This window comes from Lygodium microphyllum, chromosome 20, assembly GCF_053477565.2.
Source record: "Lygodium microphyllum isolate KBCC chromosome 20, Lygodium_microphyllum_v1.1.10, whole genome shotgun sequence".
Lineage (NCBI taxonomy): Eukaryota > Viridiplantae > Streptophyta > Polypodiopsida > Schizaeales > Lygodiaceae > Lygodium > Lygodium microphyllum.
This window is the reverse complement of record NC_141154.1, coordinates 16,941,393-17,085,571: the sequence shown is the minus strand read 5'-3', so window position 1 is coordinate 17,085,571 and position 144,179 is coordinate 16,941,393. Positions and strand designations below refer to the sequence as shown.

Genomic DNA, 144,179 nt, shown 5'->3' with positions numbered 1-144,179 from the left:
CTATAAAGACATTTGGATGCATTATTCTTATATGCATGGGACAATGGACTTTTAGAGGACCTTGGTAAAATCTATACTATCTTACTATTTTGCTTGTGGCTTCAGTATTTTACTGAACCACCAAAATGAGTACAAATCTAAGTGAGCTTATCGAACCTAATTTTAAAATACTAAACCTAATTTGAAATCTTGTGGCTTTAGTATTTCATTGAACCACCAAAATGAGTCCAAACCTAAGTGAGCTTATCGAACCTAATTTTAAAATACCAAACCTAATCTAAAATCTTGCCTCAAAATCTCTTCTATTCATTTTCCTCAAAGGCTCTCTCTCTCTCTCTCTCTCTCTCTCTCTCTCTCTCTCTCTCTCTCTCTCTCTCTCTCTCTCTCTCTCTCTCTCTCTCTCTCTCTCTCTCTCTCTCTCTCTCTCTCTCTCTCTCTCTCTCTCTCTCTCTCTCTCTCTCTCTCTCTCTCTCCCTCTCTCCCTCTCTCCCTCTCTCCCTCTCTCCCTCTCTCCCTCTCTCTCTCTCTCTCTCTCTCTCTCTCTCTCTCTCTCTCTCTCTCTCTCTCTCTCTCTCTCTCTCTCATTTGTAAGGTGGAGATAACATTAAATCAAGTGGCCTATGAAACAATGGTGAGAATAATTGTACAATGGGAGTGTGCTAGAGTAGAACCATGTCTAGTGTCATAAGGGAAGATTTGGACTTGTAATATTTTCCATATCATCATCCTATTACAACAGGGGGCCCATGGATAACTATATCCATTGTACCTCAAAACTATATAACATATCATTGGACAGGTCTTGATGAGAGGATTCCAACACACCAACCTTCGATAAATTTGGATTTTATATGCTTAAGTTATGCCCTCTCGACTAAAATGTAACCTCAAAAGTTTTGTAATAGTAGCTCACCCTCATTTTTTATTATGGAAAAAGAAAAACAAAACTCACAAAACAATGTATAGAAAATGTAGTGGAGACTATATGTTGTAGTTGATCTCAAGGTTTGCACATAATCTCAGCTATGATACAATCCCTAACTACATTGATATGTGTGGTGGTGAATCTTTGGTGTCTCAAGATAATGCCTCTAATGTAAGTATGGTGTGGCCTCCTCAAGCATGGTCGTGGTAGACACGATCATTGTGTGCTCGAAAAAGTGAAATGGCTTTATCCAATAAGACTCCACGACATGGAATGGGAGGGGTTTGGCAAGGTGGCTTTCTCTCTACTAGGCTAGTAGTGACAATAAGATCAAATTTGTGAAAAAATTCTATCGTTGCTCTCTATGTGGATCCCTTTAGGTGAGTTTGCCTCTTGTCTCGCAATAGTGCTATGTGGCACCTCTACAGCTCTAGGAGGAAGAGACCTAACCATCTATGTTCCTTGTACTCCATGACATGACGAAGAGGCCCAAAACCATTGTGGAAGAGGTAGTGGTATCGTCCTCTTATGTCATAGTATATTGTACATCTACATTTGTAGTGCTCCTTTGTCCCAGACCCTTGAGCACAAAGCTAGCAAGTACTATCCTCTACTAGAGCATCTATCCATCTTTACGTCTTCATCTCTAGCCTATGACAGGTGCAAATCTATTTGATAGCCCCTATGCTATGGAAGAGATGAGAGTCCATGTATGTTGGCCAAATAGTCACAAGAAGTGACTCCAGTAGAATTCCATCCTCAATCCTAGAGGGAGTGGTGGGTTGATTCGTAATCTCACAATATTTTATATGCATATCCTGTATTTTTACCTTCTAGTCTACTATTACTTCATCCTCGGTGTAATATTTCCACACAATAAAAGTTAGTTGGTTAGTTCAAAAGTTAGTTAGTTAATTAATAAGTTAGTAAGATTACTAACTAAAGACTAACTAAGGTAAAAACTAACTAACATTAATTATTAATAATTTTTATTTAATTTAAAATATTTTATTTAGAAAAATCAAGAGTCGTAAATTCGATATTTTTTTCGAATTGGCAAGGACCGTGGCCATCCTTCACGTAAATTACAACGTGAACGAAACTTATGAGTTATATTAATCACTAGGATAATGTGTATAGTTTGGATGGTCTAAAAATATTAGACCTTTGGACAAGACTAGAATATTTTAGATATTTTAGAGATTATCTTAATTTTATAATTTTAAAAAAAAGAGATATGGAGATTTCTAGAACTAGATGTCATTTAAAAGAAAAAAACAAGTGATGTGTTAGTTAGTTTGAAGATTTTATAAAAAGAAAAATAAAGAAAAGTGACAAGCGAAATCGTGCGCGCCGCGATCGCAGTTTACAAGCAGTAGACAGCACTTCGAACAGAGAAAAGAAGAAAGAGTGAACTGAGAGCTTTCTAACCAAGTGTCTTGGAGTTTTACCCCCCTTTCGGAGCCAATGGAACCATCAAATTTATGATCTGAGCATCAGATCACTGATCTTTCCAAGATCCCCCTCCACAAAGAGCTCCACTTCTCAACCACAAGCCCTCTTCCCCAATTCACTATAAATACGAGGCATGGGAGAGGCATAAGGGACATAAGGAGACCCCGAGAGGCTGCAAGAAAGAAGAAGAGAGAAGGAAGAATACTTCTTCAAGAGGCTGCGAGAAGCTAGAGAGAGAGAGAGAGAGAGAGAGAGAGAGAGAGAGAAAGAGAAAGAGAAAGAGGAAGAGAGCTAGCTCAAATCCCTTGTCTCGATCTTTAACTAAGCCATATTCTCTATCCTCTCTCATCTAAAATCTATCCCACCTTCCCTATCTCTCAAACTCCTCGTGGACGATGGCTCCAAAGCGACAAAGTGGAAAAACCATGGAAATCAACGCAACCGGTCAAGCAACGGGTATTGCCAATGATACGGGAGTGCCCGAGGTTGCGGGAATTGCCACCACAATTGGAACATCGGGTGTGGCTAATGCGAGCGCGAGTAAAGATGAAGTTCCTAATGTCGTCATGCCGCCAAACCAGGTTATTCATTACTAGATTATCAATTTTACAATTTAAGATAAATTGCATAGGATATTAGCTTTCATATTCTTCGCTTACACATAACTCATCTAGAAAGACATATTAATTCAAGCATAAAACGATTAATCACTATGATTTCTAGCTAGAATAGTTGGGATACTAAGGCAGTGAATCATGATAGAATTAATTGCCAAAGGTTATTATACATATGTCTTTATGTGAATTCAATATAGTTATGATCAAATGCGACAAGGTTAAGAATTGATTAGTGAAGGTTATAAAAACTGGTTATCTATTTAGGAATCGTAAAGACCATCTCGTTGAGTTTATTGACACAATATATTTTCTTAAGGGATTTTGCTTATGTTAGATAAGTGAATCCAAATGGAAAACTCATGCCCTGCTTAACATGTTTTAAGAAGTGTACTCAACACTTCTTTATGGGAAGAAGAATCCTCATTAGAATGGAAGGTTACCTTAGTATAAGGTCTACCTTGGCTATGTGAAACTGTGATTTACATGTTGGGATGATTGTCATTGCACTATTTGATACATATTTGAAAGGACTGTTTGTGTTTGCTAGAATCTAGATTTTGATTGAAATTATTGCCAACAGAATAAAAGGAAGGATCGCGCTAGGCTACCCCCAAGCTAGCGGCGAGACCCTACTCCAAGGGGGTCATGATTATCGCTACGAGAGGCTTGGACCGGCTCCGTAGGCGAAAGGTCTGTCAATAGGGATAGTCTCGGGCAGTAGGAATTGTAGGTGCCAGAGGGGGCTCTGGCTGTAAATCCTGCATTGTTCCAAGAATCTGACGAGCCCCTTCGTGACCTAGGATGGGATCCTGGAACCCTAAATACTAGTTATGAGGGTGGAATCTTGGTGGACAGAATGTCCTTATGGAATTCTGTGTATCTTCCACTAGGACGGAATGATGGAAATTGTAATAGACTTCCAATATAATAAAGAAGTTTGCTTTACTATTCGAATGGTATGCATGTTAGTAAGATAAATTATGTGAAGGAACGTGTGACTAAATGGACTAATTAAGGAAGCTGGTTGTATATGTTCCAATAAATGTGTTGTAGGTAATTAAAAAACTAAAGATAACCCATCATCAGAGGAAAGCGGGTGGGCGTAACCCCCGACGGGTCCGTCCAATGGTAGGGTGGTTCCGGTTAGCTGGGAGCTTTTCTATATCGAATATAGAAATAGGAAGACGATAAATTGACCAAGTAGTCATTAGGTAGAACCGACTTGCATTGTTTTAGGGGACCGGAATGGGATTTTGCCTTATGGGCAGGAGGGTTGACGTACCACACTCCCCTCCGTCTCCCATTCTCTTTGAACCAAGTGCAATGGCAAGTCCGCTTCAGATTGAGTAATCCTCTAAAAAGTGGAACTCGAAATTACTGACGCTAACTGGCTGCTAGGAGACCCATCCGATTTTAGGAACCCAAGTCTTCAGGTCGATCCTAGTGGGTTCGGCCAGAACTCTCCCATTGCGAAGTAGACTCGGTAGGGCCTAAGTGACAATCCCGTGATGTTCCAAGGGAGCAGCGGGCGGCATCATTTATGGAAAAACCTACTGATGGACTACTAAAAGGTGTATCGTGGATTGGGACTAGCGGACACCTCACAGTTGGTATCAGAGCTCACGTTAGTATAGATTACGACGTAAGCTTAAGGAAAATATTATTTTTTTTCTAAGCATAGCCTAGGACATGTTTTCTTCCCTTTATTAACGTATGTTTTTTGAATTATGGCAGAGTAATGAATCTTGGAAGCGATTCTTGATCTTTCAAGTAATGTTTATGTCAGCTATGCATTCATCTAGTTTTTCCTGGAGAATTCAGATGATGCGAGTACTAGATCAGTTGTACAACCCGTCGCCTCTATATCGTGAAAGACGGTGGATGATTAATGGAGGATATTGCTATATTGATGCAAGCCGTCTAGCTTATCTTCAAAATAATCTGAAAAGGGTAAAATGGATGGAAGATCTTAAAATTGTTAAGATCTATCTATTTCATGAGGCCACTGTAAACTCAACCCTGTATACTAGAGGCAAGAAGATCAAACTAAACCAATATATCTATGGGGAAGTTACGAAGATCCTTCCGGCTGACAGAATAAAAGTCATAGGTCGCTCTAGCCGCCACAACTACAAAAAAGAGGGATTTCCTGAACTCCCTCAAAAATATAGATTCCTAGATATTCACTCTCTGAATCCAAGTTACTTCATAAAGGATGTATCAGAGTGTCATACGTAGATTGTGGTAGCGAATCCTTTCCTGATAGAAAATAAGATGAGCCTGTGAGCCATCTGAATAATGTATTTCCTTCCATCTGATTACCTTGTATATCCGTTGTAATAAAAGATTGATTGATACTTCATCAATCAAAGAAATAATGCAATCCTATTTTATTATTTTTGTCTTGAAACCTCTGAAATTGCAATTTAATTTTATGGGAAGAAAGTTGATTTGAGAGTTGTTTCAGTAAACTAAGCGAGAGATATTTTGAGTACTGAACTCTATTATTGACGCTACATAGAGTTGTAAAATTTAACTTACGAATTGCTAAAAATTTCCCAGAATCTCGCACCCACAATAATTCCCAACGAAGCTCAAGAGAAAAGGAATTTATTGAAGCAAGTCAAACCTCCAGAGTTTAATGGGAAAGGCGAAAATGTGGAAGCTGATGCAGAAATTTGGATCGAATCGATGGAAGATTATTTTACTGCTGCTGGAACTATCCCAGCCAACCAAGCCATGATAGCTAAGCTAAAATTAATTGGCGAAGCTCGACTTTGGTGGAATCAGTGGTACCGAGATCAAGGTGTCCCTGAAAATACCATTACTTGGGACTTGCTGAAAGAAGCTGTAAGAGGAAGGTATTTACCTCCAACTTATCGCACCCAAAAGATGAACGAGTTCTTCAATTTGAAGCAAATGGGACTGACCTTGGAAGCATACTACTCCAAGTTTGTTTCTCTTCTTAAATATGCACCCCCCATGGATACTGTTCAACAAGTGTCCAAGTTTTGCAATGCGCTAAATTATCCTCTGAACACTCGTTTAGAATCAATGCGTCCCATAGACCTCCAGGATGCTTTGATTCGAGCTGCTCCTATTGTGCACGAAGTACAATCAAAGCCTAATAACAATAAGTTCTGGAGCTACAATAACCAGAACAAAGGAGGATTCAAAGGTCAAGCAAAAAGAACCCAAGGACAATTTTTCCAAGGACAAAAGAAGAAGGCAAAATCCAATGCAGTTGGAAATTTTATTCCTACCCAAGGAAACAGGGATGGTCTTAGGTGCTTCCACTGTAATGAGACAAGACATTTCAGGAGAGATTGTCCAAAGCTTGGTAGAAACCATCACCAAGGCCAATTTCGAGGTCAAGGCAGAGCTGCCCAAGGTCGTGGTCATGTAGCTATGGCAAGAGGAAGAACGTCAAATATTACCCTAAAAGAGACTAATAAGGAGGAAGACCCTACTATGGAAGAAGATATTGAAAGAGCAACTGTTCATGCTGCATTCCACAGGAAAGGACCAAATCGTCAATATTCGGTAATACAGACACCGGCTAGTCACCAAGGTAAATCATTTAAAGTTTTGATTGACTGTGGAAGTACACACTCATTTATTTCACCCAAGTGTGCTAAGAAGATAGGTATAGATACTGTAAATGCATCAAAGCTGCTTGTGGAATTAGCAAATGGAAAGGAAGTACTTTCTACACAGCAAACTGCCAAGGTAGAGTTTAACCTAGGGGAAAACCTTTCAAGTATGAGGTTCAGGGTAATGAACCTAGGAGCCTATGAATGTTTACTAGGAATGGATTGGCTGATTCCCAATGATGCTCATATCCATTGTGGAAAAGGTCAAGTCACATTTCAAGATTTGAACGGTGAAATAGCAACTACACAAGGTGAAACAGGGAAACCTAAAGTTCAATTGGCAAAAGCTTCTCGAATTGTAAAAGGCTTGAATAAAGGATTACCTGTTTACTTGATCAAGCTTAACAAGGTAAATCAAGATGATCATGCAGAAGAAGAACCATCCTGGTTAGAAGAGTATGCTGACATATTTCCTGAAGAACTAACTGAGTTACCTCCGGAAAGAGAAGTTGATCATGAGATCAAACTTGTTCCAGGAGCCGCTCCAGTGGCAAAAAGACCTTACAAAATGTCTATTCCTGAAGCCATCGAACTAAAAGAGCAACTCAAGCAACTGCTAGAACAAGGGTATATCCGGCCAAGTAGTTCACCATGGGGAGCCCCAGTATTATTCCAAAAGAAGAAAGATGGAACTCTCCGTCTTTGTATCGACTACCGAGGGCTAAACCAGGTAACAGTAAAGAATAAGTACCCAATCCCAAGGATTGATGAGCTTCTTGATCGTCTACAAGGAGCAAAGATCTTTTCTAAGATTGATCTTTGGTCAGGATATTACCAGATTAGAGTCAGGAATGAAGATATTCCAAAGACCGCCTTCAACACAAGATACGGCCATTTCGAATTCATTGTGATGTCATTTGGATTGACAAATGCTCCAGCTACCTTCAACTGGTTAATCCAGGACATTTTTAGACCCCACCTTGATGACTTTGTTCTTGTATTCTTCGATGACGTCCTAACTTATTCTAAGGAGGAAGAGGATCATGAACCACATCTTCGCATTGTCCTAGAGACAATGAGAACACACAAGTTGTATGCCAAGAAGAAGAAGTGTGCATTCTTCAAAAGAAATATTGAATACTTGGGATTCATAGTGTCTATTGAGGGTATATCCGTAGATCCTGCCAAGGTCAAGGATGTTCAAGATTGGCCATCCCCAACCACTATCAAGGAAGTGAGAAGTTTCCTTGGCCTAACAGGATGGTATAGGGTATTCATCAGAAACTATGCTCAAATTGCAGCACCTCTTACAAATTTACTTACGAAGCAAGTTGCCATTAATTGGACACCAATCGAACAATCTAGCTTTGAGCAACTAAAGCATAGTCTGGTAACTGCTCCTATCTTAAGGCTACCTGACTTAAGCAAGGAATTTGAAGTTGTCACAGATGCCAGCTCTCTTGCATTGGGATGTGTACTAATGCAGGAAGGACATCCTATAGCTTACTCTTCAAGAAAGTTGAAAATCCATGAGCAGAAATATGCTACTCATGACCTGGAGTTATTAGCTGTGATTCATGCTCTCAAATTATGGAGACATTACTTGCTTGGAAATAAGTTTTCTTTAGTCACAGATCATAAAAGTCTTAAGTGGATTTTTACTCAGCCTGATCTTAATATGAGGCAACGACGTTGGATCGAGGTTCTACAAGAATATGACTTTGAAATTAAGTTCAGACCCGGTAAAGAAAATGTAGTAGCAGATGCCCTTAGCCGTAAAGCCTTCCTTAATGCTCTTATCACTGAAGAACCATCTAGGTCAGAAACTCTATCTACAATGGTATCGATGCCGACTAATCCTATCATCGAGTTGACCAAGGATGAAGCAAATAAGGACCCAGACTATCAACAATTGTTTTGGGAAGTTCAGAATAAGGAGCAAGATCCCAAACTCAAGACTAAGTATCAGGAATTCTCTATAGATGAAGTTGAAGGACTTGTTTATTTCAGAATGAGACTATGCATTCCTTCAAGTCAGACTCTCAAGAGAAGGATACTTTGGGAAGCACACGATTCTCCTTTTTCAGGACACCCAGGATATGCAAAAACTCTTAATGCTGTCAGGAAAAGTTACTACTGGCAAAAACTCAAGGGTGATGTACTTAAGTATGTCACTGAATGTCTAAATTGCCAAAGGGTAAAATCTGAACGTGTCAAGTTACCAGGAAAACTCCAGCCACTTGACATTCCCCAGATGAAATGGGAATTTATTAGCATGGACTTTGTAGTTGGGTTACCTTCTGTACAAGGAGAATATAACTCAATAATGGTAATAGTGGACATGCTAACAAAGGTCGCTCATCTTCTACCAACAAAAACCAATTACAAGGCTTCAGATATTGCTAGAATTTTTGTAAAAGAGATTTTTAGGATACATGGGTTACCTAAAAGGATCATCAGTGATCATGACTCTCTTTTCACATCACACTTCTGGAAGAGTTTATTTGAAGCCATTGGAACCCAACTTTGTTTCAGTACTGCTTATCATCCACAAACTGATGGGCAGACAGAACGAGTTAATCAAGTAATTGAGGATATTCTACGTGCATATTGCAGCAAGGAACCTAAAAGGTGGATTCAGTATGTTTCCTTAGTGGAATTTGCCTATAATGCCTCCTATCATCGAAGTATTCAGATGACTCCATTTCAGGCACTGTATGGTCAAGATTGTCGTATGCCACTTAATTTTTCCGATCCTACTCTAAGGGTAGAAGCCTCGAGAAAAATGTTAGAAGAAATGGATGATCAAATCAAGATCATCAGACAGGATATTCAAGCTGCCAAGGATCGACAAAAGGCGTATGCTGATCTAAAAAGGCAAGAACGAATCTTCAAAGAGGGAGACATGGTCTTCATCCGTGTCCATCCAAAGAAGAGTTCTTTGTCTTTAGGTGAGTTTAAGAAGCTAAGTCCAAGATATTGTGGACCCTATAAGATTCTCAAGTGCCTAGGACCAAGCGCTTACAAGATACAACTCCCTGAGAATATAAAAATCCACAATGTATTTCATGTTAGCTTATTGAAAGCATACGTAGCTAACCCTAACCATATCCTTGATGATGAACAAGTTGTAATACCTAGCCAAGGAGTCCTTGAGCTACAACCTAACAGAGTAATTGATGTAAGGGAGAGAAAATTGAGGAGTAGAACCCTTAGAGAATACCTTGTCCAATGGAAGGATTACCCTGAAGAAGATGCTTCATGGATAGATGAGGATGCTCTTCATCAACAATACCCACAGTTTCTCTCGAGATGAGGACATCTCGATTTCTCTAAGGGGAGAAGGATGTAATATTTCCACACAATAAAAGTTAGTTGGTTAGTTCAAAAGTTAGTTAGTTAATTAATAAGTTAGTAAGATTACTAACTAAAGACTAACTAAGGTAAAAACTAACTAACATTAATTATTAATAATTTTTATTTAATTTAAAATATTTTATTTAGAAAAATCAAGAGTCGTAAATTCGATATTTTTTTCGAATTGGCAAGGACCGTGGCCATCCTTCACATAAATTACAACATGAACGAAACTTATGAGTTATATTAATCACTAGGATAATGTGTATAGTTTGGATGGTCTAAAAATATTAGACCTTTGGACAAGACTAGAATATTTTAGATATTTTAGAGATTATCTTAATTTTATAATTTTTTTTAAAAAAAAGAGATATTGAGATTTCTAGAACTAGATGTCATTTAAAAGAAAAAAACAAGTGATGTGTTAGTTAGTTTGAAGATTTTATAAAAAGAAAAATAAAGAAAAGTGACTGGCGAAATCGCGCGCGCCGCGATCGCAGTTTACAGGCAGTAGACAGCACTTCGAACAGAGAAAATAAGAAAGAGTGAACTGAGAGCTTTCTAATCAAGTGTCTTGGGGTTTTACCCCCCTTTCGGAGCCAATGGAACCATCAGATTTATGATCTGAGCATCAGATCACTGATCTTTCCAAGATCCCCCTCCACAAAGAGCTCCACTTCTCAACCACAAGCCCTCTTCCCCAATTCACTATAAATACGAGGCATGGGAGAGGCATAAGGGACATAAGGAGACCCCGAGAGGCTGCAAGAAAGAAGAAGAGAGAAGGAAGAATACTTCTTCAAGAGGTTGCGAGACGCTAGAGAGAGAGAGAGAGAGAGAGAGAGAGAAAGAGAAAGAGGAAGAGAGCTAGCTCAAATCCCTTGTCTCGATCTTTAACTAAGCCATATTCTCTATCCTCTCTCATCTAAAATCTATCCCACCTTCCCTATATCTCAAACTCCTCGTGGACGATGGCTCCAAAGCGACAAAGTGGAAAAACCATGGAAATCAACGCAACCGGTCAAGCAACGGGTATTGCCAATGATACGGGAGTGCCCGAGGTTGCGGGAATTGCCACCACAATTGGAACATCGGGTGTGGCTAATGCGAGCGCGAGTAAAGATGAAGTTCCTAATGTCGTCATGCCGCCAAACCAGGTTATTCATTACTAGATTATCAATTTTACAATATAAGATAAATTGCATAGGATATTAGCTTTCATATTCTTCGCTTACACATAACTCATCTAGAAAGACATATTAATTCAAGCATAAAACGATTAATCACTATGATTTCTAGCTAGAATAGTTGGGATACTAAGGCATTGAATCATGATAGGATTAATTGCCAAAGGTTATTATACATATGTATTTATGCGAATTCAATATAGTTATGATCAAATGCGACAAGGTTAAGAATTGATTAGTGAAGGTTATAAAAACTGGTTATCTATTTAGGAATCCTAAAGACCATCTCGTTGAGTTTATTGACACAATATATTTTCTTAAGGGATTTTGCTTATGTTAGATAAGTGAATCCAAACGGAAAACTCATGCCCTACTTAACATGTTTTAAGAGGTGTACTCAACACTTCTTTATGGGAAGAAGAATCCTCATTAGAATGGAAGGTTACCTTAGGATAAGGTCTACCTTGGCTATGTGAAACTGTGATTTACATGTTGGGATGATTGTCATTGCACTATTTGATACATATTTGAAAGGACTGTTTGTGTTTGCTAGAATCTAGATTTTGATTGAAATTATTGCCAACAGAATAAAAGGAAGGATCGCGCTAGGATACCCCCAAGCTAGCGGCGAGACCCTACTCCAAGGGGGTCATGATTATCGCTACGAGAGGCTTGGACCGGCTCCGTAGTCGAAAGGTCTGTCAGTAGGGATAGTCTCGGGTAGTAGGAATTGTAGGTGCCAAAGGGGGCTCTGGCTGTAAATCCTGCATTGTTCCAAGAATCTGACAAGCCCCTTCGTGACCCAGGATGGGATCCTGGAACCCTAAATACTAGTTATGAGGGTGGAATCTTGGTGGACAGAATGTCCTTATGGAATTCTGTGTATCTTCTGCTAGGACGGAATGATGGAAATTGTAATAGACTTCCAATATAATAAAGAAGTTTGCTTTACTATTTGAATGGTATGCATGTTAGTGAGATAAATTATGTGAAGGAACGTGTGACTAAATGGACTAATTAAGGAAGCTGGTTGTATATGTTCCAATAAATGTGTTGTAGGTAATTAAAAAACTAAAGATGACCCATCATCAGAGGAAAGCGGGTGGGCGTAACCCCTGACGGGTCCGTCCAATGGTAGGGTGGTCCCGGTTAGCTGGGAGCTTTTCTACATCGAATATAGAAATAGGAAGACGATAAATTGACCAAGTAGTCATTAGGTAGAACCGACTTGCATTGTTTTAGGGGACCGGAATGGGATTTTGCCTTATGGGCAGGAGGGTTGACGTACCACACTCCCCTCCGTCTCCCATTCTCTTTGAACCAAGTGCAATGGCAAGTCCGCTTCAGATTGAGTAATCCTCTAAAAAGTGGAACTCGAAATTACTGACGCTAGGTGGCTGCTAGGAGACCCATCCGATTTTAGGAACCCAAGTCTTCAGGTCGATCCTAGTGGGTTCGGCCAGAACTCTCCCGTTGCGAAGTAGACTCGGTAGGGCCTAAGTGACAATCTCGTGATGTTCCAAGGGAGCAGCGGGCGGCATCATTTATGGAAAAACCTACTGATGGACTACTAAAAGGTGTATCGTGGATTGGGACTAGCGGACACCTCACACTCGGTTTGCTCTGGCATTTCTTCATGCATTCTTTTCATCTCTTCATGCAATTCAACTTGGACGTTTTCACAAATTTCTTTTTCCATATCCTATCTCATGATTCACAACTTCACACAAATCATCATCCATGTTTCTATGTATATGGATTTGTTAATGGTCTTTGGGTTTTTCCCAAGCCTATTTGGTCTAGGGGATATTATCCATTCTCAAGCTCTGCATCCACAGGTTTTATACCATGTGTTTTTGGGTGGGTTATAAGAATACAACTTCCATTGCTGGTTGTGTCATCTCATCCTGAAATGCATCCCCCATATATGCATTGGCCATAATGAGAGTGGTTACATTCTCTAGTTTAATTGGCATATTTGGTGCAATTTTCAGTTTTGTAATACTCTATAGGTATTTAATGTACACTGTTGTGTTTCAATCACACTTGTGAGACCAGTACAAACATGTCAAACCAACACATTCAATCCATAGCGTGTTCAATTCAATGTAGGACACACATTCAATCTTGCATTCATTGTGTCACTATTAGAGAGCAAAGCAACGCATATTCACAATCTTGCATCACTTCAATCACTACAACATCTTCAATCTCGAGTATGAGAGAGAAGGAAAGAGCAAAAAATAAATAAATAATTTAGAGAGAGAGAGAGAGAAAGAATAAAGTTGAGAGAAATAGAGAGAAAGATGAGAAAAAATAGAAAATGCATATGTAGAAGAGTTAAGGAAAGAAAAGTTATCATGTGGTAGCACAACTTCACTTTCCTAAGGAAGCTGCTCTTCGACGCCCAAGGAGTGCTAGTCAAAGTTAGGGTGCTTAATACTACACCATATTAGTTCAGGAGATCAACACCTAAGTTCACATATACATAGGAGAAGTTGGAGTATGTGGATTCTTGTGTATACTTGGGAGCCTTATTTCATAGGCCCCACTCTCTATTTGAGAGACATTTGACACTAAGTTGACATGAGAAACACAACACTAGTGGTTTGGAGAGGATGTGCTCATAGCTAGATTTTCAAGAACCCTACACTAAGTTGTGGCTCTTTGATACATTGGTCACATCCACATTATTTTTATGGAGTATATATATATATGAGGGCCTAGTCTTGACTATCATAGCCGATTAAGTAGCACTTATAATGGATGGAGGTTGATGGAGAAACCCCTTGTATCCATGATCTTTAGGATAATCAGATGTAAGGTGTTGATTTCACATGAGAACATCAAAACTAAATTGGTGGCTACACTAACTATAGTAGGGCCCTTACTTAGTCAATCATATATGTACATAGCTGAAGGGATCTACCCAAACATAGGTAAGTATGAATGGTTCTTGAGTCCTGTGACAGCTTACTAGAGAGGGTGATACTTCATGTTGGTATGCAAAGATGTCAGTCTAGTTTAAGCTATATGGCTTCTACATGCCTTCTAGTACTCACTGTTGAGATATCGAGCTCCACTCGTGATACGCCAGGGTGACCGTTGTGTATTTATGTCACCGACTTGTCAGTTGCAGATGCGGTTGGTACACCGCCCATGAGTAATAGCTACATGACAGCTATCCTTATCTACTCTAGTTCGTGGCTCAGTTAGTAGGCCACCTTAGTTAGTTGAGTTTGGTTTGAGACCCATATATAGGGTTCTTTTATTTCTTTGTAAGTGAGTTCTTTTGGCTTACACAACTAAGAAGAGGAAAACTGTTTTCAGCCTCCACCCTTGTGTGTATTCCCCCATTGTGCAAGCAAGAAAGCTTCAAGTGAGACTCCTTCCTTCTCTCCCACAATCTTGACATGGTATCAGAGCCTTGTTCGTGGTAAGGAGCTCAAGAAAGCAAGCCAAGCTCGCCGTGTTCTGGTAAGAGGAGCAGTGTTGCTTTCATTTTCTGTTTTGGGAGCAGATCTCTGCAGTAGCACAGCCGGAAAGTGCAGGAGTGTATTGTCTCAGGTTGAGACGCCCTTCGCGGTGAAGCAAGAGGGTAGTATATGCTGCGGGCGAGAGCTTTAGTCCTTGGCGACCTTGTTTTTTTGATTTGAGGCCATTTCGGGGCCTGTTTTGGAGGTGGAAGTTTTTTGCACGCACTCAGGAAAAGGCCCAGTTTTATGCTGTGCCACCACTGTTCTACAGGTCGGTGAAAAGTTACCACAGAAATTGCATCGTATGCTTATGTGCAGAGACATTGGGAGTTACAGAATCATCCTTTGTTCTTGTTTATGCAAAATCGTCACTAGGAAGTGACTGTGTGGTCGAGTACCACTTTCGCCAGTTTTGCAGATTTACCCTTGTAAGGGTGAAGCTGTGTTTTCTGCAGTGACAGAATTTTTTGCAGTGTTCTGTAATGGCATCTGATTCTCTTTCACAGATTGTCACTGAAAAGCTTGACAAGAATAACTTCCAAGCATGGAAGTTTAGAATGACGAATTTCCTTATGGGAAAAGGATATTGGGAATTTGTTGTAGGAAATGAAGAAGAACCAGTTCTTCCTGATGTTCCCAATCAACAGCAAATGCAGGCATTTAAAGCATGGCATGAGAGAGCCAGGAAAGTTATGTATTGGCTGTCTATCAACATTTCAGATTCTATGATTGTGCATATTCAGGATGCAAGTAGGCCAAAGGAGGCATGGATACTTTGTCAAAAATGTATAGCACAAATACGCAAGCCAGGAAAATGTAGCTCAAGCAAGAGTTGCATAATGTGCAAAGAGAAAATATAAGCATCAATTACTACCACATGAAGGTGAAGAAGATTGCAGATGCACTTGCTTCCATTGGGTCGCCAGTGGAAGATGATGATTTAGTTTCCGTGACCTTGAATGGTCTAGGAAAGGATTATGCACAGTTTCGGACATCCATTTCAGTTCGTAAAAGATTTCCTAATTTTGAGGAGTTGATTGCTCTTCTAATTTCTGAGGAGCAGAGAAATGGTAGTGCATCTTCTTCAGGAGGAACTTCAAAAGAAGTTGTCTTCTACTCAAATGCTAGAAGAGGTAGAGGCAGAGGTAGAGGAGGCCGATTTGGAGGCCGTGGTAGAAATCAGAATATGCAGCAAACTCAAGAAAACCAATCCTATGGAGGAGGACGTGGTAACTCTAGAGGCAAGGGGAGTCAAAGAGGTCGTGGTGGATGGCAAAGAGGCCAAAATGCAAACAGCAATGTTGAATGCTACTACTGTGGTAAAATGGGTCATATGGCTAAGGACTGCTATAAAAAGCAGAATGACATCATGAATGGAAAATTGCAACAAGGGAATTATCCATCTTCTAGTAGACAGGGTGATGACAGAAATGAGCACTTGTTTATGGTGCAGCACATGAACAATTCTGTGACAAGTGCAGAAGAAAGCAATGATGTATGGTATGTTGACTCAGGTGCATCAAACCACATGACAGGTCATGCAGAATGGATGGAGGATGCAAGGAAAATGAAAAAACCAGGATTTGTGGAGACTGGTGATGATACTGCACATCCTATTGTGCAGATTGGAAAAATTCCCTTGTCTATGCAGGATGGGAAAAAGAAATACCTATCCGATGTATTTCATGTCCCGAATATCACCAAGAATCTGGTTTCTGTTGGTCAAATGGTTGAACAGGGCTTGCAGGTCAGATTTAATCCTCATGGATGCTTTGTTGAGGATATGAAAAATAAAGGTCGCTTGATAGCAAAAGGAAAGAAGAAGGGCAGAATGTTTACATTGGATGCAGACATGTCTGAATTGAGTGCAGCAATGTTTGCTCATGGGACTGGTGTAGTTGCAGATATTGATATATGGCATAAACGCATTGGTCATGTTAATGTACAGCGACTTAAATCAATGCAGGCCCAAAATATTGTTGCAGGATTGCCAAAATTCAAGGTTGCAGAAATGCATAAGGTATGTGAAGCCTGTCAGTTTGGAAAACAGGCAAGGAAACCATTTCCTAAACATGTTCAAGAGAGTCAGAAGCCATTGGAATTAATCCACTCTGATATGTGGACTACTAAAGCTGCATCTCTTGGAGGCTGTCATTATTTTGTCAGTTTTATTGATGACTACAGCAGAAAAGTTTGGGTGTATTTTATGAAAAAGAAAAGTGAAGTTTTTGGGTATTTCAAAACTCTTAAAGCTATGGTTGAAAAAGAAACAGGCCTGCAAATAAAATGCCTAAGGTCAGATGGAGGGGGAGAGTACCTCTCAAATGAGTTTGCAAGGTTCTTGCAGGAGCATGGCATAAAGCAGCAATATTCATGTAGTCATACCCCACAACAAAATGGAATTGTAGAAAGAAAAAACAGGCATATTGGAGAGGTATCTCGTGCCATGCTCAATGAAAAAGACTTGCCAGATTTTTATTGGGCTGAAGCAGTTGCTACAGCAGTCTACATAATGAACAGAACTCCCACTACAGCAATACATGGGATGACTCCAGAGGAGAGGTATACTGGTAGGAAACCAGATATTTCTCATTTGAAAATTTTTGGTTGCATTGCCTTTGTACATGTGCCAGATGAGTTGAGATCCAAGTTGGATCCAAAAGCTGAGAAGTGCATCTTTATTGGTTACTCTCTGCAGCAAAAAGGGTATAGATGCTATAACCCTTCTGTAAGTTTACAGTGTGCAGAGATGTTGTTTTTGATGAGATGAGTAGCTGGTATAAACCAGTAAATGTGATTGATGATGTAGATGCACAAAATGGTAATGCTGCACAGAATTCACAGCAGTAGTCACAAAATATGAGTGGACCTGGAGCGTCCTCTAGCAGTGGTTCACATTCTTCGCCATGGACAGGTAGATTGAGATTAGGATAATCTTCTCAAAGTAATGCAGATACTGGTATACAGGTATCACGAAAAGGAAAAGAGAAGGTTGAACAGCCCATGTTTGATGTGAATGCAGGTCACTCTTATGTGGATGGTGAATCGAGTGGCTCAGAACAGAGCATTGATGATGAGTTGGGTATTCCTTCTATTGTTACACCTGGAGCAAGGAAGACCAGGGATGTTTTGAGAGCACCTGGGAGTGAACCTACTTTGCGCAGGTCTACGAGAGCTAGGTATCCTGTGGATAGGCTGAAATATGATGGATTTACAACCATTCACTATGCATATATGGTTAAAGTGATACAGGAACCAGAATCCACTTCTTTTGAGGAAGCCATGGGAAAAGAAAAATGGGAGAAAGCCATGGATGAAGAAATGGATGCCTTGGAAGCAAATGCTACATGGGAATTGGTATCTTTGCCTAAATGTAAAAATGCAATTGGTTGTAAGTGGGTTTATAAGGTGAAGCACAATGTAGATGGTTCTGTGAACCGATACAAGGCAACATTAGTAGTCAAGGGGTATGCACAAACATATGGCATTGACTATGAAGAAACATTCAGTCCGGTTGCAAGAATGGCAACCGTAAGAGCAGTCATTGCTATGGCTGCATCAAAGGGATGGTCTTTACATCAGATGGATGTAAAGAATGCCTTCTTGCATGGTGATTTGCAAGAAGAGGTCTATATCGAGCAGCCACCAGGTTATGTGCATGCTGTTCATCCTGAGTTTGTTTGCAGGTTGAAGAAAGCCTTGTATGGCTTGAAGCAAGCACCTAGAGCATGGTCTGACAAGATAGGACAGTATCTTGTCACTATTGGCTTTCAGATTTCCAAGGTAGATTTCTCACTTTATGTGAGAAAAACAGATAAAGGTATTATGCTACTTGTCATTTATGTTGATGATTTGATTATGACAGGTGACAGTGATGAAGATATCCTTCATGTGAAAATGCTATTGAAGCAGAAGTTTGAGATGAAGGATTTGGGAGAGCTGCATTATTTCTTGGGCATTGAGGTGATTAGATCACCAAGTGGGATACAGCTCTTGCAGAGGCAGTATGGATTGGACATGTTGTCCAAATATGGGATGATAGGCTGTAAGCCTATTTCAGTTCCTTTGGAGCAGAATGTGAAGCTGAGCACAGATGCAGGTGAGCTTCTAGAAGACCCTACTATGTACAGACGCATAGTAGGAAGTTTGATTTATATGACTATTACCAGGCCAGATTTGAGCTATGCTGTTGGATTGGTAAGTCAGTTTATGCAGGCTCCAAGGAAACCACATTTGGATGCGGCTAGACGCATACTCAGGTATGTGAAGTCCACATTGCAGTATGGACTATTTTATGAGACTAGGGTTCAGATAAGGTTGCATGGATACACTGATGCTGATTGGGCTAGTAGTATTTCTAATAGACGATCTACCAGTGGGTATGTGTTCTCTTTTGGGAGTGCTGCACTCACTTGGAGCAGCAAGAAACAACCTATAGTTGCCTTGTCGAGCATAGAGGCTGAGTACAGGGGTGCAGCAATGGCTGCATGTGAGGTAGCTTGGTTGCACAAGCTACTTTATGATATGCATCAGTCTACAAATGGGCCCGTTGTCATTTATTGTGACAACATGAGTAGTATACACTTGGCAAATAACCCAGTCTATCATGCTAGAACAAAGCACATTGAGGTGCATTATCACTATGTGCGGGAGAGGGTTTTACTAGGTCTTATTGATCTAGTTTATGTCAGCACAGAGGATCAGGTAGCTGACATATTCACGAAGGCATTGGGCGCAAAGAAGCTGCGCAAGTTCAAAGACCTGCTTGGTGTGCACGAATTGGGATTGAGCTCGAGGGGGAGTGTTGAGATATCGAGCTCCACTCGTGATACGCCAGGGTGACCGTTGTGTATTTATGTCACCGACTTGTCAGTTGCAGATGCGGTTGGTACATCGCCCATGAGTAATAGCTACATGACAGCTATCCTTATCTACTCTAGTTCGTGGCTCAGTTAGTATGCCACCTTAGTTAGTTGAGTTTGGTTTGAGACCCATATATAGGGTTCTTCTATTTCTTTGTAAGTGAGTTCTTTTGGCTTAGACAACTAAGAAGAGGAAAACTGTTTTCAGCCTCCACCCTTGTGTGTATTCCCCCATTGTGCAAGCAAGAAAGCTTCAAGTGAGACTCCTTCCTTCTCTCCCACAATCTTGACACTCACTTGATGCACCATCTCTTACTTTGAGCCACTCAAAGATCGCCAAGGTTATTGAGATAGAGGTGTCAAAATGGGTGAGATCCTAGGAGGACATGGTTGGCACTAGTGAAGGAACTAGGGACAAAGATGGATTTCTACAGAGAGCACATTTTGCATTCTATAGATGATGAATTTATTACCCACTTGATATAACTGGACTCTCATCTTTCACGTGGGATTAGATGTGTCTTGGTTAGTTGCACACCTCTTCACATTAGTTAGAGATTGAGACTTGAGACTTGCAAATATAGATCCATACCATGAGGGGAGCACATATATTAGATATCTTAGCTAGATTCAAAGATAGAGGAGCACTACATTTGCCACTATTGCCTAGCAATCTATGAGATACAAGACCACTTTCATTATCTCTATAGAGACGAGTTTGGACCAGTATCTAGAGTCATGCATTTTACTAATCCATGATGTGTTAGCCTCTTCCTTGGTGAGATACAATGGCTTCGTAAGACACTCCTCACAAGTAGAGCTCTAGGACATGAAGACCCTATCTAGAGGTAGCTTATAGATTTCTTCATGAGAAAGACTCATGAGGCTTTAGAGTAGTTATATTCTTAGTTCACACACAAGACATCATGAAGGGGACTCTAACATTAACACAATCTACAAATACATGATAGGTATTAATTGATCGAGCCATCTAACTTGGCTAATCCAAACTTTCCTAACATCGATTAGATCTCAACAATACATCCATATGTGGATATAGGAGGTTATTACTTAAGCTAGAGCTAGCCCTTGTATACCCCATGAGATTGTATCTACTAGAACTCTCTTTTTTATGGTTAGCTTATAGCTTTCTTGTATTATTCATGCACATTTACATTTATTGTCCTTTTTAGGCAATTGTATCATCATATAGATTATTGTAACTCATGGTCTCATAGGTCATTTTGGCCTTTTGGATGCATTAATATATCATCTCATTTGAATTCATTCCCCCCCCCCCCCCCCTCCCCATGCCTTCCCCCAAGCATAGTGCTTGACTGAAATAATGATGTTCAAAGCTTCTAAATCTCATGGAGGAATTGGTCCAAGTGTTCCTAATTTGGGGATTCAATGACAGTCTAATGAAGATATCCCCTCATGGAGAAATTGGCCCAAGTGTTGTCAATTTGGGAACTCCATGACTAGTCTAATGAAGACATCCCTTTGAATAGTGTGGGGTATCTTGAGCAAATTATGTTGTAGCCTCTAAATTTGCATATGTAATACTCTTGTATCTCCACCTTCTATTTGCACATTATGTGAAGTGTCTTGTCTCTAGGGGTGCAGGCTACTCTCCTTGTCTTAATCTCCAACTAGTGAGAAGAGCATATGATCTAACCAATGGTAATTTTCATCTCATGTAGCACATATAACTCATGTCTCATTAGCTATGGTTCTCAAAAACTAGTCCTTATAGTATGACATCTTTAGGGGGAAGGGGTTGTTGATGGGACCTAAAATGGGCCGGCACTGGCTATAACACTAGCCGGACCTCATGCTCATGACACACAAACACCCTCACGGCCTCGCGGACCAGGAGCGTCAATCTAATGCTGAAGGATAAACTGCCCTAAAGCTTAATCTATGCGTTTATAGTTTATAGTCCAATATTTCCCTAAAACTCCTTAAAGGGAGAACCCAAAGTACATAGGCATAACGCCTCGTCACACACATATAGGAGGCACTCCACCGACTAATAGTCGAAGCCCCACTGCAGCTCTCCTACATCGCAGGAATTGGCCCTTTGATGCGCTGCTAAACATATAACACATACGAGCACAAAATCCTCTCAAGGTACCAATACTTTACATTCCAGGATGTACCATTCCTCACTACAATTTCCCCTTAGGACCCAACAACTAACCTACAGCTTAGGACATCCTCTCACGCTCATCGTTGGTCACAACCTTTTAATTATTATGCTTAATGCAAATCGTGTATGGCTATGTGCTCAGACAAAAGAAATATCAGTATCGTGCATGGTGCATAAAGCATTCTTTCCATGAATTTTACTAGTGCTTACTGCGTGTTGAAAGGAGGCACCGAGCCATATGCCCATGCTACCATCCTCTTTATTCAAACCGTTTTCTATATGCCAAGTGCAATGCATAAATCAAATCTTTTCTTTATCTTTCATCGTTTCAGCCCCTCTTCATCCAACTCTTAGCATTTTGCATCATTAATCGGTTAGATAGGGTTTCTAGGCATTTTCCCTTTTAAAAACCCAATAAATACACACAAAACATAGAGACGGGGACAAACCGAGACCAACCTCGTGCTTTGCCATCGTTATACATTGCACAAATATAGATATAATTTTTCCTAATTTTCCTCAGTCCGTTTTTCATTTTTTCCTAATTTTAAACCCATTTTTTTCATTTTTGGGTATTTTTCCTATTTTTCTTTAATAAATAATGACTGAAAATGAAAATTGATTGTGGGCTATGTCCCTTAGGTTCATTGACAGAAAAAACTTGGATTTAATTGGTGTGGCATATCATATTTCTCCTTTATATAGCAAAACCCCCAATTTTACCCTTAAAACACGTGTTTTCCATGTTTTCCGTGTAGCCTTATATTTTCTGATTTTCAGGTTGCAAACAATTGCAACTCATGGAAAACAATGTCATAATGAACTTTCATCCCATATGAACAAGGTTTCATAGAGCAAATAGCATCAAAAGATCATTTTTCTTTATAAAAATAGCATTACCGCTTATTTTCAGGTTTCGGTTTCTTGGTCTTGATTACGGGACTGATTTACAGCCTGCATTTAATGCTCAGCATCTTCAAGAACAACACTTTTCATGTCTTCATCCATCCGGAAGCAATCCGGTCTCATCCAGACAAGCTTTCCTCAATCATTCTTCATTTTCTTCTTCCACACAAGAACAACCCCTTAAGGGAGAGAGAGGGAGGAGAGAGAAAGACTAAAATCAGAGATCTTCATCCAGGCCATCATTGCGCGAGCGAGAGGCAGCGATATGATCAGTATATAGGAGGGAATCAAGGCCCAATGTCCATCAGGTAGGTTGCTCACATGCAGGGGATTGAGGATCAACATTTGGGGCAAAAAAATCGGCGCATCCCTGGCGCCTTCTCTCTCCACGCTTGCATCTTCTTTTTGCATGAAAATTTTCATGCTACATTAAGTTTTGGGGCTCCCAAAGGTCATGCCCACTTGGCCCCTCTAATGTCCACCCCTTCGCATCTTGCCGATTTGATTGGCCATTTCCCCGCCATCCGGTGTCCAAATCGAGTGCTGTAAATTTATGCGCGTCTGGCTTGATATCCCGCATTGGCTGGAAACTCCTGACAACCCGCACGGCAGTCTGAAAATTTATCAAAAATTAACAAGTGTAGCTCGGACGTCTTTTAAGAGTCGTATTTCACTTGGTGCTTAAAATTGTCCTAGCTGGAGCCACCATCTTCGACGTTGAATACTTTTCCCTTGATATTCGTAATTTTTGGCTATTTTTTAGCACTTCTCGGCATCAAAACTCCGCTCTCAATTGTTGGGATATAGTCCATGTGTGATGCATATGTATTTGATAGATATCATGTCCCATCACTAAGTTCTTCTCAATGTAAGAGATATATCAAGGGGGAATTGAGGTCATACCAAAATGGGGGTTCCATGTTAATCCCACATCTTATGAGTCATTATTGCATCTGCATATACCGTGAGCTACCATGTCCTCTCTGTGCTAGTTGCCTAGAAGCCTCCAAAGCTCTCTTAGGCAATGTGTTTGCATGCACACCTAGTGCTTGTGTATGAAGGTAATGGCTTGAAAAAGGGACTCCATCATCATAAGGGATGATGCAAACTCTGCTTTGATGATCTCGTATATTACTAATGGCTTTCTATAAATCATGTGTGAGAGCATGATAATATGTATCCTCCATTTGTGTCCATAAGGGTGTATCCAAACTAGGGATCCAAATAGATGCTTCATAATTCATAGTTGATGTAATCAATGTGTCAAGCAACCACCCACATATATGGGGCCCATGGAAATGTGCATGATGGAACTCTCTCTCCAACATGATTAAGGTCACATATTCTCCCATGAGTCAACCTTTGGCTACTTGTGACATGGTGAGTCTTCTCGTGGATGTTATACATGTAACCTCAAAATAGAAATATATCTCCACCACCTTTGATTATTCTCCTAGAGGGAAAACAGATCTCCGTAATGGGGTTGCTATGAGAAAGATCATGATGTTGGTTTTCCAAAGATTCATAGTCAATCCCCTCTGTGTACAAACATGATGTAGAGCATGGAGGTGACAACTAAACAATCCTATGCCTTAGAGACCAAGATGATGTCATCAACACATAGTACAATAGAGACCATGTATCAACCCCTTTATTGCCAACTTATGTGATGTTGTTGTTTACCTCATCAATGTAGTCTAGATAGAGTATAACCTTACTTCATGCCGATAGTGCTAGATGGCACAAATCATATGGTGGGTGGACTTGCTTGAGCTACCATGCTAAAGATACACAATACATGCAAGAAGACACTCACTCAAGAACACAATAAGAGAGATGGAGGTCAAAACGTTTTCTTGCGCATTTTACTTTCTTCCTCACACAATTCAATTTATACAAAGTATAGATAAGATGCGACATAAATAAAAGTAGCATAGTAAAACAATATATAACTAACTATCCTAATTGGTTGGCGCTATAACTATGCTAGCTGACAAGTAAGCGAAACTAACCAAATACAATAAGTGATAAGGTAGTGGATATGTGAGAATCATAATAACTACATGCATGCTAACTGTAGACATGTGCACCCATCTAACCAAGTGATCCATCGTCAATGTCCGCACATTTTGAGCTTGCCATCTCAATACAACCCCTTGAGAACTTCAACTAAGCTTTGAAATCCTTAAAGCTTCTCTATATTCAAAGAGTTTATAAAAATATCAACTACGTGATTCTATGTGCTAACATACACCAAGTTCATCTCACCTACAAATACCTTCTCTCTAAAATAGTAATGCACCTCAATATGTATTCTCCTAGCATGAAATATAGGGTTTCTAGCAAATTATATACTACTCATGTTGTCACAATGAAGGACAATTGGACCATCTCCTTGCACATCCAAATCACTCAATAACTTTTGTCACCATAGCACCTCACATACCGCTATAGAAACACCTCTATACTCTACCTTTGCACTCGAAAAAGTAAATGTTAATTGCTTTATCTTACTCTGAGTAACCACTGTATTACTAAGAAAAAACATGCGTCCACGTATACATCTTCTATCTCACAAATCCAACAACATATCTCAAGGCCTTGTGATAGGCATATAAATCAAACTCTCTACTATCCTCTTGAGAATAGTAGGGTCTTCTATCTCATTCCCAACATCAATGTTTAACTTTACATTTTACTTTAATGACACTAGAAGAGGCTTACATGTTGTCACACCATACTAGGATAACATATCCCAACCACACTACCTTTGGGACAACCATATATCATCAGTACATCTAATCACCTCAATACCAAGAAAATATATTAACTCATCCAAATCTTTCATCTCAAGCTTTCTTTTCAAAAAACCCTTCATATTAGCAATCTCACTGTCACACTCACATGCAGTAATCAAGTTATCCACATAGATGACTATAGCAATAAAACTTGCATTGCCCCTTTCTCATAAAGTAAGTGATATGTATCAAAACCATTGAAACCAATGTTAAAAATATACTCTCTAATCTTGTTAAACTATACTAGAGATGCTTGCTTCAACCCATAGAGTGTCTTCTTTAACATGCATGCATACGTGGGATACTCAAAACCCTCATGACATATTGCTTTTGCTATATGCATCTCTTCTTGCAAGTCACCATACAAGGAGGTATTCTTCATATCCATTTATTGTAAAATCCAACCTTTAGCTCTACTGCAAAAGCAATCACACATGACAATTACCATCCTAGCAATTAGATTGAATGTCTCTTTATAGTATCTGCCATATATCCATGCATAGTCTTTTGCAACTAGCATGGCCTACATACTAATAGAATCAACTCCATTGTGCTTTAATTTATAAACCCATGTATACCCAATAGACTTATTACTTTTGGACAATGATACTAGATCCCAAGTCGAGTTGGCCTCTAATGTTACCATGTTCTCATCCATTACTGCATCCCAATGAGCATGACCAATAGCATCCTTAAAACAAGTGGACTCAATACCCTCAACTACTCTTATCATATAAGCTTAATTATAAGTTGCATAACCCTCGAAACAAAATCTTCTAACAAGGTGTCTCACCTTGCTAGACTTGCATACTTCTAAATTATTCAATGGAGCCTTCACATTACTATGTCCTATTTCTATACTTCATGTCATGGCTAAAGAAATACCAAGATCATCATCCAAACTTTCTAACCCATTAGAGTCTCAATAAAAAATTGAACTACTAGTAGATGCAATATTACTATCTTGCACTTTCTTCTTTTTATTATTACCTACAATACTAGTATACTTGAAGTTGTGGAGCTACTCGGCCTCCGAGGGGATTGGGTAATGAATAGTAGACTAAGGATTATGAAGCCTAGGCTAGGGACAATGAAAGAGGTAGGACTATGATAGAGCGTTGGGAGCAAAGGCAAGAGACATTGAACAATGATCCTTTCATTCAACACACATTCAATCCATTACCCTTTTTTTTTAAAAGATTTGTTGATGGCATTTGTGGCCGACTCTATATTAACTTGTTTCAGGTTGTACCAAGAAAGTACATGTTTGTGGGTGGAAACCTCATGGAAAATTGAGTCTAAGGCTTTTTAGATTAGACTAGTAAGCTAGATGCGAACATGGTAATAAGTTTGTTAAGAAAACAAGAAAATGGCACAGACTAAATAAAAGTGGATGGAGCAATGGCAAGACAATTGGAGCAATTTTAAAAGTGACTAGGAGTTGAGATAGTGGCAAGAGGCTCAAGATAGTAGCGAGGGGATTGGGTAGTAATGGAAGGGTAGGAACTAAGCCAAGGAGGTTGAGGACAATGAAGGAGAAGGTTGAACAATGGCAGAGGATGGGGGAATAGTGGCGAGAGATACTAAACAATGTTGTGGGGAGGAGAGGGCTGGGCAATGGCGAGAGAGAGAGAGAGAGAGAGAGAGAGATTGTCATCACTCACTAACTTCTTCCAAACAATGATTATACACAATCCCTACATAGAGGGTTGACACTCCAAAGAGCAAATATCAAATTTGTAGGTCCACAAAGGGTGTAGGGATAATTACATTACAGAGAGATTATGGAGACCTACCTTCGACACAAGTAGTATTGTACATCCCTTTTACACTATCACATATTATGGTTTGCACGATTAAACTTAATATCCGATGATTACCACCCATTGTACATGGTTCTATCTCATGGGCCATTCTTGGCCTCAGAAGTCGTTAATCTCTCGCCACCACCATAGCCCATCGTTTCAACCAAAGTTTGTCATATTTCTGATCGACCATCTCAATCCAGCTATGGAAGCCAATCTGCATATAGTTCAGGGGTCACCAACTCCCTGTCTTTTTGTGTTTCCTTGATATGCCCCCGCCCTCCAAGGAAATCAAAACAAGGAAGCAAATAAGCAAGGTATGATCTTTTCAGTGGTTAAAGAAGCTGCATTGTAACAGAGGATTGCATTTCCTGCTTGCTTAGAAGGCCTCCTTGATAGATGGCATGAAGAAACACAAGAGGAAGGGCCACATATCTACAAAGACCACCATTCGTGGTGGATGTAAACATTAGAGTTGTGAAGTCAAATGGCTTGGAAAATATGAATCATTAAACAAGCTAGGCCAGCAGCATGTTGGCCAGTCTAATGGTATATACAGAGGCTGTACAAACAGCCCTAGCTTAGATGCATTGGGCAAAGCTCCTTGGCCCATTATAACATGGTTTTTGTTAAGAGGTAATTTGATCCCAGTTTGAGAGGTTGGATAAGATCGCTATACTCATTTGGAGAAGGGGGAATGCCATTTTGGCATCCTCCTGTAATATCTTACAGACAAAAATTTGCCAATGGTGGTAAGGCTGGTTGAGAAGAATATCAGCAGCGCTTTGCATGCTTCCATGAATTGAGCAGTGGTAAGGATGACTGATAAAATACAAGTAAATAATGTGCTCCATATGCACGAACCAGCAGGAGCTCACAGAACTAAAGTTACTCAGTGATTTTACTGATTCAATCCATGTCCGGTCACAGCTAATGCCTCATCTCTGTGCATCTGTTGCAATGCCTCTGCCTTCATTTTATTGGATTTAGCAGCATCAAGAAGAGGATCTGAGAGCAATGCCTGGTCAAACATTTTTATTGCTTCCTCATAGTTGCATTCTGAAACTAACAGAAGGCCAAGGTTATTACATGCAGGGGCATAATGAGGACAAAAACTGAGAGCCTCATTAAATGCCTTCCGCGCATCTGAAAATCGCTTTTGTTGTCTGTAAAGATTCCCCAGATTTGACCAGATACTGTGTGCTTGTTCATCTGCTACTAATGAAAGCGCCTTCAAATACACTGCTTCCGCAAGAGAGAAATCCTCTGATAGTTGAAGCGCTATTCCTACAGGTGGTTTTCGAATTTGTTTTAGTCATTGAAGCACTGGTAGAAGCGAATGCATTTCAGTGACTCCAAATCTTAAGAAAACCACATACCTAAATTTGACCATGCTGTCGCACAAGTGTTCCGATGGAATATAGCATTCTTCAGATAACTCTGTGCCAAAGTAAATTGTAAAGTACGCAATGTATGTAGCCCCAACTGATGCCATTGAACAGCATCATCTGGATATTCTTCTACAGCCTGTAGGAATACAACTCAAAGTTAAAAAAACTATATTGGCTTTAAAAACTGGGGCCTATTTTATCATAGAAAGACTAACTTGATATCCCCAACCCAAAGAAAAAGACTGCATCTATTGGGCCCCTTTTAAGAAGTTACATGGTTGTTGCTTTTTGGACCTGCTGGAGTGTATGAAAAGCTCTCTGTTTTACTTCTGTCACATCTCCATCAAAAGCAGCTGCTGTTTCATGTTGAGCTCTGTTTACCATGGCAAGCCCAGCCCACGATATGTGTGGTAGAGTGATTCCTGGGTGGCCTTTTAAAATTGATGATATTTCATTGGCAGCCCATGAGAGCTGTTCTGAAACATCATGGGAGAGCTGGGACTCACATACTCTTTGCATGGCAACAGCATACCGAATTGCTAGTCGATTTGGCTCTAGTTTGGAAGCCTGTCAAGACAGCTGGTTGTTAATCTGTGAAACATGGTGCAATAGTCATTAAATACATATCAGAAGAGTAAATAGTCTCATACCAGATTTCATTTTGTAATTACTGATCTAGATGTGTAATTTCTGAAATGTGAATTTCAAAAGGTTTTCCTATCCAGTCTTGACAAGCTGCCACCACTGCATCCTCTATGACTGGGTATGATGCAAGTGACTACCACATTTCAACATGGAAATCGCCAGTGTATTTAATTTTGAGAGAGAGAGAGAGAGAGAGAGAGAGAGAGAGAGAGAGAGGATAGTGCATGTGGTACATAAAGATGGTTACTATCAGAAAGATGCTATGTTTATGTATTAACACTAACAGAGAACACCCAGCTGACAAGTTCATATTTGATAAATCACATAACAGAAATGTTACAAAGAAACCTAGGAGATTGGGATTGTTACTTACAACTCTGATTACAGATCTGGCAGATGCTCTCTTTCTCTGCCATCAATTCGCAGTTGCTTTGCATACTCTTGTAGCATCCATCAAAGTTTCCAGAGACTCCATGGCTCTGAGCCTAGCACGACTCTGGGCTTCTCGCAGACAGACTGCTGAATGCAAATCTCGATCTCAATGTCTTGGCTATGCCAAACTACTTTGCTGCTGCTATTGTCTGCCCAGGCCCCAAGGAATGTGAAAACCAACCACTTCAAAAAAAAAGAATATCTTTTGGGACCAAAAACTAAATCATCTCATCTCCAAATACTCATGAGGAATGGCTGTACAAAGTCCTGTCTACACTAGTGAAGTGCTGTAGGAGATGGTGACCAACAGCAGCAATCTCCTGGGACTCCAAGGATTATGATGATGCAGGCAGGGCAGGCATTGACAGGAGCTGATGTCAAACTTCAGCAGATATTATGATGATGAGGCAAGGACGAAGGATATAGGTGAGAAAAATGAAGGAACCAGGAATGATTCAGGATGAAAAGAGTGGCAAGCCCACAGACCCCTTTTAGAGAACTTTTTAATCCCATTGTCATTCCCAAACTCTGGAATCTGATCTTTTTAATAAATTATCTTGAATTTTGGTTGTATGAGAGCTGAATAATATTGGGTATTGCAGCCTTGAAAGAGAAACAGCAGCTATGGTGGTTGGAACTCCATGAGAGAGAGAGAGAGAGAGAGAGAAAGAAGAAAGAAAGAAAGAAAGAAAGTTATATTAACGTCTACAAGAGGCCAAGTTGGCCTACGAGACCAAAATGTTGCATACAAAATGTCTGGGAGATTTCAAAAGTCCCAGTGAAGCTAACGTTTATGCTATGTTGAACTAAATTGAGTAGGCACAAAATGATATCTAGACTAGATACAATCTAGAGGTACTCCCAGTGCGGTGTGGAACTGCTCCTGGAGTGTTCATCCTAGGATGTCCCGCATGGGTCGGTCTAACATGGAGAGACTAAAGCGACCGGGGCAGGGCCCTCCGATGGCGGCGTAGTATCCCTTGTATCTTCGACATGTGTCTTCTACGGGGACGGGGGACGGGGGCCGGCGGGGCGTGGGCGCCGGGCTTTGCCTCTCGCTGTGGCTATTTCTAAGGTGGTCCCCCGGGGTCGGGAGGCCGGTTGGGCTGGTGGGGGCTCGGTGGTGGGGAGGGTAGCTGGTATTTGGTAGAATTCGTTGAGTGTGCGTTGGTTGGTGGCTCCTTGTCTTTGATCCGTGGTTCCTAGGAGGTGGTCTCTGTGGCGTCGTATTTCCAGTAGAAAGAGCCCCAGGCATCTCTGGTCTTTGAATTCCATTACCTTGGAGAGTGGTCCGAATCCTTCGCTGAATAGGCAGTGGAAGCGTCCCCAGATTTCGTAGTACACTGGGCATCTACAGATATAGTGTTCTTCTGTCTCTGGCTCGAGATGGCAGAGCTGACAGATTCAGTCTTCTGGGGGGAGGGGGTTGGCCCCGTATCTGCCCGTTTCGACCCGTAGTTAGTGTGAGGACATGCGGATCTGTCCGATGGCACTTCTGACCCCGTGAGACAGGTGTGTGTCCATGTAGCTTGGGCGGGTGATGACGCCATCCGGGGAGACGTGCAGGAAGTGCTCTCGGTAGAAAGCCTTCTTGGTTCCTAGTTCCGACGTGGGGGTCACCCATGTCCTGGCTGTGTCTGTCTGGATGATATCCATTCTGATGATGCGATTCACCTCCTCTCGGCTGAGCTCCAGGTGTGGGCAGTCTAGGCTGTATTGTAGTGGGAGGAGGTGGTCCATGTGCAGGCCATGGAGCCATAGCCAAGTCTCTGTTCGGGCATACCAGCACTCAGTGTCCCCTTGTGTTGCTAGCTGTTTGGATGACTCCAGGACGAGTCTGGGGTACCGGTGCCGGAGCAGGTCCCATATTCGGTGCAAGAAGGTCACGGTCTGGAAGAGGGCCTCAGCCATGAGGGGCGGTGCCCCCAGCTCCTCGCAGATGATCTCGTGTGGTAGGGAGGGCTTGCTTCGGATCATCCGTGAGATCATAAGTATTAAGGGTCTCTCCATCTGCTCCCATCCCTCATAGGTGGCCTCCTTAGGCAGTGGCTGGTCATGTGGGGCCCTCCGCGTGTCGTAGAGACTGGACTCCCATATTGGAGCCCCGAATAGGAGGGCTGGTGTGACCAAGGTGTCAAAAAGCCAGAGCTTTGTCCGGGGTTTCTAGAACTGTATGCGGGCACATTGGTTCTCCATTGACCCGAGGGCTGCATAGCCTCGGGTTAGTCTATCTTCTGCTGCTTTTCTCAGGGTAAATCTCGGTCCAAAGAATGTAGTCCCCAGATAGACGTATCTTTGGACCACGTCCACTGTCTCTCCGCCTATGTGAAGGGGGGTATCGACCGTCGGAGCCATTGGGTTGACGTATTGAACACCATGACCTTGGTTTTCCCCAGGTTCACAGTTAGGTCTTTGTCTTGGCAGAAGGCCTGTAGTACGTCCAGTTGGTGCTATAGCCCTTCGGGTGTGCTGGAGATGAGGACTATGTCGTCCGTATATAGTAAGATGGGTATCAGTGTCCCTCCCAGGCTCGATCCCTCCTCGCCCAATCTATCTATGTACTCTGAGATCTCATCAATGTAGAGGCCAAGTAGGGTGGGTGAGAGTGGGCATCCCTGCTTGACTCCAATGGTGTCGGTTATCTCCTTTGACAGCCCTCCTGGTGCCCGAACTCGGCCCGTTACCGATTCGTATAGTGCCAGTATCCCCCATCGCATTTCGGTTGGGACCTCCAGTTCCTGTAGTCTCTGCGTGAGCCTCGCTCGTGGGACTGTGTCAAAGGCCTTGCGGAAGTCCACGAAGCAGCAGTACACCCGTCTTCCATGTGCTCTGCCCTCCTCTATGATGGCTCTCAGTGTGAGGATATGGTCAAGGGTGCAGAAACCCCTCCTAAACCCTGCTTGTCCTGCCGCCCGATGTTGGTGTTGCTCTGCCCACTTGCTCAGCTCGTGGTCCAGTATGGATCCATAGAGCTTGGCTAGTACATGGCCAACCATGATTGTTCGGTAGTTCGTGGGAACCATGGGGTCTCCAGTCTTCAGGATAGGTATTATGGTGTTGGTTGACCAGCTGGCAGGGAAGCCTTCGCATAGGGCTCTGTTGAACATGTGTGCTAGGAGAGGTGCCAGTATGTCTCTGGCATGGGTCAAATGCTCTGCTACCAAGCCTTCGTGGTCTTGGGCACGGCCATTTTGGAGCTATCAATGGCGTCCCAAACCCGCCCCGTGCTGAAGAATGTGGATGATCCGGGTCTGCTCCCTGGGGGCCGGGGTAGCTGGGGCTGCTTGGGTACTTGGTATAGTGAGGTTGCATATGCGTGCCAAGTGTCCGGGAAGGTGATGGGCGTCTGGGCTCGAGGTTCCTGAAACGCCTTCCATGCCTCTTTGCTGTCCTGTCCTAAGAATAGCTGGTAGAATTCGTGTTCCACTTTGGAGAGGTAGGCTCGTTTCTTCCGTCGCACTAGACAACGGAAGATCAAGCGTGCCTGTTTATGCGTGTGTACTCCCCGTGCTTCGTCCTATTGAAGACGGAGAGCCGGGTTTCCCTGCACTCTACGTCGTACCAGCTATTCTGTGGGACATTCTTGTTTGGAGGGGTGGAGTGGGGGGATGTGTGGGGGAAGTATTCGGCAGCCAAGGTGTGTAGTGTGCCCGCCAACTGTGCTGTGACCTCCTCCAGGGGTGTGTGGGGGTCCATTTCCTGCAGGCTCCAATAGAAATGGTCAGATTATGCGCTCGCAGTTAGCCTGGTAAAGTGGTACCTGGGGAATCTTGGGGGGTTGCTTGGTGGGGGGGTTAGGTCATACCTACAAGTTATGTCAAATTGCATGTAGGCATGGTTGGCAGCCACTGCGAGTGGGCGAGGTGATATTCTAAAGGACTGGATATCGGGGATAAATGGTAGAGGGCCGAGGATATAGTCCACTGTGCTTGCTCCCATTTTCTGTGTGGGTGCTCCATGTACCCCCCGTCCGATGCAATTGGCCGCGTGCTTGTGTGGGAGGCATCCGACCCGGGCCATCTGTCGAGACCATTGAGGATGGCTAGTCCGTGGGCCCCCCCTAACACCAGTAGGTGTTCACCATATTTGGTGCATTCAGCCGTGTCCTGTGATGCCTGGTTGAGTCCTATCTCCTCCGATGCGATCTCTTTGTACATGTGGTCTTCGCTCTCGAAGAAGGGGGTCTGCCTCTGTGTTGTGCGTGCATTGAAGTCTCCGGCCAACATGACATCCCCCAAGCTGGAGTAGTGCATGATATCCTCGTACAATGGTAGGTATGGTGACTCGCCCTTCGGTGATGCGTATGGGGAGTGTGCTGGTGGGAAATAGCACACTGCCATGTATATGTCTTGGGGGCGATCTGTGTGTATTCAGATCAACATGAACCGGGCTTTCTCATCTTTCCGCATGACTTGCACCATGGGCTATAACTCCTCCCTGTACAACACAGCCACCCCTCCATACCCTCGGGTCCCTCCTTTTGTTCGGGCTCTAGGGCGGCATGCCGTCTCCCATCTATATCCCCTCACTTCTGGTAAGTAGGTGTCTGGGCTTTGGTGGGTTTCTGTGTAGAGGACGATGTCCTTGCCGGTGAAGGTCTCCTGGAATAATCCTGCATCTGTTTTCATAGCTCCGTTGCAGTTCCACACTGCAAACCTCGCGTGGGTCTCATAGGCCGCGCCCCGTCATTGGCGTTTATCTGTGATGATGACACGACCGTCTCTGTATACTGCCCATTTTCCTACTTTGCGAGCCTCCAGGATCTGTGGCATGCATTCTTTACGGTGTGCCATCTGTGCGGGTGTGAGGCCATCCTCCAGGTAGACTTTTTCCTCTTTTAGAGCTGTCCTTTTAGAGAGGAAGGCTCGTCTGGATTCTAAGTTGGCAAATTTGAGGATAAGAGGCCTTCCCTTGGTGAGGTCTCTCCCTACGCGCCATGCATTCTCCACTATTTGAGGGTCCTCTACTCCCAGCTTTTCACATATCTACTTGGCGTCTTCCAGGGGGCTATCCCCTTCCTTCCATCCGACCACCCGGATGTGGAGCACTCTAGGCTTTCTCCTTTTCTCCTCCTCCGGTGCTGCATTCACAAACTCCTCCTTCTTTGTTGGTGACTTCTTGGCTACCTCAATCCATTTGGAGTTCTCGGCCACTTCGGCTTGTGCTTTTTTCACTATATTCGCCCATGTGTTGAGCTCCTTTGTTACTTGTGTCTTCATCTCGTTGATCTCGGTTTGCACCTTGGTGGGCGTTGTTTCGGTGATTTCTCCTTCCTAAGAGAGAGCTCTTGCAAGTACACAAAGCAAATACCAAATAGATAGATTGAGTGATTGATATGAAACTTACACCTTTACATTCTTGGTGACACAACTTGCACAGTGAAGAGAGAGAGAGAGAGATACAGCTTGCACACATGACATGACACAAGCCATAGAGCATAAATAAAACAGATGATAGATGCCAAGCTCATCCCCCAACCATAGAGCCTAAATGGCCTCATCCCCAGGCCAAGAATAGGCAACTTGTCAAGCCAAGCTCATTGCAAGGACCAATGTCCCATACCATCAACCCACCCCATCCCAAGTACGTGAGGGAACTTGAGTCAAAGTATGATCCCATGAAAGATGCCACACAAACACGCCCTGAGTTAATAGAATTCCTTAACCTCCCTAGCCCTAGTTCGTGTTCACACTACAAGACCCTTCAGCCATCCTGTCTTTTAGAACACGTTTGCACCTAGTGACTAGATGGTCAAGCAATTATATAGACCAAAACAGCTACAACTAAGCTCACGCCCGTCACGTCGCAAGCTGCCCCCGCTCCCTTTGATCGCGCCCACCCCAGATCGATCGCACCGTTTCGTCAGCTCACCCCCCCACACTGAATCCCCCCCCCCCCCGCCATATCGCCCCCGCCCCGCCTGCCCGTCTTTCGCCCCCACCCCCGACAATCCGCCCCAACAATCCACCCTATCTGCTACCGCCATATCCACATCCCCCCCGCGCCGCTCGCCCTACTATCCCCGCCATATCCACCCCTTGCTTTGCTGTCTCCCCCCCCCCCCCCCCCCGCGGGCCAAGCCACCCTTTGCTCCAGACCCCCCCCCCCCCCCACTGCCAAAAATAGCAGCTCCCCCCCCCCCCCACCCTCTAGTTGTTCCCTCTATCTGCAGCAACTTTCCCCTCTCAAGTATCACCACGACGTGATCGGTAGTTTTCTCATAAGGAACACACAATGGAAACCTCTGGTCACACGCCAGCGCACTCAACAAGTGCCCCCCAGTCAAACACCTTGCGCGTAGTTCTCTCTAAGGAGCAGCTCTTAACCGTCTGAGCTAAGGAGCTAGAGCTAATGGAAACAACGATTCATGGTCAGGTAGTAGGACATTCCCAAGCCAAGGCCCAGCTTCGCGACTGGCTTCACTCCACGCTGCGTATCGGCACAGCGCAGATCGTGGAGGCGGTACTATTGGGCCAAGGGATCTTCATGGTCCGGCTCAGTTCGGCAGAAGCAGCTCCCGAGTTACTCGCCAATTCACCATATGCGTCCACGAAGGGGGTCATATACATGGTCCCTTGGTACAGTGGCTTTACTGTGGAGGCGTTTGCACTCCACAACAGGTTTCTTCGGCACCCGGTCACCCTTCTTTTCCCCGGCCTGGTGATTGAGTATCACTAGTTGGTGGAAGACTTTGGACGGCTCTTCAGCACTGTCCTTCCCACGTCTTTCACGAATGCAGTGACAACAGCAAGAGTCCCAAAGGTACGGGTGGCAGTGAAAGAGGTTAAGAATATCCCACAGTTCCTAGAGATTGAGGCAAACAGGCACTCCTTTAGGCAACAGGTCATTGTGACTGGGCAACCAGGGCAATGCCTACACTGCCACGACTTTGGGCATCATGCAACAGTTTGTACGCGTTTCGGAGCCAAGGTGGCTCCGCCCACAGGTCCGCAGGTGGACGCTAACGGCTTCACACGGGTCCAGAGATGACACAGAGGGAGACGGCAAGGGGGGGCACAGCCAGCTCCTCAGACCCAGCCTCGTCAGCAAGGTGCAAGCGGACAAGCGATCCCCCCTCGACAAAGCACTCCACAGCCCCCCCCCCCCCCCCCCCGGTCCGTCCCACCTGACAGGACCGCAGCCCCCCACATTCTCCACCCGCGCCACAGGCTCCCTTGCTTGAGTTCCCACAGTCCCCTCACCCCCCCCCCCCCACCACTGACCTTGGCCAAACCCAACCTTGCCAAGTGAGTCCCCCCCAAACCCACCCCCCCTCCTCCCACAGGAGGTGACGAGCCACACACACACCTACCTCGTACGTGCACCAGCAGTCTTCCCCCTCCCACACAACCACCAGCTCATCCACCCCAACCTTGCCAAGTGAGTCCCCCCCAAACCCACCCCCCCCTCCTCCCACAGGAGGTGACGAGCCACACACACACCTACCTCGTACGTGCACCAGCAATCTTCCCCCTCCCACACAACCACCAGCTCATCCACCCCTGCTACCCGCCACACCTTCCCAAGACAGGCACAGTTGCTGCCACACGAGTTCTTCCATAGTGGCCCATGGTCCTACCAGCGAGTTGCGGAGTGCGGAGAGTTTCCACTACCTCTAGAGGTGGGGATCTTCATGGTTCGTAAGTCAAGGAGGGGCAAGGTCCATCTACTAGCACCATCAGATGGACCAAACTACGCCGTTTTTCTTCAATCCTCTTACTCAGGGGAGTGAACGACTACACAGATTGAGGAGTTGAAGAGTTAGGTGGCGGATCACATCTCCCAGTGGATGGGAGATTAAGGATTAGCACTGTTTACACAACAGTGACTAGCTTGCATGATGGACATTAACTGGTAGGTTGGTGCCGAGGTCCCACACTTGAGCATCATCTTTCGAGCCCCTCCACAGTGGAGAGCTCCGAGGGACGTGATCGAGTGGCCCTCGGCACAAGCGGCCCGTTTCTACCAGTGTACAGAGCCGCGATTCTCAACATGGCTAATAGATGCATTGATAGTACCACTTGGAGCATCTATCACCCCTATGGTCCCGCCAAGGGCCACCATGGGGGACTGGAGCTCATCATCCAGACCAGTAGCAAAGTGCACTTGCATGCTTCACAGTTTCTCCTCATCATCAGCAACATCCACACCGAACAGATGCCTATTTGGTCAGTCACAGGTTTCCCCATGAGCTTACACCTTGCATCTTGAAATGTGAATAGCCTCCACTACAGTGAGGCACGTGGTTCCAGGAAGTTGATTGTTCAGCAAGAGTTGCAGCCTGCCCTTGCCGGACGGATCGACATCTTGCTTCTGCAGGAGCACAAGCTCATCCCCACCCAAGCCCAACAGGTGGGGAAGATACTTCCCAGCAGCTCGTACACTTACTGGGAGCATGCCATAGGTGCCCACGGCAAGAATGGAGGCGTATGCACCTCTATTGGCCCAAGTCTCACCGCCTATGTACGAGACCACGGGACGATAGTGGCAAGAAGGATTCTATGGATTAGATTGGATATTGGGGACTCGTGTATTAGAGTTCTTAATGTCTATGCCCCTACGGAGGTTAGGGCACGTAGCAAGTTCTGGGTGGAGATCGCAGATGGACTCCCAGAGGTGGACTCCTGGATTGTTAAAGGATATTTCAACAACCTGGAGGCCTTGGAGGACCAGCAAGGCAGAGGCAGAAACTATCATGGCATGGCTGAGGAGGAGCAGGAGCCACGGGAGGTCTTTTTGCTTGTAGTCGGAGCACGTGCTGCCCAGAAAGACCCTGCCTTCCACAGGAGGGAGAGGTCATTGGACTTCTCTTGGGGATACAGGCGGCTGGGTGGAGTCCTGCTGGAGTGGTTGGACAAGTTTTATGTGGGAGAGTGGGGAGGCTCTCATAGAGGCCAAATTGAGCAGTTGGCAGACACCACGTTGTCCGATCATTGCACGGTTCTCTTAACACTTTACCCCCCAGCATCCGCCCTAGACACACAATCCTGTCGGATCCCTGACTCGATCTATATGAGGGAGGAGGTGACAAGACAGATACAGCAGATTTGGACCAGAGAGTGGGACAAGAGGGACCGGATAGCAGAGGAGGTTGCAAAGGTCCTAGCCGAGTCAAGTAGAATCTGCCAAGAGGCAGCCATATAGGCCAGGCAACAATGTTGGGAGGAGAGAGCACTCCGGCAGGACCTTGCAACCACGCAGAGATTATTGCAGGAGGCACCACGAGATCCCACCCTCCACACACAGGAGATGCGCACGAGCAGCCATTGCTGGCCTAGAGGACAAGTGCTCGGAGTTCTCTTTCCGAACCTCAGTAGCCTTCTGGGCACGGAAGGGAGACACGATGTGCATGGAGTTCTTCCAAGTGCACCAACCATGCACCGCAAGAGAGCAAATACGCAACCTTTGGGATCAGTATGGGAGGACCCGTTCTAGCCCAGATGAGGTGATGGAGATTGCCACTGACTATTACACGCGCCTTTTCCAGCAAGAGACAGCTTCAGCTAGAGGGTAGACATGTAGACAGCAAGTATGGGATCACATCCCGTCCCTCATCACAAAGGAGATTGGGCGCTCCCTCTTAGCCCCCTTCACAGAGAAGAAACTAGAGGAGGCTTTCCATACACAGGATGGGCAGAAATGCCCGGGGGAGGATGGCCTCTCTAAGGCCTTCTTCACTACCTATTGGGAAGTGGTGAAGGACCCCCTACTGATGGCCTTCCAGGAGATTTTCACTTCAGGACAGATGCCAAGGAGTCTCTCGGTAGGCCTTATCAGTCTTCTCCCCAAAGGGGGAGACCAGTTGGAGCTCTCCCAGTGGAGACCAATCACCTTATTGTCAATGGCCTATAAGGCACTGGCAAAGATGATTGGTAGGCGACATCGCCTCGTGCTTCCAAATATCATCCATGACACACAGACAGGCTTTGTCCAGGATAGGAGCATCCTAGACAATGTATTTACCTTCTTTGAGGCGATAGAGTGGGCTCAACACAGTGGGCAGAGACTGGCAGTACTACTCTTGGATTTCAAGAAAGGTTATGACACGGTGGAGTGGGATTTCCTAGAGGGCACCATGGTGAGGTTGGGATTCCCCCATGCTTGGATTCGTGGGGTCTCCGGTCAATATAGATCGGCCACCAGCAAGATTCTCATAGGCGGAAGACGAGGGAACGAGTTTCGGCTGGAGAGATCGGTTCGACAGGGCTGTCCCTTGGCCCCATTCCTGTTTCTACTTTTCGCAGAGGTGATGTCTCACTTCCTCAAGTCACGTGTGAGCAGATTACATGGCCTCCGACTTCTAGTGAGAGAGGAGACTGAGTTGTTAGACTCAGAGTACGCAGATGATACAGCCCTCTACATAGAGGACGATGAGTCGAGAGAGAGAGAGAGAGAGAGAGAGAAGGGGGGGGGGGGGGGCTTGCTTGGGGGAGAAATAAGAAAGAAAGAAGAAAATAAAAAGAAATGAAAAAGAAAAAAAGAAAGTTGTAGACTTAAAGTAGAGTGGCCAAAAAGTGCCCGTTTTTTCATACTAAATCGTACGGCTACGGATCGTACCGTATGGATCAATCTGTACTACGTACAGAGACAACCCTGATGCTATAGGCTCTATAACTACAAATGTAGTGCTCCTCACTCTTCACTTCATGAAGAGATCCCTAAAGTATGGCATTTTCAAGGGAACAAGCTATTGTCGCATGACCAAGTTCCTCGCAATGTGAGAGAGGTGTATGAAGGGGGAGTTAGGGTCATATTGAAAGTGGCGGAGGTGGTCCATATCAATCCCATATCCTCTAAGCCACTACTCAACATGTGCATATCTGGCTTAGCTGCCTAGAGGCCTCGATTTTTTTGCTAGGTAGTTTATCTAGATGTATGTCACATACTCTATGTATGAAGCTAATGGTTTGAAAAAGGCCTCCATCATCATGGGAGTGCAACAAACTTGGCTCTAATGGTCTCATGCGGTATTGATGGTTTGTAGCAGATCACCCACGATAGCATGATGACCTATGGTCTCTCAATCTCTATTCATGGGCATGTGGCCAAGCCAAGAATCGAAACAAGAGAAACAAAGATGACACAACCAATCTAGTGGGCTATGATGCTAGTCCATCTAACCACCTGGCCTCACGGGCCAGGAGCGTATGAGTCTCACTCTACACTAATCGATTCTGCATTTGTATTGAGTCATAGTCCAATGTTCACCATCTCTTCTCCTCAAAGAGGGAGATCCCATAACATATAGGCATAGTGCCTTGTAGCACATACATAAGGAAGCACCTCTCAGCTGATTACCGCAGCTCCACTGCGACTCTCCTACACCTCGCGGATTGGCCCCAAGATGCATCACTCCAACATAAAGTACACAGGATACATGCTCCACTCTTTGATTTTGAACGTATTCCAAGAGATACCATGTTTCCTTATCAAATAATTCCCAAAAAACCTGATTGACTAGCCTACGGATCAAGTTGTCTTCCCACACTCAAGCGTAGGTCATTATAACGGAAAATAGGTACTATGCATCCAGTTCTTCATATCCCGATACCATGGCTGATATGCACATGAAAAAGTGGATGATCTTAATGTGCTCAAACATAATTTACAATCAGAAGAAACGTGGCATGCACAACCAAGCTTTCCAATGCTCATTCACTAACTCGTTGAGGCGATGTAAGGATAGCACCGAGACAACACTCATGCCCTCACAGACCTTGACTCCAACACGGAGTGGGGCTGGGTGAGTAGAGGGCAGACCGTGCGGTACCTAGGGTTCCAGGTGTTGAGAAACCCTTCACCCGCAGTTTGCGTTTCTTGTGTTTCTGTGTTTTGCGTTTAGGGTTTGCAGCCCCAAAAAGGGGCGCCATCCTAGACTGGCTGTGCCTATTTATAGGCCACTCTCTCATTCATTTCTCACGGCTGATTCATTCAATCTGTCACCTCCTCTCCAGCCTCTCCACTACCCTCACACCCCTTCAGGAGAACATTGCGGTTTGTGGTTCGTGGCTGTCTTCATCATCTTTCTTTTGCTACGGCACCCTTGTTCTCTTATATCACATTCACTCCATGATTCGGAACTTCATCATTCCATTCATCAGAGTTTCTTCTCTCTTCTCCATGTTTGCCGAGTTCACTCCGTGTTCCTCCCTGCCAACCCTACTCTCTCGCTGGTACGTCATCTTTTGACATGGTATCAAAGCTGGATCTGCTCAAACAGCGGCAAAGATCCTCCACTCCAGTGAAGGCAAAGACTAGTGGCGGGTTCAGCATCCACTTATCTTCTTCTTCCATTGCATCAAAATCTCGTTTTTTCAGGTTTTAGGTGTTTTCAGCTTGCTGCCCACACCCCTTTCGGGGAGAACGTCACAATCTTAGCTGTACCTTGCTGTCATCTACAGTCTAGCACCTATTTCCAGCCTTCCACCCGCAGTTTGTAGCTGTTTACAGCAAAGTGACTGTTGTTGATCACTCTCCATTCAAAAAACAATCTCGTTTTTTAATATTTCAGTATTTCAACTTGCTGCCCACACCCCGGACACGGAGGACATTGCAATCCAAGCTGGCCATTGCTGTCTACAACAGTCTGGCTCCTGTTTCCAGCCTACCACACACTGTTCCGAGCTGATTTCAGCATACTGATTGCTGCTGCTGTTTTTTTCTGCGTTTGTAGTCTTTCTCTCTCCTGCAGGCTGTCCTACCTGCGTTTTTAGTCTTTCTTTCACCTACTGGCTATGTTTTTTGTCTTTCTCTCTCCTGCAGTCTGTTTTTCCTGTGTTTTCAAACTCTCTCTCCTCCAGGCTGTCCTGCCTACGTTTTTAGTCTTTCTCTCCTCACCTGCGTTTTTCTACTGGTTGCAACCTCTTACTGCTAGTCACATCCTCCTTCCACTGGCAGCTCACTTCCAGCCCTTCCACTGCCCTCCCACCCCTTGAGGCGGACATTGCAGTTCGTGCTTCACACTGCTCTCACACCCCTTGAGGCGGACATTGTGGTTCATGGTTCATGTTGGCTGACCTCTTCCTTCTTTAGCAAGGCACACTGGTACCCATGGCTTCTTTACCAACAAATTACCAGACTATTGGGTGCTCCTACTGTGGCATCACCAGACACACCACCGATGCTTGCCGACTTCAACCCTTGCTCCCCATCCCCCCGGAGTATATGCGTCTTCCACCAGGCACTCCTTGTGCCACCTCTCCTTTCTGGGCCACAAAGATCTTTCTACATCGACTATTAGAGTACTATGCTCAAGGCACTAAGACGCATCCGATGCGCACCAAGTCCTTTCGAGCACATGGAGGATCGATTGGCGCTATGACCTCCAAGAGATTGTCGCGATGTCAGCGGCAATCTTCTCCCACTTATTTTCAAGTACAGTGGCTTCCACAACCTATGGATCTGCAGTCCGCTCCATCAAGAGACAATGATTGTTTGATACCATCTCCTCGTCAGTCTGCTCCTTTGAGAGATAGTGGCTGCTCAACTCCTTCCTCTTCTTTGGCTACCCAGTCCGCTCCACTGAGAGATAGCAACCATTGCCCACCTCCTGCTCATTCTGAGCCCCACCCTTCCCCACCCTCGACTACTTAGGTTCGAGAGGCTACCTCTGGGAGCTCTTCGGCACCCCAGATACCTTGTTCAGTACGACCGGCGGCACTTCTTTGTCATCAGACATTTCAAAGTCCATGATCCATGAGTTTTTGGATTCCCTATGTACTTCAGAGGGGAATTCAAAGGGAGATGTTATTTCTTTGCCCTCAGAGGGGGCATCTACTTCTTCTTCAACTTCAACGGGGGCCCCTCCACCTCCCACCTCAGAGGGGGAACCTACTCCACATGAAATTCTTCACCCATCCTCTACTTTCTTGGGATGGCTATCTTCAACTAGTCATCTCTTCTACTGATACCCAGGATCTTCACGTACCACCTAGATCGGACCTCGGAGATTCAGCCGCTACTTGGTGACGAGGCCTTCGTATTCCTTCCAGCATGGATGCACGGAGCTAGTGACTTCTCTCCCGAGGTTGAGTTTCGGGCTCTCCAGTTCACTCTGTCTACTGCTCTTTACTACAGGTTACCTTTCAGGTGGAAATCTTGGATCTTAGGAATCCTCTACATCTTCCTCCTCCTCTGCATTGCATGTTTTCATCATCTTTGTACTAGGGCGCTTGGGCAAGTGAACAATTTCCCCACAAGGAACACTGTCCAAGTGGCACCTGCTACATGAGCATTCTTCAACATGTAGCATTGCATCTCCACCTCACTCTTCTCTTGTTCCCCTTTTTGGGCTTGAGAGGGGGTGTTGAGAAACCCTTCGCTCGCATTTTGCGTTTTTTGCATTTCTGCATTTTGCATTTAGGGTTTGCAGTCCCAAAAAGGAGCACCATCCTAGACTGACATTGCCTATTTATAGGCCACTCTCTCATTCATTTCTCACGGCTAATTCATTCAGTCTGTCACCTCTTCTCTCCAGCCTCTCCACTACCCTCACACCTCTTCGGGAGAACATTGCCATTCGTGGTTCGTGGCTGTCTTCATCATCTTCCTTATGCTACGGCACCCTTGTTTCCTTGTATCACATTCATTCCATGATTCGGAACTTCATCATTCCATTAATCAGAGTTTCTTCTCTCTTCTCTTCTCTTCTCTTCTCCATGTTTGCCAAGTTCACTCTGTGTTTCTCCCTGCCAACCCTATTGTCTCGCTGGTACGTCATCTTTTGACACCAGGTGGGATTCGACATCACTCCTGCCCTAGCAGTTTCTTCCTGTCCTTGATTCTATTCGGAGGAAACTGACCTACTATAGCATGGTTCGCCTCTCACTAGCCAGACGAGCCCTGGTGGTTAACCAAGCCCTCCTAGCGACGGCCTGGTACATCGCCTCGTGTTGATGCTTCTCCTCATCGTGCATAGTGCAGCTTTGCCGCCAAATGCGGAATTTCCTTTGGTTAGGGTCTGATGGTTCCAAGGATTCAAGACTCATATCCAATGGGCTGGGTGGGAGGCCACTGGCCCGGCTCGTACCATCAAGACATGGCGGGAGGTGTACAGGATGGCGGACGAGGAGGTGTTGTAGCAAGTGTCAGGCTGCCAGAGAGGAGTGGAGTTGAGGAGAAGAGAGATAGACGCAGCAATACCTCCGAAGTGGCTTGCTCCCCCAATACAAGAGCCGATAGAGCCCGGGGAGGTATGGGCAGCTAGGTTTTCACCAGCAGGCATCCCCCTTTAGGTGGTAGGTAGAGTGGGTGGCGCCCCACAGGGGACTTTCTTCACCATTCATGAGGGGGGATGTTTGGCCCTTAACAGAGGGCAGCAAGATGAGGGGATTGCCACCCTCTCGTGGAGGAGGATTTGGGTGGTGGGCCTTCAGGAAAAGACATGGCGACTGCACCCCTATGTTTTCAAGATTGCATTTTTGAATGGGGATCTACATGAGGATGTTTACGTGTCACAATCTCCAGGGTTTGTGATTAAGAGAAAGGAGCACATGGTTTGCAAGTTATATAATGCTCTTTATGGTCTCAAACAAACTCTTCGTACATGATACTCTAAAATTGATACTTATTTGGTCAGCAAAGGATTCAAAAATAGTCCAACTACTCCTACTTTATACATTAAGAAGAGGGGGACTTGGTGATTATCATTCTTTATGTGAATGACATACTACTCACTACACCTAAAGAGGATAAAATTGCAGATTTCAAGGCTGAATTGAAACATGTATTTGCTATGCCAAATATGGGCTGCCTACACAATCATTTGGGGATTCAGTTCACCCAAAATCAACATGGCACCTTTGTGTCACAATCACAGCATGTGGACAAGTTTTTACATAGATGCCAAGTTGACTAAATATCAGCAATGGTGTTGAAAAATGACACCCAGCTATGGAGGAGAGAAAAAGGAGACAATGAGAGTGTACGGAAGCAGAAGAGTAGAGTGTACTTGCTGAACTGAAAGAATAAGAATGAAAGCTACAAGATAGATCTAAGATCGACCCAGCTCTAACTCAACTAGAGTAAACTCACTCTAGCTCACTCTAAGAATGGTGATACAACTTATAACTTTAGTTGTGTTCACACTAGAAACTGAAAAAGAACTAAAGACTAGAATATTGGACACTATCCACAGAATTCGCAAATTCTAATACCCCCTACAGTGCCAACGTGGTAAAGTACAAGAATGATCAATCACCAAAGGGTAGCAAGTTTAAAGAGTTGCGAAAAGCCTCAACCTTCTCACGAGGTAGTGCCTTGGTGAGAATGTCTGCAACATTTTCTTGAGTAGAAACATACATCAAGCTGATCTCTCATGCATAGCATCTCTCTCTGACATAATGGTAATGCACCTCAATATGTTTCGTGCAAGCATGAAACACAAGATTTCGCATCATTGCAATAGCACTCTGACTATCAAAAAGAATGGGCGTAGGGCCCTCCAATTGTAAATGTAGATCAGCCAACAATCTCTGCAACCATTCACATTCCACTGTTGCCATGAAGGCTGCCCTGTACTCAACCTCATAGGACAAGGTAGCCACTATAGACTCTTTCTTGCTTAGCCATGAAATGCATGAACGGTCTAGAAGAAAACAGTGTCCGCTAGTAGACTACCTAGTGTCTCCATCACCAACCCAATCTAAATCAATGTAAGCCTGTAATTGCAAGTCTCCCCCTGGGAAATAATGATACATGTGACTAAGTACCTTGCAAGTATCTCAAGATCCAATTAATAGCTTGCTTATGTATAGTTCGTGGGCTATGCATATACTTGCTCACCTGAGATACTACATACTGAATGTCAGGGCATGTGTTGCAACGATAAATAAGACAACCAACATACTCTAAATTGCAACATCAGACATCTCTTCACAATCATGTATAGACAATTTTAAGCCTGGCTCCATAAGAGTGCACATAGGTTTGCAATCTTACATATTAAACCTATGTAACAACTTATCCACGCAGTGACTATGACATGATGATACCATGCTGATTTTGGGTAAATTGACCCCTAAATAATAGTGTAGACAGCCCATATCTAACATAGCAAATCCATTTTTTTATTCAGACTTGAAATCTACAATTTTTGCTTTTGAAGGTCTAGTGAGCAGCATGTCATCTACATAAAGAATAACAATCAACAAGTCCCCCCTTCATTCTTAATATATAGTTGGATTGTTTTTAAACCCTTCATTGGCCAAATATGCATCAATTTTAGAGTATCATACACGAGGAGCCTGTTCGAGACCATAAAGAGCTTTGTTTAGCTTGCATACCATGTGCTCTTTCCCCTTAACCACAAACCCTAGAGATTGTGAAACATAAACATCCTCATGTAAATCCCCATTCAAGAATGTTGTCTTGATGTCCAATTGATGTACCTTCCAACCATAATTTGCACCCATAGTAACTATACATCTCACCGTACTCATATGAGATATAGGAGCAAAAGTTTCTTCATAATCTATGCCCTTCTTTTGTGCATAGCGTTTGCTACCAACCGTACTTTGTACCTATCAATGGTACCATCAGCCTTGCGTTTGAGTTTTAAAACCCATTTTGTGCCAATGGCCTTCTTGCCAAGTAGTAAATCCACAAGATCACATGTAGAGTTAGTGGCAATAGAGTCTAACTCATCCTGCATGGCGTGCATCCAACGTACATCTTGCTGAGCTTCGTCCAAGGAAGTAAGCTGCTCATCATCCAACAATGAGCTCATAAATACATGCTCATCACAATCATCTACTTCCGTAAAATCAGCCAAATAGGCTCCCCTGCATCATGTGTTGCATATCTAGCAACCCTTCTAGTGCATTGAGCTAAAGGAGCATTCATTTTACTCTCCTAGAGAATTCGTAACAGCCATCTCGGGATTGCTTTAGCTACATTTACAACAGCCCTTTCATGTTGTTTTACATCTTCCACTACATGTGGCAAACCATCATCAATACCATGTTGTTTAGGCGCATATGGTGCATCAACAGCTTGCTGTATTATGTCTATCTGGCCATTTATAGCAGGCATGGACTCCAAAGAAAGTGGCAAGAGACCCTCAAAGACATCACCAATGTCATGGATGGCTGGCATTTGAAAATGATCGTGTGAAAATGCGGTATTTTCAGCAAATATGACATCACTATTGATAAAAAATTTCTTTGTGTGTGGGTCATACAAGGGATAGCCCTTGCTTTCCGAACTGTAGAAAGTAAATATGCATTTTACAGCCTTGTCATCAAGCTTCCACAAAGCTCTTTAGAAACACGTGTATAGGCTATGCAACCAAACACCCGAAAGTAGTCAACCTTGGGTTTCTTGCCCTGCCAAGCTTCAAACGGGGTGATCGTCTTTAGTGCCTTAGTGAGTGCATGATTCAACACATGATTTGCACACTGAAGGCCTTCAAACCAAAATTTATGAGGCAACCCCTTGCTTTTCAGCATACAACAAGTCATCTCCATAAGAGTGTGATTCTTTCTTTCAACAACACCATTTTGCTAAGGAGTCATTCTGACAATGGCTTGATACATAATGCCATGATCAAGCAAATATGTCTCAAAAGCACGAGACATATACTCCCCCCCTCTATCCGTGCGAAGTGTCTACACTTTCGAGCCAATTTCAGCCTTAAGCTTTGCAGCAAGATATTTAAAATGCATAAACACATCAGTTTTTTCTTATAGCCCATACACCCATGTATACCGAGAGTAGTCATCAATAAATGTAACAAAGTAAAAATGACCTCCAAGTGCATGTGTCCTCATGGGATCACAAACATCAAAGTGAATAAGCTACAATTTCCAAACAGCACGCAATGCACCATACCTTTTGAAGGCAATTCTGTGCACCTTGCCCAAAATACAACCCTCGCATACATGAGGAGGTGGAATCTCCACTGGAGGCAATGCATCTACCAAATGACACCTCTAAAAGGTCATCAAACTTCCAAAACTCATATGTCCATGGTGAGCATGCCATAGCTCCACATTCTTCATAGCGAGCGATAGAGTAGTTATTGCCAAAGCATCATGAGACTGTACATCATAGTTATCCAACGAAAACAAACCCTTATACAGGATCCCAAATAGACTAAGTGCATAATCCATCTCCTTGTCTCTAACTATGCAATTGTTATCCTCAAAGATGAAAGCCATGCTTGTTAAAAGCAGAGATAGACAAGTTCTTTGCAATGCCAGGCACAAACAGGACATCTGGAAGCATGAAGTCAAAACCATCTACGATAGTAAATATTGATTGTCCCAATGCCACAAACATCATAACTACTGCTATTCGCACATATAACATGCTTCCCAAGAAGGGCTAAATGCAAAGAGAAAAACAAACACTTCCTAGAAGTAATGTGCTCTAAAGCTCCATTGTCAAAATACCATGTTTGCTGCATTTCAACAACATTAAATGCTAAATCAGCCATTGAAGAATCAACTCCAAGTCAAAAATGCATAGTCCTCCATAAAGTTGACTGACGCATCACTATTAGTAGATTTGTTGGCTGATGTCTCTTGGATAGCCAAACAGAAGTCCTTTTTCTTCTCTTTAGCTAATCTCTTATGGCATTCATCAATATAGTGACCTAGCTTCTGGCAATATCTTGGACAGCCTTATTTGATGGCTGTCCAGCGTCACCCTTTTGCTAATTTTTTATATTTTTCTTAACTTTTCCTTTGCCTTTAAACTTGGAAAGCATAGCCACGTCTCCTGAACACAATGCAACATTCTTTTAAGTCTGTTTCTCTTGCAACAAGAGGCCTTCTAACTCCACAAATGTAAGGGGTTGCTAGTCCCCTCCCCTCCCCAAGGACAACATCAAAGAGGTGTGGAAACCAAAATACAACTCTGGAAGAGAGTTCAGTATGATGTTTACCACTTCAACATCCTGAATGATTTCATCCACATCGAGCAGCTGCTCCTGCAAATCCTGTATGTGAGTAAGGTGATCTATCATGCTATCACCCTCATCCATATTCGCATTAGCCAACTCTTTACAAGATAGGATATTTTGGCCTCATTACGTACTACAAACATACGTTCAAGTATATCCCATGTAAATTTTAAGGTTTCACAATGGCAGATATGTGGAATGACGGATCTTTTCACTTACAAGGCAATCAAAGAAAGTGCTTGTGCATATTTTGAGTCCCATCTCCTTTGATCCTCAATAGGAGGGCGGCAGCAGCACCAACCACCTGTCCTCTAGTGTTATGCTGAGGTGTTTGAGCTACAAGACCCCCTAGTCTCTGCACATCACCTGTAACATAGTCCCACAAGTCCTTCGCTGCAAGAAGGTTGCAGACCATAAAACTCCACAACAGATCATTTGATCCATCAAATTTGTCCTCCTAAGTAAGGACACCAAGGATGTTGCTCTGAACACTAGTCCCTGGACATGCCATGTTGTTAGTAATAGACAAAAATCTACAGCCAAATACTTCTCTACGAAGTATAGATTGTACTCCTTAAAGTATCAAAATTCCCCTTAAGATTATGCAACAAGTACCAAATTGCCACACAAATACCAAAGTGTGACCAATTTCATCCAAATCAACACCACTCAGCCAAGAAATAACAGCAATGCACTACCCTAACACACCCACCTCATAATGTGCACCCTCAAAAGTACAAATTATAGGAACTTAGTGCCAATTCTTACCAAAATTTATTAAATTTTTCCAAAAAAAATTTCTCAATCTCACTGTAACAGCAATTACATGCTGTTGTATCACCTATTTGCTGCCTTGGAATGCGTGTCAAGCAAAATCCCTGAATTTCTTCTTAAAATTTCAAAGAAATTGAAGAAATTTGTACCTTATAGCTTGAATTTTTACAATAATGTCACCGCAAGGTGCATGCCAACAACAAAAAGTAACTAGAATCTGCTTCGCGATGCATGCCAAAGCCTCTAGGATACAAAGCCCTAAATTTCTTGCATAAATGTCAATGAAATTGTGCAATCTTAACATTTCCAATGAAGATTTACCCTTGGCACTACAAATCGGGAAAAAGCCCCAAAATTTTTGGCGGAAATGCTAAAGAAATTGTAAAATTTCTTTGAATTGTTATCAATTTGAACTCCGAGAGCGAAAATTGACAAAAGCCGCAAAATTTCAGGCAGCACAAGCTGAGATTCGGAAAGAGATGGCCAAAATAGATGGGAAATTGAAAAATTTTCAAAAAAACCCTAGATCTGAAAATTAGGGTTTTTACACTTTTTAGGGTTTGCAAAAAATCGCAGGTAGGGCCAAGCACAGAGGTGAGAAAATAAGAGGTAGAGCTGAAAACAGCAGCAGCTCCTCGGCGCAGGCTGAAAACAGCAGCAGCTCGTCCTTCTCTTCCTCGGGCAAAGAGCTGGCTGACAACAACAAGACCTCAAGGCTTAGGCGGGGCAGCAATGTTGGATAGTGGCTGAACTGAAACCACGCATAGAACCTTGCTCTAATACCAAATGTTGGAAAATGATAGCTAGCTATGGCAGAGAGGAAAGAGAGACAATGAAACTGTGCTAAAGCAAAAGAGTAGAGTGTACTTGTTGAACTGAAAGAATGAGAATGAAAGGTACAAGACAGGTCTAAGATAGACCTAACTCTAACTTTACTGGAGTTAACTGACTCTAACTCTAAGAGTTGTTGAGAATAAAGACCTTCGTGCCTTTTAAATGTGCTCGGGAGTGAACGCACCCTTAGCACTTGTACTTTCATATATATATATATATATATATATATATATATATATATATATATATATATATATATATATATATATATATATATATATATATATATATATATATATATCTAAAAACCTAAAGTGGTACACTCGTTATTGTACCCCAAAAGATCGTGCTCACTCTCACTCTTTGTCTCTCTCTCTGCTGCTAACAGCCACTGACTATCTCGATCCTCGCGCTCCCAATCACTACAAACCGGTACCAAAGCACAGAGTGCACGCTTCCCGAGGTAAAAGGCAACCCCGTGTACAACTGCTGGATGTGTATCCGTCGGTAGACAGCAAAGTGGAAACGGTCACAGACAATAGTGACAATCAGGCAAGATCACAGCAAGTCCAATGTGGACCAAGCGACTGATCCAGCGTGGACTAGCGGGCAGCAGTGAGCAGCAGTAGGTGTAACAGGCAACAGCCGCGACCAAGTGCCAGAAGGTGCACACGACTAGGAGACGACCAGCATGGCAGTGTGGCAACTGACAAGCGCGCGACAGATTGGACCCGTCATCCATGTTTTTTCCTTCAAAACTTTTTTGAAATTCCTCTTCCCCTACCGAGGCTTCACACATGGAGGCACAGCTTCCAGTTTTCGTGCAATCTAAGCCCAAAAATTTGGGGCGTCTCTGGACTAAGTATTGTTAATGCAAAATTGAGGCATCCGTGTCAGAAATTGCAAACATTGTGCGCATTTCAATTGGGGATTTCGCCAAAATTATTGAAATTTTGCTCATTTGAGTGAAATTTCTCAACATTGAAATTTTGTGAAATTTTACCAATTTTGCCCGTTTTATGCTTTCAAGAACATGTATTAATGCAATTGGGATAGATTGGTCAGTGAAATCTGGGGGTTTTGCTGAAATTGCTCTATTTTGGCAAAATTGGCATATTCTATGCATGTTAGAGACAGTTTAGATATATGGTTAATGCTTTGAGCACAAAAATTTTGGGGCTTTTGATCGTGCATGTCAAATTTTATACCCGTGGGTACATGTACAACAGAAATTGCAGCTAACATTTGGGACTTCTCATGTCATGTGATGCATTTGCCCTTGGAAGAGCTACAATCAGTTGTGGAATGTTGTAGCACATGGTTTGGTGCTTTTGAAAATTTACTTACAGATTTGAAATTTTTGCTTCTACGTGATCATTTATTGCTGGTTGGTACTTGTTTGTACCTTGATCACTTGTGTGACAGTTTGGGCCTGCATTTGCTGAATTTTTTTGTCACATTTGGGCTGAAAATCATGGCTGGCAACAGTGACAGTACTAATCTCGTGCACATAAAGAAGCTTGAAGGAGCACATAACTTTGCAGTTTGGCAAAGACAATGCTACAATATCCTGTTGCAAAAGAAGCAGGCAAAGCCAATTAAGACACAGGGGAAAAACCCGCACATATGGAACAGGATGATTGGGATGAGTTAAATGAGCTTGCACGCGTAACCATTGCGCTATTGATTTATGATGCCTTGCTATTTAACATTGAAGGTTTGGATTCTGCATATGCTATTTGGACTCGACTAGAGGAACTGTATGCACAAAAGAGTGCTGCAAGCAAAGTGTATTGGCTGAAAAAGCTTATGGATTTGTGTATGAAAGAGGGTATAGCAATGTCTACTCACTTGAGTGAGTTTAACTACATTTTCAGCCAGCTGTTTGCCTTGAAGTTCTTGATTGATGAAGAATTGAAGGCTACATTCTTGCTTTGCACTCTTCCATAGAATTGGGATACATTCAGGACTGCTACGAGCAATTATTATGGGATTCTTTTGTATGCCAATGTAGAGAGTGCTCTACTCATGGAAAAAATGAATCGGCAGAACAATGCATCTAGTAAGTCTTCTAGTGCTTTGCATACTAGGGTCAGATCACAACACAAAGGCAAATCTGATAGCATGGGACGCAATGAATCACATGGCAAAGATGTTAAATGTCATCATTGTAGCAAGAAAGGTCACTTTAAACGTGACTACTACAAATGGAAAAAAGAGAAAGGAAAGGATAAGAACACAAATAATAGCAAGGAAGAGAAGAAAGAGGAATAACCTAAGAAGAGCAGTGTCAAAATTGAAGAGGTGAATGTAGTCACTCATGACAATGACAGTGGAAATGACGTACTCTTTGTCTCTTCACACTTTGGTGCACATGCTTTAATTGCAGATACAGATGATGACATGCATACCTGGATTCTCGATTCAGTTGCTTCCTTTCATGTCACCCCTCATTGTGAGTGATGCTCTGCCTATACAAGGTGACATTGCAAGTCTTGGCAGTGTGCAATTGCAGTTTTAGCATGGCTCTATGTCTTCACACTTCAGCATGTACCTCAGCTCAAGAAGAGCTTGATTAGCACACGGCAGCTAGATGATGATGGATTTCATACCACCTTTGGTGATGGAAAATGAAAGATCTGTAAAACGGATCTAGAGTGATTGCCAGAGGTTGTAAAAGTGATACCTTGTATCCTCTCCATGTATCTAGTGTGCGTGACCATGTTGTTGCCGTTACCGAGCAGCCAAGTGTTTCTTTGTGGCATGGCCCGTTGAAACATATGAGTCAAACTAGAATGAAAGTGCTTTCTCGTTTGGGTTACTTGCCCTATCTTCGTTATGCTGATTTTGAGCATTGTGATCATTGTGTTTATGATAAACATACACCGACGTCTCATAAAAAGTCTATTTCGCTCAAATCTTCTCCTCTAGAGTTAGTACATTCCGATGTATCTCAGATGCCACGATTATCTTTAGGGAAAAAGAAATATTTTGTCACCTTTGTCGATGATGCTACACGAAAGGTATGGGTTTACCTATTCATTGCAAGGATGAAGTGCTTGACAAATTTAAAAAATTCTTGTCATTGGTTGAAAATCAGACTGATAAGACACTCAAGTATCTTCGCTCTGAGAATGTTGGGGAATATGTGTCCAAAGCCTTTCAGGCATTTTGTGACAGCAAAGGGATCAAGAGGGAGTTCACTGCCCCTCATAATCCGCCCCAAAATGGAGTTGCACAGCGTATGAATCGAACCATACAGAATAAGGTCCGTATAATGCTGTCTCACGCTGCATTACCCCATGGTTTTTGGGCAGAGGCTATTATGACAGCCGTACACTTGATTAATCGATCACCAAACAGGTCTTTGGAAGGGGGGGAGGGGGAGTTCCCCAAGAAGTGTGGTCGAGCAAGCCACCATATACTCACCTGAAAGTGTTTGGCTATGAGGCTTTTGTGCACATTCGTAAATAAAAACGCATCAAACTTGAGCCAAAGTCCTGTAAATGCATTTTCCTAGGATATGGTGACGAGGGTGAAATAAGGTATTTATGGGATCCCCAGAAAAGGAAAGTAGTACTCAACAATGATGTTATCTTCTGGGAAGATCACATGCATAAACAGTCCGAAAAGACTGAGGAGATCCGTAGAGTTGTATTCCGAGAAGAAATACCTTTTGGACAGCAAAATGTGCCCATTGTACAGCAGCAAATACCTGCTGTAAAGGAACCTGTAAATGTAGAAAATAATGCTAAAAATGATCAGCCAACTATTGCCCATGATAATGAGCCACTACATGTGTAGGAACAGCCAGGACAACAAGCTGTTAATGCTGATTTACAGGCTGAAATGCCAGGACAGCAAGCTGAAAATGCTTAACATCCAGCAAACAATGATTATTAGGTTAGGAGATCTTCTAGGGTTACTAGACGGCCTGATAGATTCATTCCTAGTACAAACAATGTGGCTGATTATGTCATGACAGACTATGGTGAACCATCTTGCTTCAAGGAAGCAATGGACAGACAGGACAGCAAGAAATGTTAAAAAACGGGGTTGTCAGAGATGGAATCTCTTGAGAAAAATGGCACTTGGGTCTTGGTGCAGTTGCCTAAGGGGCAAAAAACACTTCCATGCAAATGGGTTTACAAGATAAAGGTTACTTCTAGTTCCTTACCAAAGTACAAAGCAAGATTGGTTGCAAAGGGGTACAAGCAGGAACATGGAATTAACTTCGATGAGATCTTCTCTCCTGTAGTCAAGATGACTACCTTGAGAACCATTTTGGGCTTGGTTACAGCTGAAGATATGGAGCTCATACAGATGGATGTAAAGATTGCATTCTTACATGGTGATCTGCATGAAAACATATATATGTAACAGCCTAAATGGTTTGTTGAAAAAGGGAAAGAAAAGATGGTATGTAAACTCAAAAGGAGTTTGTATGGGCTGAAACAAGCACCAAGAGAATGGTATCAGAAGTTTGATACATTCATGCAGTCTCAAGGTTTCCATAGAAGTCAAGTGGATCATTGCTTGTACACCAAGAAGGCAGCAGATGGCAGCTTGATTATCTTGGTTCTGTATGTTGATGACATGCTGATTCTGGCAGGGATACTCATGCCTTGGACTCACTGAAGCAAAGTCTTCATGGCAGCTTTGACATGAAGGATCTTGGTGATGCAAATCACATTCTTGGCATGCGAATACTCAGAGATGGGTCGAAAGGATTACTCTATCTATCTCGGCAGGAGTATATCTCCAAGGTTTTGCAGTGTTTCAATATGGAGGGGAGAAAAACAATTGGGATTCCATTGCCCCCATATGTGAAACTCAATGTAGAGAACAACCCTATATCTAATGATGAGACGGCTGAAATGGCCAAAATACCATATGCTTCAATTGTTGGCAATTTGATGTATGCTATGGTTGCTACACGTCCTGACATTGCCTTTGCAATGGGAGTGGTTAGCAGATACATGGCAAACCCTGGCAAAAAGCATTGAGTAGCAATGAAAGGTATTATGAGATACCTTAAAGGCACAAAGGAGTTGTGCATCTGCTTTGAAAAGCAGAAGGCATCTATCGTTGGCTTTATGGATGCAAACTATGCTGGTAATGCAAATTGCAAAAAGTCCACTTCTGGGTATGTGTTTACCTTCACAGGAGAAGAAGTCTCTTGGATCTCTAGGCTACAAAAATGTGTTGCATTGTCTACTACAGAGACAAAGTATGTGGCTACCACTGCAGCATGCAAGGAGGCTTTATGGCTTTCACATCTAGTGGGAGAGCTTGGCATTACAGAGTTACCTATTCTCCATTGTGATAGTCAGAGTGCTATCATGCTAGCACGGAATCCCATCTTTCATGCAAAGAGAAAGCACATACAAGTGAAGTACCACTTCATTAGAGATGTACTTGACGGCAAGAGCATTGAGCTTGTCAAAGTGCATATAGATGATAATCCTGCAAACCTTCTCACGAAGGGTCTTCCAACAGTGCGGTTTGCTCATTGCCGACACATGATGGGAGTTGGATAGATATACGTATTTCAGTTTTGTACATACCTAGACTCAGTTGATTATTTTCTCCTCTTAAGGAACATTGCCTTTAGGTGGGAGGTTGTTGGGAATAAAGGCCCCCGTGCCTTTTAAATGTGCTCTGGTGTGAACACACCCTTAGCACTTGTACTTTCATATATATATATAAACCTAAAGTGGTACACTCGTTATTATACCCAAAAAGATCGTGCTCACTCTCACTGTCTGTCTCTTCTCTCTCTACTGCTAATAGCCACTGACTGTCTCGATCCTTGCTCTCCCAGTCACTACAAGAGTGGTGACACAACTTATAACTTTAGTTGTGTTGACACTAAGAACTGAAAAAAAACTAAAGACTAAAACATTGGACACTACCCAAGGAATTGGCAAATTCTAACAGGTGAATCGTTGAGTTCTCCACCATAGGGCTCCTAAATCCCCTAATAAACAAGTCACACTGTTCTTGAACAATCTTCCAAAGAAATATTCTCACTTTGTTCAGGAAGTGATTTCACAGCCTATCATGCCAACATTCTACGGATTAGAGTGTCAGCTATGCCTTATGCTTGACTGTTCAACTAGTTGCATAGTACAACCACTCACTCTTTAGAGGGCACTCTTGTTCAAGCCACCTGTCATAGAACACCTCAAATCAAATAGCACTTCAAGAACCTCAAGCCTCAGCTGAGCTAAAGCCATACACTCCCAGAATATTTCAGATGTTAACAAACACGGATCACCAGTTTGAGAGGTATGGATAAGTACAGAACACGACGATAAAGCCTGAAGCTAATGGCTTTCATCATGAACTTGTAGGTTGTTCATCAGGATGAGGTCTACCAGGCTCTCCAGTATGCTGGTTGCATCCATACACTGCAAGTTCTCTTCCTGTGTGACGGGCCATTCATAACTCCTGTCATGTCAAAGAATCCATAAAGCAAGTGCTCATCTCGAAAGCAACCCCTCCCTTAGTGTACTCTCACAGACTGACTTTGGCCTGCACCACTCTGTGCAAACTCTGATCCACTGGAAACTGCTCTCTGGAAAGACTTATAGCTGTTCTAGCTTTTCTGTTCCATGGTGAGATATCCCACGAAAGTATTGTAACTACCTTTCCATCAAATAAATTCTTGTTGTTCTTTGTTCCTCTCTCTCTCTCTCTCTCTCTCTCTCTCTCTCTCTCTCTCTCATTCACACTTCCCATGAAGCCATACTTATGCAGAGGGGCATAGGGCATATCTGAGTGGATTACAACATGTAAGCCAAATGCTGACCTGTTCCAGACATTTGGATGCATTATTAAAATCCTTAGAGATGGCATATGCTGCAGCAAGGTTTGCCCATATATGGTCTGCCTTTGGATCTGCTCTTAAAGCAGCTAAGAGGCACTGCTGTGCAGCAAATGCAGCTTCAGATAGTGAACCATAGGCTCCTTCACCAGCTCCAGCCCCTGCACCTGACAAAGCCAAAGAGATAATATCAAATTGTGAAGTGCACCAGGGCCATCCAAACACAGTTCAGTTTTCCATTTTTCACAGCAGCACAATACTAAAGTCTGATAATAGGTGAAAAAGAGGAGATCAGCTTGGAACTCATAGACAGGTTTACTATGCTAAGGATCATAACAAAATGTCAGTGTCAAAATATAAAACAGTTCTCATATTTCACAATCTCATCGTGCAAAATATACCCCACCTCAACAGTAAAATATTTGAATGGTATACTGATTGCTCAGGTGTATGCTCATTGGAATGGTCTAGAGTCTAGCATCTAGGAGGCTCCAACATTGACAAACTAAGGTCTCTTGGAATAGTTTGTAGCCATAGCTATTGGTTCTTCAGAGGCCCCAAGCTTGACAGAATAAGGCATCATTTGCTGGAGAAAAGGACTGCTCTGCAAATGTGTTAAATAACAGCACCACACGGAAGCAGTATAGCAGTTAAATGCTCTACAACTTAGGCTACTTGGTGTGCACGTTTTAAAACAAAGTAGAGAAAATTTTTAAAAAGGGAACAAACTCAAAAGAGACTCATTGATGAATGCATACTAAGTGTCTTAAAAGGTTTAGTTAGATCAGGCACACTAGATACACACACAGTGGTTAAGACTAGAGGTCACCAGACCCCTTGTAACCAATTTGGAGGACTGGGAGTTCAACATTATTTCTCTAATATGAAGGGAAGTCAAAAGCCTTGTAAAGTTTTACCATGTGAATGTAGAAGACTCGACGTGAGTAACACCTACACCATTCTAGGTTAAGACCTTGTATGTCAATCTAGGTAAAGTGCAAAAGTCTAGAGCTTAGGAAATTGGTCTACAAACAGACAAAACCCTGTCAAGCTAGAATAAGAGTAATGCGAAGCAGGTACATTCTAAAACCAGATCAATGGACGGGTGCTGCATCGAGCTTACAGCTCTGCTGGCTGACCACAGCTGCCACTTCCCGGCACCTTCCAGCCTCACACCACTAGCTGCATCCTACATCCAGCCTCCCAGCTCTTGCAACTGCAGCTTCCCACTGCCCACTTTTCCCAGCCTCACATGCCAGCAACCTTGCACCTTCTCCCAGCTCTTCCAAGCCTTACACACCTGACGACTTGCAGATTCCTGCCTTCCCTCCCATCCCTTCTGCAGCCCACATGCATTCCAACTCCTCCCAACCTTAGCACCTCCTACCCTCTCCTTGATCATTTTTGCTCCTACCCTTTGCACACCCCCTCCCCTTTTTTCCCCCAGGAAAAAAAGACAAAGGTACAAGCTCAGCAAGACTCAGAAACAACTTGATTTGCCAGACAGTAGTCAGTCACGGCCCTTCTCTAGGGACACCAATGCAGCCCCCATCATTTCCATAGCCGAAGCTTTTTGGCTATCAAGCCTAACCTTGATGCAGAGCACAAAATCAAGGATGGAGTAGTGGTCACAAAGACATCATCTCTTGCGTGCAAATTGGTGGGTGACCAACCACCAGCACAACCTTTTAAAGACAAGTTCCAGACATATGAAAGTAATGCCCTAGGGAAAGGCTGCTTGAAGATCAATTCAGCACTTCAAAGCAGTCCAAGGCAGCACATGCCACCAACTCGCTAGATGTTCTTCAACCTTAATAGCCTTCTTTTACAAGTGGGTCAAGGGTAATAGGTATGGATTACACAATACACCAAGCTTGGTAATACCTGGTGCTTACTTTAAAAATGGGGTGACGTAGACCCAGCCCCACAATTGAAGAAGAGAGAGAAAGAAAGGAGATGTGTTGCTAGACAAAAGAGGAGATAGAGAGAGAGGCAAGAGCAATGTCAAGGTGGACAAGGGCAAGAGAGATGGGCAAAATGACAATGTTTGAATGAAGAGACATTAGAGACCTTAGGCCAGCCACTTGACAGGAAGTAACACCTATCCTAGCACCTTAGCCCATGCCCTCCCAAGCCTGAGACAACTCTAGCTTCCTCAAGCAACTACACTCAACATACCTACACATGTACCTCTACATCCACCTCCACCTACGAACAAAGTCCCTCAAAGCGAATGCTATAGCCAGTCATTGCTTATTCCCACTCTATAACTTCTGGGAATATAGAGATTATAGTTGCACATGTCCTTGGTACTCAAAACGGGGACAGGATTGCCCCCTTCAAAGCAAAAAGGGATTGAAGGATGTGACTTTGACTGACTCTCTAGATTCTAAGGACTTTTCTACTCCACCCGGGGCTATTGACATTGCAAAGAGGAGGGACAAAGTTTATACCACGAGATAGAGGACACAAGCATGGACCATGGAGCCATGCCAAGCAAAGCGGCTTAGCCATTCTCCATGAGGATCCTCTCATGAAATACTCGGGTCTTTGGCAAGCATCCATCTTGTCAAGATTCCTAGTGGACACCATGTTGATGATGGAATTCCCAAAATAGGGCATCAAAGGTGCAACAACCCTCTAATCTTCAGCTCATGACAAGATTCTCGTTACAAGACCACTTGTTTGACCAATTCCCATATACTCATCTTGCACTTTCCCTCCCTGGAGCACCCCCCAAGAACAAACCAAAAACCTACCACAGCATAGCCAAGACCCCACCATCAAACTCCTATGAGCCAACCACCTCAAAAAATAAGGATATCTTATAGAGCCAAAAACTACATCATATAATCTCCTTCAAATATACCACGAGGATTGGTTGTCAATGCCCTATCTATAGTAAGGAGGTGCTTGGAGATGCCCTTGTCTAACAATGGATCTGATGCCTCATTCTCTATACTGAGGCACCATCATTCGACCATCCACATTTGCAATAGGCATCTTGCATGAACTCATCCCATGCTCCATAGCTCAAAAAATTTAAAGCCAACAACAACACAAAGAAGAAGAAGAAAAAAAAGACATTATCGCCTTACTAGAAAAATGAACTTTTATTTATTTTTCTCTCATTCAAACTTCACATGCCATGTTATATTTGAGGATAATATCTTCAATGATTAAATTTCTACGCCATCAACATTGCATGGAGGATGTTGTTCACTTATATCTTCATCGATTGAATTTCTATTCCATACAGCATATGGTATGCCTAGTCAACATCGACGCTACCAGGAACACTTCATTATAATTTTTCGCATCCTAATCCCACCATGGTGCTATGAGAGAAATACCCACCTCCTCTACAAAACCTTGTAAAGCATATCTGATGGGGCTTGGAAATATCTATTCAAGGTAAGTGTTGTTGAGCTACCAAAAATTTCCTTTGAAATTATCTTTCTTTTTGGCACTTCTCTTGCTCGTTGAACAACTCCAAAAATGCATTTTTTCTTTTTTAAATGACACTCTAGACTTTCGTTGGCTCCAACACGTCCTATAAAAAGGGACTCAGTACACACACCACTCTTCATCCCTTTATCACTCAGTTGCTGCCATTATCACTCTATCTACTTATCTACAATCATCAACCACCACCAAAAGTTGCCACTCGATCAATTAAGGTGCCGTCCAACCAACCAAAGTTATTGCCTTGCTTTTTGGTGATGTGCCTACACTTTGGAGGTGCCACCACTTGCTACTAGAATGCCATCTCGTCAACTTGATGCCATCAAACCACCCAAGCCTCATCAACCACCACCAGAAGTTGTTGCTCAATCAACTAAGGTGCCACCCGACTAGCCAAAGCTACTGCCCTATTTTTTGGTGCTACTAGCCACGCTTTGAAGTGCCACTACTTGTTGCCAGCATGTTACCTCATCAACTTGCTACAATCATCCCAACCATGTTAGATATACTCAATGCCCCTCCCTCATAAGGTTCCACCAATAATCCATGTTACTCAAAGTTGTAAGTCCGCCATTATGAGGAGAAGCCTTGTGTAAGCCTGAAGTCCTGACCTATGTATCATATGAGGTCTATGTAACAAGGTGGCAAAAGGTAACCTTTGTGAGTCTATCCTTTGCATTCGATAGATATAGTTAAGTTGGTAGCAACTCGAGGCATACTGCATCAAGTTACAAGGTGTGGAAGCCATCAGGGACCCTATTTTGCGATTTAGGGTTTAGGATTTATGATTTAGATTCTAGGCTTTTTAAGGCTGAGAGTTTTTGGGGCTACAAGGGCTCAAGGTTTCAGGTTTAGAATTAGAAGTATTTCATGGCCGACTAGCAAAGGTTCTAACATGATATGTCAAACAAATTGACCCACCACCTTCACAAGCTATGAAAGGGAGATCTATTCAAGACCATGATCATCTATCTATTGGAACCGGTCTATAGATTTGACCTATAGAGCAATGAACATAAACTTATAGCGCACACACTATTCAATTCAGCAAAGACAATAAATGACTCAAAGAAGACCATATTCACTCTGATTGCTATGTTCTCAATTGCTCTCACTAACCTTGACCAACAAGCTTTGAATTTATCTCAATTATACACTCAAACTAGTGTCTTTTCAAGCATACATAGCTACAATCACTCAAACTAGTATATCTTCAAGCATACAAAGCTACAATTACTCCAATGTTGACCAACATGAAATTGAGAAATGCATCCATGATATTTCACCCTGCTGCTACATTGCAATCAAAGATCTATCGGGAATTCACACAAATCTTACTCCTAGACCAATCCGATTCATCGAACGAGGCCCCATCCCTAATTGTCCAACAATCTTGGAGTTTACCCTAACCAATGCACATTCAATTCACTGTCAAATTGAAGTAATTCAAACCCATAAACTTGCTGTCCATAAACCCTAATCTTTGGCATGCAATTTCCTTAAGATTGGATGCTGAATTTAATGCTTTTAGTGGTTGGAAAATCATATCTCCATGTCTGAATACATTCTCCCTAATGTCTGCCCCAATTATTCAATGATTTGGTAACCCAAAACAAGGGGGAAATTGGAGGTTTTGGTTAGAATGTCTTTAGCAAGCAATTCCACACCCAAAATTACTACTTTTTGCAAACCCTAGCCATTGATCTGCTGTAAATAGAAAATCCTAATTCTAATCTGTTGTAAAACAAAGCTTGCACAACCCGACAGAGAGAAAGCAGAAGAAAGAGATTGATTCCCGACTGTCCAGCACCTTAAGATGGCTGTAAAACACTCTCCTCTTGCTATTCCTTGCAAAAAATCAGCAAGCATCCATCACCTTTTGTTGCTACAGCTCTCCAAACTTGGTCTGCTTCAAAATGAGAGAGAAAGAGAGCTCCAAATAGCCAAGATCAAGTTTCCAAATGAATAACCAACTACTCCTTAATCAAATCATATTTTTTATTAAGGGCTATATAATGACTTGATCATTAACCATAAGTGAGCTACTCACTAGACTAAACATAAGTTGAGGACCTCATTAATAACTTAAGTGCCCTAAGTGAGCTGCTTGTTGGGCGAAACTTTCAATGTAACTCAATTCTAAAGAGCAAACTTGCAATTGAATGAAAGTCTCACATTGCACCATCTTCCTTTTGCCTTTCTCTTGTAGCACATAGCCTACACACTTGTCCACTCCATGCTTCGTGTCAAATTCTTCACTACATATACAATGGTCAACTACCAAGAGCTAGGGGTACCAAAATTAAAGTTCATTTTAATTAAAAATATCTATAAATTTTAATAAAATCATTAAGTTCATTTGTCATTCACATATACAATGGTCAACGTACCAACAGCTAGGGGTACCAAAATTAAAGTTCATTTTAATTAAAATTATCTATAAATTTTAATAAAATCATTAAGTTCATTTGTCATTCAAGTGACATCTATCATTCGCTGATCAGAGTTTCTCCAACTAACCTTAAGCTCTTCACTTATCATTTATCCAGATCATCACCTAAGCTTCACAATGGATGCGTACGGATGGATTGATCCATCTTTGTATCTATTTGTTTGGAATCAAAGAAATTTATGTTCTTCTCTTATTTGTTATGCACTCTCTATTCCTTGCTTAGATTCTATTCTTAGCAAATTAGTCAATTCGTGTGTGTGTGTGTGTGTGTGTGTCTCCCTAAAATTGGCATTCAAAATCCCAAGGGGTGATAGACCACATTGGAGCAAACACTTAATTCAACTTAACAATAAACTCAACAAGAAAAATCCATACACAATTGAAGCTAGACAACTCCTACACCACATATGACACTTGTTCGCTCCAGATCTTAGTGTCCCTTTCAATAATTCTTTAGATTACTAGTATATGCTAAAATTTGGATACAAATGATGTATTTCAACAATTTCTTACAACACAAATGATCCACAGATGCACGATAACCTTGTCACATTCTATGTTGGCCTCCAACCAACTGTAGAGTGTTCAAAAATATGAATAAAGACTTTAGCTTCCTAAACCCTAAAAATTACAACATGTATTTGAACCCAATTTCACGAAGTATTCGGTTAGACAACCGTCATGCATAGTTCCCATGTAATGCCACATTGCTCCTCTCATAACCAAAGAGACTTCTCACGATGAAACCATGAGAACGTTGCCTTCTTTGCAACAAAGTTGCCCAAGAAGTGCACTTGGCTTCAGATCTCAAAGAAGAATCCCATAGTACTATAGTAATCTGTTTTTCTTATATTTGGTTCAAAAACAGCAGCACAACTTGCTGTAAATAGAAGTTACAAAGCTAACGATGAATTCCCCATACCAAGCAGAGAAGATTGGTTGCTTACCACACTCCCTCCATGCTGTGAACTCATATTCCATGGCTAAAACCTATAATTTCTACAGCAAAGAAGATTAGAATGACTCTCTCTAAAACTTGGGCTACTCAAATTAGAAACAAGGAGCCCCAAATGGCCAAGATAAGCTTTCCAAATGAGTAACCAGCTATTCCTTAATCATATCTTGTTTTTTATTAAGAGCTAATTAGTCATTACTCATAAATAAGCTACTCACTTGACCAAACTTAAGCTCAAGGCAAGCTTTATAACTCAAGTATCCTAAGGGAGTTGCTTACTAGACAAAACAATACAACTTAATTCTAATGTGTAAACTTTCAATTTAATGAAAGTCACATTGTACCTCGTTACTTTTGCCTTGCTCTTGTACCACATAGCATGTACACTTGTCCACTACATGCCCAATGCCAAGTCCTTCACTGCTTATGCAATGGTCACCATGCCAAGAGCTAGAATTACTAAAATTAAAGTTTATTGTAAATAAAAATCTTATGAATTTTAATTAAATAATTAAGTTCATTTCTCATTCTAGTGACAGTCCCAATGGGTTGGACACATTTCTTCTAGGTGTTGACGTAGTCGCCTATTTTCGGCTATTATTGTATAGCTAACCGGCACATTTCATATTGGCCAACTTTTTCCACATTGCCAACCAATCTAATCATACTAAGGGCCTATTTATAGATTGCACCCTCCCTGCTCTTGTCATTCAGATTGTATCACTCAACTTACTTCGATAGCACATGCTGGTAGAGAGAGAAAGTGGTGTCAATGCCCACATAATCAGTGACTCACTATTGTTTCTATATTGTCTTATGCTTTGGAATATGGATTTCAATTTCCAAGCATCTCTTTTTTTTTAAGTTCTTTGTGCAATGTTCTTCTTTTACAGTGTTTCTATTTTTTATTATTTCTTATTGCACAGTCTTTTACAATAGTTTGATATACTTTTATTGTTACATCCACTTCTATTTGCACCCTATAATATTTATATGGTATCATAGCCCAAGGGACTAAGAATTGCAAAGTATGTGAGAGGAAAGGAATTCAATAGCAAAAAAGAGCAATGTCGACATCCACAAGAGACTTTAGAGCATCAAGTAGCAATGTTGTTGTACCAACAATTCAAACACTAAGGATTAGTTCACTAACTTTCAGCAAAATTAACTTAGATGGTACAACTTACACTTTGTGAAAGTTTAAAGCTACAACTATCCTTGATTCTTATGAGCTCCTAGAAATAGTCTTAGGGATTGACCCAGAACCACAACCTACCCCCGACCCATCAAATTCAAGTATAAGGATTTCTCCAAATGTTGATCTTCTATGGGCTTGGAAACGAAGAAATGCAAATGCACTATGTGCCTTAGTTACAAGTTATTCTAATAGTTGACCTTGATTTAGCATGCAACCAAGGCATCAACAATCTTGAATGTACTGAAGAATCAATACAAAAAGCATAGTCAAATAAGGATTCAAAACCTAGAGAATCAAGTAGCAACAAAGAAGTTCATTGAAGGAGAGACAACAAAAGCATTTATCACTCGGATCAAGAACCTACACAACCAAATGGCTAATGCTGAGATATGACAAACTAGTAAGGAGCTAGCTCAAAGGTGTCTTCAAAGTTTGATGGACTAGAAATTCTTCCCAACGCTCAAGTGAAACCTCAAGCTTTGACATTCGAGGAACTTTATACATTATAATAGCGAAGGAGTTGCAACTTAAAGAACAAGGAGACAACAATGGAGATGCTACCTTCTCCACCAACACAAACTGCAAAGGTGGTTTCTCTACTAAAACTAATACTGACAAAAAAAAAGAATGGTGAGAAAATAAGAAAAGGTTTCAAGGAGAGTGCTTCTATTGTAAGAAGAAAAGACAAGCATTTGTAGATTTCCATATTAAGAAGATGGATGAAAAGAATGGTATCGTAAAAAGTAAAGGAAAGAAGACAAGCAATACAACTAAAGCAGAGCTAGAGATATACATGGTGACCTTTGAGAAAGTGTGTTTCTCAGCATAAGAAGCATCTACCATTGACTCATGGATATTGAACAACAGTGTCTTCCATCACTTCACCAATAAAAAAGGTCTCTATAGTTCTATGCAAACTCTACAAGAATCCATCACTATAATGGTTAGGAACAATGAGAAATGCTTAAATGAGGGCATAAATACTATTTCCTTTGCCACTACAAATGGCGAACTCAAAAAGCATTCAAATGTGTTGTATATTCCAAAAATTAAGAGATTTGTTACCAACTGAAGTGAGATTCACCAAGATAGATGCAAAAATTCTCGATATTGATGGTAAAGTTACTGGCAAAGGGGAAAAATGAAACAATCTGTATGAGCTAAGTCCTCTTATAGCCACCACTAAATTGGGCTTAAGTTAACTGTACGAAAAATTTGGCCACAATGGATTTGCAATGCTAAAGGAGATACATAAGCAATGTATTGTTGCTCACCTATCAATAACACTTGAAATGAAGGAACTATGTAAAGCTTATATGATGGGTAAGCAACAAAGAGAAGCATTTCCACAAGAAAGCAAGAATAGAACAAAGGCTCCGCTAGAGTTAGTGCATGTTGACTTATGCCGTAAGATACTTACACAAGCCTTGGGAAAATCTTCTTATTTCATGTTGATTGTTGTCACACAAACATGAAATTTTGAGATGCTTTAATATTGCCAATAACATTTAATTAAGTTATTAATTAAATGTGCAAGGCTGTTTAAGCACATGTGATGCACATAGCAACTATTTCATGGTAACAAGCCAAGGATCCCAAGGATATAGTGAGTATCAAAGCCAAAAGTTGTGATAAGTTATGCCAATTGAACTTTGGGAATCAATTGGTGTTAGTTTTGACCCTAGGACAGTTATTCGGCCAATAAGTGATTTGATGATACTAGGGGCTAGCATTAATAAATTAATTAATGCCAATCTAAGTATCAACAAAGGTTGGAGACCACTCCAACTTGCAAATGGCCTAGCCAATTTAATAATGACTGGGCACATTCAATTTTGGGCAAGGTGAGAAGGGCTAAAATTAATTCTCCATATTATTTAATTTTAAAATTTAATTAAATTACTAAATAATGTTGAAAAATGGGTTTAAAAGGCTATTACTTAGCAAAAATGCCCATAAAAACAAAGAAAACGTTTTTTGGGGTTTGGGTCTCAATCATTCAATTAGTTTACACCTTGAGAGAGAGAGAGAGAGAGAGAGAGAGAGAGAGAGAGAGAGAGAGCTGTTGGTCTATTTTTTAATCGTAGAACAGCAATTTGCTCCAAAAGACAGCCATCTGGAGGCCTCAACAGGCACAAGATAGCAAGGAGTCACGTTCCTGGGGCTGGCAACAACATCGCTAATCAAGTGACTGCATAAAATGCAGGCTGAAGCAAGCAGCAGGTAGAATTTAGGGTTTACCAACCACCTTGGGATATGTGCCAGTAAGAGAAGGTATCATATACTAAAATCAACACCTAAAATTCTTGGAATTGACAGGGATTTCAAATGCCAAGCCATCCATTGTGAATTGGGACAACATTTGGCCAATTGGTCCAAGATTATATGGTAAAGTATGCATTTCAGTTTTGTGAATTTGTTAATTGATGTAAATATTTCTTAATTAGGTTACTTACCACGCTATCCAAGGAGAAAGCCTAGTTTCATGGTTCCGTTACTGGGATACCACTCAATCCCTTGATTTGGTGGGCTCGAAGCACCTGATTGCAAGGCAAAGCTTTATGCTAGTGCTAATTTTTAATCTCAGCTGAGAAAGTACAGCAATATGTCTTCATACAGTGAGATGGACTCAAGCAGTGATGATGCCTCTCAGTATGAACATTCACACGGGAATAAAGAAAATGCAATGCCTGACCTTGGACAAGGCTCAAACCATGGACAACAAGTGAAAATGTTGTTGTTGGGCAAGATGCATGGCCTTCAAGTTATAAGGAGACTGATGACCAGCAAAGTGAAGAGAAATTTTATGACCACTTCAAGAATCGGATGAGAATAGCAATAAATCTCTTTGTTGAATTGGCAAAGGATCCTTAATTTACCCGGATTTTGAATACTCCAAAGAAGAACAACAAAGGCAAGAAGAAGAAAATGTCTTCTACACCTTTGAGACAGCAAGATGCATCGAAGATAATGCCAAACTCTTCATTTGAAGCTCCCAAAGATGCTAATGAAATAGAACAGTTGGTACCTACGGAGCAAGGAATGCAAATGCAAGGCCATCACGGAAATGCCAATCCAATGGATTTTGGACAACCGGGCATGCATGCTATGATGGGGCAGCCAAGATATTTTGGTGGAAGCATAATTTTTCATATTATGGTTGGATAAGGACCGCATACAAGAATATATGGCACAAATCCCTATGGTATGCAGCAAAAAATGCATAGTGTGCAAGGCCCAATGTATTCCGGTATGGCTGAAAATATGCAAAACCCTATGTATGGCAGCATTGGCTTGATGCCTGGGGCACAAAGTAGCATATTTGGCATTGCATCTATATCCTTGAATGCTTATGGGGCTCAAGGAATGAATGTTGGTCATGCAAATGCTCCGTTTGGCATTGGTTTTGATGTAAATTCAGCAAATGCACCCTTTTTGCAGCAGCCAATGTATGACAAGTTGACACCCAAAGAGGTAGCAAAAGACTATGATGAGGGTGGAAAAGCAGTGAAGTTTGAGTCCTTCAGGGTTGTACAAGATAGGCTAAAAGCTTTGACTTTCATTCAGCGATTTGATACAGCCTATTCAAGGGGGAAAACTTCACGTAGTCCTCGAAGATTCGAAAAGCATCCACTTTCTTGAAAGGGAATGCATTACAGCGGTGGTCCACTCTTTTGATGCAAGGTAGAGCACCGTCAACATGGGTACAATTCAAGCAAATGTTTGCATCGAATTGGTTGACAAGTACCTTTGAGGTGGACATCATGACAACTTGGAATAAGCTGGATGCTAAGGAATGTAAGAATTTGGAGCAATATAATAAGAAGTTTTGGGATGCATTGCTCTCTATTACTTCTAATCGCCCCATACCCCTTCACGAGCAAGTGGAAAAATATGTTTATGGGCTGCCCAAACGAATCAAGGATTTTTGCATTAAATCCACCATATCTAGCATATCTCACCTCATAGAGACTGCTGCTACAGCCGATGCTTTACTGCATGGGAAGGATTCGGGCTTCCTAGAGAGTGGGGAGAAGCCAAATAAAAAGTTGTTTAAGGCTGAGAAAAGGGATAGATCTGAAAATCAGCCTGAAAAGAGGCCAAAACAACAAAAACAAGGCTCGAAAACATTGGCACAACGTAGGGAATTGATGACTGCAAATAAATGTTTTATTTGTGAACAAGAGGGTCACATTGCAAGGAACTATCTCGATAGATAGCAAGCTAGAAAATAAAAAAATCAAGGAGATTCTAAAGTAAAGAAGCCCAAAACATCAGTGGGATTGGTGCCCGATATTGTTAGTAACCAGTCCAATGATGATGCTATTGAGTTGTGCAAAGCATAGGGCAAAATTAGGGATCAGCATGCACTGATTTTCTTTGATAACGGTGCACGAGTCAACTTCATCTCTGTTAACATGGCCCCCCGTCTAAGTATCAGAAAGGATGAGATGGAACCTATAGGGAAAGTTGGAATTGCATGTAGAGGCTGTGCAGAGTCCGTCACACCGCTCATTGGAAAGCATTGGTAGTATATACAAGGATATGCGGATAGCGAAGAGTTTTTCATTGCTCCACTTGAGAGTTGTGATGTATAGCTTGGTATGCAATGGTGTCACCATATGCATGCAGTGATTGATTCTCATGCAAAAAGATCACTATTCAGTATAAGGGAAAGGTACTCACACTTGATGTAAAGTTGAAAGGTGAGTGTGCCCCTATTGTATCTGTAGCTGCCATTTCTAAAGTAATGAAAAATCATCTTTCAGCGTACTTGGTTTTACTAAGGATAAAGATGATAGTGAGAATGTTGGGAACATGTCTAAGTTAGAGAAGGATCGCATGTCATTTCTGAAAATGTATGCTGATTGCTTCTCTCAATCACTTCCAGGGCAACTACCACCTGAAAGGCCAGAAGATCGTGGCGTAAATCTTATCCATGCAAGTAGCCCACCAAATAAGCCACCCTACAAAGTTAGTGCAGCTCAATAGGAGGAGATTATGAGTCACGCAAATGAGCTGTTAAAAAAAGGACTAATTCAACCCAGCTCATCTCCTTTCTGTTCTCCAGTGCTTTTGGTGCAAAAAAAGGATGGTTCATGGTGTACATGCATTGATTATCGTGCTCTGAGCAAGATCACAATAAAGAATCACTTTCTGATTCCTCGGATCGATGACGTTATGGTTAGATTGCAAGGCACAGCCATATCTAGCCGTATAGATTTGAAAAGTGGGTATCATCAAATACGCATTAGACCAGAAGGCGTGCCTAAGATAGCTTTTAGGACATCTTTTGGATTGTATGAGTTTCTTGTTATGCCTTTTAGACTTACGAATGCTCCTACCACTTATAATCGGATGACGGATTGTATCTTCAGGCCACATAAAGGATGCGCACTTTCCTTGATGATATAATTGTCTATTCAAAGAACGAGGCAGAGCATAGAAAACACTTGGACTTTGTGTTCAATGAACTGCGTAAGCATAGGCTAGTTATCAATGACAAGAAAAGTGAATTCTTCTTGCATGAAATCCACTTTTTGGGGCATATTGTATCGGCTAATGATATTCGCATGGATCCTGCAAAGGTTGAGGCAATACAATCATGGCCACCTTTGAGGAATGTGCATGAGATCCACAACTTCTTGGGTTTATGTTATTACTACAAAAAGTATGTACGCAGGTTTGCTGAAATTGCATCTCCATTGCAACTCATATCCTTTTTGTTCTTCAGTGCTTTTGGTGCAAAAAAATGATGGTTCGTGGTGTATGTGCATTGATTATTATGTTTTGAACAAGATCACAATAAAGAATCACTTTCCGATTCCTCGGATCGATGGTGTTATGGTTAGATCGCAAGGGGCAACCATATTTAGTTGTATAGATTTCAAAAGTGGGTATCATTAAATATGCATTAGACCGGAAGACGTGCCTAAGACAGCTTTTAGGACATCTTTTGGATTGTATAAGTTTCTTGTTATGCCTTTTGGAATTACGAATGCTCCTGCCACTTATAATCGAATGATGAATCGCATCTTCAAGCCACATAAAATATTTGTGGGCACTTTCTTGGAGGACATAATTCTCTACTCAAAGAACAAGGCAGAACATAGCAAACACTTGGACATTGTGTTCAATGAACTGTGTGAGCATAGACTGGTTATCAATGACAAGAAAAGTGAATTCTTCTTGCATGAAATCAACTTTTAGGGGCATATAGTATTGGCTGATGGTATTCGCATGGACCATGCAAAGATTGAGGCAATACGACCACAGCCACCTTTGAGGAACGTGCATGAGATCCGCAACTTCTTGGGTTTATGTTCTTATATAGGAAGTATGTACACGGTTTTGCTGAAATTGCATCTCTCCATTGCATGCCTTACAAAAAAAGGATGTGTCATTTAGATAGACAGCAGTGGAAATTTCAGCATTTGAAAAGTTGAAGAAAAAGAAACTTCAAATCCTGTGCTTGTATTGCCCGATCTAAGAAAGTCATTCATAGTTCAATGTGATGCATGTGGTAACAGCATTAGGGCTGTTCTTATGCAAGACGGCCGAGTTGTGGCTTATGAGAGCCAAATTTTCCATGGTGCAGAAAAGAATTTGCAGGTCTATGAGAAAGAGCACTTGGCTGTAATCCATGCACTGTCTACGCAGAAACATTATTTGTTGGGGGCTGATTTTACAATATAGATAGACCATCAAACTTTGAGGTACTTTCTGATGCAGACAAAGTTGTTAGAGAAGCATATGAGATGGGCAAATTTTCTCTCTATGTTTCATTTTCAGATTGTACATATTGATGGTAAAAAGAATGTTGTGGCTAATGCACTTTCACGTAAGCCACAAATTTCAGTCCTCAACATGGTCTATCACACTGAGTTGGATGCCATGAAAGAGCAATATGTTGCTAATTCAAAATTTGCTAATGTTTATGATCAGCTTTGCAATGGCCAAAGGCATGAACACTTTGAGCTAAGAGATGGATTTCTAATGATGCTTGGACGACTTTATGTCACAAAGTAGTTAAGGCCTAGAGTTATCACTAAAAGTCATGCTCCTCCGTATAAAGGACACAAAGATATTGATGCCACGGTCAAGGCACTGGAGCATTTCTTTTATTGACCAACTTTGAGACATGATGTAGAACAGTTTGTTAAGACATGCATTGTATGCCAGAAGGTAAAGCATGATAGGCAAAAGATGTCAGGTTTGTTGCAACCCTTGCCTATTTTAGATAGGCCTTGGCAGAGCATTGCAATAGATTTTATTTTTTAGCTTCCTAAGACACCTACAAGGAATGATGGGATATGGACTATCATTTGCAAGTTTAGCAAACAAGTCTATTTCATTCCAGTGAGGAAGAAAATAAAGATTGATCATATGGCACGATTGTTTTTGCAGCATATCTTTAAGTATCATGGTATGCCAAAGTCGATCATTAGTGATCAAGACCCCCGGATAACCAATTTATTTTGAAAGGGGTTGTTTGAGAATATGGATACCACACTGAAATTCTCATCATCCTTCCATCCATAGACAGATGGTCAGTTTGAGGAAACAATTTTCACAATGTTAGATCTTTTGAGGTGCTATGTTTCAGACCACAAGACACTCTGGGCACAGTATTTGCCCTTGGTTGAGTTTGCTTACAACAACATAGTGCGTAGTTCTACAAGCAAAGCTCCATTTGAGGTGGTTAAGGGTGGCAAAGAAGTACCACCTATTCTACAAACTAAGGATAAGATCTTTGAGGCTGATCGTTATGTGGAAAACTTGGATGTAGCCTATGCAAAGATAAAATATGCACTTCAAAGATCTCAAGAAAAGCAAAAAAGAGAAGTTAATCGCCACAGACATGCTTTGCAGTAGTTTGCTAAGGGTGATTACGTATTGCTGCATTTTGAAAAGAAAAGGTTGAAAAAGATTAAAGGAATAGAAAAATTGTATCCAAAGTTGAGTATGAGATACTATGGGTCCTTCCAAGTGTTGGAGAAGATTAGCAATGTGGCATATCGACTGAAATTACCTCCACATTGGCGGATACACAATGCCTTTCATGTCACTTTGTCGAGGCCTTTTCATGGTGATATGCCAAAGGATATGCCTACCGAAATTCAGCCTGAGGTTGAAAAGCTGGATGAGATTTTGGTACCCAACAGATTTTGGCACATAAGGGAAAAAAAAAAGTTAAAGGTAAAGTTTCTAGGAGATACTTGGTGAAATTTCAGAATTATTCACCAATGGATGCCAAATGGATGGAAGAGGATGACTCGGCAAACCATCCTCAATTATTGCAACTTTACCTAGATCCCTTTCAATTAGAGCCGACTTTAGTTCGGGCTCCAGCAAGTTTAGCAGAGCAAGGGTCCAAAGTATTGCATGATGCTCAAGGGGGATGTAGCACTTTCACTCCTTTAGTTATGGATAGTTCTCGTATGTAGTGGATCTCGGATGTGTTCAACATGCATCCAAGGTACTACGCTGACACTATGTTTGCCATGAGGTCACTACTTAGTATACTAGTCACTGTGAGATATATGCAGATGAGTATCAGTTTCACCCGAGCACTGAAACTATACTTTTGCATCAGCTTATAATCAATTTAGCATGAATTTTTGAAGGAAAGCGAAAAATGCCTAAGTGGTGTGCGCAGCGAGAATGGAGTGTGTTCAACAGTAGAGAGTGCAAAGAGAGTAGAGACTTGAGTTGGGTGTGTACCAGTGTGGCACACACAAAGAATGAAATAATGTATTTATGTTCTAGGGTACGGTACATTTACACCCGCAAGAGTGCGATCACATGTACAAGTAAAATATATACACGGGAAGTGTAGCGAAGAGCCTTAACACCCAACAATCTCCCACTTAAAGGTCATAAGCAAACCTTTAACCAACTCCCACTAGTCGAATGCAATGCTCATGCTGAGCCTTTGCAAGATTTTTTGTGAGAGCATCTGCAGGGTTATCTTGTGTTTTGATCTTAGTCAGTGTGACTAGACCATCATCCAGAACTTGTCTGATAAAGTGGTACCGTACATCAATATGTTTAGTACGTGCATGAAACATGGCATTCCTAGCCAGACATATAGCACTCTGGCTATCACATCCAAGTGCAGGTGTTTTGGTGGGCAGCCCAAAATCCTTAACCAAGCAACCAAGCCAAACAGCTTCTTTCGAAGCTTCAGTGGCTGAAATATATTCAGCCTCAGTGGTAGAAAGTGCTACTATCTTTTGCAATCTAGAGCACCAAGAAACTGCCCCATCAGTCAAGGTAAATATATACCCACTAATAGACTTGAGAGTATCCAAGTCACCTGCCATGTCTGCATCACAATATCCCTGCAGATCTAATGTACCCTTTCCATAGCAAATATATTTTCTTTGTGTGCCCTTAAGGTATCGAAAGATGCATTTCACTACCTCCCAATGTGCTTTGCCAAGGTTCGACATAAACCTGCTCACAATTCCCACTGCATGAGCAATGTCAGGTCTAGTGGCAACCATAGCATACATGAGTGATCCACAAGCTGAAGCATAAGGAACACCCTTCATAGAGTTGGCTGCCATGTCATCTTTTGGGCAATCAGCTTTGCTAAGCTTAAGGTATGGTGGTAATGGAACACCAAGTGACTTAGCATCTGTCATAGAGAAACGATCAAGTATTTTGTTGATGTACTTTTCTTGTGAGAGAAATAAGAGCTTCTGCTCTCTATCTCTCGTCACACGCATGCCCAAAATATGTTCAGCTGCACCCAAGTCCTTCATGGAAAAGGCTGAATTCAGTTGTCTTTTCAATGCATTAACCTGGCTCTTATGCTTACCAACAATAAGCATATCATCCACATAAAGCACAAGGATAATAAGGCTTCCATCATCAGCCTTCTTTGTGTATAAGCAGTGATATGCATTGCTTCTTTTAAACCCATGTGAGAGCATGAAGGCATCAAACTTCTTATACCACTGTCTAGAAGCCTGTTTTAAACCATACAAGCTTCTCTTAAGCTTGCACACCAAATGCTCCTTTCCTGGCATAACAAAGCCCTCTGGTTGTTTCATATACAGCTCTTCTTCTAAATCACCATGCAGGAATGCAGTTCTAACATCCATCTGATCAAGTTCAAGATCTATAGATGCAACAATAGCAAACAATACCCGAAGAGTCGTCATTTTGACAACAGGTGAAAAGACTTCCTGAAAGTCAATCCCCTCTTTCTGAGTATAACCCTTAGCCACAAGCTTGGCTTTGTATTTGGGTTTGTCATCCACACATTTGATTTTGTAGACCCACTTGTTAGGAATAGCTTTCCTATCTTTGGGCAATGAAACCAAATCCCAAGTATCATTCTGATACAATGACTTCATTTCTTCCTGCATAGCTTGCTCCCACTTTTTCTTTAACTCACATGACAATGCCTCTTTATATGTAAGAGGCTCACCCTCATCTGTGAGTAAAATGCAGTCCAAAGAGGGATTAAACCTCTGTATGGGTCTCCTGACACGTGTAGACCTTCTCACCCAATGATCTTTGTTATCAGGCAATGGATCTACATCCAAAGGAATGTCAATGACCTCATTATTTGGCTGCTGAACTGCATTTTCAGGTTGCTGTAATAAATTTTCAGGCTGCTGTAATTGATGTTCAGCATGCTGATTTTGTTGCCCAAACTGATTTTCAGCATCCCTTTGCTGCCCATTTGCATCTGGCTCAATAATGACACGCTAATTATCATAACCAACATCAGATGGAGCTGAATTTTCAGTGGCTGATGGCTGTTTAAGTGGCTGATCATGCTGAAATTTCACTTTCCTTTTGTCTACATCACTAGATGTGGCATTTTTCAGCAGCTTTGATTCATTAATTACCACATCTCGGCTGCGTAGCACCTTTTTCGTGCTTGGAACCCAAACTCTATAACCCATTTCACCATCATCTCCATAACCCATGAAAATGCCTCTGAGGGATTTCATGTCAAGTTTAGTTTTGCTATCAACAGGCACATGTACATAGCATTCGCAGCCAAAGACCCTTAAGTGGTCATATGAAGCAGGTTTGCCAGACCAAACCTCTTCAGGGATGCCACTATCAAGTGTACGATGTGGAGATCGGTTGCAAATATGCACCGCAGTTTTAAGTACCTCCCCCCAAAACAATTGCAAGAGATTAGCTGTGGACAGCATGCACCGAATCTTCTCACATAAAGTGCGATTCATTCGCTCAGCCACACCATTAGATGACGGATTATAAGGGGCTGTAAGCTCTTGTTTAATCCCATTTTCATCACAAAAACTATTAAATTGTTTAGACACGTACTCTCCCCCATTATCTGTTCTTATGCATTTTAGTTTTAAGCCCTTTTGAGTACCAACAAATGCATAAAACCTTTTAAAGGCATCCAATGCCTCACTTTTCTGCTTAAGCAAATAAACCCATAGCTTTCTAGAGTGGTCATCAATAAAAGACACAAAATAACGGAAACCACTATGAGTTTTTATTAGCATGGTACATGCATCGGAATGGACTAAATCCAAGATACATGCCTTCCTAGAGGCTCCATGAGAGTATGAACTCTTTACATGTTTTCCAAAGACACAGTCATCACAAAAGTCAAGCTTTGAGTTTTTCACATCAACTCTTCCAAGTGAAGAAAGTGCATCTAAACCCTTTTGGCTCATGTGTCCAAGACGCTTATGCCATAGCTCCATGTGTGACTGTACTTCTGCAACTGCAACAAACTTTCGAGGATGTGCCTTGCAATGAAGATAATACAAAGTTCCCTTTTTACCACCTCTAGTGACCAGCATAGATCCTTTCTGTATTTTCCAAATTCCACCGCCAAAGGTAGTATAGTAACCCCTGCTATCTAACTGCCCAACAGAAAGCAAGCTCTTCTTAATGCCAGGTACATACCTAACATCATGAAGAATCAATTCCTCGCCATTTTCAAGAGCCAGGTGTATGGTGCCCACTCCTTTAATGTCACATGCATGATTATTCCCTAGGTAAACTTTCCCAAGATTACCTGCTGCATAAGTAGAAAAACACTCCAGAGATGGAGTTACATAAAATGAGGCACCACTGTCAACAATCCACGATTGTGACAAACCATCATGAGCAGATAACAAGGTATCTATCACATCCCTTTTAGTGATATACATGTCTTCCACTATCATAGCATGTGGATCTGAAGATGCAACCAGCAAATTAGCATCTTTATCATCTGCTATCTCCTCAATGACAACACTAGATACCATATTTGCCTTTTCTGTTTCTTTAGGGGTAGAGCTGCTATCCTTCTCATTCTTTTTGCCTTTTGCATTAGCCTGCTTCTTGCGTTCTTGCTCCTTCTTATAGTACTTGTAATCGGGCTTTTTATGCCCTTTGCGTCCACACTGATAGCAAGTGACATCTTGCTGTTTTTCTTTGCTTTTGCTGCGATTTTTATGCTTATTTGCAGCATTTGACTTCTTTTCAGTCCGTCCTCTAACATTATAGGCTGATCCACTGTTTTCCCCACTAGACTTGCGTCTAATCTCCTCATTGAGGATAAAACCACGTACACCATCAAATGTCAAGTTGGGGTTGTTGCTCAATGACACAACCAATGCTTCCCATGAATCTGGCAAAGTCATGAGCAAGAAGATAGCCTTTAGCTTAGGATCAAAAGCCGGCAAGCCTACATCCTGTAACTGACTCAAAATACCTGTAAATGCAGCCAAATGCTCTGAGGTGGGCTTAGACTCATCAAGCTTTAAGTTGACTAACTTTCGCATGAGATGGACCTGATTAACAGGAGTAGTATTCTCATACGTAGCCTTGAGTTTCTCCCAAACTGCGTATGCACTGTTGAGTCCCTTGATATCAACCAAGATATCATCAGTAACTGCCATTTTGATGTAAGTAATGGCCTTTTTATTCATTTTAGCCCAATCTTCATCTGACAAAGCAGCACGTTTTTGTTCTGCCAAAGCATCTTCACAATCCTTCAGAAAAAGGATACCCTGCATACGATCTTTCCAAAGATCAAAGCCATTGCCATCAAATTTGCGAATCTCAAAAAGATTCTTTGTGTCAGCAGTGGATGCACTTCCAGCCATTTTTCAGCAATAAATTTCTGCAATAGAATGCTGAATGCAATCAGCCAATAGCAAGGTTGCTGTATATAGCAGCAAATACACAAACTTGCACTTCAAAGTGTGCCCAAGAAGCAGATATTTTGCTGTAATTGCAGTCCAAAGGGCTGATTACAGCATATACACAAAGCAAATCTGATACATGTGCATACAAGACAGCTCTCACTTCAATAATACATCACCGTAATGCCCAAATGCAATAACCCGAGTGCTGTATGTGCCACTGTTTCACTGCACAATGAGCATTCAGCAATACATGTACCAAGAGAAGCTGACTTTTCATAACATTTGATACATCCCAAGTCCAAATTTCTCCCACTTAGCAGTGAATCTGCTGTAATTCCACTGTCAAAGCACAAATCGGCTCAAAATACATCACTAATGTGAAAAGCCCCAAATTTTCTACAATAAATCTGCCCCAATTGCATTAATACATGTTCCTCAATTTTAAATTTTGCAAAAACGACCCAATTTAAATAAATCTGCCCCAATTGCATTAATACATGTTCCCAAATTAATACATAATGTGAAAAGCCCCAAATTTTCCGGGTCCAAGTGTGCACGAATGTCAACCAATCTGACTTAGCTGAGCAAAATTTCACCAATACAGCAAAAGGCCCAAATTTTATGGGTCCAATGTTGAGAAATTTTACTCAAACGAGCAAAATTTCACCAAATTTGGCGAAATCCCCAATTTATACGCGCACAATGTCTGCAATTTTGACGTAGATGTCTGTATTATGCAAGAACAGCACTAAATCTGGAAAAGCCCCAAATTTTCTGGCTCAAATCTGCACAACTGTGAGAACTGTGCTTGCGCGCGCGAACCAGGGCCTGTTTTAATGTGACAAGTCACAAAAATTACAAAAAATGACTGTCGTGACCTGTCGACTGATCACGCTGATCAGAAACGAACTGCCGCCTGTCCATGCTGACCACGTCAGCTGTCGCCTGACTGTCGCTGAGCAGATTTGGCTGTCGCCTGTCCACGCTGACCTGTTTCTGACCTGGCGACTGTCTGTCCAGCTGTCGCCTGAGTAAAACGTGACCTGAACACTCTCACCTGACTGTCCTGAACAGAAACGTGACCAGGAAAGCTGACGACCTGACCTATGCTGACCTGGAATGGCTGCGCCTGACCTGTCTGGTTACAGACTAAGCAAAAACGACCCTGCATCACTGTCTCCTGTTTCGCGCGTGCTCTCGCCTGACCAGCAGAGATGAGGACTTGCTGATTTCTCACGAGCGAAGCGCTGGCAATGCCTCGCACAGGCTCCGAGAAGCGCGCACACCTTAGCCGAAGCTCTGATACCAGTTTGAAGGAAAGCGAAAAATGCCTAAGTGGTATGCGTAGCGAGAATGGAGTGTGTTCAGCAATAGAGAGTGCAGAGAGAGTAGAGACTTGAGTTGGGTGTGTACCAGTGTGGCACACACAAAGAATGAAAGAATGTATTTATATTTTAGGGTACGGTACATTTACACCCGCAAGAGTGCACTCACATGTACAAGTAAAATATATACACGGGAAGTATAGCGAAGGGCCTTTACACCCAACAATTTTGCCTCAATTTTGAGAAAAATTCTAATCAGTTTCAGCTCAGTTTTTAATCAGTTTGAGAACCGTTTATGGTCACTTTTGGAATCAGTTTTTGCAATGATTGCTGGCCAGTTTTTGCAATGAGTTTGTGATCAATTTGGGATCACATTTGCAGCAGTTTGTGATCAATTCTCAGATCAACAAGTGATCAAATTATTCTCAGTTTTCAATGGTTTACATCTGGTTCCATGGACAACAGCATATGTTATGATGCCATTGATGTTTTAGCCACGGTTTATGCTTGGTTATGCTATGCTATGGCTTCGTTTTGCCAATGAGTTGAGCTCATGAGAAATAGACATGTCACAAAATAATCTTGCAATGTTTTTGAGATTCTTTGTGGCTCTTATGTTATGTTATCATTGGTTGGTAATTTTTAGCATATGCCCGAATCAAGGGGTAAATCAGATTGAAGACTTGATGGTCATTTTGGATAGCAAGGGGAGTTAGAATACCAATAGGGATTGGGAGAATCCCATTGTACATCAACTTCTTTTTCAATTAAAAAGAGGCACCAGTTTTGGGGCCAACAGGGTGTCCAATGTCCAAGATTATATGGTAAAGTGTGCATTTCAGTTTTGTGAATTTGTTAATTGCTGTAAATAGTGCTTAATCAGGTTATTTACCACCCTATCCGAGGAGGAAGGCTAGTTACAATTACCAACAACTACAATAGGAAAATATGGGTGTATTTCCTTTGTAATAGAGCTCAAGCTTTCAGTAACTTTAAAGAATGGCTAAAACTTAAGAATGAAACAAGGAAAAGTGTAAAGAAATTTAGAACAAATGGTGGTGGTGAGTTCAAAGACTTTTATAAGAGCAAAGGAATCAAGTGTCAATTGACAATGCCTCATAAACCTTAGCAAAATGCCATTGTTAAGCCTCAAAATCGGACAATTGTTAAAATGGCACGATACATGCTTAAGGACAAGACATTATCAAACCAATTTTGGGCTAAAGTTATTAATATTACAATTTACATTCTCAATCGAAGTTACACAAAGGCTCTCGAGGCAAAAATACCACATAAAGCCTACACTAGTTAAAAACCATCTATCTCACACTTTAGAACTTTTGGATTTGAATGTTATGCACATATTGTAAAGGATAAGCACAACAAGTTAAAACCAAAAAGTACCAAATGTATCTTCTTGGATTATAGTGATAAGCAAAAGGCTTACAAATTGTATTATCAAGAGACAAAGAAAATCGTGGCGAGCCGTGATGTGGTATTCTAAGGAGCAACTATATACAGTGGATGAAAATGCAAGTTCTTCCACATTATCATCAAGCGTAGAAAAAGTCACTATAAACCTATTCCTAAAGCTATCCCTATTCTTTAGGAGGAGAAAGCATTGTCTTCAAATAAAGAGGAGAAAGTTCACCAACTTGAAATCATACCATCGGAAAATCCATTGCTACGATGAATAAAGGAGCTCTATCATCAAAATAATCTTATGCCTATATCAGTTGAGAAAAAGACAAATGGACGACGAAGATCTTGAACAATAGAGAAACAAAGAAAAGCTTTTGCTCACATAGTCAAGGTCATATTGATGTTGAGATTAGTAAAGAAGATACCTAGCTTGGAAGAAGTACTTATAAATCCAACATGGAGAGCTGCTATGCAAGTCGAGCATAACACTTACACTTGGGAGCTAGTGGATTCGCCGACCAACAAGAAGGTTATTAGCACCAAGTGGGTCTAGGGGTAAAGTACAAGGCTAATGGAAGATTAGGAAAGTGCAAAGATAAATTGGTTGCACTCAAATTCTCATAGATCAAAGTGTTTGTTTTTCAAGAATCATTTGCTCCAACCACCAAAATGACCACTATTTACATAGTACTTACAGTGGCCGCTCACAATAAGTGGTTAATTTACGGAACCGATGTTAAACTGTGTTCTTGAGTAGTGACGGAAAGTAGGAGGTGTACATGGCTCAACCATTGGTTCTCCTATTCTAATAACAAAATTTGTAAGCTGAAAAATGTATTATATGGTTAAAACAAGTCCCTAGAGAATGATATTAGTAGAATGATAAGTTCTTTTTAAGCTTAAACATTAAAATATATGTCTCAAACGCTAACTTTAATGTTTACAAGGATAGTGAAAAGTTTCTATTGATTGTCCTTTATGTAAAAAAACCTTCTGATTACACATATTTGTGAAGATATGATCCATCAAACAAGCAAGGCTTTGAATTTTGAGTTTGAAAAATGACAAACTCGGGCTTGCTCCACCATTGTTTGGGGATTAGAGTCTAGCATGAGCTAGGAAAAATCCTCATCTTCCAAGACATATGCATGGGAGATATAAAAAACATTTGGCATGGCCGATTACAAGAAGATAGCTACATCTATGGAAGCCAATGTGAAGTTATCATTGAGCACATATTAGCACTAGCAAACATTGGGAGGTCTAGGAGATTGATCGATAGTCTTGTCTATTTGTGTAACACCAAGCCAGATATCAACTTTGCTATTAGTGTTTTGAGCAAATTTTCAAACAAACCCCGTCAAAGTCATTGAAAATCTAAGATCCGAATGCTCAGATACTTAAAAGGAACTCTCAACTATGCTATCATATATAATTCTAAAACTTCTCTTGTGGAAAACTGTGACTCAAACAAGGCAAGAGACAATGATTCTACGAAGTCAATTGTTGGTTATTGTTTATTTTTAGATTCAAGAATCTCTCTTGGATTAGTATGAAGCAACCAACAATGCTATTGTCTTCTACCAAAGCAGAGTACAAGGCAACTTGTTTTGCTACATATGGAGTTAAGGAGAATCATATGGCATATGGGACTACCAAATGAATATCCAACCATGCTAAGATCCTAGCCAACTAGCGAATGTTCATAATATAGTAGGTCGAACGGGCCAACCTAACTGCCTTCGCAGGCCATAGAAGGGAGACCCCTTCACAACCATGATCATCTATCTTTCACCCAATTAGGGTTGCCACATGGCAGTCAGCTACTGTGCTTTCATCTGTGCTGCCGATTTGGACTTTCGGACATTACATATGGAGTGAAGGAGAATCATATGGCATATGGGACTACCAAATGAATATCCAACTATGCTAAGATCCTAGCCAACTAGCGAATGTTCATAATATAGTAGGTCAAACGGGCCAACCTAATTGCCTTCGCAGGCCATAGAAGGCAGACCCCTTCACAACCATGATCATCTATCTTTCACCCAATTAGGGTTGCCACATGGCAGTCAGCTGCAGTGCTTTCATCTGTGCTGCCGATTTGGACTTTCAGACATCAGCATCAGATCTGTGTTATGCTGCTACAGCATTCACGACATCAGTTTTCACAATCCTACATCAACACCTGGCCTCAATATCAAGGACTTCTTACACATCTTTTGCCTTTGACTCTCTCTTTGGGCATCTTTGCTCCACACCCAATCACTCCTGCACCTGGCTGTCAGTCATCTCCTCCTGCACAATCTGAAGGGAAGGCTGGTTGCATCTCAGAACTGCAGAGATCTAGTGTGGCAACACCTAGACTGGTTGGGTCATCATATATTTTTAGCAGATAAATATTTCTCAATGAATAAAAAGAGAGAACAAGAGCCTCGAATTAGATACAAGTTCAGTTGTTAAGAAAATCAAAATGCACAAGCCAAAATTGTACTGTGTAGTACAAGCCAAGAAATGTGAACTAAGACAACCTTGTATCTGATATTGCAAGTCAAATTACCTGCGACAATTGACCCATATTGATATAAGAGAAGAGTACCATAGTTTACAAGAGCCCCTGGATGAGAACTGTCCTTTTCAACTAATGACTGAAGATAGTGGGTAGCCTCTAGTAATTGTCCACTGCAGCAGTGTTGTACAACCGTTACTTCAAAAGAAAAACACTTCAAAATGCACAGAGGAGATTATTGGGACTAGTGAAGAGAAGCAATCCAAAAGCAAAATGCAGCCTAAGTTTAGCCTTGATAGACTTGCCTTACCTTCAAGGAAAATTATAGAATCAACTTATTTCACAGATGCACTAATTTTCATTCAAGCAAAATGCTAACCACAAGATCATACTTTGAAGGTAGTCAGCTACTAACTTAGAGTTGTCCAATGTCATAGTTCAGCATCGTGCTGAAGCCAAAATAAGGACTTAATCTCACGACTGTTGTACTCTTCCATATTGCCATATTTTTCATCCATTGCATGAATATCTGGAGCCTTGTGCTCAAACCAGAATGAACCACAAGAAAGGGATGGTAACCAGAGTCTCACTGGAAAATATGCTCAACACCAAATTAAAAAATAACAGCAAAATAATGGTATTATTTAAGTAACCCACAAGTGTTCATACTTTATATTTTCTTTTGAGATGCTTTATTTTTATTTCTCTACTCTCACAGTCTACTCAATGTCTGTTTTTCTCTTCCTTACATGCATTGCTGTCTTCCTATTTCTCTTACCATCTGCTTAAGCTGCTGGTCACATCATGCATTAAATTTGAGTATTTCTAGCACTTTGCCTCAAAGAGTGCCATCATGTGGCCAGTTTCTCAATTAAAAATTGTTGTCTTCTGCATCACACCTACCCAAGCTTAAAGGTACTCCTTTCTTTCTCTTGCTGACTCTCACAGTTTGCTCCTCCTAGCTCAAGCCCCTCCATAGATCCCAACTGTGCCATGGATGTTGGCCCCTTATCAAGCAAGTCATCAACTGCCTCTCCTTCAGCCAAGAACCCTCCACTTGGGAGGTACCAAGTTCCCATCACACAATTAGAAACTCCAACATACTGTTAGAAGTGGGCATATCACAGGTTTATGAGCGCCCAAGGTCTTATTTATGGGCACTCTATTTATTCTTTATTTGGTAATTGGCCAACCTATTTTGTGGTAGGACAAGTCCTTTATTTATGTCTATAAAAGGAGGGAGTGTGGCCACTATCCATTATCACACTTGCAGGTTCTTGCTCTGGAGAGAGGGAGCTTGTGGAGTGTGTGAGTTGGCACTCAACCATTACTCTTATCATAGTGGATTCCTATTCCCAATTACATCTTGCACATTGTATCTTTCACTGATCTTCTGTCTTTCATTATTCTACTGCACATTTTGCTCTTCTAATATGGTGTCTGAGCTTTATGGTTTGTTGATTGATATTGCTCGTGCTTGCTGATGTTGTTTAGACAAGTGGTTGTAGTCTTGTGTTTTTGCTATGGTGACTCATCATATCCACTGCCTTGCATTGAATCATTGTGGTGGTTACATTTGTGTTTGACATCGCATCTAGCTGACATGTCTACGTGGCATTGATTGTGTCGTCTAGTTGCCCCCGCGTGTGTTGTTGTTATGATTTATCTTACCTAGTGCGATGTTTGCTGCATTTGCGACTATCGTTGGGGTGATCCACGAAGTGAACCTGCTTTGTGGAGTGGACTCAATCCTCCATTGACTATCATCACCCTCGCACTAACACTTCCTAGCATTGTCTCACGTATCACTTACTCGCAACAACAGTTGCTCGTCATTTCATTGTTGTTGTTGACACTGGTGTACTTTGTATTTGGTTCCTCCGCCCTCTACGTTGACTGCTATGACATCTCCTTAACATGGCTGCATTCTAACTTTTCACGATGGTGTGCTAGAGTTTTGTGTGATATTAATGGCATTAGGCTAGTGACCAGCGACCCTATGCTCGCTGCATTCATTGCTTAGTGTTGTTCCGTCTGTTTCTAGAACAGTTGCACGCTTTGATCTGCCCTTTCGATGGTACATTGTTGTTCATTTTGCCCATAATTTGACATCCACTCATTTTGGCATTGCTATTTGGGCACGATATCATGACTGTGACTTGTTGATGCATGTTCGATTCACTATTATTCGTATGATGCCATCCTCATCTATTGTTGCTCGATGTACATCTACGTTGTGGAACAGTGGTCGGTTTGTTCAACATTGAGAACTAATAGTTGGCACTTATTATTTGCACTTTGACTAGCATGTGTGATCTCACCCTTTAAGCCTTTGTCCACATGGAGTCGATTTTGCAATGGCTTACATTTTAAGCCCTTGTGATTTATTTTGATATTACATTTGTCCCATATTTTTGAGATCTTTTGCAGTCTATTCACACTCCCACTGCTACTCTCCTAACCGAGGTAATGTGCAAGTACTTTTCCATTCTCATTCCACTTCATTATGATCATGCCGGTACCCTTGTGATTGCAAGATTCATTTGTCTAACATATACCATGAAGTTGTGGTTCAGTGTTGTGATGCTAAACAATGATTTTCAATGAGCATGTTCGATTACTCCAGTCTTAAGAGGCATCTCAACTTCTATCACGATACGGCACAATGGCGATCATGCATATGAAGGTGAATAGATGAAATGGTGTACCATAGTATCATATTTGAAGAGCACGAAGATATGAAAGACATCTTGCTACTTCATGTGGTGAATATCATGGTCATGCTTGGCGAAGCATGAGACCACTACATGTCTACATCAACTTGGTTGCTCGTGGCCTACCAATGGCTTGAGTGGACAATTCTTCTCAGCTCTAGTGATACTACACGCTCCTAGCGAGAGGGGACAAGTGTGAGGGTGGAGAGAGGGCATGTTCATACTCTTTCCTTAATGATGGATTCGATATGTGTCGTCAAGTTCACATCTTTTGGCCATCCAAACCTTGGACTGCTGTGTCCAGCACCAATTTCTTACTAGGACGAGTGCCATGATGTGTTCATGTGGTCTTGCATAAGGGGACCCAAAGGGCATGTTGATGCTCTAGTGGAGAAATCTTGGTGTCACCGCAAGCTATCAATGGAGCTTGTGTCGCTATAGGAGGTACAAGGTGCCTAGCTTAACTATTTTGCTTTCTAAAACGGTTTATGGCATTTGGACTTCATCTTCAAGGTGTTTTCTTATTACCGAGGTGCATCTGGCGAACTGCACGGTGCTAGAGTATCCATGGTGCATCTTGGGTGTTCGTGTTCATTGCTTTTTCACCTATGCTCTGAGAGAGGGTGTTAGAAGTGGTCATATCACCAATTTATGGGCACCCAAGGTCTTATTTATGGGCACTCTCTTTATTCTTTATTTGGTAATTGGCCAACCTATTTTGTAGGACAAGTCCTTTATTTTTTTCTATGAAAGAAGGGAGTGTGGCCACAGTCTTATCACACTTGTACTTGCAGGTCCTTAGTGTGAAGAGTGGGAGCTTATGGAGTGTGTGAGCTGGCACTCAACCATTGTACTCTTGTCATACTGGATTCCTATTCCCGATTACATCTTGCACATTGTCTCTTTCATCGATCTTGTGTCTTTCATTATTCTACTGCGTGTTTTGCTCTTCTAACACATTCCACCACCATACCACAATTGATGTGTACCAATTTGTGATGTGTTTTGCGAAGTCATATTTCCTCCTTAGAAATACAATGTCTCCTTAGAGGCATATTCAATGACTTGCAAGGTAGATAGAGATCCCCTACCTCCCAAGCCGCACTATCGAAGCAAGATGCTCGGCTAGAGTATTGTCAAATACCTGCTCCAAAGTGCAATTTGACAACTTTGAGTAGGCTAATAAGATGTTTAAGAGAAGCTTCTCGGAAATTTACACCACATTAGCTTCTATCAATAGGTGGAGACAAAATAAGGATTTTTCTTACATTGCAGACAATATTGCAGTCCCCACCACCTTCCTGGACTCGTCAAGGAGTATTTCGCTTCCTTCTTCCCAAGGATGGGCAATGTACTAGGAAGAGTGGTAGAGAAATAGCGGACCCATGCAACTGTGATTGAGCAAGGTGCCCTTTACTACCCTTCAATATGTTTAGCAATACATGCCCTTGTGTCATCTCCTACTTGTGAATCCTATCACTTGGTCGATAGGAGCCTCTACAACTGTAATAGAGAAAATCCCCTTTAATATGCTAGCAATATTTGCCCGTGTCATGATTCATCTCCTAGTTGTACCCTATCACTAAGTCATTGAACAATGTCATGGAGCTCTAATGGTTATAGTCCGTTTATGGTCAGTGTGTATAGTGGCCAGCTACCAGTTGTGCTATGGCTAGACAGTTTTTAGTCATGCTTAGGGTTTATAATACACTAGTCTAGCCACTTTTGGTCTAAGCACCATGTTGCCATGTAACAATTCTCTCAACATCATCATACCATGTGCACATTGCATGTGCTCAATGCTGCCATGTCATAATTCCAAGGCTTCATCCCTCCACATTTACAATTCCAACACTTCAATCCTCCATATCTCCATTCCTTCTTCCACTTGCATTCTATTTACTAGTGCTGCTGCATTTTACCCTCCATGCTGTGAAAAAATGCTCTAAACGCAGAAAACACAAAACCAATCATATGACAAAGCACACACTAATAAACACAGAACACAGTAAGGGTTAGGGTAACTCATGAGACAGTGAACACAATAAATAATGAAGTAAATGACTACAAAATATACAATGCTCATGCAGCAAACACACTATGCAGTGAATACTAAACCTCGAACTCTCGTATCTCTGGGATCAAGGTAGAGGTTATGAGTTGGAGAGTGTATTGTACTCCGAATAGATCCCGAAATGCAATAGGGCAACCTCCATGTGTCAAACAACAGTAAATGCAGCTACGAAGGCTGGATCTGATGCAGACAAGCAATGAGGAGAGAGAGACTAAAAATGCAGGTACCTAAGGAGAGAGAAATCCGGGCAATAGCTATAGGATCTAAATACATCAAAGAGAGAAGAGAGAAATTCAAGGCGGCAACCACAAACAATAAACACAGCCTGGGGAGAAGAGGGAATGTCAAGATGGCAACTTCAAACTATAAACACCGCCTCCAAAAGGGTGTTTTCTGTTGAGCAACAAATGAAAGCAGCAAAACGCCAATGTAGAGTAGTCGTCGACAACAATAGATCCTCCAAATGCAGCTACCAGCAATGGATGAAAGAGATGGAAGCTGAAATCAGGCACCAGGTCGTAGCAAATGTGGGAAGCTCTAACTGCGATGTCCTCCACAAACTAGGTATGGGCAGCAGAGATACAGCTCCTAAAACCTACAATAACAAGATTGAGAGAGAGTGGTGGGCTGCCTGCCTATTTATAGAAAGTTTGGGGCACCCATAGTAGGGTTTTGCATGTGGGACACAGTAACTCTCTAGGATCACATTTTGTTTTAGAATAATAAGGTTTCTTCATTAATTAAGCGTGTATAGGGGCTGTTTAAGTTAGGCTAACGTATTTTTAGCTCAACACATGCAATATTTGACAGCATATTTCATGTTGACACTTGTGTTTGCTCTAGTCAACACTAGTTCCTGCCATGCCTCAGCTAGATCAGTGTTTTAGTAGTAATTTTCAGTAGTGTCACTACTTTCTGCCATCCAATATGGTCTGCAAATGTGTGTCTCAGCACACATCCCCTAGACAACTTCTTGCTGCTCACATTGATACTATGCTGCTGCATTTTCGGCATTGGAGAATCAGCCGGATTTACATTTTGGTGGGCAGCCATGAGGAGCAGCCCGATCTGTATTTCAATGGACAAACCAATTTTAGGCAACAAGTCTGTGATATAAAGGAGGACATTTTCAAATTCAAAGGAACTGCATTTTCTGCCAAAGTTCACATGCGCCCTTTACATGGGGAGAACCAAGACGGCAAAAGTACTATTTATCAAAGCTTACCTTTAGCAGCAGCTCCACCATCCTCACACCCACAGCAGCTAGAAAGATGTAGGAAAAACTGATCTTTGTGATGATTTAACTATATTGTAATCCACATCACTAGTGGAACTATGGACAGCAAAATGGCTCCAATATTTGATTTTGTTTTGGACAAAAAAAGGTGTGGCTAATTATATTACTTAAGAAGAAAATACAATGAAGTACAAATGCTCAACAATCTAGCTAGAGTTGGGTGCAAATCAAATCATATCGCCTATATACAAGGCCTCATAGGGAGGTCTAAGAGGATGGGGGAAAGAAGCCATAAACAAGGAGTGTGACATCACCACAGTTTACCATCCTACAAGGTGAAAAATGGGCCATGGAAACAAGACTGTGAAGGAACTAACGTTGAAGCTCCCATTGTGGAGATATGCTAGGTTTTGCAAAAGAAAACACAGTGTGTATAACCACTACTGAAACACACTGAACTCAAACACTAATACAAAAATGCAAATTTGAAAATGCATAAAATCGCAGAAGTGCAAAAATACAAAAAAGCAAACATAAACATAACTAAATAATGAATGGAAATGTACAAATGATCAAGGAGAGAGCTGTCTAGCAGCCAATAGCTCGTGGGAACAATCTGAGGGAGATGTTGGCATGTATCTGTCAGAGTGCAGCGGTGCGGAAGCGTAGGACTGAGAGAGAGATAACGCAGAGAGAGAAGAGAGAGAAAGAGACAGTGAAAGATGAAGATCTGCTGTATAAAGTGTGCTGAATACAAAGATATGCAGATATATACACGGGCGCAGTGTGCTGGACTGCCTGTCTCCACCTCGACGATGCAACCTGCTGTTCACCTCGAAGTCCGCTGCAGTCTGCACTGTCTCCTGTCTGAAATCTGCGAATAGAGACGGAATCTGCGCGTGTCACCGGTCTGTAATCTGCTAGCAGAGAAGTGTTGGAGACTGCTGGGAATGTCGGCTATTTATAGCCAGAAACTGCCAGAAAATAGGGCGCCAGAAATACCCAGTCGGCTGCATTAAATGCAGCCGACTGACTGTACAGGTCGGACTCCCACGTGGCAGTCCGACTGCACTCTGCCTCCTGCCTGGCTGTGATCTCTAACACCCCCTCTCAGAGCCTGGGCAGGGCAGAAGCCTGAGGGATCTGGAATGTCTCCGAAGTAGAGCCTGGGGAAGTGCCTTCGTAAACAAATCCGCAAGATTATCCTCCGTCTTACAGTACTCCACAGTGATAGTCTCATCCAGAAGCTTCTCGCGGATGAAGTGGTACTGGATCTCTATGTGCTTTGTTCGGGCATGAAAAACAGGGTTCCGTACCAAGGCAATGCAACTCTCATTGTCACATTGCAGCAAAGTAAGACGAGTCTGGGGGCACCCAAGCTCCTCCAATAATCTCTGAAGCCACACAGCCTCACATGTGGTGGAAAATGCGGCCCGATACTCCGCCTCAGTAGACGAAAGGGCTACCGTGGGCTACTTCTTGCTACTCCATGAAATAACACCTGCACCCAAGGTAAAACAGTAACCTGTAGTAGACCTCCCGTGGTCCATATCACCGGCCCAATCCGAGTCGCTCCAACCTGCAAGTACAAGATCTGAACCATCTGTCCCTGCGGGGTAATGAATCCCTAAATCAGACATCCCCCTCAAATACCGAAGTATCCTCTGAGCAGCCTGCCAATGCACCGTCTTAGGTTCACTCATGATACCGAAGTATCCTCTGAGCAGCCTGCCAATGCACCGTCTTAGGTTCACTCATGAACCCTGCCAAGAGCCCAACAGCAAAACATAGATCAACCCTAGTGTTGAGAAGCCAAATCAAGGACCCAATCAACTGACGATAGCGGGAAGCATCCGCCAAAGGAGAAGCTGAATGGGAAGTGGCCTTCCAGTTCGGATCCATAGGAGTAGAAAGGGCCCGACAATCCTCCATCTCAAAAGACACCAAGAGCTCCTGTACATATCTCTGCTGAGAGATAAAGATCCCCCTCTGAGACTGATAAATCTCATGGCCCAAAAAGAAATGGAGTAGACCCAAGTCCGTCATCTCGAACGTCAGATGTAAAGCTGACTTCGTCTCTTGGACCTGCTGTGCATCATCACCTGTGACAATCAAATCATCAACATATAAGACAAAAAGCACACAACCATCCTCGGAAGTGTGAACATAAAGCTGCGGATCGGCCTTGGAACGCCGATATCCCAACTGAGACTGGAGGAACGAATCAATTTTCTCGTTCCATGCACGCGGAGCCTACTTGAGGCCATACAAGGCCTTCTTCAACCTGTAGACTTTCCCATCTGAAGATCCAAAGCCATGAGGCTGCTCAACATAGATCTCCTACTTCAAATCACCATTGAGGAAGGCCGACTTCACATCCAACTGGTAAACAGGCCATCTTCTATGGCCAGCCAAAGCAAGAACAGCTCTAATGGTCACCATACGAGCTGTGGGGGCAAAAGTGTCATGACAGTCAATCCCTGGGCGCTGTGCAAAACCTTTAGCAACAAGGCGAGCCTTGTGCTTATCCAAAGAACCGTCGCTAAGGTATTTGGTCTTGAAGACCCACTTGACGCCAATCACCTTCTTATTCGGGGGGCAGGGCACAAGTGACCAAGTGCCATTCCTCTCAATAGCCTCCAACTCGGCTTCCATAGCTTTCTTCCATGGTGCGGACTGTAAAGCCTCCTTCACGGAGGTGGGCTCTCAATCCTGCATAACACGGGTCATCAAACAATAGTTAGAGCAAACAAGCTCCATTGAATGTGCCTGGTGCCGCCGTGACCGCCGCGGACCATCCTGCGGTCCCCACTCCTCAGGAATCCCCTCAATCCCTAAATCACGGAGTGTGTCACAGGCCCGGCGAGGAGGAGGCCGAACCTTCCCTTGTCTCTCTCCATCAACAGAGGACTCTGGAATATCCACCGGTGGTAACTCCTCTGAGGTGACCGGTGGAACAGTAGACTCTGTGTCAGAAACAGAATCATAATCAAAAGGCACGGGCTCCAGTGGAACTGTAGAAGGAGCCCGACTCTCCCCTGGATCTCCAAGAACGGGATGCTCCTCACCCGTAGAGATAGCCAGAACCTCCACAAACCGCACATCGCGGCTAGTGTACACATCCCGCTTGACGGGATCATACAGTCGGTAGCCTTGGGACTGGGAGCTGTAGCCAACAAATACCTGTTTTCGGGAAGCTGCTTCAAATTTATCACGGTGAGCCTTGGGAATGTGAACATAGGCATCACACCCAAAGACCCTGAAGTAAGAAACATCGGGCTTCGTCCCAAAATAAGCCTCAAACGGGGTCATCCCTTCCATGGCCGAAGTAGGGGATCGATTAAGGATGTGGACTGCAGTAGCCACAGCCTCGGCCCACAGAACCTGAGGGGTCTGTCGGTGCTCCATCATGGTGCGCACCATCTTGATCACACTGCGGTTCTTCCGTTCAAGAATGCCATTTTCTTAAGGAGTATTGGTATTGGCAAACTCCTGGTGAATTCCTTTATCTGCACAAAACCGAGCAAACTCATTAGAAACAAATTCACCGCCCTTGTCGGATCGCAAGGTCTTCAACTTCCGGCCCGATCGGTTCTCCTCAAAGAGAAGCCAATCCTTGAAGTGTGAGAAAGCTTCTGACTTTAATGCCAAAAAGTAGACCCATGTCATCCTGCTGTAGTCATCTACGATCAACATGAAGTACGAGCTCCCACGCAAGGACTCGTTCCTCATAGGGGCACATAGATCCGTAGATACAAGCTCCATCGGTGAAGTAGACCGCCGCGAAGCTGTGTGGGGAATGGCATCCCTATGCTGTTTCCCCCGAATGCAGGAGACACATGGCTACTGGCTCACCACTATATCCGGCAACCCTCGAACAAGCTGTCCACATGACGCCCTCCGAAGATAATCATAGTTCACGTAACCAAACCGAGCATGCCATAACTCTGACTGGACTGAGAGGTAAGAAAAAGAGTAGAGAGGGCGGTGGAAGACTTCAGTTTGTAAATGCCGTTTTCCTCATATCCGGATGAGAGAACCTTCCTCGATCCACGATCAAGGACTCGCACCGTAGTACTGTCAAACTCCACCAAAAGGCCAAGGGAGCAAATCTTATGAACTGAAAGGAGATGGTACCCTAATCCTGGTACATGCAAAACCTCTGAGGTATGGGTACCACCTCGTCCATCGAGAATAACCTGCATCTTACCCCGACCTGCAATAGATACTGAAAAGTTGTATCCAATGAGAATATGCCCACGCGAGGGTCGCAACTGGGCAACACCATCTGATGGAGTCATGTGCCGGGAGGCACCACTATCAACAATCCACTCTCGAGCCTGGGGGGCCGTCATCGCAGCATCAGAAGCATTCGGTGAAGCGTCCTCAATGACAGCTAGATGAAGAAATGCAGCTGATGAGGGTGCAGCCACCGCTCCAGAATCCTTAGTGTCCTTCTTATCTTTGTCAAGGCAATCCTTCTTCCAATGGCCAGTCTTTCCACAAATATGGCATGTGGATTCTTTGTCCTTGTCCTTGTTCTTGTCCTTGTCCTTCTTAGACTTGTTATCCCCCTTCTTCTTCTTTTGGTCCTTCCCCTTCTTCTGAGAGGCTTGACCTGTCAGCGCCTCCGACTTGGAAGCATTCTGTCCCTTTAACTGTTCCTCTTGATCCAAGACCATAGGAACTAACTCTTCCCACCAAAGAGTAGACTCTCGCCCCGAAGCAATAAGGGCAGAGTAAAATGTACCGAATCGTGGCGGCAACTGGGACAAAAGTGTGATCGCCATGTCTTCAGAGGAAATCGGCTTCCCCGCATTCTGAACCTGCATCTGAAGCTGCCTTAGCTTGTTAATGTGCTCCCGCAGCAAAGAAGACTTGTTTACGGACAAGGTCCGCATCTGTACCTCCAAAGAAACCCGCTTCATAAGGGTCATCCGATTGTACATCTGATCAAGCTCCAACCATATCTCCCGAGCCACCGTCAAGTGCTCGATGTGAGCGATCACGGCTGTAGTACATGATAGAAAGAGAAAGGAACGAATCCTTGCATTCAATTTGTCCCAATGAGACTGAGCCTTGGCCAACTCCGCACGAGCATCGGAAGAGAGTTTTGACTCATCTCTCACCGAGGGCCGGTCAATCTCCTCCTGTACCAGCTCCGCCAAATCATAGGACTCAAGGATGGCCAACATCATGACGCGCCAAATGCAGTAGTTGTCGCCGTCGAGCTTCTGATCTGCAAGGAGAGCCGATAAGACAGGCACCTTCCGGTCCATAATCGCCTGGAACTCCAAGTCAATCTCTGTAGACATCTTCACCTGTAATGCCTTCACAAACGCAAAAGCAGCCCCCTCTGACTGGGAAAACTCAGCCTGCTAAGGCTCTTCCGCGTCCTGAACCTTCTTCACCCGCCAAAGGCGATGAAAAAGCAAAACCTGCACTTGTAGGCTGAAAACTCAAACTTCCTCCGCAACAAACAGCAGTAAACAGCAGCAAATCCACCACCTGGACTCCTTTCCTGCACGCCCACACTCGCTTCAGCCTTGTTCCAAGGCGCAGCCCTCCTGTCTGCCCTTAAACGCAAAAAACGCAAATTTGTGTCGTGATGGAAACTCCTCTTCGGGTTGATTCTACGCTCAGTCAGCCCTCTAACACTGCTCTGATACCATGTCAGAGTGCAGCGGTGCGGAAGCGTAGGACTGAGAGAGAGAGAACGCAGAGAGAGGAGAGAGAAAGAGACAGTGGAAGATGAAGATCTACTGTATAAAGTGTGCTGAATACAAAGATATGCAGATATATACACGGGCGCAGTGCGCTGGACTGCGTGTCTCCACCTCGACGATGCAACCTGCTGTTCACCTCGAAGTCCGCTGCAGTCTGCACTGTCTCCTGTCTGAAATCTGCGAACAGAGACGGAATCTGCGCATCACCGGTCTGTAATCTGCGAGCAGAGAAGTGTTGGAGACTGCTGGGAATGTCGGCTATTTATAGCCAGAAACTGCCAGAAAATAGGGCGCCAGAAATACCCTGTCGGCTGCATTAAATGCAGCCGATTGACTGTACAGGTCGGACTGCCACGTGGCAGTCCGACTGCACTCTGCCTCCTGCCTGGCTGTGATCTCTAACAGTATCATCTACTAGAGACAGATCTAGAGTACAATATCCACCACTCGGAGCAGAGACTAATTAAGAAAAGTGCTGAAAATCCAAAAACGACCTGCTACAAATGATAATGACATCAGCAAGTTGGGACAAAATGTAGCCTATAGGAATCACTAAGCTGAATGACAACAACTTGAGATGACCATGGCAGCAGGCCGAATGGAGAGGACAGCAATTGGGGCAAAATGCAGCCTAAAGAAGTCACCAAAATGAAGGTGATAATTGTGGATGGCCACTACAGAAGCTGAAGTTGATGATGACAGCAAATTGGGATGAAACACAAGCTAAAGGAATCTCTAGACTGATGGGCACCTATTGAGGAGCACCACAGCAGCAATTGGATGAGAGACCTGATGGATGGAGCTGGGATGAATTAGGGTAACTTCAAAACAAGGGATATGAACAAGTGGCTTGGCAGCCTCTTATTCATAGATGTGGATCCTTCCAAAATTTGGGTGTTTGCTTATGGGACACACAAACTTTGGTGATGTTTTTTTAAATTTGTAATGCACCTTTTATAGCTTGACACACCCTCCCACAGCCAAAATTGGAACCTAGAAAGAGACTGCAAGCATAGCTCACCCCATGTTTAACCCGAGATGTCCCACCCCAAAGCAACCACGGCATCAATCAATGGGTGCATGCCAACTGCCCATGTTCCTACCAAGACTACAAAGGCAATGATTATCTCATCTCGAGAATCCAAAGGACCAAGGCATTGGACATAGGGTGCTCATTGATTGCCTAGTGGGCTACCCGGACTTGCAAAGGTGATGTTAAACCACTTTGATCTTTTCGTTTAAATGGAATAACTATGACCATGGAGAGAAATAAAGGGATGGTCACATCCAACATTACAAAATAGAAGACTATCTAACCACCTGTCCAAGGTATCAATGACAAGGTGAAAGGGGTGAAGAGATATGGAGGGCAGGTGGTAACAGAACACCCAATGGAGACAACTTAGAATTCGCTTAGGAGTGCAATGCACAATGAGCTGCATAGATAAATGTTGCGTGATGAGAATGCGCAAGCAACAAGGTGCCACTTGGACAATGTTCCTCATGGGAAAATTGTTCAATTACCCAAGCATCCTTTTACAAAGATGATGGCAATGATTATGCAATGCAAAGGGTATGTACAACAAGGAAGGGAGGCAAATGTTGAAGGCAATGCTAAAATCTATAAATAACAATGGAGGGTAGAAAACCCCCTCTCAACCATGGATGTCGATGCCAAAGGAGGACTTCATGTTGGCCTTTGTGTGGCCTTGAGAACCAAGATGAAATGATATAGTCTAATAATGAAGGTAGACTTAACACTCCTTAGCCTGAATAACCAAACAAGAATCAACCATTTGGTATGTGGAACATGCCAAATTGTTGAATAGCCAAACAAGAATCAACCATTTGGTATGTGGAACATGCTTGTACTTGATCTTAGGAGAGGGCTCCAATGCTGACCACATGGCATAGACACGCCTACATCTCAATCTTGAAAGATGGCTACAATGCAAGTCGAGAATCGCCAAGATAGGAGTCCACCATGCAAATGGATCTAGAAGAGGATGGAGAAAAACCTAACACTCCCCAACTAGAAGGAATGAGGAAAGAGTCAATCACCAAGTCAATCGTAATGTACCCCTACTCCATCTTGAGAGAGAGCTTCAATGTTAATCAAGTGTCATAGGCACAACCACCAAAGTAGCAATAAACTTGACATGAAAAGGAACAAGCTAAGAGTGTAGTAAATGATCGATAATTTATAAAAACACCTCACCTCAAAGAAAAGAAAAACAGGAGTCCAAGACAATGGAAAATATGTCCAATTTCAAGAGAAAAGATACTATCTCTGTCTCCATGCTGATGAAGGTAATACTCGCCAAGGCAAGAGCCAAAAAAGTCAAGCATTGAACCCAATGAGAACTAGTAAATACCTGTAGTGACGGGTTAGGCACGGAGATCGAGACACTCAGTCGTTACGCGCAGTGAGAGACAGAGGGAGTGAGATAAAGCAAAATAAAAAGTGAGCATGTTTTTAGGTAAAAATGACGAGAGTGTACCTTTAGATTTTTAGATAGATGTATATGTGTAAGTACAAGTGCTAAGGGTGTGTTCACACCCGAGCACATTAAAAGGCACGAGGGTCTTTATTCCCAACAACCTCCCACCTAAAGGCAATGTGCCTGAAGAGGAGAAAAGAATCAGCTAAGTCTAGGTATGTACAAAGCTAAAATACATATCTCTATCCAACTCCCATCATCTGTCTACAATGAGCAAACCGCTCTGCTGGAAGACCCTTCGTGAGAAGGTCTACAGAATTATCATATGTATGCACTTTGACAAGCTCAATGCTCTTGCTATCAAGTACATCTCTAATGAAGTGGTACTTCACCTGTATGTGCTTTGTCTTTGCATGAAGGACACGATTCCATCCTAGCATGATAGCACTCTGACTATCACAATGGAGAATAGGTAACTCTGATATGCCGAGCTCTCCCACCAGACGTGAAAGCCATAAAGCCTCCTTGCATGCCTCAGTGGCAGCCACATACTCTGCCTCTGTAGTAGACAATGCAACACACTTTTTTAGCCTAGAGATCCAAGAGATTGCTCCTCCTGTGAAAGTAAACACATACCTAAAAGTGGACTTTCTGCAGTCCGCATGACCAGCATAGTCTGCATCCATAAAGCCAACAACACATACCTTCTGCTTTCCAAAGCAGATGAACAGCTCCTTTGTGCCTTTGAGGTATCTTATAATACCTTTCACTGCATCCCAATGCTTCTTGCCAAGGGTTGCCATGTATCTACTAACCACTCCCACTACAAAGGAAATGTCAAGAAATATAGAAACCATAGTATACATCAAACTGCCAACAGCTGAAGCATATGGTATCCTGGTCATTTCAACCTTCTCATCATCAGATATAGGATTGTCCTCTACACTGAATTTCACATATGGAGACAATGGAACCCCAATTGTTTTCCCCCCCTCCATATTGAAACATTGCAAAACCTTGGAGATATACTCCTGCTGAGCTAGATAGAGTAAGCCTTTCAACCTATCTCTGAGCATTCGCATGCCAAGAATGTGATTTGCATCACCAAGATCCTTCATGTCAAAGTTGCCATGAAGACTTTGCTTCAATGAGTCCAAGGCATGAGTATCCTTGCCAACAATCAGCATGTCATCAACATACAGAACCAAGATAATCAAGCTACCATCTGCTGCCTTCTTGGTGTACAAGCAATGATCCACTTAACTTCTATGGAAACCTTGAGACTGCATGAATGTATCAAACTTATGATACCATTCTCTTGGTGCTTGTTTCAGCCCATACAAACTCCTTTTGCGTTTACATACCATCTTTTCTTTCCCTTTTTCAACAAACCCTTTCGGCTGCTGCATATATATGTCTTCATGCAAATCACCATGTAAGAATGCAGTCTTTACATCCATCTGTATGAGCTCCATATCTTCAGCTGCAACCAAGCCAAAAATGGTTCTCAAGATAGTCATCTTGACTACATGAGAGAAGATCTCATCAAAGTCAATTCCATGTTCCTGCTTGTATCCCTTCGCAACCAATCTTGCTTTGTACTTTGGTGAGGAACCAGAAGTGACCTTCATCTTGTAAACCCATTTGCATAGAAGTGTTTTCTGCCCCTTAGGCAACTGCACCAAGTCCCAAGTGCCATTTTTCTCAAGAGATGCCATCTCTAACAACATGGCTTTATACCATTTCTTGTTGTCCAGTCTGTCCATTGCTTCCTTGAAGCAAGACGGTTCACCACAGTCTGTCAACATGACATAATCATCCACATTGTTTGCACCAGAAACAAATCTGTCAGGTTGTCTAGTGACCCTAGACGATATCCTAACCCAATGGTCATTGCTTACTGGCTGTTCTTGAAAATTTCCATTTTCAACATGCTATCCTAGCATTTCAGCCTGCAAATCAGCATTAATAGCTTACTGTCTTGGCTGTTCCTGCACATGTAGTGGCTCATTATCATGGGCAATAGCTGGCTAATCATTTCCAACATCATTTCCTACATTTACAGGTTCATTTACAGCACGTATTTGTTGCTGTACAGCAAGCACATTTTGTTGTCCAAAAGGTATTTCTTCCAGGGATACAACCCTACGGACCTCCTCAGTCTTTTCGGGCTGTTTGTGCATGCGATCTTCCTGGAATATAGCGTCATTGCTGCGTACTACTTTCCTTTTCTCGGGATCCCACAATTTATACCTAATTTCACCCTTGTCACCATATCCTAGGAAAATGCATTTACACGACTTTGACTCAAGTTTGCTGTATTTTTCTTTACGAATATGCACAAAAGCCTCGCAACCAAACACTTTCAGATGAGCATATGAAGGTGGCTTGCCCAACCACGCTTCTTGGGGAATCCCCCCCCCCCCCTCTCAAAGACCTGTTTGGTGACCGATTAATCAAGTGAACAGCTGTCATAATAACCTCTGCCCAAAAACCATGGGGTAATGCAGCATGAGACAGCATTGTACAGACCTTATCATGTATGGTCCGCTCCATACACTCTGCAACTCCATTTTCGGGCGGATTATGAGGGGCAGTGAGCTCCCTCTTTATCCTTTTGTTGTCACAAAAATACCTGAAAGGCCTTGGATACATATTCCCCACCATTATCAAAGCGAAGTCACTTTAAGTGTCTTATCTATCTTGTTTTCAACCAATGCTAAGAATTTTTTAAACTTGTCAAGCACTTCATCCTTGCTACGAATAGGGTAAACCCATACTTTCCATGTAGCATCATCAACAAAGGTGACAAAATATTTCTTTCCCCCTAAAGATAATCCTAGCATTTGACATACATCCAAATGTACTAACTCTAGAGGAGAATATTTCAAAGAAATAGACTTTTTATGAGACGTCTGTGCATGTTTGCCATAAATACAATGATCATAGTGCTCAAAATCAGCATAACGAAGACAAGGCAAGTAACCCAAACGAAAAAGCACTTTTATTCATGTTTGACTCATGTGTCCCAATCAACCATGCCACAAAGAAACGCTTGGCTGCTCAGTCACGACAACAACATGGTCACGCACACTACATACATAAAGTGGATACAAAGTATCACTCTTGCAACCTCTAGCAATAACCCTAGATCCTTTACAGATCTTCGATTTTCCATCACCAAAGGTGGTATGAAAACCATCATCATCAAGCTGCCCTGTGCTAATCAAGCTCTTCTTGACCTGAGGCACATGCTGTGCATGCTGAAGTGTAAAGACAGAGCCATGCTGAAATTGTAACTGCACACTACCAATACCTGCAATCTCACATGCATAGTTGTCCCCAAGATGGACAACACCATGTCGACCCCCTGTATAGGCGGAGCATGAAAGGAAGCACGTGAATCGAGAATCCACGTATGCATATCATCATCTGTATCTACAAGTAAAGCATGTGCACCACAGTGTGAAGAGACAAAGAGTACGTCACTTCCACTATCACTGTCATGAATGACTACATTCACCTCTTCAATTTTTACACTGCTCTTCTTAAGCTGACTGTCCTTCTTCTCTTCCTTGCTCTCATCTGTCTTCTTGCCTTTTCCTTTCTCTTTCTTCCATTTGTAGCAATCACGTTTAAAGTGACCCTTCTTGTCACAATGATGACATTCAACATCTTTGCCACGTGATTTACTGCATCTCTTGCTATCATATTTGCCCTTTTGCTATGATCTGCCCCTAGTATGCAAAGCACTGGAGAACTTACTGGATGCATTGTTCTGCCGATTCATCTCTTCCATAAGTAGAGCACGCTCTACATCAGCATACAAAAGGATTACATTAGAATTGCTCATAGTAGTCCTGAATGTATCCCAACTCTCTGGTAGAGTGCAAAACAAGAAAGTAGCCTTAAATTCCTCATCAATCATGAACTTCAAAACAACCAGCTAGCTGAAAATGGAGTTAAACTCACTCAAGTGAGTAGACATTGTTGTACCCTCTTTCATATGCAAATCCATAAGCTTTTTCAGCCAATACACTTTGCTTGCAGCACTCTTCTGTGCATACAGTTCTTCCAGTCTAGTCCATATAGCGTATGCAGAATCCAAACCTTCAATGTTGAACAGCAAGGCATCAGAAATCGATAGCTCTATGGTTGAGCGTGCAAGCTCATTTAACTCATCCCGATCGTCCTGTTCCATGTCCGCGGGCTTTGCCCCTTTGGTTTTGATTGGCTTTGCTTGCTTTTTTTGCAACAGGATATTGTAGCACTGCTTTTGCTAAACTGCAAAGTTATGTGCGCCTTCAAGCTTCTTGATGTGCATCAGATTACTGCTGTCATTGCTGCCAGCCATGATTTTCAGCCCAAATGTGACCAAAAAACCTGCAAATGCAGGCCCAAACTGTCACCCAAGTGACCAAGGTACAAACAAGTACCAACCAGCAATAAATGACCGCATAGAAGAACAAATTTCAGATCTGTAAATAAATTTTCACCAAACCATGTGCTACAGCGTTATCCAACTGATTACAGCTGTTCTAAGGGCTTATGCATCACATTACATGAGAAATCCCAAATTTTAGCTGCAATTTCTGTTGTGCATGTACCCACGGGCATAAAATTTGACTTGAACGGTCAAAAGCCCCAAAATTTTTGTGCTCAAAGCATCAACCACACATCTGCATTTTCTCTGTCATGCATAGAACAAGCCAATTTTGCCAAAATAGAGCAATTTCAACAAAACCCCCAAAATTTACCAAGTGTTGATGTCCAAATTGCGTGAAATTCAACCTACATGTACATAAACTGACCAAATGCTACACAGATTTTGCCCAAACTGCAAAAGCCCCAAATTGCACGGTGTCCAATGTGCATCAATGTTGAGAAATTGGGTAAATTTCAGCCCAATTTGTGCATGTACATGAAAAGCCCCAAATGTCGGGGACAAAATGTCACAAATTCCTGCAATTTCTGAGACAGATATCACTATTGCAACTTGCTCGCACCAAATCTGGACAAATCCCCAAATTTTTCAAGTCTTGCATGCACTAATTTCAATGAAATCGAAAGAATTTCACTAATATGTGAAAAGCCCCAAAATTCCCGGGCAAATGTGCACTAACTTTGCAATTTCTAAGTCAAATTGTCTAGTTCTGCTTTAAGATCCCCAAATTCGAGAAAAGCCCCAAATTTCTAGCTCAATTTTGCACAGATCTGAAATTTTGTGCTTGCGCATGCGAACCTTGGTTAGAGGGGGGAATTTCAAAAGATTTTGAAGAAGAAAAAAAAAATTGATGACAGGTCCGTTGGCCCGTCAGTAATGCGCCGTGACACTGACGCCACCTGCCCGCGCTGGTCGCCACTAGACATGGCGCCTGTCACAGGTCCCTCACGCCGCTTGTCGCCCAATCGCTGAAAACGTCAACCTACAGTCGACTAGTCCCAAACAGCTGCCGCCTAACTGCCTTGTCAACGCTGGTCTGCAGTGTGGTCTCAGACCTTGCTGCCCTTTTCATCTGGCACTCGTCAACTGCTGCAATCGACTGTCAATTACTGCAACCGATTGCCTCCCGCCTGCTTGCCAGGTCAGAGAACGACCTCACGACCTGCACGCCTGCTTGTCAATTCCTGCTCGAACTCCGAGAAGCACGAACTCTTTAACCTTCGCTCTGATACTAGTTTTTAGTGACGGATTAGGCACGGAGATCGAGACACTCAGTCGTTACAGGCAATGAGAGACAAAGGGAGTGAGATAGAGCAGAGTAGAGAGTGAGCACGTTTTTAGGTACAAATGACAAGAGTGTACCTTTAGGTTTTTAGATAGATATATATGTGTAAGTACAAGTGCTAAGGGTGTGTTCACACCCGAGCACATTAAAAGGCACGAGGGTCTTTATTCCCAACAATACCTACAAAGTTACTCATGAACTAAAATACAAAACTCAATATGAAGGTATCAAAAAGAAACCTACATACCAAATATTTGATAGTGAAATGCTATGGATACTATGTTAAGTGAAAAAAGTTCAGATAAGTGAATATTAGATGCAACAAAAAGAGAGCAAAGTAAGTGACTACATGAGCAACAAAAGGCTTGAAAAGTAAAGAGACAACTAAAACTCAAGGAAATGGAGTCTAACTAGCCTAAGGTTCCTAAAGATGACCTAGCCCTCCTAAGGTAATTTTGGGTGCAGGTCTAGTAGTAATACCCTTGGCCTTTGAGCGATGATTGTCTACATGGCTGGATTTCTAGCAAAATGTACAAAACCTATTCTTTTTAGGCAAGTGATGCACATGACTATGCCTCTTTAAATGTCAAAGGCTCATCCTCATCAATAGACAAAATGCAATCCAAAGATGGCTGAAACCTCTGTGGCTGCCTTTTGACACGTGTAGACCTTCTTACCCAATGATTTGTATTATGAGGCAATGGGCCTACATCCTGAGGAATGTGCACACCATCACCAAGTGGCTGATTTTCAGCATTTTCTTGCTGCTGTAATCTGTTTTCAGCATGTTCTTCTTGCTGTCCTATTTCATCCTGTGCATCTATTTGCTGTCCATGATCTTCTAGCTGTAGCACAATAGGTTGCTCCTCATTTTCAGCATCAAAAGGGACAGAATTTTCAGCTAATGGCTGCTGAATGGCTGGCTGTTCATGCTAAAATTTGACCTTCTTTTTGTCAAGATCACCATGTGTAGCATTTTTCAGCAACTTTGCCTCATTAAATACTACGTCTCGGCTACGTACAATCTTCTTGCCCTCAGGAAGCCAAACTCTATAAACCATCTCTCCCTCATCTGTTGAGCAATTGTTGAGCGAAGAGCATAGCTAAGAGAGATGGGAGTCGATCAAGAGTGAGCGTGAGAGTGTCACGGCTAGAGAGAGTGTGAGCAGAGTAAAAGTACGAATCGATAAGAGTGTACCAACAATGTGTTGGTATACAAAGAATAGAATGTATTTATGCTTAGGACATGTAAAGGGTGCATTCACATGTACAATGTGCGTGTACTATACACGGGGGGTTAAAACCGGGCCTTTACCCCAACAACCTTCTACTTAAAGGTCTGATGTGAACCTCTAGCTAACCAACTCCCACTAGTCGAATGCAATGCTCATACTGAGCTTTGCTTAGACTTTTAGTGAAAACATCTGCAGGGTTATATTGTGTTTTAATCTTGGTCAATGTGATTTGACCATCTTCCTGAATCTGTCTGATGAAGTGATATCGCACATCTATATGCTTTGTGCATAAATGATACATGGCATTCTTAGCCAGATACATAGCACTCTGGCTATCACATCCCAAAACTGTAGTACCCATAGACATGCCGAGATCATCTGCAAGTCTGCTCAACCATATAGCTTCCTTAGAAGCTTCAATAGCTGATATGTATTCAGCTTCAGTGAAACTCAATGCAACAATGTTCTACAACCCGAAACACCAAGAAACAGCCCCACCAACAACTGTAAAGACATACCCGCTAGTGGACCTACGAGTGTCCAAGTCACCTGCCATGTCTGCATCACCATAACCCTGCAAACTAAGTGCACCCTACCCATAGCAAATACTTTTTCTTTGTGTACCCTTAAGGTATCGAAGAATACACTTAACCCTCCCAAAGTGCTTTACCAAGAATTGACATAAACCTGCTAACAACTCCCACTGCACGAGCAATGTTTGCACGAGTAGCAACCATAGCATACATAAGAGAGCCACAAGCTGATGCATAAGGAACTCCCTTCATAGCATTTGCTTCCATGTCATCTTTCGGGTTGTTGGCTTTGCTAAGCTTGAGATAAGGAGGTAAGAGTACCCCAAAAGGCTTAGCTTCAGCCATGTTAAATCTGTCCAGTACCTTTCCAATGTACTTTTCTTGAGATAAAAACAACAATTTCTGCATTCTATCTCTACGAATCCTCATGCCCAAAATATGCTCTACATTCCCCAAATCTTTCATGGTGAAAGCTTATTTCAGCTGATTTTTGAGAGCATCCGAGCTAGTCTTTCTTTTCCAAGCTAGCAACATATCATCCACATACAAAACAAGTATGATGGGGCTTCCGTCTGTATCCTTTTTCATGTACAAGCAATGATCAACATGGCTGCGTGTAAACTCATGAGATAGCATAAAAGTGTCAAACTTTTTATACCACTGCCACGGTGCTTGCTTCAGCCCATACAGGCTACATTTTAGCTTACACACCATCTGCTCTTTTCCAAAAACTACAAAGCCCTTGGGTTGTTTCATGTAGATTTTCTCATCAATGTCACCATGCAAGAAAGTTGTTTTTACATCCATTTGATACAGCTAAGTCCAATACAATAGTAAGAGCAAAAAGCACACAGAGTCGTCATCTTCACAACAAATGAGAAGACCTCTTGAAAGCCAATCCCTTCCTTCTGTGCATACCCTTTGGCAACCAGTCTTGCCTTGTACTTGGATTTTCCATCAATTGTCTTTACTTTGTACACTCATTTGTTTGGACGTGGCTTTCTTCCCTTGGGCAATGACACAAGATCCCAAGTATCATTTGCATATAGAGATTTAATCTCTTCCTATATAGCTAACTCCCACTTACTGCTGAACTCACATGACTTGGCCTCTTTGTATGTAAAAGGCTCACCCTCATTTGTAAGCATCACATAATGCAAGGAGGGGTCAAACCTATATGCTTGCCTTCTTACGTGTGTAGATCTACGTACCCAATGATCAACATTTTCAAGAATTGGGTTTACATCTGGAGGTATATTATTTTTAGCATTTATTGGCTGTTGTAAGCCATTTTCAGCATGCTATTCATGTTGTACAGCACCTTCGTTTTCATTTCCAACACTTGCATTTTCATAATCAGCAAGCCTATCTTGCTGTCCATGACCTCCTTGTGCTTCTATTTGCTGTCCATCATCATCTAGCTCAAAAATAACCGGCTGATCATCAATTTCCACCTATGGTACAGCACCATGAGGCTCATTTTCTGAAGTAATAGGTGGCTGCAAACTCTGAAACTTCACCTTTTTTAGATCTTCATTAGAGGCTAAAGTGCCTTTCAGCAATTTTGCCTCATTAAACACAACATTATGGCTGTGAATAATTTTCTTGGGCTGAGGTAACCACACTCTATAGCCAAATTCACCCTCATCACCATAGCCCATGAAAATGCCTTTGGTGGATTTTGGGTCAAGTTTGTTCCTCAGCTCGTCCCTAACATGTATAAAAGTATCACAGCCAAATATGCGTAAATGGTCATATGAGGCCGATTTGCAAGACTAAACCTCCTCAGGGATGCCATTATTTAAGGACCTATTTGGAGAGCAGTTGCAAATGTGAACTGTGGTTTTGAGTGCCCCTCCTCAAAATACATGAGGGAAATTAGCAGTGGACAACATGCACCGCACTCTTTCACATAAAGTCCTATTATATCTTTCAGCCACCCCATTTGAAGGAGGGCTGTAAGGGGTAGTAAGCTCCCTCTTAATACCATGCAAGTCACAAAAAGACTTGAATTCAATCGACGTGAACTCGCCCCGATTATCAGTTCTAACTTCTCAAGCATTTCAGCTTTCTACCTCTCCGAGTGGTCACAAATACATGAAAAGTTTTAAAAACAGCAAACACTTCGCTTTTCTTTTTCAGCAAGTACACCCAAATCTTCTTGAAACAATCATCAATAAAGGAGACAAAATATGCAGCACCACCCAACAATTTCACGGGCATACCACATACATCAGAATGCACTAAGTCCAAGACATTGGACTTACAAGAGACACCAAAATAAAAGGAATTTTTTATTTACTTTCCAAACTGACACTCATTACAAAAGTCAAGTTAAGAGCCTTTTCCATCAACCCTCTTCAAAGAGGTAAGGACATCAAGTTCTTTTTGGCTCATATGGCCTAATCTCTTATGCCATAACTCCAAGTGGCTGCAAATTTTAGCGGCTGCAAGAAACTTGCCATTCAAGGCTTTACAATGCAAACAATACAAAGTGCCCTTCTCGGTTCCTTTTGCAATCAGTATGGAACCCTTTTTCACTTTCCACAAACCACCACCAAACAATGTGGTGTAGCCATGCAAGTCAAGCTGACCAACAAATAGTAAACTCTTTTTAATGACAGGCACATATCTAACATCTTTCAACACAAGCTCTTGACCATTAAGACAAGTGTACAGTGCCAATCCCATCAATGTTGCAAGCATGGTTATTTCCAAGATACACCTTTCCATAACTGCCTGCATTGAACATAGAAAAACACTCCAAGTAAGGAGTTACATGGAAAGAGGCACCAAAGTCTACAATACAAGTCTGAGTGATACCATCATCAACTGACAAGAGTGCATCAATCACATCAGCCTTGGCAATCTGCATATCTGTATGTGACATACAAGGGCATCATAATCAACTGCACATAATACATCAGCCTCTATATCTGAAAGCTCCTCTATGACCACACTAGAGGCCACATTGACCTTTTCTTTGCCTTTGGTTGTCTCCGATGCATCTGTCGTTTCTTCCTTCTTCTTTTTATCTCTTGCATTCCTCTTTCTATCTTGTTCCTTCTTGTAATACTTGCAATCAGCTTTCTTGTGGCCCTTCTGACCACAGTGATAGAAAGTAATGTCACTCTTATCCTTTTCTTTGCTCTTGCTCCTGTTTCTGTGTCCTGCATTTGCATTTTTCTTTTCAGCCCTACCTCTTACATTGTAAGCTGAGTTGCTGCCTTCTCCATTAGACATACGTCTAATTTCTTCATTCAAAATAGAACCCTTCACCCCATCATATGAGAGATTGGGATTATTGCTGAGTAAAACCACCAAGGTCTCCCAAGAGTCAGGCAGTGTCATGATCAAAAAGATCGCCCTCAACTTATCACCAATGTTCAAATTTGCATCTTTGAGCTGATTTAAAATCCCTGTAAATGCATTCAAGGGCTCAACTGCAAGCTTTGACTCATCCAGTCGCATATTCACCAACTTGCGCATTAAATGCACCTGATTAGCAGGTGTTGTGATCTCATAAGTAGTTTTCAGCTTCTCCCATATTGCATAACCTATATCTAAACCCTTAATGTCAGTCAAAATGTCATCAGTGACACCCATCTTTATATAAGCCACTGTCTTTTTATTCACTCTGGCCCAATCTGCATCAAACATTAGTGCGAGTTTATCTTCCTGCAAAGTATCCTCACAATCCTTTAGGAACAAACTGCCCTGCATACGGTCTTTCCAAAGGTCAAAGCCATGACCATCAAACCCTTTGATTTCCATCAAACTCTTGATCAACTCCCTCTTAATGCCATGCATCTCATAAAACTTGTTAAATTCATTTGAGATATACTCAACCCCTTTATCTGTTCTTATGGCTTTCAACTTAAGCCTTTTTTGTGTGGTAACAAAAAGCATGAAACTTTTTAAAAGCATCCAGCACTTCCTTTTTCCTTTTAAGTGCATACACCCATGACTTTCTATTGAAATCATCAATGAAAGTAACAAATTCGTATGCACCCCCATACGAATTAACAAGCATAGTGCACACATCAGAGTGTACTAAGTCAAAAGCATTAGACTTCTTAATGACACCAGAGTAATAAGAAGACTTGACATGTTTTCCATATAAGCAATCATTACAAAATTCGAGACCAAAGCCTTTTACATCAAATCTCCCTAAAGAGGAGAGAGCCTAAAGGCCTTTCTGGCTCATATGACCAAGTCTTTTGTGCCAAAGCTCCATCTGTGAATGGACTTCAGCCACAGCCAAGAACTTGCCAGGTAATGCTTTACAATGCAAGTAATATAAAGTCCCCCTTTTGCTGCCTTTAACAATCAGCATAGAGCCCTTATGGACCTTCCAAGATCCACCACCAAAGGTAGTAAAATACCCTTTAGCATCAAGCTGTCCAACTAATAGTAGAATTTTCTTTATGCCAGGTACAAATCTGACATCCTGCAAAATCAGCTCTTGGCCATTTTCAAGAGCCAAGTGAATGGTGCCAACACCCTCTATCACACATGCATAGTTATTACCCAAGTAAACCTTGCCTAGGCAACCTACAGTGTATTCAGAAAATGACTCCAAAGAGGGGCTAACATGAAAAGAGGCACCGCTGTCCACTATCCATGATTGTGACAGCCCATCATGAGCTGAAAGTAAGGCATCAATTACCTCCTTTTTGGTGATGTGCATATCACCTACTACTGCCATAATGTCTGCATCATTACATGAGGCTACAACAAGTATCTCTTCAGTGTCAGAAAGCTCTTCAATCACCACACTAGATGCAACATTTGCCTTTGCAACTTCTTTTGAGGAAGAGCTGTCATCATCTTTCTTATCATCCTTCTTTTTCTTACCCTGCTATTTCTTTCTTTCTTGAAGTACCAACAGTCAGGCTTTTTATGCCCTTTACGCCCACACTAATAGCATGTGACATCCTACTATTTGCCCTTGCTTTTACTTTTGCTTTTCCCTTTACTGGCTGCATTACCCCTCTTTTCAAACCTGCCTCTTACATGGTAAGCTGAGCCATTGCTTTCACCACTAGACTTTCTTTTGATTTCTTCATTAAGGATTAAACCTCTAGCACCATCAAAAGTCAAAGTGGGGTTGTTGCTAAGTGACATAACCAAAGATTCCCAGCTGTCAAGCAAAGTCATCAGTAAGAAAAGAGCTTTCAATTTATTATCGAAAGCCGCCAAACCAAAGTCCTACAACTGACTCAAAACCCCTGTGAAAGCACTCAAATGCTCAGATGCTAGCTTAGACTCATCCAACTCCATGTTCACAAGTTTACGCATAAGATGCACTTGATTCACATGAGTTGTATTTCATAAGTGTCCTTAAGCTTTTTCCATATAGCATAACCTGTATCAAGTCGCTTGATGTCTATAAGTACATCATCAGACACTGCCATCTTAATATATGCAATGACCTTCTTATTAAGTCTAGCCCAATCCACATCTGTCATAGCTGCATGCTTAGTCTCCAAGAGAGCACCTTCACAGTCCTTGAGAAACAAAATGCCTTCCATCCTATCCTTCCACAAGTCAAAGCCAATGCCATCAAACCTCTTGATTTCAAAGAGGGATTCAGTGTCATTGCTGCTAGAAGCATTTGCAACCATTTTTCAGCAATAAGCCAGAAATTCAATGCTGCAATTTATGACAGCAAAAAATGAGCTGAATATTCAGCTGATTTCAGCCCAATTTTTCAGCAAATAATAGCAAGATTCAGTCCAACTACATGTACAGCAATAGAACGAATGACTTTCAGCAGTATGACTGCAATTTCAGCATACATTTAGTGCTTACATCACTGCCAGGTAACTCCCACTTCAGCAATATCACCAAAAGTACATCTGCACCAATCCCAGATCTGCAAATGATCACTAAGACTGCTGCAACATGAATAATCAGCAATATATCAACTCAATGGGAGCTGTCCAACATGTGTACTACATACGTATGTGCTCGTATCATCTTCTGATACCCAAAACACCACGAAAAATTTGCATTTTCTCCAAAATTGCACAAGCGGGAGATAAAAATGCTCAAATCACTCTGTTATAACCACAAGATTACTTCAGCAATATTCCCAAAGTGCATTTCACGCATTAACTTTACCAAAATCCACCGATTTCAGCAAAAGCCCCAAAATTTCACTGACCGATCTGCCCCGATTGCATTAATACATGTACCCAAAAGCATAAAACAGGCAAAATTAGAAAAATTTCACAAAATTTTGCAAAAGCCCCAAATTTCTCGGGTCCAATTATGCACCAATGTCAGCCAATCTGACTCAGCTTAACAAAATTTCACCAATACAACAAAAGCCCCAAATTTTATGGGTTCAATGTTGAGAATTTCACTCAAATGAGTAAAATTTCAGTAAATTTGGCGGAATCCCCAATTCAAACGTGCACAATGTCTGCAATTTCCGACACAGATGCCTCAATTTTGCATGCTCAATCTGAAAAGCCCCGAATTTCTAGACATAAATATACACAAATCTGAACTTTGTGCTTATGCGCGCAAACCCCTGTCAAGCCAAGGGGAAATTCAAGGAGAATTTTGAAGAAAAACGAATTTGTGACCTTAAGGAAAAATGACGTGACGAGGTCCATTGACCTGCCTGTCAGACGACGTCAATCCGCCGTCCAGCCCCGCGTGCCAAACGTGCAACCCGTCAGTCGCATTCCTGGAACCCCGCTGGCCTGTCGCCCGCCGTCTGTTGACTGGGCCTATCGCTTGTGACCTATCCAGTCGCCTATCAACTATCGCAAAGCTGTCACCTAGCAGTCTTGTCGATTGCCTGCTCTCGCCCGAACTAGTTGTCAATTGCTCGCTCGACATGGAGCACCACAGTGCCCATCTCCCTGGTCTTCGTCACATGCAGTTCCTGTGCATTGGTCAGTTACACCTGGCGCCCATCAATCAGCAGTACCATCGATTGTCTGCCTGCCCTTGCTGGTCCACACTGGTCAAGTTGGACCTGCCTCTTGGTTCCGACTGTTCACAAGCTGCCTTTGACCTCGAGAAGCGTGCACTCTATACTTTAATACCAATTTGAAGGGTAGATTGCCCAATGGAGTGTGAGATCAAGGTGTGAGCTACAGAGCAAGGCTGAGAGTTAGAGGGAGTGAACGTAGAGATAGGTGTACAAGTTCGTGATGGTACACAAAGAATAAAAGAATGTATTTATATGTTAGGGTACAAGGTACAATAAGGGTGTGTTCACACCCGTAAGACTATTTGCACGGAGGCAAAGGGACTTTACACCCAACGGTATTGCACCTTTTTTAGCTTAACACCTGTCAGTGCTAAGAGTCCCCCTCAAGCTACTCCCAGTTGCCTTTGAGGGAGTAAACGATGGATGATCAAAGCTTCACCAAAAAGGCTCTCACCACTAAAGACCAACTAGTAGTAGTTGGTGTTCTGAATATGCCACCCCATGAGGCTGCCAATAATCTCCCACATCTCAAATTGTGGCGATATAGGTTCTAGGGCTTGATGGCTGAGTAGATCCTCCAAGCCCACGATTGCATGCAAGCCATCCTCAATGATGAAGATTGAGTCATGCATCTCCACGTCGTAGAGTACGTGACGTCCTTGATTGACTAACCACCAACAAAAAGCACCCCATGTGACACACCCAAGGTTGGGCTCTGCTCAATGAAATGTCCGGCAAGCTCCTCTCAAAACCAACTACACAACTTCACAAGACCATAGATAGTGCTTCAAAGTCTCCAAGTGTTGTGCACAATGTTGACAAAACCCTCATCCTGCTACATCTCAACAGACCAACTACTAACTACTAGAACCCCACATGTCCCAAGCCGTGAAAGTATGAGACCCTCTTCGACAACCAGCTATCCCATAGGCGACAACAAGACATCTGAAAGGATCCGTGATGCTATACTCTGCCCAATGTCTGTTGTTTGATGGAGCCTAGTCCATATCATCTTGCATCAAGATGTGCCTATCGATCCCTGCTCTGCAAACAAAGAAACTCATTCCCTTCTATGAAGCTGATGAGCTACACTCTCCTAAAACCCAATCCACCTCACCCAAGACCTAGTTAGCAGTCATTTCTCACATATGGTCATCTCCAACCTATGGGAGTCGATCTAAGTCAGACAATGACACTCAAAACTCTTGAACGTACCAAAAATTTTGGACAAAGGAGACAGAATTCCATAGGCTCTTAACTCTTCACCATGTGTAGTATCCGAGGAGTACCCCATTTTTCATGAGGACTGTCCATCATATTCAGGTCTCATAGCATCCAATAATCTGTCTGCAGTAAGTGAATACTTATAACATGCCAAAATTCTATATGGGATTGATGTGCAATAGGTGCATGGAAATTAAGAATGCCAATGCAAGTATCTACCACCTCTAGAAGAATAAGCTACAAGAAAGACGTGGTATAAGAATGCAATTGAAGTGGTGCGAAAGGAGTACATGATCTACTAGAGAGATGTATGGTCCTCCTGCTTGTATGCCATTGGAACCAATTGCTGAAGTCTTGAAAGGATCTTACTACACATTTTTGTGCAGCAGTAGTAAGCCAATGTCTCTTGCAAATATTAATTTTGCCATGTTAACTGACATATTGAGCATGTTCTAAATCCAGCAATGTTCTTGCTTTTTATCTGATAAAGCCCACCCAAAAACTAATGAAAAGTTACCTGTGCAAATATGCAACACCGAGATTGGCAATAGCATCCAGACAATCAGGAGCCAGCGAAAGCAAAGCCTTAAAAATCACAATCGCACTCTGCCAGCAACAGAAATGTGCCACAGTAAACATTTTTTAAACTAGCCTTGAGAAGATCTAGCAAGCAATATAGCTAAAGCTAAGGAAGGTACCTGTATCTGACCATTCTGAAGGAGCATCAACCCCAGAGTATTCCATACAAGTGCTTGGCCTGGATCTGTTTGCATAGCTTCCTTCATACTGTTTACCAGGCTTACTAACTCTTTTTCTTGCAGTTTCTCAGTAAAGCATGATTTGGTACCAGTACTATTCTGCAGCAAACTCTTGATAAAAATAGAAAGCATCATAAGTCAGTACTGCAGTATAGATTGAGTGCAAGATAGCTGAAAAACAATGGTACCTGTGCATGATGGCATTGTACTACAGCAAGAAATTGACCTCTATTTTGTCCTGACTCTTCTTCTGCCATTTTCAGGACTTCACCAGCTTTTAGGAATGCTGAGACTGCCTGGAATGCATGTCTTGTGAGAGGAAGACATCAATAAGTCACAACTTTAACTTTAGCACTTGAGTGGAAGGTCAAAGCATTCAAAGGTATATGAAGTCAACTTAGAAGATGTGCTGCCTACTTGTGATTCTAACATATTGAATTCTTGTGTGTATGCTCCTACTGCTTTTCTAAGACATCTACAAGTGTCGAACTAAGTCTCAAGAATCACAGCCAACATCATGGGTACTTCAGAAATCATGAGAGCCCAACGGAGATGACACAAAAAAATAATAGCCCTGTCAACTCACCTTTCCAGGCTGCCCTAACCTTTGGTACATAAGCCCCAATGCAAAATGAGCATGGGCATTTTTTGGCATCCTTCGTACAACTTGTATCAGACCCTGTTCATGACAACAATCAATCAAGGGCACCCCATGAATAAAAACTATCACATTCTGAAATTTGAAGACAAAGGCCAGATAATTGGCAAATTAAGCTTAAGTTTCATAATGCTCAATCACTGCTTTTTATAGCATATACTTTCCTTGAGGAACCCAGGAGTACAGATGAGCATTTATCTACAACTATCACTTCTATTTAAGATGTAAAAACAAATCATAGAAAACCCTAAAATCTTGAAGCTTTTCCACTTGATTGATTTACTGAAGTCAGAGTGTGAAAAGGCTTAAACTCCCAGGCCTCACTTCAAAGTAGGTTGCAATCACTAACTGGCTCTGCATGTTGGTATATACATCAGGGCTCATTGCAAAAAACAGTGCACAGAAACAATCTTAAACTAGGAGTTTACTGAGTTGACTGAGGCCTCCATACACTTGTCTCACCATGCGCCAAGTGCAAACAAACAGATAATCAACACACCACAAAGGCTCATCTCCAAGCTAGTCAGAAGAAACTAAAATTGCGTCGAATAAATCTGAATTCTGAAGATGTGCAACCTGTACCAAAGCAACTCGGCCTACAATATTAGGATAAGAATTTGCCTTTTATGTCTACAATGCTCAAGGATCCACATACATTTCATTAACCTATTTCTTTTATTTTGATCATTAGGTCTATCCACAATATACTTTGGTTGTTCTACAAGGTCTCCCCTCGCAGCTGTCATCATTGACCACAATAGTAATCACATACAATCCATCCAATCTGTCTAATCAACACACTTGGTAAGTACCAAACATACACCAAAAAATATGGGATAAAATACGCCATTTTGTACAGTCATTAAAACATACATAAGAAACTAGGCGATAATCTAGTAATATTACTTAACCCTTATTGCTTCAAAATGATAAGTTATGACCCCCATGAAATAGAGTGACAAGACATTATCTATCCAATACAAGCTTCAAATTTGTTGCTTCAATAATGAGCATGATGCAACCAAATGTAAATGAGTAACAAGCAGAGTACTAATAAAGATAGATCTTAGTTCCAACATCATTTGCTAATTTCAAGGCATCTACAAAAAAGAGAGTAAGGGCCAGGGCAAGTTACATGTACATTGTACCAAAGAGGGCTGCTCTGAATCAGCTAAAAATGATGCTATTCAGCATGTATGGCCACATATAGATGCTGCAAAACAGAAAATGCAGCAGCAGGAGGTGTATCTAGCTGAAAGCGGAGCTCATCTGGCATAGAAAATAGGCCACCCTGCACAAACAGACAAAGAAAATGCAGATTGCAGCACTTGATGATGACGCCCAGCTAGCTGACATGGAAACAGATGCTCCTCTTCAGTCAACTCCTCCCACCAAGGCGAATGATACGATGTGAGAGCACCCAATGGAAAGGAAAATTAACAGGGAGTGAATTGAGAAGAAGGAGAATGAGATAGACATAGTAGAATGAAGCACAAAACAAAGGCAAGAGGACTGGCTGAATGAACAGTGGATGGTGGATGAGTGGATTGAGGAGACTGCCTATAAATAGGCAAACTAATGCCACAATTGGTATACTAGCTGGTTCGGCCCAAAACATGGGCACACTCAGGTCATCCTGCCCATATGACAAAATGTCTACCGCACCAAAAATGGATTATGAACACAATGGCACCACCTCCACCTACAATGTCTAGGACTGATAAAATGACATACAAATGCATTGTCAAAGCTTCAAATGCCCTTATCTAACTGACACTAATGCTCACACGCAAGAGATGACCAAACATGGAACACGACTACCCGCAAGTACAATACATGGTACCTTATTTGAGCTATCAAGCATTTACCATGATTTCTTGACAAGACCACCTTTCCCTTTCCTTACCTAGGTTGGTTTGAGCATTCATTGAAACCCGCCCCCCCCCCCCCCCGGGTTGCATATAGCGTGGCTCTGTTAGTGGTAAGTGCAAGTGTTAGGCTCTTCATTAGACTTTGTATTGGACACCTTTATGGACATTCGGACTAGAGTCTATATATACTCTACTCTTCCATTCTCTTTACATAGGATCAGATCCCCTTGGAGAGAGGAAGCCTGGACGTATTGCCAGATACCACATGTGCCATTCACCTATGTGGTTTGTATAGTACATCTCTTGCATCTTTTCACTATTGATTTTGCTCAATCTTCAGCACTTGTGATTCTTCTAGTTTCATCATTCGTTCTCACATGCTCTCCCTTGGTTGACCTTGTTTTATATTTGTCCTTACCAGCCTATAGAATAGCCAAGCAAGGTGTGCTGGTATTATATTATTATATTCCTTTTTGTCTACATTGCACAATACTGGATTTTAACGGTTACTGGTTTACCTTATTTCATTTCCAAAAAGCACTTTGGCACACATATACATGAGATAGCAAGAGAGATCATGAAACTTCCAGCAATCATAGACCAAATACAAGAAGTACAATGCTAAGCAAACACAAGCACAAGATCAAGAACACATTTGAGGCACATTACAAAAACATTTGAACTTACCGTTTTTAGATTTTTTACAACCTCTTCCCGCAGCATTGGAACTTTCGTGAGTTGTGAATGGATCTCTGTGTTCACCCCCACTTCAGATATTTTCTCAACCTTTGCCTTTGACCTTGAATAACTGCACTTAGCTACTTTTACAAAGTCATCAGGTTCATCATTCATTGGTTCTAAGTCCTTCATATGCGCTTTCCTTAATGTATTTTCTCCAGCTTTTGTTCTGCCATGTCAATGGAATGAAAAAAGTTAGCATGCAAAAACTTATGATTCAACCAAAATCATCAGTTTTACCTTTCACGGCATAATGCTACAATCATTCTAATAAGCAGAGTGAAGATCAAAAAAATCCAAGCCCCCTTACTGTGGCTATGACAGTCCTTTGTCATTCTTTGTAGGATATTTCATAAACAACATAAGCATGCTGCTGCCTGCATAACATGGACTCACATGAAATTCTATTTCCCTTATTCAATCAGATCATAGCAGCAGTATCACCAGATAAAGCATGTCGAATCCACATAAAGGAATTTAAGAAGTCTTTTTAGTGCTAGGTGAATGTGTGTTGGCACAAACACAACCATCCAAAAATTCAAGCATGTACAGATAGGTGGCCCAAGCTATCAAGCATCAGCTCAAAGCCAATTACACAAACCTAGAATACCCTTTATCAACTTGTTAATCAGATAAGGAAACCCGTAAACAGCTATGAAATTGCAGGGTTAAGCAATGGCATCCCGAGAATTACAACTGTTGTACTTTTAGCCCCACCCCACCCCCAAAACATAAACTTCATCTCAAAAAACTGATTAAGACATGAATGAGCAAATGATTTAGATGTGAATGTGCAGTATGAAGGGTTGAGAAAGAGAGCTCCAATGTCATGCAGGATTCCCAAAAGCTAGTTAAGTGCTCTAAAAGCTTGCCCTTATGTCCAATGAAGTTGAAAAAAGACAGCCTTGGGCTCATCCACTTTAAGCAGGCTGTGTGCACAACTTTAAGAGAGAAACCAGCATGCAGCAATCTGAACAAAATTGAAACATGCCACTTAGGAGCCACTCAATAGTTCGAAGAAATGGTAAATGAACTCCCTCCTTTTCAATATGCTTTCAGTTCACCCTCCTTCAACATATCCCACAAAATGTCAGCAAGTGATCTTCAAACTAGTTTACTCCATATAGTGAGATCTCTTTCCTCTAACATGGATATCATTATCTGGACTTTATTGATCCCAAAATAGTTGGCATTGTGAGTGTGCAACAGAAGAACACGAACACGGAGAGAGAAGGGAAGAGAAAGATGGCAATGAAAGAAGAGAATGGAAGGGATAAATCTGCACTTAAGTCCAAATGAATGCTAGATACAATGAGGACTGATCAGTTCCTACACATAGCCCAAAGCATCAACGAGGGCACTACATTAGGCTGATGACAAAAGGCAGCACTAAATGATGGAGAGCCCTGAATGTCTTAGTGTGCTCTAGAAACGCACTGTAATGCATGCTCTAGAAAGAGCTGCCTCCATCGAAACACATAAAATGACAGACAAACAGAATGTCAAAGCTCCTAATGTCCCCGTCTAACTCATATTGAGGCTCACAAATAGGAGGTGACTATGCATGACAAATGATTGCTAATAGGCACCTTGTGAGAGACTTATGCCACATCTGTGAGAGTGAGGAATGGAAGAGAAACGTGAACACAGAGAGAGAGAGAGAGAGAGAGAGAGAGAGAGAGAGAGAGAGAGGAAGCAAAAGATGAGGAAAGAATGTTGCACTGACTAAAGAAGAATGCTGATACAATGATGATGGACTGATCAATCCTTGCACGCAGCCCACAGTGTTAGTGAGGGCACCAAATCAGGCTGATGATGATGACAATACCACAGACACAGGAAGATGACAAAGTTGGAGTGCGCACCTGCCAAGGAAGGAAGGAAGATGATGATCCGTATGACTGCCAAGTGGAAAATGACTAAAAATAGCCACAAAACCCCTAAATTAGCCTATTAAAATTTGGAAATGCCATAAATGCTGGCCAACCAACATTTAATGCTGGTCATGGCATAATAAATGCCTAGAAAATGCTACATGGCCACCAAAAAATCCAATTGGCAAGGACAATGTCCGGCAAGTGTGAACAGCCTAGAAAATGCAAAATGTCACGAGGACGTAAAATTTGAAAATGCTTTAATCTTGCTGACAACATTTAATTAAATTATTAATCAAATGTGCAAGGTTGTTTAGCACATGTGATGCACATGGAAGTTATTTCATGACAGCACACCAATGACCGCGAGGATGCAATGGGTGCCAAAGGCAAGAGTTGTAATAAGTTATGTCTAGCAAATACTAGATGGTACATAGTGTAAAATTTGGACCTAGACCAATTTATTGATCACTAATGTCAATGGTGACATTAGAGACTAGGCATTAATATTGGTCTAAGGGTCAATATCTGCTCAAGGATACTTGGAAGACAAATTGGCCTAACCAATTTAATTATTGGCTAGTGAAATTAATTGTCTGAGCACCAGAGTAAATATTTAATTACTTTTTAAAATTAATATTCTAAAAATTAATTTAGTAAGCTAGATAATGTTGAAAAATGGGATTAGAAGGCTAGCACTTGACAAAACTTGCCCATACAAGTGGAAAAAACATTTTTAGGGGCTGATGGAAGTCTATTCCAGCCATTGAGAGAAAGAAGAAGGCTATTAGAGAGCAAGGAGAGACTGTTGATGTGATTTGCAGCCACCAAGGATCTGTCCTACAGCAAATGACAGCAATTTGGAGCCCTCCAAGACCAGGTGACAATAGCCCAAGGTCCTGGTGCAGCCATTGTGAGAGAGAAAAAGACTATTAGAGAGCAAGGAGAGGCTCCTGATGTGATTTGCAACCACCAGGGATCAGTCCTATAGCAAGTGACTGCAATTTAAAGCCCTCCAAGAGCAGGTGACAACAACCCAAGGTCCTTCAGGTGCAGATGGTAGCATATAGGAAGGGGCAGCAACCTTTCTGGCGATCCTAAGCTATAAATGACAACTTCCTGTTAGCAGTCATGTTTGTCATGCCTTGTCATCTCCTGCCTATGAGCCTTAGTCTGAGTCAGACGAGGACATTAGGAGCTCTGACATGTCTGTCATGTGTTATGATGGGGAAGGCTAGTCACTCTCGACTGGCTGTCTTAGGTTGTGTATTTCTTTTTGGTCTCTTTTAGTGGGCAGCCACTGGCTGCCCGGCCACTTTTTGGTCACTGTTGTGGGGAGCCCATTTTAGGGCATTTTTAGGGTTTGCGCCCATTTTAGGGTTAGGGTTAGGGTTTGTCCGTTGCCTATTTATAGGCAGCCCCCCTCCCCACTTGATCACTTGTCTTCTTGCAGATTCCGACACTCCTTCTCCCCCGTGGTAGTGCTGCCATCATCATCAGCCTGATCTGGTGCCCTCACTGACGCTGTGGGCTGCGTGCAGGGACTGATCAGTCCATTTCAGTGTATTCAGCATTCATTTCAGTCAGTGCAGATTTCTCTTCCTTATTTTCTGCTTTCTCTCTCTCTCTCCCTCCGTGTTCATATTTCCTCTTCCGCAGTGCACTCTCACACTTCCATGGTTGTATGAGCAAGGCAATGTTGGGTGTAAAGGTCCTTACACTCTCTTGAGTGTATATTACTTTATACATGTGAACACACCCTTGCACGTGTAAGTGTACCATACCCTAAGTATAAATACATTCTTTTATTCTTCGTGTACCACACTGGTACACATCTATCCATCGACTCTCACTCTCACTAACTGTTCACTCAACTACTACTGCACCTCGATCGACGCACATACTCTATTTTGCTTCCACTCGCACTCTTCAAACTCGTATCAAAGCATGAGAATCGGTGCTGGCAGTCGTGCTCACTAGTCATTGCAGCCGTGATCATCGTGACAACAGATGATACAGTTTTTGTAGGTTATAGCTATTGGCAGCAATTCGTAGGGCATGAACTGTAGCTGGCGGCACATTCAGAAGGCAATTGGATAGGCGAGTCTACAAGCAGGTCCAGCAAACAATGTGGTGGGCAATTCCAGCAAATGACGCACGTAGGTCTGGCACGACTAACGAGGCTTAGTCAACGTCACAACAAGCACTCATTTTTTCCTCTTTTATTATTTTGCAGTTTTTTCTTCTATTTCCTTTACCGGGTGTTCGCGCGCGCAAGCACAGGGTTCAAATCTATGCGAATTTAGACCTAAAATTTTGGGGCTTTTTCCAAATTTGGTGTTGGACATGCATAACAGTGACTATTGACCCAAAAATCATAGACATTGGATGCATGTGCCTCGGAAATTTTGAGCCTTTTCATGTAAAAGTAAAATTTTGCTCAATTGAGCCAATTTCATTGAAATTTGTGCACAATTGGACCCCGAAATTTGGGGGCTTTGCAAAATTCATGAAATTTCAGCAACATTTGCCCATATTTGATGCTCAAAAGGATGTATTGATGCAATTGGGACAGATTCCCTACAAAAAATTTCGGCCTTTTTGCATCGATGATGCATTTTGAGCCAATTTGAGCTTTTACAATGAAATTACAAAAGAGTCACTACGAAGTGGGGAGAAATTTAAACTTGGGATGTTTCAAATGTTGTAAAAGGACAGCTTCTCTTGGTACATGTATTGCTGAATGCTCATTATGCAATGAAACTGTGGTACATACAACACTTGGGTTATTGCATTTGGGTATTATGGTGATGATTAAAGTGGGAGTTGTCATTTATGCAAAATGTAACAAATTTGGTCATGTACATGCTGTAATCAGCTCTTGGCACTGAAATTGCAGTAAAAATATCTACTTCTTGGACACCTTTGGAAGTACAAGTGTGTGTACTTGTTGTTTCAGCAACCTTGCTATTGGCTGAAAGTATTAAGCATTTTATTGTAGTCTTTCTTTGCTGAGGATGGCTGGCAATGCATCTACATATAACACAAAGAATCTCTTTGAGATTCGTAAATTCGATGGCAATGGCTTTTATCTTTGGAAAGATCGTATGCAAGATATACTCTTTCTGAAGGATTGTGATGATGCCTCGACAGAACACAAGCCTGTTGCTTTGTCAAATCAGGATTGGGCTAAAATGAATAAAAAGGCCATTACTTACATTAAAATGGCTATCACAGAAGATATCTTGGTTGATATCAAGGGATTTGCCACTGCCTATGCAATTTGGAAGAAACTCAAGGCTACATATGAGAATACAACTCCTATCAATCAAGTACATCTCGTACGAAAGTTGGTCAACTTGAAGCTGATGAGTCTAAGCCTAGCTCAGAATACTTGAATGCTTTCACTAGTATTTTGAGTCAGTTACAGGATGCAAGCTTGCCACCTTTTGATCCTAAATTGAGGGCTATCTTCTTGCTCATGACTTTGCCTGATTCATGGGAAGTATTGGTTGTGTCATTGAGCAACACACCCAACTTGACATTTGATGGTTTGCATGGTTATACTCTCAATGAAGAGATTAGACGCAAGGCAAGTGGGGAAAACAGTGGATCAACCTACAATGTAAGAGGAAGAACTGAAAAACTGTCAAATGCTGCAAATAAGAACGAAAATCAAAGCAAAACCAAGGAAAAATAGCAAGATGTCACTTGTTATCAGTGTGGTCACAAAGGGCATAAAAAGCCCGCTTATAGGTACTTTGAAAAGGAACAAGAACACAAGAACCAGCTAATGCAAAAGGCAAAAAGAATGAAAAGGATGGCAACTCTACCCCCAAAGAAACAAAAAAAAGTAAATGTGGTGTCTAATGTTGTTATTGAGGAGATAGAAAAGGATAAAGATCCTGATTTGCTGGTTGCATCTTCAGATCAACATGCTATGACAGTGGAGGACATGTATATCACTAAAAGGGATATGATAGATGCTTTGTTGTCAAGTAATGATGGTTTGTCACAATCGTGGATTGTTGACAGTGGTGCTTCATTTCATGTAACTCCATCTTTGGAGTGCTTTTCTTCTTATGCAGAAGGTAATCTTGGCAAGGCTACCTAGGTAACAACCATGCATGTGATATTGAAGGAATGGGCACCATACACCTAGCTCTTGAAAATGGTAAGGAATTGATCCTTCATAATGTTAGGTATGTACCTCACATTAAGAAGAGTTTACTTTCTGTTGGATAGCTAGACAACAAGGGTTACTTCACTACTTTTGGTGGTGGAATGTGGAAGATACAAAAAGGGTCTATGCTAGTCACTAGAGGTAGTAAAAAAGAAACTCTATATTATCTCTACTACAAGGCACTTCCTAGAAAGTTTGTTGCAATTGCTAAAGTACAGTCACACATGGAGTTATGGCACAAGCGTCTTAGACACATAAGCCAAAAGGGTTTGCAGGCACTTTCTTCACTTGGAAGAGTTGATGTGAAAAACTCAAAGCTTGACTTTTGTGGTGACTGTGTTTTGGAAAAACATGTAAAAAGTTCATATTCTCATGGAGCCTCTAGGTGTCAGAGTGCAGCGATGCGGAAGCGTAGGACAAAGACTGAGAGAGAGTGAACACAAAGAGGAGAGAGAGAAAAGGAGTGTAAATGCAGAAAATCTGCGGTATAGTATGTTGTATAAGAGTGCAGAAATACACAAGGGGACACAGGAAATATCTGCGTATGTATCTGACTTGATGACCTCGATCTCCCTTAGCCCGAGCACACTCTATCTCAGCCAACAAATCTCAAGATCTGAATCTGAAATAATGAATGCTGGAGTGTGCCACGAACTGGGTATAAATAGCCAAAAAATAGGAAATAACTGCAGCAGGTCGGCCGACTTGATGACCTCGATCTCCGTCAGCCCGAGCACAGTCTGTCTCAGCCAACAAATCTCAAGATCAGAATTTGAAATAATGAATGCTGGAGTGTGCCACGAACTGGCTATAAATAGCCAAATAATAGGAAATAACTACAGCAGGTCGGCTACATTAAATACAGCCGATTGCAGTAAAAACTGTCTGACTGCAGTAAATTGTCCGACTGCAGGTGTTGATGTGGCAATGCCGTCCACATTGTCCAGTAAATGACTAGCTAACACCCCCTCTCAGATCCTGGACGGGTCAAAAGACTTAGGGATCTGGAATGCTGCCGAAGAAGAGCCTGGGGAAGCGCCTTCGCAAACAAATCTGCAAGATTATCCTCCATCTTGCAATACTCCACCTCAATGGTCCCATCTAGAAGCTTTTCCCGAATGAAGTGATACTACATCTCAATGTGCTCCGTCCGGGCATGGAATACACGATTCCGTACCAAGGCAATGCAACTCTCATTGTCGCACCGTAGAAAAGTAGGACGAGTCTATGGGCAACCAAGCTCCTCCAAAAGTCTCTGAAGCCACACAACCTCACATGTGGTGGAAGACGCAGCCCGATACTCCACCTCAGTAGAAGAAAGGGCTACCGCGAGCTGCTTCTTGCTACTCCAAGAGATAAACACCTGTACCCAAGGTAAAACAGTAGCCTGTAGTAGACCGTCGGTGGTCCACATCACCAGCCCAATCCGAGTCACTCCAACTTGCAAGAACCAGATCTGAAGCATCTGAACTTGCGGGATAAGAAATCCCTAAGTCAGAGATTCCCCTCAGATACCGGAGAATCCTCAGGGCAACCTGCCAATGCACTTGTTTGGGTTCTGTCATGAACCCTGCCAAAAGACCCACAGCAAAACAAAGATCAACACGAGTGTTGAGAAGCCAAATCAAGGATCCAATCAACTAACGGTAGCATGACACATCCATCGTAGGACAATCTGAGTGAGAAGTGGCCTTCCAATTCAAATCCATAGGAGTAGTAACGGGCCGACAAGTCTCCATCTCAAAAGTCACCAAGAGCTCCTGAATGTACCTCTGCTTAGAGATGAAAATCCCCCTCTGAGACTGATAAATCTCGTGACCCAAGAAGAAATGAAGAAACCCCAAATCCGTCATCTCGAATGCCTGATGTAAAGCTGTCTTGGTCTCTCGGACCTTCTGTGCATGATCCCCTGTCAAAATCAAATCATCAATATATAACACAAACAACACACGACCAACCTTGGAAGTGTGCACATAAAGCTGCGGATCAGCTGTAGAGCGCCGATATCCCAACTTCGACTGAAGAAACGAGTCAATCTTCTTGTTCCATGCATGTGGAGCCTGCTTGAGGCCATACAAGGCCTTCTTCAACCTGTAACTTTTCCATCCGAGGATCCAAAGCCAGGAGGCTGTTCAACATAGATCTCCTCCTGCAAGTCACCATTAAGAAAGGCCAACTTCACATCCAACTGATAAACAGGCCATCTCCTATGGCCAGCCAAGGCAAGAACAGCTCGAATAGTCGCCATACGAGCAGTGGGGGCAAAAGTATCATGGAAATCAATGCCTAGGCGCTAAGCAAAACCTTTAGCAACAAAGCAAGCCTTGTCCTTGTCCAAAGAACCATCGCTAAGGTACTTGGTCTTGAAGACCCACTTAACACCAATCACCTTCTTGTGAGAGGGATGAGGCACAAGAGACCAAGTGCCATTCCTCTCAATAGCCTCCAGCTTGGCTTCCATGGCCTTCCGCCAATGATCAGACTGCAAAGCCTCCTTCACTGAAGTGGGCTCTCGATCCTACATAACACGAGTCAACAAACAATAGTTGGAGCAAACAAGCTTTGAAGAATGTGTCAGGTTCCTCTGTGACCTCTGCGGTCCATCCTGCAGTTCCCACTCCTCAGGAAACCCCTCGATCCCTGAATCTCGAAGTGTGTCACGGGCCCAACGAGGAGGACGAACCTCTCCCCGTCGCTCTCCATCTACTGAAGACTCAGGAACATCCACTGGCAAAAGCTCCTTGAGGGTTTCCGGTGGAAGAGAAGGCTCTAAATCAAAAGAAGAATCTCCATCAAGAGACTCTGGCTCCAAAGGAACTGTCTCGGGAGCCCAACTCTCCCCTAGATCTCCAAGGACGGGGTGCTCCTCACCCCCCTCTGTGGCAGGTACTTCCACGAACCGCACATCTCGGCTCGTGTAGACATCCCGCTTGCACAGGATCAAACAAACAATAACCTTGGGACTGGGAGCTATAGTCAACAAAAACCTGTCACCGGGAAGCTGCCTCAAACTTATCACGCTGTGTCTTCGGAATGTGCATATAAGCGTCACACCCAAAGATCCTGAAATAAGAGACATCAAGCTTAGTTCCAAAGTAAGCCTCAAAAGGTGTCATCCTATCAACGGCCGAAGTGGGAGATCGATTGAGGATGTGAACTACGGTAGCCACTACCTCGGCCCACACAAACTGAGGTGTCTGTCGGTGCTCCATCACGGTACGTACCATCTCGATCACACTTCGATTCTTCCGCTCCAAAATGTCATTCTCTTGGGGAGTGTTGGTGTTAGCAAACTCTTGGTGAATGCCCATATCTGCACAAAAACGAGCAAACTCATTAGACATAAATTCACCTCCCTTGTCTAAACGCAAGGTCTTCAGTCGCCGGCCAGAACGATTCTCCTCAAAGAGAAGCCGATCCTTGAAGTGAGAGGTCATTTGTCCGAGGATTGCCGGACATAGTGGTGAGCTATCAACCATGTGTCTCCTGCATTTGTGGGAAACTGCATCGGGATGCGATTCCCAACAAAGCTTCCAGGCGGTCTACTTCACCCTTGGAGCTCGTATCTACGGATCTTTGTGGCGCGATGAGGATCGAGTCCCTGAAGGGGAGCTTGTACTTCATGTTGATCGTAGATGACTACAGCAGGATGACTTGGGCCTAGCAGCATCAAAAGTCTTCGGTGTAGAGTCCTCAATGACTGCTAAGTATAGAAAAGCAGCTATTGAGGGTGCAACCACCGCTCCAGAATCCTTCGTGTCCTTCTTCTTGGTATCCTTCTTGTCTTTGTCAAGGCAATCCTTCTTCCAATGACCAGTCTTGCCACAAATATGGCAAGTTGATTCCTTCTCCTTGTCTTTCTTGGATTTATTGTCTTCCTTCTTCTTCTTTTGATCCTTCCCCTTCTTCTAAGAGGCTTGACCAACAATGCCTCCGATTTGGAAGCAATCTGTCCCTTCAATTGTTCCTCCTGGTCCAAGACCATAGGAACCAACTCTTCCCACCGAAGAGTCAACTCCCGCCTTGACGCAATAAGAGCGGAATAAAAAGTACCGAATCGTGGCGGCAACTAGGATAGTAAAGTGATCGCCATGTCTTCAGAGAAAATAGACTTCCCCGCATTTTGAACCTGTATCTGAAGCTACTGAAGCTTATTGATGTGTTCCTGAAGCGAAGAAAACTTATTCACGGACAAGGTCCGCATCTATACCTCCAAAGAAACCCTCTTCATTAGGGTCATCTGGTTATACATCTAATCGAGCTCCAGCCATATCTCTCGAGCCACCATCAAGTGCTCAATGTGAGCTATCACGGCTGTAGTGCAAGACAGAAACAAAAAAGATCGAATCCTCGCATTCAATTTATCCCAATGAGACTGGGCTTTGGTCAACTCCGCACGAGCATTGGAAGAGAGTTTGGACTCATCCCTCACAGAGGGCCTATTAATCTCCTCCATCACCAGTTCCGCCAAATCATAAGACTCCAAAATGGCCAGCATCATCACCTGCTAGATGCGGTAATTGTCACCATCAAGCTTTTGATCCGATGGAAGAGTTGGTAGGACAAGCACCTTCCTGTCCATGATTGCCTGGAACTCCAAATCAGTCTCTGTAGACATGTTTACATGCAATACCTACACAAATGCAAAATCAGCCCTCTCTGATTGTGAAAACACAACCTTCTAGGCCTGATTCCTCCACTGCCCAAACCTTCTTCACCTGCCGGAGGCGATGAAAAGGTAAAATCTGAAATGGAATGCCTCAAACGCAATCTTCCTCCCCTTCGAACAGCAATAACTTGCAGCAAATTCAGCGATTAGACTCCTTTTCCGCACGCCCACGCTCGCTTCAACCTTGATCTGATGCGCAGCCCTCTCGCTCGCCCTCGAATCTTGGAAACGCAGCCTTGTGTCGCACTGAAATCTCCTCTTCAAAATAGGTTCAGCCCTCAATCAGTCCATCTTCACCGCTCTGATACCATGTCAAAGTGCAGCGATGCGGCAACGTAGGACAAAGACTGAGAGAGAGTGAACACAGAGAGAAGAGAGAGAAAAGGAGACAATGTAAACGCAAAAAATCTGCGGTGTAGTATGTTGTATAAGAGTGCAGAAATACACAAGGGGACAGATGAGATATCTGCGTATGTATCCGACTTGATGACCTCGATCTCCGTCAGCCCGAGCACAGTCTGTCTCAGGCAATAGATCTCAAGATCAAAATCTGAAATAATGAATGCTAGAGTGTGCCACGAACTGGCTATAAATAGCCAAAAAATAGGAAATAACTGCAGCAAGTCGGCTGCATATAGGAAATAACTGCAGCAAGTCGGCTGCATCAAATGCAGCCGACTGCAGTAAAAACTGTCCGACTGCAATAAATTGTCCGACTGCAGGTGCTGACGTGGCACCTACTGACGTAGCACTACCATCCACACTGTCCAAGAAATAACTGGCTAACACTAGAAAGGCATGTATCTTGGATTTAGTCCATTCTAATGTATGCACCATAAAAAAAACAAGGGTGACACCATTTCCTCCAACAGAAACAAAGGAACAAGATCCCTTTGGCAACAAATTCCGTAGAAAAATAGGTTTTGCACTCACTGCCAAAGGTCGGGCCATGTGGACAAGGAGTGTCGTACCAAGGCCCAAGGTTTTCCTCCTATCAAACCACAACACACTACTATGACTATACAGTCTAGAGCGACTACACCTTCCATTGCTGCCCCATATGCTCCTTCAGTCCCCCATGGCTGTTGTTGGGCATGTGGCACATGAAAAACCTCAACGACCATCCTACATTATTCCTAAGCAATTGACTAATTGGTCTACTAGCACCGATCCTATTGCAATTTACGCATTCATTCCTAGGAACTCCATTACACCTTCTAGGCCTTCTTCCCCACCTCGCCATATGCAATGGTGGCCACACACTTAGCCTTTCATTTTCAAGTCTTCCGCTACATTTACACACATACGCATTTGCATTATTGCACTTGTTCATTCAATTCATTTTTCATTTCAATTTTTTTTTTCTTTTTAAAGCATCTCACTACAAACCTCTATGATTGTAGATCTTACTCTCTTTTGCAGACTTTGTTTCTAGTCCAAGGCTAAGATACAAGTTTGTCTAGTCCTACCTAGACTGGAGACATGGGATGCGCACCATTCCATTCATGGTTTCATCTTCCTAGGAGTTTTGCTCTTCTACCAGCATGGAGGCTTCCACTCCCGAGGCGGATTGTACAACATCTCTCTTGATGCTATCATGGCAGTGACTTCTACCTCACTCTTCTAGTCGGGATGCTGCTTCTCATCATGGTTCTCAACACACATGAAGACCAACATTTGGCTCCTTGTCCCTCTTCAGCGTAGCCATTCTAGGTCGAGAGGGGGTTCCTACCCTTCTTGGTATTCTACAGGTTTTGGCACTTCTACATCAGCCTCCCCCCCGCCCTCCCAATTGTACCTTCACCCTTTGCATTGCATGATTTCATCATCTTTGTACTAGGGAGCTTGGGCAAGTGAACAATTTCCCCACGAGGAACATTGTTCAAGTGACACTTGCTGCATGAGCATTTCACACCATGTAGCATGCTCATTGTGCAGAGCACCACTAGATGGATCCTCAGTTGTTTCCACCGGCAGTTTGTACACCACCACCCCATTACTTCATCACCATTCCCTTGTCATCGACATCCTCGAGTGGAAGGTTAGCTTGTCTATTTTGTGATGGGTTGGACCTAACCATCCCTTCTCATTCTCCCGTCTTCTTCTTAATCAACCGCAAATCATACCTCACTTACACACACACACACACACACACACACACACACACACACACAAAAAAAAAAAAAGTTCAAAGTTTATTGTAGTTCCATCCACCTTTGCAGGGCTTGGTAGGCCACTGGGCAACCGACGAGCACCCTTTGTTTGATGCCATGTCCTCTTTGCGGTGACTTCTTGGACTCCCTTGGTAAGAAGCCATCACCTCTATAGTCTTGGTAGGCCAATGCGCAACCACCATGCACCATTTGTCCAACACCATGGTTGCTTTGGGCTGGGACACCTTGGGCAAACTAGGTTGGCCTTCTCTTCTCACCCTGTTTTGGACCTAAGAGAGGGTGTTGAGGTAAGAAGTGCATTCCTTGCTAATTAGCTACTTAAATAACCCCAAAACAAGCTTAATTTAATGAAAACCCTAAAACGAGGAGCAATTTGAGAGAGTTCAATGAAACCCTAATTTGGGAAGGTCCATCCTCATCTATAAATAGACAGGCTGCCCCCATTCAATCCAATCTCTTCCGTGCAGGTTTCTCACCCTTGTGTGCACACCTCAGCCATCACTCTCCCAGCATGTGGTGATCCAACCTTCGCAACTACTGCCATCACCTCATTTGCTCCTCTACTCTGACCACCTACTGCCGCGTTTTACTACAGTGTTATACTACTATGTTTTACTGCCGTGTTTTACTGCGGCATTCTACTGTTGTTTAACTACCACATTTTACTGTGGTGTTCTACTACCACATTTTATTGTTAAGTTTTACTGCTTCACCCACATCATCAAGCATCATCCTCTACAGTCGCCTCAGTCTCCTCACACTTTGATCAATGTTTGGTATTTCTCTCACTCCGTCACTCCGACTGGTAGTCACAGCACTTGGGATCCGTCTGCGGTGGACGTCACTCTCCAACACACTGCTCTACCCTTGGGCACACTGTATACTCTTACATTCATTTATAGCATTTATTCACTTCAGAGTTGTGCTCTTTCTATCCCTTCTTCTATTTGTGTTTGAGTTTTGTGTTTGAGTTTTGAGTTTTGCATTTAGGGTTTGTGTTTTGCTTTCTATGTCTATGTTTGTCTCGTTATGCTTCTGTTGTGGTCGTACACTGTGTTTCCTCGATGCAAACCCTAGCAGTGTCTCCACAAGCTTCTTCACATGCATTAGCCATTGGTGATCCAACAGTGGGATCCTCCATTGGACAGGGAATAAGGTAGGTAAGAAACTCCCAAAGATCAAAGGTATCAAGGACACATTCCACTTTGTACGACTAAAGCAAGTAGTTGGAACCATCAAGAAGGTCTTCTTTGGGCAAAGAATGGAGTACTGTCACCTGTATCGAGGGTGCCATGAATGGTATTTGAAGGCCAACAAAACAAACCTTCTATGAACCATGAAGAGAACAGGGAGGAGAGGGATCCTGTACAAATGGGCTAGGAGACCTCCATTCGTCGCATGAACTAGCATGAAAATCTCTCCATCTCTCAGAGGAAGGATTAGAGAGATCATCCTCTAAGTCAGCAAAGAACTGGTGATAAGACATCTTCGAGCCTACAATCTCCCAAAATGCTTGACAGAGAAATGATTGTCGCCTACCGCCAAGAGACTATCACCCACAGCACAAAGTTGTCGCCAAGGCTGAAGAAGCTATCGCCTGCAGAAAGCTGCGGACGCCTACACCAAGAAACAGACACTTGCAAAAATGCAAATTTGCGTTTTGAGCAAAACACAAAAGTTGATGCCACCTGTTGCAGAAAAGCTGCCGCCTAATCCCTAGAGACTCGCCTGGCTGCCTGGGGGTGGAAACGGGCAATGGACCACCTGTTCAAGCTACTAATACAGTAAACACAGGATGAAAATCTGCATTTTGGAAATCTAAGTTGCTCCTCTATGATGAAAACCTACTCTTCTACAAGAAATCTCCAGACTGTGTCCTCACTTAGGAAATGATACCGTGTAAGAATGTGCAACAGACGAGAAACACACACACAGAAGTAGAGAGAGAGAGAGAGAGGAAGCAGAAGATGTGGGAAGAATTCTACAATGACTGAAGAAGAATACCGATACAATGATGATGGACCGATCAGTCCCTACACACAGCCCACATTGCCAATGAGGGCACCAAATCAAGCTGATGATGATGGCAGCACGCAACGGAGGAAGATGTCGGAGTCGGAGTGTGCACTTACCAAGGAAGGAAGAAAGGAAGATGATGATCTACATGACTGCCAAGTGGGGAATGGCTATAAATAGCCACAAAACCCCTAAACAGGCCTACTGAAATCTGGAAATGCCATAAATGCTGGCCAACCAGCATTTAATGCTGGTTGTGGCACAATAAATGCCTAGAAAATGCCAAATGGCCAACAAAAAATCCAACTAACAAGGACAGTGTCCGACAAGTGTGGGCAGCCTGGGAAATGCAAAAACCGCTCATGAAAATCACACCGGAACCCGTCAAACAAAAGAAATGCACCCAAAAAGCCACTCTAGAATGAGTAGCCTCCCCCATCAAAACACATGACAGACCTATCAGAGCTCCAAATGTCCTCGACTGACTCAAACTGAGGCTAACAGGCAGGAGATGACAAGACACAACAAACATGACTGCCAACAATGTCAAGTGGAGGTGGGCTGGTTTTGTTTAAGTAATAAGGTTTACTAATTTAACGAAAAGATTGGATCAGAATTTCACCCCAGTTAGGTAAGGACTAGCACGCTTAGTCATGGTATTCAGATTGATTGAATTTAACAAAAGTATTGAAATCTAAACCAAAAAGATCCAAAAATGTATTGTGTTGTTTTCTAACTATGGCACATTTATGTGCACTCTCTAGACAAGCATTTGACCTTGAATCATTAAGGTTTTCTTAGTTTGTTAAATCTCTGATGAAAAGGGCCTAAAATGGTTGGTTAATCAAGGTCTAGTGATAGGACAAATGTTGAGGTTTACCATAATCAGGCCATGTTGAACCAATGAAGTTCTTAAAATGGTTCTCTTGAACTTGATCATTATATTTGTGGTACCAGTTGGAACACTACCTACAGATGCAAATTGCTGCAAGAAATCCTTGTACTATTGGCACAAATGCACCACAATGAAGTACAAGGCTGAGAGTTATGGAGCCACAATCATCTGATTGTAAGTATCAGCTGGAGCCTGGGAGAGAATGAAGCAATATGGGACTGGAAAGAATCAGACAGTGTAAACTTGCAAGGAAGCTTTGAGATAGTCACCAACTATAATGCATAGCCCAACTCTAACACTGTAAGGGCCAACTCACAAATAGCAGTCACTTTACTAAGCAGATCCATAAAAGAGTCAGACTCATCTCATTGACGGAATTGAACATTTACACAAGTACACTTGCATGGTTACCTGCTGCACCCAGGCTGTTCTTTTTGAAGCAGACTGTCCATTGATTTTTCACCCTCACCAAAGGCCTCTGCATTCAAGTCGGTGAAAGCTCCTCCTTTAGGAACCAAAGGTTCACGTGATTTACTTTCAACTTCAGAGGCTTTCATTGTGCTGGAATCTATTGCATCATGGTTTCCTGAGTAAGAAATCCTGTCCATATCCATAGGCTCCATATTTGCACCAACAGTAGAAACTAGCTGTGTGAGGGTTGACTGTGCAGAACCTGTACAATGTCTCTGTTCATGTGTAATCAACTGCTGAGCTTCTACAGGGTGGTTGAATGAATAATAGACTGGTGACTGCAAGCTATAATTTCTAAGGGCCTGATGATGAAGCGCTGCTTGATGCAGTGCCTGTTGCTGAAGGGCTTGCTGTTGAGCGCTTCCAATAGGCACCAATTCCTTTGAAAGAGGACCTATGCAGTGTGATAAGGCTTTCAAATTCCGTCGTGCAATCTTGGGACTGGTATTTTCTATAGAAGAACTTGCGTTCTGTACAGAAACTTGCTCCTTTGAAATTTCGATAGGCGATATGTCTCCTGCAGCATTGGTGGACACTGTAACTGAGGTAACTGAACATGCTTCTAGTTGTTCGCTTGTTGATGAAGCCTGTGTGGTTGACATCTGATGTTTTAACAGATGTTGACCCTGTTACGATGCACCAAATTCAGGTGTGTGATGCAGCTTTCTTCACTTTACTGCAATGTAGAAGATGGTTAGAATTTAGTATTTACAAATTGGAGTAGTTGAAAAATGAACATGGTAGCTACATGAGATGTTACTGGACAATGGCAACAAAATCCATTAAGTAGCTGTTGAAGAAGCGTTCACACATGCTTGGAAAAGTGCTTCGAGTGTGAGCAGGAATGCTTTAACCAGAGTTGTTCAATTCTCGTTTGGGGCTACTGCTGCTACCTCGTAGTCACCCTTTTGCACGTGTATTTGAGCCTCATTAAGTAGAGTTGCATATCAATCGTTTTACTAATGAATTATTGGACATATTCTATATGCAGGAGTGATATCATCTCCCTCCCAGGCATTTTACTCTCTCTCTCTCTCTCTCTCTCTCTCTCTCTCTCTCTCTCTCTCTCTCTAGTAGGTTATCAAACCATCCCCGTGTCTGTGTGTGTGTGCGCGCCTGTGTGTTGTAAGTTATCAGCCTCTAGACCCATGTTCAAATCTTGCTTTTTAATTCCAAATACTTGAATACTAGATGACCTTATGGATGTAGAATTTGAGCTCAAAACCGGCCTCTCTCTCTCTCTCTCTCTCTCTCTCTCTCTCTCTCTCTCTCTCTCTCTCTCTCTCTCTCTCTCTCTCTCTACGAGGATATGTGCATGTGTGCATCGCACCGCGCATGCAAATAACATGGCAAAAATGTCCGAATTGCATTCCTTACAGAGACAAACCCTTTCAATGTCGAGGCAGAGGACAATTCACATGCTTTGAAACAGGGCGTCAAGTACCAAGGGAAGCAAGAAATACCGTATGAGCCTCCCCAGTTACTGTTGTACAAGGTGAGGATGGTCGTCTTCCTCCTCCTTCTATTCTTGCCTCTTGATGGAATGGGGATGTCTATCCATGGGGCGGTCTGAGGCCTACTTCCTCGCTCCACAGTCCAGAGCTGACGGTTTGCTTAAACGCCTTCTTTGCAGCCTCCATGGTCGCTAGCAGGCCGCCTGTGTGCAGGATGAACGCAGGCCCACCAATTCTCCAAGGTTCCAGGATGGCACGTGAGGAGGCGAAGAAGGAGAAAGGGACGTTCTGCTCTTTTCTTCTCTCAGGCTCTCCCTCTTCTTTGCAAATGCAGAATCCCATGAGGGGATTATGTCAGCAGTAAAGAACAACACTCGGCTCACGTGATAGTCACGGTCACTCCGGAGTTTGGGCCCACGCCTCAAATCCAGCGTGACTCTCTGGCCTGGACCATCGGCCGTGCCTTCTTATCTACGATATTTTGTGGCGTGAAACTTCAAAGGGGTGAGGTAAAATTAAAAGCTTTTGGTTATATTACAGGCCTTGCCTAGTGAAAGTTGTACTTTACTAAAGGTAAATTTCCAAGACTCAGAGGTGTTTCCATCTCTTACATGCCTTGATAGAAAAATTTTCCGCACTCCTATGAAGGTGAACAGTCGAGTCTTCTCGTCGGAATTATGTACACTCCCAACTATCCACTTACATGCAATCTTATCAGCTTCGTGCTCCATGCTTGGAAGACCCAACCCACCATTTTTCTTAGGAAGCATGCATGTGCTACAAGCTGCCTTGGAGAAATTTTCCCTACAAACTTATTCTAGTTCCTTGAGAGTACCATGGGCACTCCTCCCATCATGCCAAAAAGTAAATTGCGGATGTTATATATTTAATCACTACAGATCTACCAATTAGGTTCCCGCTTGAAGCCCCTCGAAAAGTAAATTTTTTTCCTTAGTTTAGCCATCACCCATTGCCATCTCTAGTTTTTGGTGAACCATAAAACCCATGGGCATTCCTAATAGTCTGAAGATTTTTCCAATTTGGATGACTAAACAGCCTTCAACTCTATAATAGCTGATCAAGAAAGGGCTTTGTGAGATTCTTAACACTTGTTTTGTGTGGACTGACTACTAAACTAGAAGCAAGAAAAAAGTATTGGATAGATTGCCAAAATGCAAGAAGGGATCTATCATCTTTATCAATCATTCCATTGGTATCATCAACAAACTAATTAAGGATCATTTGTTAATTTGAGTTACGCAATAGGGAGGTTCCCCTCATATTCCTAGTTTCAACTTCAACTTGTACCAACTACCCCAGTGCATAATCACAACACACTTAATCAATGACTACCTCTCACATAGCCTACTTGTTACATTTATTATGTTCCTCCTAAGTTTTGGTGTGAACTCTCCCTTATCCCACGGGCACTTTAACCTTATATCTAGAGAAGGGTTTTTTCATCAATGTGTGTGGTACTTAGTACCTTAGGGATTGTACTTTTCATTCATTCTCACATAGTGGATGTGACTTTCCAACACTCTCTTCTTCTCTCTTGTTGTTCACTTGTTCACTGTAAGTGTGTGTAAGTGTGCGCATATTGTGTAAACCCTAACCTAATAGTGGTATTAGAGCTATATCTCTTCTTAGCCGCCACCTTACATGACACCACCATAGCCACTGCTGAGCCTCGAGCTCGGCTACTCTTTTTCCTCTCATTTTGCATACAACCTTTAGTCGACTACATGTTGCACGTCTTCATTGATAGCCTCCACACAATCTGTGTCTTGTTGTGATAGGTCACATCACCCTTGCAACATTTGTGTTGATCTCGCAGCCTAGTTCCTTGCCACATCACCTCCCTGAGCCAATGCCTGATGTATTCTTGCACTAGCAGCCTTTAATAGTCTACCTCCTGCCCGTTGCCTAACATGTTGTGTTGCATCAACGTTCATCATGTCAAGTCCTGCCATTCATCTAACATGTTGTGCTAACCAACCTTAACAAGTGCCACCATGTCATGCTTGCGATATTTAAAGCCCCTATAGCCTTTGGGAATTTGTTGCCTTTCGAGCCTCGATCGATTTGTTGCACACGTGGTCTTGTCAGGATGCTTGCATTATTTCACATTAAAATATTTAGCTTTCATTGGCATTAATCAACATTAACCCAACAAATGGGGATTTTATAGCAAACACAAATTTCCCTCAAATTTCCTTAAGAATTTTGGGACTTTTGTTAGAAAATCCCAAATCTCACCAAAACTTTGGGGATTTTGCATTCAATGCTCAGAAATTGCTCGAATTTACTCCAAAAATTTGGAGTTTTTCACATCGGATCTTAAATTTCACCAATTAAATTCGAGACTTTTGTAAAATTTTCCCAAATTCACTGACATTGAGGCTAATTACACCTTCTACATCGAGATTTTTATACATCAAAGCCCTTTTAGCTACAAATTCTTTGATGCCATCGATTTCTTGAAAAATGGTGAGTCATTGGTCTTGTCTTTGCCTTGATTTTGTTCTATATCTATATTTGCTGTTTGGATAGTTGATTATAATAAAACAACAATTTTAGCAAAAAATGGCTAGACAAAATGATTTCTCAACATGTTTGGGGACTCAGACAAATTAGATGGCACTAATTATCCCATGTGAGCATACATGATGAAGCACATACTTGTTGCCAAGTAACTTTGGAATTATTTATGCGGTTCAGAAGTTAGGTATGCATGCCCTATTACACAACATATGTGACAAGCATAAAGAAAAACTTGTTTCCAATTTCAGCCACTACACATGTTAATTTTGTGGTTAAATTTGATATGGATTTGATGTAGTGTATATGATTGCAGTGATGGAGATGCCCTCATTATCATTGGTACTTTGTACAATGGATTCTATCAACTTGATTTGTATGAGAGGAGAGCATCAATGGATGCATTGCATGCTGATGCCACCATTGTGGATGACATTGAGTTATGGCATGCTCGGTTTGGTCATCTTCTACTCACAATGTATCTGAAAGTTGTGTACTTTGCAAAATGAATCATGCTTCATTTCCCAAGGGTGGTTCTATGCATGTGATCAGAAATTACAACTTGTGCATAGTGATGTTTGTGGGCCCATGAGTGTCAAATCCATTGAAGGATACTTGTACTTTATTACATTCATTGATGACATGATTGATCATTGTTGGCATATGCTTTGAATCAGAAATCCAAAGTGTTTGCATGCTTTAAAACATTCTTGGCCTTGGCTTAGCATGGCAGTGAATGCAAGATTATTACACTACATACCAATCGAGGGGCAAAATATATGTCATGGGAATTCAATTCCTTTTCAACTGAAAGGGAGATTATCCATTAGTGTACTACGTCTTACACACCTCAATAGAATAGTGTGACTGAAAGAAAAAATCACACTTTAATGGAAATGGCATGTTGTATGCTATCACACAATAAGCTTCCCCCAAAGTTTTAGCCTGATGCTATCATGTGTGCAGTGTATGCACTGAATCACAACCCAACTAAAGCATTGGATGAATGTACACCTTATGAGGCTTGGAATGGTTGGAAACCAATGGCATCACATATCTGTGTCTTTGGTTGCTTGGCATATGCTTTGGTGCTACAACCATGAAGACATAAATTGGAAGACAAGGCTATCAAATGTATATTTATTGGTTATAATGCATAACATAAAGGGTATCGCTTGTACCAACCCTCCACTAATAAGATTTTTGCTAGTAGAGATGTAGCATTTGTTGAACATGCTGATCATCCCTTCATGGACTGCAAAAATCAACCCAATGTGGGACCTATGGACATGTTTGATAGTTTGTTAACTTTAGTTTAGCAAAGTTCACCTAATTTTGCCTATTGAGGATTTATAGCAGCAAAAATTGTAGAGTAAACACATGTTGTGAACATCAACTTGATTTTCAACCCATTGATCAAGGCATTGTTAATTATGAAGTGATCGATAAGACGGAGACTATGAAACGTTCCCTACATGGCTGTCAGATTCATTAGGGACAACAAATGACCCGTTTCTCTTCCTGGTAGAACTAGATCAACCACTCACCATGCATAGGGTAACTTGGATGCACATGCACTTGTAGCTAATGCATGCAATGAAGAACATGTTTCTTTACATGATACTTTATGAACTAAATATTGGATGGCTATGTGTGACTTACATATTGGCAAGCGTGCTATAGGCACTGAGTGGTTTTGCAAATTAAATCGTACATCTGATGGTAGCATTAATTGCTACAATGTATGTTTTGTTGCCAAAGAAAATGCCCAATAATATGGGATTGACTACGATGAGACATTTCCAACACCCACTTCATGTATGACCACCATTTGCAATGTCATTACTTTGGCTGCCCATTATGATTGCGATGTGCATTAGTTGGATGTGAAGACTGCTTTTCTAAATGGTGATATTCATGAGGAGGTTTATGTTATTCAACCTTGTGGCTTTGTTAAAAAAGGGCCAGATACAAAATGTACCATTTGCATAAGGCCCTCTATGGTTTAAAGTAGGCACCTAGGGCATGGTATGGGAAGACACATGCATACTTAATTGATATTGGCTTCAATAATTCACACATTGAGAGTACACTTTATGTCTACAAAGATGGGGATAACCTCTTGATTCTCATTATTTATATGGATGACATGCTGTTCATTGGGCCTCATGAGACATATATTTCAACCTTAAAAGTTGAATTGCAGCATGCATTTGATGTGATAGATCTTGGCCACTTGCACTACAATCTTGGCATATAGTTGATAGGGACATTGTTTTGCAATAGTCTAAGTACATTAGGTAGCTTCTTAAGCGTTTTGAGATGCAAAAGTACAAGCTTATCTCTACTCCCACTGAAACAAGCCACAAGTTTACAATTGAGGATGTAGGAGAAAAGTAGGCCAGCCTTAGTAATATGCATTAGCAAGTAGTTAAATGTGTCTCTCATTATCTCAATGGCACTCAAACATTGGGCCTTTTCTATCCTAAAGGCACTACTCTTTGCTTGCATCAGATAGTGATTGGGCTGGTTGTTTCTGACACAAGGGTGTCCACTAGTGGCAATTGTTTCATGCTTGGTGATTCATGCATTTCTTGGCTGAGCAAGAAGCAATCTACATTGGCCACATCTAGCTATGAAGCTAAATACATGGCAATATTTATAGCTACATTGGAATGTGTATGGCTTAGATGCCTTTTGCTCAATCTTAATGTGGGACAGTAATCACCCACTCCTATCTACACTAACAGTTAGAGTGCCATGGAAGTTGCGAGAAATCCAAAATTTCATCCTTGCACTAAGCACATCGAGATGCATTATCATTATGTTAGAGAGAGGCTCCATGTAAGGGAGATTGACTTGGTTTATGTCCCTACACAACACAAATTGGCAGATATGTTTACGAAAGTTCTCTCTAGAGAGAACTTTGATGCCTTTTGCAATGCTATCAACTTGATACTATTTGGGATTGATTCATCTATTCCCTATATACATTCACAGCATTCATGCAAGGGGGGTTTGTTACACTTATCATGTTCCTCCTAGGTTTTGGTGAGCACACTCCCTTATCCCATGGGCACTCTTTACCTCCTAGCTGGAGAAGGGTTTTTCCTTGTGTGAACACCCATCAGTGGATTTTGTACTTAGTATCTTAGAGATTGTACTTTCATTCATTCTCATATAGTGGACATGACCTTCCAACACTCTCCTCTCTCTTGCTATTCACTTGTTCACTGTGAGTGTGTGCATGATGCTGAATCCTAACCTAACACTACTCACACACAAACCCCAACAAAAAATCTAGATCTACCTTTGGCAATGATAGATTAACTCAAAGCTTGGGTGTGGAGAGCACGCTTACCTAGCTCACCTCATTGTAGTCATGATACCTCCATAAACATTGCTACATGGTCCATGTGATGCTACTTGATTTGATCCACATCCTCACATTTGCCTTTGTATGTAACATGGAGAGGAGAAAATGGAGGGGAAGGGGAGAAGTAGAGTGAGATGAGCTTCATAACACATCCTCACGCCATCTCAACTCAACCCACACACACCCTCACCCTCACCCTCATCTATCACCATGGAGGGATGGATAAGGAGAAAGTAGAATGGGAAAAGCTTCTCTCTATCATGTCCCTCACTCTCACACTCACTCTCTCCCTCTCCTTGACTCTCACAAAAGCATAAAAAGGGTAACAAAATAAAGAGTCCCAAAGTTTACACGCTATTGAATAGCCTTATCTATTAGAATTCATCCTTTTTTAGGGTTTCTCACCCTCATGGACATCCAACCCATTTTCATAGTCATGAACTAATCTTCTCAAAGTGCATGCACCCTACTTAGCCTAAATCTTATCTCTAAGGTGTAAAATTAACTCATGCATGCTCTGACCTTGTGGCATTACAAAACAATTTATAACTTTACACAAGATAAATCTTGGCTCTTGGTTTTTTTACATCAACAAGTTGTGCAACATATTATATTGCAAAAAAAAAAAGTTTTAATGCTACCAAAATTATCCACCAAACATTATGGTGTATCATTCACCCTATCTTGCACCTCATTGCACATTCTCATTAACATTATCTTCTTGTCCTAGATAGGTGCCAATCCCATGGCCCTCATATCAAATGTAGTATTCTATAACTTGCACTAAATACAAGAACTGTTGGAACAATCGATACAATAGCCTTAGTAGAGGAGAAATGATTACTGAAGTTAGAGATGCGGTGGATCTTGTTGAGGTTGAAATTGGCTAGTATTCTGATAGGAGATGAATAAGGGGTTGCATCTCAAGGGTGAAGAGGAGATGGTTGCTTGGAGTTAATCGGCGGTACACTAAAGAAGAAGACATAGAAAAGGAAATAATGATGATGATGCAGGGCCATCGATATTAAGGAGTCCGCAAGAGATCTTTTGCTAGATATGTGAGAGGACTTGTGCTCTTTTTGAGGATGTATCTATGTTACTTGTGTAGTTATTAGTGTTTATGCAAGCACAACTAGGAGATGGGTCGTATTCTAGGGTAAACGTGGAATTTTATCCTACACTTGAGGACCGAGTTGGTATCAAGTTTTATTGTGTAGTGCAAATCTCAAGGTGATAGGTTGTCTGAGCAAAGCTAGGGATGTCTTCCTTGATGTGCCATGAGATTGCCATGGGGGTGAAGGCTAAGGTTTAGAGACAAAGTTGGTCAATCGATACCACCATCGAACAATTCTAACTTGAAAATCCCTAAGTATAGTGAATGTGTGATGTGGAGCCTATGCTTCTTTTCTTTTGTCTTTATCCTTTCTTTAATTTTTTTAGTTTTGTTGCTTCCCTTTTTATTGAGAATCAAATAGAAATGAATAAGTGGAGTGGCTCACTACTTAGGAAGAGGGCTGAGTGTCCTCTGGAGACATCCCTTTTGTTAATGAGGTTTTCTTTCATAATATCATGAAGTTGGAACAAAGAATCAAGGAAGAATGGGTAGGTGTATTTGGTGAACTTATGGTCCACCATATTCTCTAGCAATTGTGTACAAGAAGTAGACATTAGTAGGGCTCGAAGATAAAGTCGCACCATTGCACATGATTAATTCCTACATTTACATCAAAGCAAAATGGTGGGATTCCATCTTCATAGGGTATGGTTGTCTATTGTAGCAGCTTGATCGAGGCCTTGAGATGGCTACAAGTGGTGACAAAAGTGGTGTCCATGTAGTTACTAACATCTTGCACAAAGTGGTTGTAGGAAGGTACTAGATCCAAGCTGGAATAAATAAATATTATCCATATAAGTGGCCATTAAATTTGGAACCCTTGGGAAGTTATACCTTTTGTGGTCACTTTCATTATAATTATTGGAATTATACTTTGGGAAGCTATACCTAATGTGGTCACTTTCAATGCAATTATTATAGGGCCTTCATGGGTAGGGGCAATATAGTGGATTCGACTACTCAACTTGGTGTGAGTAGAAGAAAGCCTCCCATGCTCTTTTTAGTTACATTTGAGGATGGGTTAATGCCACTTCAATTGGCTTGGCCATAGATCCCTAGGTTTTTCCTTGAGCTATCTATGGTAGGCCACAAGATCTAGTTGGTCAAGCCATT

The 144,179-nt window shown here is 42.4% G+C and overlaps 1 protein-coding gene across 3 annotated transcripts; it reads right to left on the bottom strand.

Moving 5' to 3' along the window:
- Positions 1-27,075: 27,075 nt before the first annotated feature.
- LOC148018704 (tetratricopeptide repeat (TPR)-containing protein) lies at positions 27,076-136,484 on the bottom strand. 3 transcript variants are annotated; one of them, XM_087660981.1, is made up of 12 exons: positions 136,045-136,484; positions 134,522-135,257; positions 118,249-118,468; positions 115,619-115,711; positions 115,221-115,328; positions 114,973-115,143; positions 114,792-114,880; positions 84,500-84,582; positions 57,927-58,108; positions 28,819-29,091; positions 28,513-28,660; positions 27,076-28,420 (listed from the first exon to the last, which is right to left on the bottom strand). In XM_087660981.1, exons 2-12 carry the CDS (start codon positions 135,181-135,183, stop codon positions 28,035-28,037), a joined length of 2,415 nt encoding a protein of 804 aa, XP_087517107.1. In that variant the 5' UTR covers positions 135,184-135,257; positions 136,045-136,484; the 3' UTR covers positions 27,076-28,034. The 3 variants fall into 3 exon arrangements, with proteins under 3 accessions (XP_087517107.1, XP_087517106.1, XP_087517105.1); XM_087660980.1 differs by having other exon boundaries at positions 84,461-84,582; positions 114,973-115,131; XM_087660979.1 differs by having other exon boundaries at positions 27,077-28,420; positions 84,461-84,582; positions 136,045-136,483.
- Between the last annotated feature and the right edge of the window lie 7,695 nt (positions 136,485-144,179).

Bases quoted from the DNA above. Each gene is read 5' to 3' on its own strand.
- LOC148018704 (XM_087660979.1), bottom strand. From the start codon at position 135,183: ATGTCAACCACACAGGCTTCATCAACAAGCGAACAACTAGAAGCATGT. The intron at 115,712-118,248 runs GTAAGTTCAAAT...TGTCATGAACAG, and splicing joins TTGTAAAAAATCTAAAAACG to GGTCTGATACAAGTTGTACG. The intron at 28,421-28,512 runs GTATGTGGTTTT...AACCACCTGTAG, and splicing joins GACAGCATGGTCAAATTTAG to GAATAGCGCTTCAACTATCA.